Raw genomic sequence first — 126,295 nt, 5'->3', positions numbered from 1 at the left:
AGGGAGAAGCAGGCTCCCTGCTGAGCAAGGAGCCCAATGTGGGACTCGATCCCAGGACGCTGGGATCATGACCTGAGCCAAAGGCAGCTGCTTAACCAACTGAGCCACCCAGGTGTCCCATATTCATGAACTTTTTACCTCAATTTTATCTCGATGTTTTTTTTCCCCAAGATTTTATTTATTTATTTGACAGACAGAGATCACAAGCAGGCAGAGAGGCAGGCAGAAAGAGAGAGAGGGAAGCAGGCTCCCTGCTGAGCAGAGAACCCGATTTGGGCTCTATCCCAGGGTCCTGAGATCATGACCTGAGCCGAAGGCAGAGGCTTAACCCACTGAGCCACCGAGGCGCCCCATCTCAATGCTTTAATAAAATAAATTTACAGACAACATAAGAAGGTGCCTGCCATATCTGTCCACATCAGGAGTCTAAAATTTATCAGTTGGAATGTTCCTAAGTGTCTTTCTAAATGACAATTAAAATGTTATGTTTGGGTTTTATCAACTGTTAAATAAGTTTGTATTTTTTTAAAAGATTTTATTTATTTATTTGACAGAGAGAGATCACAAGTAGGCAGAGAGGCAGGCAGAGAGAGAGAGAGAGGGAAGCAAGCTCCCTGCTGAGCAGAGAGCCCGATGCGGGGCTCGATCCCAGGACCCTGGGATCATGACCTGAGCCGAAGGCAGAGGCTTTAACCCACTGAGCCACCCAGGTGCCCAAGTTTGTATTTTTTTATAAAGATTTTATTTATTTATATGAGAGAGTGGGGAGAAGGAGCAGAAGGAGAGAATCTTCAGGTAGACTCCCTGCTGAGTGTGGAGCCCAGCACCCGGCTTGCTCTCACGACCCTGAGATCATGACCTGAGCCAAAACCAAGAGTCAAATGCTTAACTGATTGAACCACCCAGGTGCCCCTGCAAAGTTGTTTTTAAAGAGCATGTACCCCTTTGCTCTGTTGTGCTGACATATGACTGTAAATGTCATTCAACAGCAGATTAAAATAGCTCAAATATTTCTTCACCTTGTTGAAAAAAGTCAGATAAAAAAGTTAAAAATTGCTATAGAGGTTCCTGTTAGAGGAGTAGTGCACAGTAATCAACAACTGATCAGTTTGTCACATCCAGAATAGAATGTGTAGTGTTGTTATTGGTGTCTGGTTATATATATGATTTACCACTTTTGAAAACATTTTTCCATGAGGGGTTCCTGGGTGACTCAGTTGGTTAAGCATCAGATTTCAGCTCAGGTTATGGTCTCAGGGTCCTGGGATGGAGCTATGAATTGGGATCCACACTCACTGGGGAGTGTGCTTGTCCCTCTCCCTCTGCTCCATCCCCCAGGTTGTGCTTTCAGACTTTCTCTCAGATGAATACATAAGATCTTAAAAAAGAATGTAAAAAATATATATAGATTAAAAAAAATGAAAAAATAAAAACCCCAGAACATTTTCCCATCAGGATGTCCGCCTGGCTTAGTCGCTAAAGCATGCATCTCTTGGTCTTAAGGTTGTGAATTTGAGCCCCATATTGGGTGTGCAGATTGCTTAAAAGTAAAGCCTTTTTAAATACTTTTTAAAAAAATTTCCCATCATTAATTTTTCATGAATTGTTTTTGTAAAATAAGTCATTTAAAAATTTTTTATAATTTTTTTCCTACACCTTAGGCAAAAGTGGGTTAAACCCAGCTATTAGTTGAAAAATTCCCATGAAATTTCCATTATTGGTACAACACTGTTTCTTATCATGAACTCTGAAGTAAAAATATCTTCAACTTAAATATTTAATAACCTTGACCTCCATCTTTGGCCATGATGGAGTAATAGGGCCAGACTAACCTTTTTATTAGAAACAACCAGAAAACAGGCCAAAATATGTTTCACACAATGGACAACAGTCAGTGTAGGACTATAATCTGTGTGTAAAAAGGAAAGAATTTACCCCACTTTTAGCCTGTGGGCACATTCTGAACCAGAGAGCCAGGAAGAGGATCCTATGCAGAACAAAGATGAGTTTAGGGGAGAGAGATTATATCTGGAGGAGGTTGAGGTAGCTGGCAGAGGTGAGGCAAAGTTCCAAAGAGGAGGAAAAGCTCCATAAATCTGCAGATAATCCTTTTGAGATTTGGTGGAACACCTAGATGTCCATGTGTAGGGTGAAGCCATCATACATTACATAAAGCAATGAATAGCCAAGGAGATGTAAGAATTCTCAGAGGATATATTTGAGATCCAACCAGCCAGAAGAAAGTCTTCTTTGATCATCAGGGGTATTTAATAGAGAACCCAAGAAGGTCATACCTTAGTAGTACGGCTAAATTATCATGAGTGAAAAGTATTCTATACCTGTAATGACAAAGTTTATTTTTTAAAGATTTATTTATTATTTGAGAGAGAGTGTGGGGTGGGGGACAGAGGGGCAGAGAGAGAGAGAGAGAGAAAATCTCAAGCAGACCCCCCACTGAGCACAGAGCCTGATGAGGGGCTTGATCTGAACCGAAATTAAGAGTCAGACACAACCAACTGAGCCACCCAGGCACCCCTACAATGACAAAGTTTAAATATAAGTCTCAAAATATCAAAATATGCAAGAACTTTAACTTGCTGGTGAGAACAAGGACCCATACTATAAAATCTGGATGCTCAACAATATGAAATTCACAGGATTACACAGGAAATCAAATAGGAAAATGTGATCAGTAACCAGAGAAAAATCAGTCAATGGAAACATACTAAATGGCACAGATAAAGGAATTAACGGGTCAGGGATTTTATTTTATTTTATTTTTAAAAGATTTTATTTATTTATTTGACAGAGAGAGATCACAAGTAGGCAGAGAGGCAGGCAGAGAGAGAGGAGGAAGCAGGCTCCCCACTGAGCAGAGAGCCCGATGTGGGACTCGATCCCAGGACCCTGAGATCATGACCCAAGCCGAAGGCAGCGGCTTAACCCACTGAGCCATCCAGGCGCCCAGTCAGGGATTTTAAAACACCTCTTATATATGTATATGTCACAGTCTAAACAGACTTAGACTGGGCATCCTGCCGAATAGCATATCCATCCATCCATTGCATTGATGACATATTGATCAGGCAGGATGAACGAGGTGCAGCTAACCTACTGCAATCTTTTGATATGACATGTGCTCCGGAGAGTGGGATATAGGCCCTAAGAAAATTCAGGGACTTGCACTTCAGTGAAGGATGGCAGGGGCCCATGGGGTATGCCACAGTGAGCCTCCAGAGTAAAAACAAATTGCTGCATCTTGCTTTTCTTACTACAAGGAAGGAAGCCCAGTGCTCATTTAACCTTTTGGATTCTGTATGTAACTTACTCAGCTTAGGAAGACTGCCAGCTTTGAGTGGGGCCTGGAGCAGGAAAGCATGCTAGAGCAGACGGGGCCAACTTTGTTATCTGTTGGGTGTAGTGTGAAATAAAAATGTGGGCACTAAAGGTGCTAAAGTATAAATCCATTTAAAAATATTGTATTACTGGGGCGCCTGGGTGGCTCAGTGGATTAAGCCACTGCCTTCGGCTCAGGTCATGATCTCAGTGCCCTGGGATCGAGCCCCGCATCGGGCTCTTTGCTCAGCGGGAGCCTGCTTCTCTCTCTCTCTGCCTGACTCTCCGCCTACTTGTGATCTCTCTCTCTGTCAAATAAATAAATAAAATTTTAAAAAAATAAAAAAAAATAAAAATATTGTATTACTAACAAAATGCAATGGGGATTATAGTGATACATGAGTAGCACCATAATCTTGCAAACTACAATTAACATTTTTGGTAATTATATATCCACTTAACATTGATACTTTATTAATGTGATACCTTGACTGCTAATATGTTTTTTTTTCTGGCTGGCTTCCCTGCAGATTCATTTCTTAGGCTATTAAGATGTATACTTTTGGCAGCTTCATTTGATATAATTAAGCCTGGGGTATCTCATCTTACCATGATATTGGTATAGATAATGATGTATATGTATATATTTTCTTATGCTTTGTCTTCAGGTGTTTATTCTCAGGGTAAAGATGGTGAAGAGGAAAGTCTGAAATGGGTATAGTTACACTCTCCCATCCTGAGTCCCATAAGAGGAGGCAGGTGACTAGGCAGCTCAGGTACTTCCGGTCAGGGGCTTCGGCCAGCGTCCCAGGGCCCAGGGCCTGAAGCCCTTCCATGGGCTTATGGAGAGAGGCCAAAAAGGTAGCCAGGAGCCCACTCTCCACAGAATGGTGGCAAGTGGCTGGCTCTCTCTCCCCAAGGGCTTGGGCATAGACTGTCCACAGTGAGACTGCCCAACATTTGTACTCGGTCAAGAATGGGATACCTGGTTTCTGATCTTGGTAATGACCACCAGCAGCACTCACAACATTTGAGGGGTCTGGAATTTAATCTGCCTTGTGGGATGCACTAACATTCAGAGACCAGTGCTCCTCTGAGACACCATGGAAACCCAACCTACCCAAGAATGGTAAGATGAGATACCCCAGGCTTCCAGCAGCACCAATAGGATCCTATTCTTAAAGTCCCAATCACCTTTACCTCGAGCTTGTAAGAAGGTTGCTAACTTTTGCACTACTTTGGTCATTTAAAAAACAGCCTATAACCTCATACTGTGTCCTTGAAGTCACTCAGATGACTTCTCGGGGGGGAGAACGGGGCTCCAGACCTTCAATGACATCTGACTCCCACAGAGGAGGATCCAAGTTTATTAAACATTTTTCATTTTAAGGAGGATCTTTCTTCCGATTAACTATTACTAGACGTAGTAAGAGTACTTTATAGGCTACATAACAAAAGCATAAATTTTTTTTTAAAGATTTTATTTATTTATTTGACAGAGAGAAATCACAAGTAGATGGAGAGGCAGGCAGAGAGAGGGGTGGGGGGAAGCAGGCTCCCCGCCAAGCAGAGAGCCCGATGCGGGACTCGATCCCAGGACCCTGAGATCATGACCCGAGCCGAAGGCAGCGGCTTAACCCACTGAGCCACCCAGGCGCCCAAAAGCATAAATTTTTTAAGAAGATTTTATTTTGAAACATTACACAATATGTTAATTAAGTGGAATTAAAAAAAAAAAAAAGATTTATTTAACATAGATGTCGCGGCCGGCGTGACAAATGGACCAAGAACGTGAGGGTAAGAGGATGGTGGAAAGAAATGAAGAGACAAAGAGATGGGGACAGGAGGAGCACCGAGGAGGACGTCCAATAGTGCCGAGTTTATTCAAGGTTGTGCGGCATTATATAGCTAACAGAAACAATCATAAGAAAAGTACCTATTTTTAGCTGATTACTAAAGAATTTGCAATATGCACAGAAAATCCTTCAAGCTTTCCCATTATCTATTTCCCAAACACCAATAGCAGACCTTCCAGCGCCAGACTTCAAGGCCACTCAAGACATAGTTTGTGTAAGCACAGCACAGTCTTACAGTGGTGTGGTCTATAGCCCGTGCAATGACAGCAAGGACCAGCAAGAATTTCTGACCCCAACCAAATCGTCTCTGACTAGCAAACGTGTGGGAAGTCACGTAGGCGAGAGCGCAACATATAGCACAGACCCTTTCTCAGTGCTACTCGACTTTATTGACCTAAGCCTTTTGTTCGGCTATTCAGCCTTTAACGGAGGCACAAGTCAGGACCTGGCTTGGTCCTTGTCTCAAGCCTTAATATGGCCTCCCACATTTCCCCTTTCCTTTTTAAATAAATTAAGCATATGAATTTGTGCTTGAGTGTGTATTGTTGCTGTTCTGCATGAATCTGTACAATGCACCATATTAAAACAAAAGCAAGTAATAAAATGAGGAGTTCAGTAAACAACCAGAATGAGTGTTACTAGTGCTGCTATTCCTGCTATCAATAGACCCGGAAGACTTTTGACTTGTTTGAGCTGCAACTGCCTTTTAAGGGCAAACTGATAACCATAATCAGCATACCAAGGTCCTTCTACATCTACGGGTAAGAGTACATAAGGGGGGTTGCATAGTGATAAACACTATCATGGGACCTGTGCCTGACAAAGGCAGGGATACAGGTAGACAACTTGTTAAAACACAGTGGTCACAATGGATATTACACAATAGATGTCCCCCTTGGAAAGAGGTGAGAACTATTGATCCCGAGCCCACTACCAGTAAAAAAGGTCTAGGAATATAGCCCACAAAGTCAGATTGAAGTCCTTTGTGGCAGTGTTAACGACTCCTGGCTATTTGCACTCCGATTGGTCCCAGCGCAGCAACCAGTTTCCAGAGTTCTGCATGAAACATCCCTCTCCTGTAAGGGGGGAGACATCTTCTTCTCCTCCACTGATTTCTCCGACTCAGGGTCAGTGTTGCAATTCGTTGCCACAGGGGCAAGGAGTTGGCATCGTCTCTCTGGCATCCAGCGTGGGGTGTCCTCATCCTGCGGGAAAACACAAACAAAACCACGTCCTCTGCGGAGGACAGGGTTAGGACCCTTCCAAGTGCCCATCAGGGGGTCTTTCCACCTAGCATAAGGAAGAGGAGAAAAGTCTGGATGCCAAAAGTGTTCCTCTGCTGTGTGACCTATATCGTCGACATTCAAAAAATTTAAAACATAAAGAATTAAAATTAAATGCATATGAGGAGAGTATTTCATTGTTCCCTGTAGTATCTCCCCCTCTTTTAATTTTTTGAGGTAAGATTTAAGGGTATCATTAGCTTTTTAGACAATGGCTTGTCCTTGTGAATTATAGGGGATGTCCATTGAATGTTCTGATTTGTTTGTAAATAAATATTTTTATATTTTTGTAAGTTACAGACATCTTTTTTTTTTTTTTTAAAGATTTTTATTTATTTATTTGTCAGAGAGAGAGAGAGAGCACAGGCAGAGTGGCAGGCAGAGTCAGAGGGAGAGACAGGCTCCCTGCGGGGCAAGGAGCCCGATGTGGGACTGTGGGACTCGATCCCAGGACGCCGGGATCATGACCTGAGCCGAAGGCAGCTGCCCAACCAACTGAGCCACCCAGGCGTCCCAGCCCCAAGTCACAGACATCTTAAGAAAAAAATATTTTTAGTTTGGAAGAGTAAACATTAGAGAACCAGTAATGTTTAAAATAAGACAAAACATTAAAAGATATAACATTATAATTTTTTAGTTTATATAGTTCCATGTTACTAAATCTGGTGAATGCAGTTTTAGTTAGTTCTGGAAATTCTTATCCATTTTAGTTTTAGGATTTTCAAGTATATCAAATATTTGTGTTTGTCTTGATATTTTACAAGAGAATTAAAACAATTACAAATGACAAAACTCAGAATAGATATGGTTAAATTACCAGGTGATGACCTTATCAAAATATTAAAACTTTAGGGCGCCTGGGTGGCTCAGTGGGTTAAGCCGCTGCCTTCGGCTCAGGTCATGATCTCAGAGTCCTGGGATCGAGTCCCGCATCGGGCTCTCTGCTCAGCAGGGAGCCTGCTTCCCCCTCTCTCTCTGCCTGCCTCTCCATCTACTTGTGATTTCTCTCTGTCAAATAAATAAATAAAATCTTTAAAAAAAAAAATTCAAAATATTAAAACTTTAAGAAATGTATAGAACTCAGAGTAGTTACAGCACTTACCCAAATGTCACCCAAGGTTTATTATTGGTTTAGTAGTACTTATTGAGTATTTTAGTATATCAAGGAAAAGCCTTATGAGTTAAAGAGATTTCATTTATAATTTAAATCTTGTTGGCAATTGCTAAAACCTTAGAAAGTTTTAAAATACATGGCTAAATATAATTAGGGATGTTAAACACCTGATGAAACAAAACAAAGAAACTGGGTTTTCTGGGCAGGCAAACAGAAAATCATAACGGATCAATTAACCTAAGAAAACTTTGCCCTTTTAAACAGAGAGAAAACCAGCTTTTTAATATCAGTGTCTTTTCTTTTTTATTATTATTAAGCATGTAGTCTTAAGATAGTGGGTTTACTGGGTTTCCCTCCCATCATGAATGATGTCGCAGACAAAGGGAGGGGAATCTTTTACATGTTGTCCTGACCATACCTAAAGTTCCTTTCCTGAAGATATCCCTTCACAAACCTTTTACAACTTGCTTTTGCATTTAGGTTTTGTCCCAAGTCATTTCCTTCCAAACAACCTTTCATTTAGGATAAAATTACCTTCTTTTACTTTTAATAAAATGCAGTCTCATTCCTTAAATCTTTCTTACATATTTCCTATTTTCCTACATATAGGGTTGCTTTCCTTATTTCCATCAGCCTCACAGTTAGCAGAATTTTGCTCTTTTAGAAATATCTTAATCTCTAGTGAAGACAAAATATAAACCAATTGTGAACAGTTACAACAGAATTTTTTAGAAGGCAAATTCTGAAACAGTTAAGTATAAAACATGCTTATTCTTAGTTTTTTTTGTAGCAAGAAGTCAAAAGCATAAACCTATATCAAGTACTTAATGCTTTAGTATTTTATTTCATTTGGTTAAGACCTAGATGTCCATAATTTAATTACATTTGTCATCCAAAGGCACTCCAACCTCAGGGGCGTCTAAAGGGTCTGATTGTGAACCAGTGAGACCAGCGATTAACTCAGGAGAGGGAGGAGGACTATTTGTGCCCAAGTGCTGATACACATCCTCTTGCTCATCTACTACCAAATCACAGGGGGAATCCCGAGAGGCTATAGATAGTAAATCTATAGAGTGTTGCGGATCTAAAGCCTCCCAAATATCCTCCCAAATTTTTATTGTTCCTTTAGGGCAAGCACATGGACCCCTACTTTTTAATTGATTTTTAATCTTTTGCCCCACTTTTTGCCATGCATCTAAACTTATAGTTCCTTCCTTTGGGAACCATGGACATAACACTGAAACAGTGTCAAAGAACTGCTGCAAGGTTCGTTTAGTAACCTTGGACCCCCTGCTTTTTCGTTAGGGCCTGCAATGCTGTCAAAAAGAAAGTTTGTTCCACTGATTGACCTTGCCCCATGTTATTTTACTCCTGTTGTGGCCCTGAAAAACCGGGCTCCTCTTACCTGGATTTGGTAACTACTTACCTATAAGTGCGCACTTCCTGAATGTGCTCAGGTCCCCTGTCGCGTGGCCGGTGCAACAAATCGACCAGGAATGTGAGGGTAAGAGAATGGTGAAAAGAAATGAAGAGACAAAGAGATGGGGACAGGAGGAGCACCAAGGAGGATGTCCAATAGTGCCGAGTTTATTCAAGGTTGTGAGGCATTATATAGCTAATAGAAACAACCATAAGAAAAGTATCTATTTTTAGCTGATTACTAAAGAGTTTGCAACATGCACAGAAAATCTTTCAAGCTTTCCCATTATCTATTTCCCAAGCCCTAATAGCAGACCTTCCAGCGCCAGACGTACTGACTTCAAGGCCACTCAAGACATAGTTGTGTAAGCACAGCACAGTCTTACAGTGGTGTGGTCTATAGCCCGTGCAAGGACAGCAAGGACCAGCCAAGAATTTCTGACCCCGGCCAAATCGTCTCTATCTGACTAGCAAACGTGTGGGAAGTCACGTAGGCGAGAGCGCAACATATAGCACAGACCCTTTCTCAGTGCTACTCGACTTTATTGACCTAAGCCTTTTGTTCGGCTATTCAGCCTTTAACGGAGGCACAAGTCAGGGCCTGGCTTGGTCCTTGTCTCAAGCCTTAACGTGGCCTCCCACACATAGAGAGACAGCACAAGAGGGAACACAAGAGTGGGAGAGAGAGAAGCAGGCTTCCCGCTGAGCCGGGAGCCGAATGTGGGACTCCATCCCAGAACCCCAGAATCATGACCCGAGCTGAAGGCAGACACCTAATAACTGAGCTACCCCGGTGTCCCCCAAAGGGATAAATATTTGATGGATTATTTCCAAATAGAAATTTTAGGATTTGTGGAACTGATCATTCTTGTGGAATAATTTTTCTAAAAATCTGTAAATCTTGGGGTGCCTGAGTGGCTCAGTCTGTTGAGCATCTGGCTCTTGATCTAAGCTCAGGTCATGATCTCAGGGTCCTGGGATTGAGCCCTGCTTTGGGCTCCCTGCTCAGCAGTGAGTCTGCTTCTCCTTCTACCTCTGTGATCTCTCTCACTCTCTCTCAAATAGATAAGTAAAATCTTTAAAAAAATAAAATAAATACATGTAAATCTTCCTATGGATCAGTTTTATTTAGATATGAATTCAATTTTAAATGTAAATCATAAATTACTGTAATTTTATAATTGTAACATTATCACTGATATAATAGTTACATTGTGACGTTTCCTTTGGTATTTCCTGTAGCTTGTGGAGGGTGTGCAAGAAACCTCAAGTGGCTTCTTCAAACTTTAATATAGTAATTGAAGGTGCCTGTATATTCATTCTATCACTGCATCTTCAGTTACAAGGAAAAATTAATTTAGTTGTTTTCATCATTAATAATTGGTTCATCTGGAGTTTCACATGAAAATGGTATTATTTTCTATTTATAAGCTTGTGGATATTTGATCTCCCATGTTGCGGAAGTTTTCTGAAGTCTTTGGAGAAGTCTAAACTCTAAATTCTAATAATTCAAATAATTCTCTGATTTGCTTTATTTCAGTGTTCATGTGTGTGCTTTTATCTTGTAATAATTTACTGACAAAGAGTATTACCTGAAAGCCAGCAGTTCCCACTGTAGCTTTCAAAAGATTTGTGCAAATATCACAAAGCTGGGATTTGGGGAGCAGATGGAGACCCCCCACAACAGGTCCCATCACTGGTCTTGTGTAGAGCCCCTTTCTCTTCCTATTGCTGTTGCCACCGCTGCTGCTTCTCCAGTGTTCTTTCTGCTGTTGCTGCCATCAGTCTGGGCTTTGGTCTTTTCCTGGCCACGGTGGGGCCGTGAGACTCCCTGACTTCCCTGAGGCATGAGCATGTGACAAGTGCTTCGGGCATGACTCCTGCTTACTGTACTCCTTTGTCCTGGTTTATCTCTTCTGCTCTTGCACATGTCCCATTGGACTTTATTTTCAAAACACAAGTTCAAAGATAAAATTGTTAATAATTTCAAGTTGGTCACCACAAAGCATAAGCCAAGCATGGGGACCTTCTGAGAGTGAGGCTCTGTACAACTACAGGGTCCACATCTTGAAGTCCGTCCAGGTGCCAGGTCCCATCTGTGACACAAGTAACCCTCTTGCTTAGACCATATACTCTGGCAGACCCAATGATATTTCAGGTGTCACTGATGAGAAAAGATGCGATGTGGGACAAGTCCCCATGGGAAAATTACAGTGCCAACCCTTAGGGTTTGGGAGCAGGGCCATGTTATCTACAGCAGGAATTATGCATCTTTTGAAAAATGGCTTCAAGTGTACCGAGCCCTGATAGAGATAGAACTCTTGGCCATGAGACACCAAGTGACCATGCATCATGAGTTGGGTCCTCTTGGACCTACCAAGTCAGAGTTCATCAAGATCAGCAGTAATTTTACATGTGATGAACTGTTACATTTGGAACCAAGCACAAATAAGATCAGAGGGCATCAGTAAGTGTGTGAAAAGGTAGCCCAAATTCCCATATTGTTCATCATGGTTACCGGGTACCAAAGGGAGGAGGAGACGACCCAGGCTTGGTTTATGGGTAGAACAGCATAGTATATTGGCGCAGGGTGGAAATGGATGGTGGGTTGCATTACAGTTTCACTTAGGGCTGGCCTTGTATGACAGTGGTGTGGGAAAACCATCCTAACGGGCATGGCTTTGGTTTGATGCACCTCACCATCCAGTTTGTGAGATAAGGTAAGTGGTCTGAGGTTGGCATATATATGCGTTCATTGGTAGTGGTGAATGGCCTTGGCTGGCCCTGTCATGGGAGTGGAAGGAAAATGACTGGAAGATTGGAGATAGGGAGGTCTGAGGTAGAGGCAAAAGGATGGATATACAGGAACAGGCACAAAGTGTGAAGAACATGGTGTGACGTATTTATGCTCACCAGAAAGCATTCGCTGTGGAAGAGGCACTAAACCGATTAGACAAAATAGCTTAGTTGGTTTAGGTTTGCCACTCTGCCTGGATGCTGGTGTGGTAGGAACCTCACTCTCAAAGAATGTAATGTGTACAAGTGGGATATCAGAAGTTTGGCTTCCAGCTGATATAACTGAGCAACCACAATTTTTTACTATTACAAAGGAAGGGTGATATCCTGTCACTTTGAAATCTAGTGTCACAATAAAAGTGTAGTCAGATCTCCAAAGTTCCTCTAAGCACTTAAATTTTATGGTTTAAATGTCATTCATCATTAACAGCCTTTGCTTATTGACCGTCTACTATGTATTACTATGTATTTCCCAAGGTCTGTTTAAGGCTTGTTGGTTTTTAGAAGTACTAAAATCCTGTGTTTACCTGGCATCCCAACTTTTTGGATTGAAAAATACGAGTCCTCTTCATGTATAGTTATTAAACTGAGAACAGATTGTATTGCAGTCCAAGCATATAAATAAATTCTAATCAGCAAAAATAAAGAGCAGAAATGAGCTTTCATGAGCAGAAGCTGAAACATAGAAATGACCTTTTGAATTTCTCTTATGCTTGGGAATGAGTAATTCCTGAAGTATTAAAGTGAAAGGTTAAATAGATTTTAGAAATCAGCCATTCCAAGCATTATCAAGCCTTTCATTATAGCAGTTCAGTATTTATGTGTGTGTCTGAACATGCTGAAAAAAATTATCAAATTGTCAAAAATGTTGAGAGTCTTGTTAAGGTAGTTTTTTTTTTTTTTTAAGATTTTATTTATTTGAGAGAGGAAGAGAAAGGGCACGAGAAGGGGTAGGATCAGAGGGAGGAGCAGACTCCCTGCTGAGTGGGGAGCCCAATGCCGGACTTGATCCCAGGACTCCAGGATCATGACCTGAACGGAAGGCAGATGCTTAACAGACTGAGTAACTCAGGCATCCAAGGTAGTTTTTGTTTTTGTTTTTAACAAGCTTTAATTTATTTTTTTGTTAGGTAGTTTTATTTATTTATTTATAAAGATTTTATGTGTTTATTCGTCGGGGGAGAGGGAGAAGCAGGCTCCCTGCTGAGCAAAGGGCCCATTGTGAAACTCAATCCCAGGAAGCTGGGATCATGACCTGAGCTTAAGGTAGCTGTTTAGCGGACTGAGCCACCCAGGCATCTCTTGTTAGGTAGTTTTAAATGATGGGTATCAGAAGGTTATTGACAAGACCCTGATACCTGTTTGGAAATAATTTAAATGTTCATAGCCTGCAGCTTGTGCGCTAGAGTCACATAAATGGCAACCTGTAGGTTTTAGTAAGTTGCACTCAACTTAGAGATAGATGCTTCTTAGCTGCTTGTAAATATAATGCATCACTAGACCTTGTACCTGGTGTAAAATAATGAGTATAATTATTTAAATATTAAAACTCAGGTTCTAAACAAGTTGGAATGCTGATTATTATCAGTAGCATAATTGGCCATAGTAAATTTAATTTTAACTATTATCTTTAATCATGATCAGTTTGAAATCATATTCTGTGAGACCAGTAGTTCTCTCCTATACCCAATTAATTGGCTTCAGTCGTTCAGGGAACTCACTTGGGCCCTCTAGTCACCAAGTAGCTGTAATGTAAGATCCAAATATGGGCTGCTCTTTGCTAAGAGTACTTCTAAGATTCTTTTTAATGAGAATCACTTTTCATAGGAAAGCAGGTAGTTGGTTGGTCTTTTGTCTAGTTTGATGGGCTCATATCAGTGAACAAAATAGACAAAAATTCCTGCCTTACCGAGCTTACATTTTACTGGCAGAAGGTAGATAATAAATCAGTAGATGATATAGTATATCGGAGGGTGGAGTATATTACGGAAAAAAGAAAACAATGAGGGGGAATAAGAGAGGGTGGGAAGCCACAGTTTCAAATAAGGTGGTTAGACCCCCTAAGAAGATGACGTTTAAGCAGAGACTTGACCCTGGTGAGGTAAGGTCATTTGCATACTGGAGGGATGATCATTCCAACATGTCCAAGGATCTTGAATCTGCTTTCCTTGTTATATTTTATTTTGACAGTTTCTTTTTATGTGATTTGATACTGATGGGAAATGAGAAATGATTTTTGAAGTTCTAGTTAATTTTGAAATGCTGATTGTCAATGATCTATTGTGTTTACTGGTCTCTTTCACCATCCCTTTCAGTTCACTTTTAATTTCTTCATGCATATGTCCCAACAGAGATACCCAGCATGAGGTGCTGAAAACTAGTAATCACATCTCTTACTGCATGGAGTTAGAGAACGGGCTGGGAAGTCAGATAAGAAGCAACCCAATTTAGTAATCACATCTCTTACTGCATGGAGTTAGAGAACGGGCCGGGAAGTCAGATAAGAAGCAACCCAATTTCAGTGTTTCCCTTTATGCAAGTCCTGCTTGTTGCAAAGTTTGACATGTGAAGGAAGGCTCCCAGGACTCTAGTCAATGCTGGAAACAATAATTAAAAAAAAAAAAAAAAAGCTCAAAAAAAAACCAAAATAATTTTTTCTATTTCATACATTTTAAATTAAACGAATATAGTAGTAGTTAATATAGTTATAAAACCATAAAATAATATTTCTAAAATAACTTCAAATTCTGATGCCTAAGGAAAAAGTTACTAACAGTTTGCTTTTCTTATAATAACTCCAATTTCAAAAAGGGTCCTATTGTTCTCACTCTGTTTACAAGTATTGTGGTGGTAGTGCCAAGAGACATCAGGTTTTTACCTGTAGGGTCAGGCTCTATTATGAAAATGCCTTGAAAAGTAAAAAGTGTGCTGAACAGACATACAGCACCACCATTGTTCACTAGGGGCATTGTGGATCTTTTTAGTAATACAGCAAATATTTAATAGTGCTAGGAGATAGACAAATACATACTCATCCGTAAGGAATATGTATTTATTCATAATGAAAACCAGACACTTAAAGATTTAAGAGAAGTTCACTTTATTCTTTGTGATGGGCAGTAATTCAGCCTCTCTGTGCCTCAGCTCTCTGAAAAGTGAGAATAAAATAGCACTTACCTTTGTAACTATGTATGGTGAGGGATGTTAACTAGGCTTGTCCTGGTGATCATCTGGAAATATACTGAAATACTGAAGTGTTATGTTGTGTACCTGAAATAAACTTAAAAAAAAAAAAAGTTTTTATTTGAGAGTAAGTGAAGGAGAGAGAGAGCATGAACGGGGTTGGTGTTGGGGGGGGGGAGGGGCAGAGGCAGAGGGAGAAGCAGGCTCCCCACCAAACAGGGAGCCCAACTCCAGACTCGATTCCAGGGTCCTGTGATCCTGACCTGAGCTGAAGGCCCAAGAGAGTCATCCAGGTGTTCTGAAATTAACTTTTTTTTTTTTTTTGATAAAGATTATTTATTTGTTAGAGAGTGGGAGAGTGAGCACAAGCAGGGGGAGTGGCAGGAGGATGGAGAAGCAGGCTCCCCACTGAAGAAGGAGCCGCATCCCATCCACGGCTCCATAACAGGACGCTGGGATCATGACCTGAGCTGAAGGCAGACCCTTAACTGACTGAGCCACCCAGGCGCCCCTGAAGCTAACTTAATGTTACGTCAATTATACCTCAATAAAAAAAATACTATTTACCCACTTTATAGGGTTAACATGAGAACTAGGATAAATTGTGCAAAGAACGAAGAAGAGTTTCTGGCACACAAAAAGCGCTCAAAACTGAAAATTGTTATTAAATTCACAAAAATACAGTGGAGGAGCATCTCAGAGTTGAGATCTAATATAAAGATACATCTTTCAGGATATCACAAAAACTTTTGATTTTACTGTCAGAATCAGTCATGTCAATTTATTGGTTTGGTCATCTCATGGACAGTTATTAAAAGCCTCATTCTGTTAGGTCCCATGCCTGGGAATTAGTTGATCTTAACCTAGTACTTCACTTTTCACTGAAGGATAAAAGTTCACAGCGTTATTAAATCTCAAGTATATGCCAACTCTTCCAAAAGGTTATTGTCAGAAACTAAGAGCGCCTTGAAGGCGCCCAGATCAGGTGGGGAGGAGGTGGGAAGGGCTGGGTATTGTGTCCGGACTATGCCAAGAAGGGAGCTCCTGGCCTCGGCCGACTGCGTGGTATTTAGAACTCTAGGCCTCATTTCTAGCTGGTGGCTGAATCGGATGCAGGAGTTGCCCTCTTTCTGACTTGAAATCAAGTGCTTAAAAGTGAAGGTGGCGGCGGCCAGAGCGTTCTACCCCCTCCAGCTAAAGGCTTCATCCTGGTGTGTTCTGGCCACATCCTCCTCCTTAACGCGGATCGGATAGCGCTCCCGGGCGAAGTGGGGCCTCACCTGCCGCAGGTGTCCCTAGGGAGTCCGGAGGCGTGGCCGCACCCCCACCCCGCCCCTCCAGGCCGGGAGCTGCGGGCCGCCGCTCGGGTCCCCGAAGCCGGGAGGTCAGGCGTCCCAGGGATTTGGGGCCCGCTGGCGCGGCGCCCGGCCGAGGGCACCCCAGGCGCCGAATAGGCCGCGCCTCCTCCCGGAACTGGCCGGCGCCGCAGGGCGGGAGGAGCGGCAGGAGCCCGGCTATCGCACGCCGCGGGCCATGGAGGTCCTTCCCGCAGGCGGGGGCCGGATGGGGCGCCCGGAGCCGGGGGCAGGGCCGGAGGACGCGGAGGAGGAAGCGGTTCCCGGAGTGCCCGGAGCCCCGTGCCTGCAAGGGACGCCGTCGGCGGAGCGGCTTCGGGGCTCTCGGGACTCCTGGGGGGCGGAGGAGGACCCGGAGTCCGGCGAGCCGCGGGACGGCCGGACCAGCCGCACGGCGTCCCTGGTGAGCGGGCTGCTCACCGAGCTGTACAGCTGCGCCGAGGAGGAGGAGGCGGTGGGCGCGGGCCGCGGGCCCGGGGGTCGCCAGCGGCGCCGCGACAGCCTGGACAGCTCGACGGAGGCTTCCGGCTCCGACGTGTTCCTGGGCGGCCGCGGCAGCGCCGGCGACTCGCGCGTGCTGCAGGAGCTGCAGGAGCGGCCGAGCCAGCGGCACCAGAGGCAGTACCTGCGGCAGAAAGGTGAGCGCCGGGGCCGGGGGCTTCGGGGGCTGCCTGGAGCCCCGCCCGCTGCGCCCGCCCGCGCCCCCGCGCTCACCTGGGCGCACCTGGCCGAGCCGCCGGGCGCTCAGTACGTTTGCAGCGTCTCCTCTGACCTGCTGCTAGTGCCCGCAGTGTTACCAATTCTAGACCAAACTTGGTTCTTACTGCCCCTCGACCCCCATTCCCTCTCGAGTTGTCCAGTGGAACCTTAGCGCCTGGTCACGTGTTCGTGGAGGCCCAAAGGGGGAGGCCGTCCACCTTCTGATTTCCCCAGAACAGCCGTGAGGACAGGTTTGGAGTTTCTGATACGTGTACCAGAAGTTACCTAGAGGGCGCCGGGAGAAGAGAGGTGACTCCTGTGGCTGATTTTTCTCCCCCTTCCCCTAATCCGCCCTACCCTGGCTACGCACTAGGATAGTGATTCACTAGTGAGGCGGAATAACTCGATAATGCAGTTTCTAAGCAGAGCGAATGAATTCCATTTCTGCCCGCCTGTCTGGTTTCAGGAAGCTCACTAGGCGAATCCCCCCACCCCCCCACCCCGCCCCTACAGTGGAGGATTACTGGAGGGCCCCACTGTGTTGGCAGTATCACAGGATTTGACTGCTGGTGCCTTCAGTTGGAAAGGTCGACCTGAAAATGGCCTTCCTTTTGGTGGGTAGAGGCTAATTTGGTATTTCTTTTGTTATCAGACTCTGAGGCTCACGGCCTGATTGAGATTTCTTCCCCCGGTCAACTGTGCGTAATAGTTTGCCTTTCAGGCACTAACACAGTTATTACACTGTCTTTTTTATAGGTATACCAAGACTCCAATTTACAAAAGAAGTAGGATGTGGAAAACAGATGCTAAGTCACCATAACATTTCTTGAATTAATATCCTCGTGCTAAAGTACCAGAAGAGGGAGGAAGGAGAGGATACTGTCGAATGGCCTCCTGTCTCCTGATTGTAGTTGGGGGTGGGGGTGGGGAAGGGGCTGAGGAGGAAAACACACAGCAGAAAAGGAATAAATCTGTCCGCTTTCTCAAATCTATGTAAACAGTTTTCAACTTCCTCTTGGCTTCCTAGCTTTTTTTTTTATTTCCCATCTGATTGTTACAAATGGCTTCCACCTTCCTCCCTCTGCCTGGGACTTTGCCTGGAATAGGGCCATTTTATTTGATACAGTTATTTGGCTGTTCTGAGTGTCTGTTTATGCCAAGAGTTCCGCAGGGCAGTAGTTCTTTCAGAATCCAACAAAGTCAATTTTGAAGAATTATGATTTGGCTTTCTGTTTTTGCAAGGCTGTTTGCTTTTTCATTACTGAGCAAATTCTGGGGATTGGTAATTTCCTTTTGGAAGAGGAAATTTGGCAAACTAAATTATAAAGAAGAGGTAACAGTACAGCTTTGCATGTGGATTTCAAACCAGTGACCACTCTATTAATTCATAAGACCTCTAAGAGTCTGTTTTTTTCCCAAGTCTCCAGTCTTCTTGCCTGGTTAGTTGCCTGCTAACCTCTTCTTTCCTTTAAATCAATCCTATTAGGATGAACAAAAGTGCCATATTCTAATAGTCTTACACACAGACACCCATTTATTGATGAACATCATTAGAATACTAAGAATAAAGAGCTGTGAAAACAGCTGCCTATATAAATAATTTTATAGTTTATTAGATTACTTGATATATTTTCAGGGTCAAAAAGTGTCCCTGCTAACCTAGTGCTCAGTAAGAATTTCATATAATGCAAATAGATAACCAGTGTGATAATTCAGTCTTCTATTAGGAATTTTGCTGTAGCACTGATCTAAAGATCTTTAACATGTGTGGGCCCTTTATTTATGTGAGATGTGATGATTTCTCAGGAAATCTTGGCTCTGTTCTCAGCATTTTTATAAAGGTGGTGGACTTTGAGGTCAGAATGCTGGAATTCTGTTCATTACTGTTCATTACTGCCATTACTAGCTGTGTGACTTTGGCCAAAATTTTTAACCTTTCTGTGTCTCATTTTCCTCACTTACAAGTGGGGATAATAATAACACCTAACCGGAGAGAAGGCTGTGGTGATAATTACATAAGTTAATGTGTGTAAAATACTCAACAAATGTTAGATATGATTTTTATTATTATCGTATATACCAGAATGCCTTAGAGAGGAGGTCATCCACAGCTTGTCAGTTGGTGGTCTCACTTTTACTCATTTATTTAACACTCATTTAACAGCAAAAGTGTCTGATGTGGTAGAACATACAAAGATAAAGGAGAGCTTCCTTCTGTCTTCAGGATGCTTATGTATCAGCAGATATTACTGTAGAAATTTCTAAACTCACTCTGGAGATTTTTTCCTCCTTTGGACAATACATGTAATTCAGAGAGTCACAGAGCTGTAGGTACCTTAAGAGTCACTAAAAATGATCGTTTGTTGGAAGAAATCTATAATGTAAATTCAAGATGATGATATTCCTACCCTTTTTCTTTAAGGAAGGAAAAATTTTAAACATTGATAGAAAGACTCTTTGTTCAATGGAAAGAATCTAGGAACTTGATCTAAGAGCTCTCTGGTCTCTTGTAGCTTGTTTCCATATTTAATTGTCCTTAGAGCACAAAAAATATCATTTAACCTAAATATGCTCTTACTTCCCACTAGATACCACCATGTTAAACTCAAGGTAAGAGAAATAACCGGCCTTTGTTCTCTTCCCTTATTCTTATTTTAGTGTTATTTATATTGATGTTTATAAAGACTATTCACATTAGTCTCTTAGAATGATCTTGTATGCTAAGCATTAGACATTAGTCTCTCAGAATAATCTTGTATGCTAAGCAGAATGTGAGACTCAGAGCACTACCTTGCCTAAGATCAAAAAGGTAGTTGCTTGATCCAAAGGGAGTTCTTTTTAAGATCAAATACATTTTCCATGTTGTAGTCAAATAAGACTGCTGTTAAAGGACCCCCTTGTACTTCTGTTATACAGACCCCCAAAGTTCATTTTCTTTGACCTCTAAAATTTATTTATTTTTACTTTTGAACACTTCCTTTGTTCTCTTCTGGTCCTCACTAGTTTCTCCAAATCCCTTTAAAAGTGAATGGATCCAAATCTCACACAGGACCTTTAATGAGAGCCTAGCTAATGCCAAGCTGAGTGGAAGCTTCTTGCCTGACTGGCAGTCACACTATAGTGACTAATGATAATATCAAGTGACAAACAGGGGCGTCTGGGTGGCTCAGTCAATTAAGCATCTGCCTTTGGTTCAGGTCCTGATCCCAGGGTCTTGGGATCTAGCCCTGTGTCCCTGCTGAGCAGGGAGCCTGCTTCTTCCTCTACCCGCTACCCCCATTTGTGCTCTTTTTGTCTGTCTCTCTATCAAATAAAAAATAAGTTTTTTAAAAGAAAAAGTGTGACAAACAGAACTCCCAATAGTAATGATTATTCATATAAAGATTGTCAATAGTTCTGATCCCCAAATCTTTTTCCACTTGTGGAAAGACAGCTTTTGTTAATATTAATTTTATGAATTTGGAATTATCCTTACTTTATCCATTGAAAGGAAATGTATTTTCTCTCATATTTGAAAAATTGCTGAGTTTCTAATATGTTGTACCTAATAGTCAAGCTACTGGAAGATTGTATATTTAAAACAAAACCAATATTGCTATATTCATCTACGTTAAAAAATGTGGTTCTATTATTTACTTTTTTAACTGATCGTGTACAAACATGTAAGTGGTTTTAAAAACATTTGTTATCAGCTATTAGGTTTATCATTGATGTGATAGCCCCAAAAGGATTCTTTTTCTTTTTTAAAAGATTTTATTTATTTATTTGATAGACAGAGATCACAAGTAGGTAGAGAGGCAGGCAGAGGGAGAGGCAGAAGCAGGTGTCCTGCTGAGCAGAGAGCCCGATGCTGGGCTCGATTCCAGGACCCTGGGACCATGACCTGAGCTGAAAGCAGAGACTTTAACCCATTGAGCCACCCAGGCGCCCCCCCAAAAGATTCTTATAAGCTTACCATCTGAGCTGAACTTTAATGATACAAAATATACATGCCAATTTTCAGGCAAGGAAAGGTAAACCAGAGCTAAATATGACAAGAGACTTTGCTTACATGTTGCAAGTAGTCTCAGGGATAAAATTTACCTTACAGTATTTGTTTCAGTGACAGGGCAGGAAATGAGTGAGTGACTTATTTGATCAGAATATCTCAGCTGGGTGCACCTGCATAGCTCAGTGGATTAACTGTATGCTTTTGGCTCAGGCTGTGATCTCAGGGTGGTGGGATCGAGCCCTCTCATTGAGCTCCCTCTTAAGAGAGTCTGCTTCTTCCTCGCCCTCTGCACACACACCCCCCCCCCCCCCCCACCGTCCCGCCCCGCCCCTGCTCCTGCTTTCTCTCTCTCTGTCTCAAATAAATAAAATCTTAAAAAACAAATAAAAAGAATATCTTAGCTGAATACATACATGTAATCCTGGGTGAGAGAACCCAGAATTACCTGGTTTAAATGAGTGTTTTAGGTGTTTATCCTATGATTAGCATTACATTGGAATTTGTGTCCCTCTCTGGGTATTTATTTTTTTTCCTTTTCCTTTTTCTTTTTCTTTACTGATAGACACTAATGAACTGAAGACAATCCTTCAAGAGCTAAAGTACAGAATTGGCATTCAGTCGGCAAAGTTACTTCGGCAGCTGAAGCAAAAAGACAGGCTTCTGCACAAAGTACAGAGAAACTGCGACATTGTGACTGCATGCTTGCAGGCTGTGTCCCAGAAGCGAAGTAAGTGCAGGAGTGCAGGTCAGGTTTTTGGCCACATGTGTCTGGAATGTTAGTGGAGTTGAGCAGTGGTCGTGTTTTTGGCTATATTGCAAAGCTTTAAATGGAAGCTTATGGCACTGCAACTAAGAACTATGAACAGTTCAGTTTCCTAGTTTTTTGGTTGCAATGTATAGTACATGTCTGATGTTACAAACTTAGTTTTACTATTTTGGGTTTGAAGTAGTACTTCATTTTGACAGTAGTTTTTACCTGATGCTAAATAATGACTGAAATATTTATTTTTAGAATTGCATCAAATAGACACAACCTAAAAGACATATCTTTGTTCTCTTATGCTTTGTCACTCTAACAAGTGCATTAAGAATTGACTTAAGAGAAGGACACTTTTGTAATAGGATCTTACAACTTGCTTTGAAATCTAAAAAGGACAAAATATTTTAACAAATTAAATCCGTCTCATGAGTCATCCATTCATAGCTAAGAACTGCATGGTTTGTTAATTGAGTTAAAAATGTTAAATCACTGATCTATGTTTAATACTATATATAAGAGCTTGTGAATTAATTTTTTAAATTCTCCCTGCAGTAGTTTTAGTTTTATTCTGCTAACATGTCCTCATTTTTTTTTTTTTATTCTTTATTAACATGCAGCATGGCAGAACAGTGTGTTCAGGTATGGCAAATAGAGACACCAATAATGTTTTGATAAAAAAGCGTGTGAGAGCTTTTCAAGTGCACATGATAGTTAGTTGCCTTACTTTGTTCCTTTACCCTGTCACATTTTATTTATTTTAAAGATTTTATTTATTTATTTGACAGAGAGAGATTACAAGTAGGCAGAGAGGCAGGCAGAGAGAGAGAGAGGAGGAAGCAGGCTCCCTGTTGAGCAGAGAGCCCGATGCGGGACTCGATCCCGGGACCCTGAGATCATGACCTGAGCCGAAGGCAGCGGCTTAACCCACTAAGCCACCCAGGCGCCCCTACCCTGTCACATTTTAGAAAGTGATACCTTTTACAGTTTTTTAAAATTCCAAATTAAGATATGTCTGTTTTCATAAAGCAATTTTCAGGGCTTGATTAGTTTCAGATAATAAAATTAATGGCTTAAATGCCATTCTTCTGTTCATTATTAAAAATAAATACCACATTTTCTTCCTCTTGTTTTATTATATTACTGTTTGTTATCCCCAAATTATTATTCTTGCTGTTTACTAAACAAGGTTTCAATCTAATGTATATCAAACAGGATGTTGCTTAAATATCATGATGATATAATGGTCCATTGGGAAAGGGGGGGAGAAGGTCATTGAATAGACTGGTTTTGAATAAGGTTTTCTCCAGAGCCAGGCACTTGTCTGACATAGCTAGAGAAGGAGAATACAGATGGAGATACACATACGCATCTGCATATATTTATATATGTCTATCTACAAAAAGTTAGAGTGTGTTGTCGGTATTGGATATTTTTCCATGGATTCTGATTCCCAAGTGTCGAGTAAAAATGCTATTATTTTGCCCTTTTATTTTGAAATACCTTGATTTTTCTTTATTTCAACTGTGTTTTCATCTACCCATTATTATCGTTTGTACCAGAAGTTAAAAGCACAAAGTGGTAAATGCATGGAGTTTGGGTGTATGGGAGAGTCTAAGGGTGCATGGGACCAGTATAAGGAGATGGAGAGGAATGGCTGGCTGGCACGGGATCAGGGGTTGATAAGTACCAGGGGCTGATAATCGTTTAGGGTCTAAATTTACTTGACTGATAAAAGGAGTGGCATTTGTGTTTTTTCAGAAAAATGTGTTCACAAGCACCTAATTCAATTTGCGAATTTGTGAATGCAGCCTTCCTATGTATTTTAGAGTTTGTCTCTTTAAATCCAGCCACAGTTTTGTATTTCAGAGAATATGGGATGAATGCCTCTTAACCTCGGGAATTCAATTATCACCTTGGCAATAAGACTTAACTAAATGGAACAGAATTTTTTTTTTGTTGAATTAAGAAAGGACAATGGATCAGAATTATCATTCTCATCATACATTATATTATGACGTAGACATTACTCAGAATTTGACTGAATGGTTATTTCTCCAGAGGTTAGATGTTTTGGGACTCAATGTCTGATTCCCATAGATACATTTGCTTAGAATTCTAAAGAATTTAGATTTCACTATTTTACACTGAATAACTGAGCTTTCATTTTAGTAGTGATGGGCAGTGATGCATTTAAATACAACAAGCATGTTGACTTCTTGGTATTTCACATACAAAAGTCCGGATAAACCCCCTTTCCCCTGCTCTATATGGACCCAGTGCTTATAATGCTTTCCATAAGTGATGCTCCTCCTTCTATAACATGTTGTAATATAAAACTGTTTTAATCTTTGATATTAAAATGGGTCATTTCCTGTTGATACACCAAAGGGGATATGATGATTTCCTAAGTAAGTGTGGATAATGAACCAAAATGACCAGATTGTTTTTATTTTGAACATGTATGATATAACTGCCTGGATATTTTGGTTTCCTACACCAAGGTTTATGGTAGAATCCCTTTCTTTCTTTCTTTCTTTTTTAAAGATTTTATTTATTTATTTGAGAGAGAGGATGAGAGAGAGAGCATGAGAGGAGAGAGGTCAGTGGGAGAAGCAGACTCCCTGCCAAGCAGGGAGCTGATGCGGGACCTGATCCCAGGACTCCAGGATCATGACCTGAGCCGAAGGCAGTTGCTTTACCAATTGAGCCACCCAAGCGCCCCAGAATCCCTTTATTTCAAAACAGGGGTGGGAATAAGAAGAGCAGGATCACTGTATGCCTTGTGTCAGGCGAATGTGATAACCACTACACTACGGAAACACTGTATGCCTTGTGAAATGCAAATTTTTCCCTATATTTAACTGTCTATCTAAGGATAACCATGGTATAACCAATTTAATATTAATAATAACATTAATGATAAGAATAGAAGCAGCTGTCACTGTTCATTAAGTACACGGCTGTGTGTGCGGGGAGATCTACTTCATGGCTTCAAGACAGTGAGAAGAATAAGATAAATATTTGGCCTGGAGTTAAGATTTTTAAGTGATTTGCTTTCCTTATGATTTAACTACTTTTTCCCCTGAAGGCAGAAGGAAGGTCCTCTTAATTATCAGCATTTCCTAATATTACAATTTTCTGCATCAGTGTAGTAAATATTTAAGTTATTTATGCTGGTTGAGTTTGTGAAATGGTGGTATAATTCAAGTGATAAAATCTAGCTGTCATCGGAAAACTGTGATAAGAGAAAAGGGTGGAAAAAATGTGAACATTCATGGAAGTATTGTCTTTATTTTAACCTTGTCTATAAATACAGGAATTTTAAAAGCTTACAGCCCTATTTGATTGATGAATTTACCCCAACATCTTGATAAGAATGTGATTAAGGCTTGCTCTCTTTCATAAATGCCTGGTGGTCACTGATACTTGTCAAAGAGTTAGTGGTCTTTGTTCTTTTCCTATGGTTGTCTTCTCTAACACAATACCTTGTTTTCTGTGGCAGGAGAAGGAATTTGTGTGGCTGAGTTTGGTGGCACTGACATTCAACATTTTCCGCAAAGAAACAATTCTCTGTGTGTGTTTTTTTTTTTTTTTAAGATTTTATTTATTTATTTGACAGATAGAGACCACAAGCAGGCAGAGAGGCAGGCAGAGAGAGAGGAGGAAGCAGGCTCCCTGCCAAGCAGAGAGCCTGATGTGGGGCTTGATCCCAAGACCCCGGGATCATGACCTGAGCTGAAAGCAGAGGCTTTAACCCACTGAGCCACCCAGGCGCCCCAATTCTCTGTGTTTTTAAAAACAAGTTATAAAAGTAAATGAACTTAAAAAGAAAAAGTGAATGCACTCAACCAGTCATCTCACTCCTAGAGAACTGAAGTTATATGTCTCCATGAAAAGTTGTACATGAATGTTCATAGCGGCATTATTCATAATAGCCCCAAAGTGAAAACAACTCACATGCTTATCAGTGGATGAATGGGTTAATGAGAGAGGTATATCCATATAATGGAAGAGTCTTGTCATAAACCAGGAATGAAGTACTGATTCATGTTACAAGATGGATGACCCTTGAATGCATTTTACTAAGTGAAAGAAGTAAGACACAGAAGTCCATGTTTTGTATGCTTCTATTTGGAATGTCCAGGAGAGGTAAATTCATAGAAATAGGAAGTTGATTCCTGGTTGTCATGGTTTTTTACTGGGATGATGAGAATGTTCTGTAATTAGGTGATGGTGATGGTTACACAACTTGTGACTATTCTAGAAATTGCTAAATTATACAGTTTAAAGGGGTGAATTTTCTGGTGGTGTTTAAATTATATCTCAATACAAAGTGTTAAAACTATAAAACACTATGGAAACTTTGGAAAATACAAAATTACAAAGAAGAGAAAAATCATTTTCTAAAGACAGTCTTTTCATAGTTCCAAATATTCAAGTTTTTTTTTTTTTTAAGATTTATTTATTTTATTTTGAGAGAGAAAGAGAAAGAGAGGAAGCTTGAGCAGGAGGGATGGTTAGAGAGAGAGAGGGAGACAAGCAGACTTTCCACTGATGTGAGGCTTGATCCCAAGACCGTGAGATTGTGACCTGAGCCAAAATCAAGGGTTGGATGCTTTAACTGCCTGAGCCATCCAGGTACCCTCAAGTCGTTTTTTATACAAAGTTTTTCCAAAGCCAGTGTATTAAAGAACATTTTTGTATCCTTTTTTTTTTTTGCCATTGACATAAATTATCCATAAATACAGTTTTCAATGATTAATGCACTGATTTTCAATCTATTTTTTTGTTGTTGTTGTTATAACATTATAATAGTGAAGAATCTTCTTTAATTCATGAGTACAGAAACACAACTTAAACTGATTTAAGGGAAAAAGGAAATTGATTGGCTTACATAATTAAAATTCCAGGGTTGTAGCTTCGGGGGTAACTAAATCAGATACAGCTGTTCAAATAGTTTTTTTTTTTTTAATTTTATTTATTTATTTGACAGATCACAAGTAGGCAGAGAGGCAGGCAGGGAGAGAGGGGGAAGCAGGCTCCATGCTGAGCAGAGAGGCTGATGTAGGTCTTGATCCCAGGACCCTGGGATCATGACCTGAGCCGAAGGCAGAGGCTTTAACCCACTGAGCCACCCAGGTGCCCCTCAAATGTTTTTTTTTAAGACTGATCTCTTAGCTGTGCTTTCCTGTACACTGGATAACACCAAAATGGCCAATAGAGCAGCTTCTATTAAGCAACATTACCTCAAAGAACAGATCTCTTTATCCATAGTTCCAGAAAGTTCCATAATTCACTTTCCTTGACCTAGTTGGGCCACCTGTTCACTAAAAATCAATAACTATTTATGTGTTGTAAGAAGGTGGTCAAGTGATAAGTGCTACAGGAAATTAAAAAAAAAAAAATGGTAAAGACAGATTTGGAGTGGCTAACAATTGGTACTGGTGTTGCCAGTCTTTTAAATTTTAACTATTCTAGTGAGTGTTTGTTTAATGGCTGTGTGATTTTTAGTTTCATTTTGCTGATTACTGATGTGGTTCAGCATCTCTTCATATATTTATTGACTATGTGTCTCCCAAGAAAAGGATTGTCAACTTTTTCTTATAGAGTTTTTAAAGTGTTCTAGATATGATGTTATTTATTTTGGAGAGAGAGAGTGCAAGCCAGTGGAGGAGCAGGGGGTGAGGGAGAGAATCTGAAGTAGGCTCCCTGCTGAGTGTGGAACCGAGCGTGGGGCTTGATCTCAGGGCCCTGAGCTCATGACCTGAGCCTGAAACCAAGAGTCAGGTGCTCAACCAACTGAGCCAGCCAGGGACCCCAAGATCTTTTACCTCTTTGCTTAGGGTTTATTCTTAGGCATCTTATGGTTTTTGGCATATTTTATAGTTTTCTATATAGAGGTCTCACATATCTTTTTTTTTTTTAAGATTTTATTTATTTATTTGACAGAGAGAGATTACAAGTAGGCAGAGAGGCAGGCAGAGAGAGAGAGGAGGAAGCAGGCTCCCCGCTGAGCAGAGAGCCCGATACGGGACTCGATCCCAGGACCCTGAGATCATGACCTGAGCTGAAGGCAGCGGCTTAACCCACTGAGCCACCCAGGCGCCCTCACATATCTTTTACTAGATTTATTCTTAGGTAGTTGAGGTTGCTTGCTGTTTTAAATTGGTATGTTTTAAAGAATCCTTTTTTTATTTGTTTCTGATACATAGAAATATGATTGTTCTCTGCATATTGACCTTATATCCAATACTCTTACTTTTTAAATTGTTGATTCTACTTATTTATAAATTCTTTTGTGTTTTATGTTTTTTGAATTTTTATTTCATTGTTTTTTAAAGATTTTTTAAGGGGGGGAAGGGCAGAGGGAGAGGGAGAAACAGAATCTTTTTATTTTTATTTTTATTTTTCATATCCTTGAATCTATATTTATTCCAAGATGGCATTTTTCAAACAGCTTTGGTTATATATTTTTTTAAATTTTTATTAACATATAATGTATTATTTGCCCCAGGGGTACGGGTCTGGGAATCATCAGGCCTACACATTTCACAACACTCACCATAGCACATACCCTACCCAATGTCCATAACCCAACTACCCTATCTCTCCCACCTCCCTCCTCTCCAGCAACCCTCAATTTGTTTTGTAAGATTAAGAGTCTCTTATGGTTTGTCTCCCTCCTGATCCCATCTTGTTTCATTTTTTCCTTCCCTACCCTCCACAACCCTTTGTCCTGCCTCTCAAATTCCTCATATCAGAGAGATCATACGGTAATTGTCTTTCTCTGATTGACTTATTTCACTTAGCATTAATACCATCTAGTTCTATCCACATGCAAATGGTGAGATTTCATTCTTTTTGATGGTTGAGTAATATTCCATTGAGTATATATACCACATCTTTATACATTCATCTGTCGATGGGTATCTGGGCCTTTCCATAGTTTGGCTGTTGTGGACATTGCTGCTATAACATTCGGTGCACTTGCCCCTTTGGATCACTACATTTGTACCTTTAGGGTAAATACCTAGTAGTGCAATTTCTGGGTTGTAGGGTAGCTCTATTTTCAACTTTTTGAGGAACTTTTGTGCTGTTTTCCACAGCAGCTGCACCAGCTTGCATTCCCACCAACAGTGTAGGAGGGTTCCCCTTTCTCTGCATTTGCCAGCATCTGTCATTCCCTGACTTGTTAATTTTAGCCATTCTGACTGGTGTGAGATGGTATCTCACTGTAGTTTTGATTTGTATTTCCCTGATGATGGTATCTCACTGTAGTTTTGATTTGTATTTCCCTGATTCTGAGTGATGTGGAACACTTTTTCATGTGTCTGTTGGCCATCTGGATGGAGAGACAATCTTTTTTTTTTTTTTAAAGACTTCATTTATTTATTTGGTAGAGAGGGAGATCACAAGTAAGCAGAGAGAGAGAGAGGGGGAAGCAGGCTCCCCGCTGAGTGGAGAGCCTGACGTGGGGCTTGATCCTAGGACCCTGAGATCATGACCGGAGCTGAAGGCAGAGGCTTTAACCCGCTGAGCCACCCAGGCGCCCCCTGGAGAGACAGAATCTTAAGCTGGCTCCAAGCCCCCTGTAGTCTGATGTGGGGCTCGATCTTACAACCCTGAGATCATGACCTGAGCTGAAATCAAGAGTCAGATGCTTAACTGACCCAGCCACCCAGGGCCCCAAAGATTTTATTTTCTTTTGAGTTATCTCCACACCCAATGTGGGGCTGAAACTTACATCCCTGAAACCAAGAGTAACACGCTCCATTGACTAAGCCAGTCAGGTGCCTCAGTAAATTCTTTTGTATTTTTCAAAGAATGTAATCTTTATCATCTGTGAACACTGTCAGTTTTATGTCAGTTTTCATTACCATTCTTTCATTTCTTGTTCTTGTCTAGTTAGGACAAGGTCAACCTTGTACTGGTTAGGACCTCCAGGATAATGTTGAATAGAAGTAGAGATACTGGGGTGAAATTTTTATCTCAGGTACAATCTCAGAGGGAAAGTTTTTTTTTGCCCTACCATTTCCCTATTGAGTACAATGCTTACTCAAAGTTTTCTGTAGAAATCCTTTATCCAATTATGAAAATTGTCTTGTCCAATTTGCTAAGATGTTGAACTTAATCATATACTTTATTGTTATTTTGAGATAATATGTTGACTGTTAAGACAACTTTGTATTCCTGGAAATATCCTAATTTGGTTATGAGATATATATACACACACACACACATATATCTAGATATATGTGTATGTATATAGATATAAATATATCTATATATATTTATGTATATATTTATATATAAAATATTTTAATATTATATAATTTAGATTTCATGTATAATTTATATATATATATTTAAAGATTTTATTTATTTATTTGACAGAGAGAGATCACAGTAGATAGAGAGGCAGGCAGAGAGAGAGAGAGGGAAGCAGGCTCCCTGCTGGGCAGAGAGCCCGATGCGGGACTCGATTCCAGGACCCTGAGATCATGACCTGAGCCGAAGGCAGTGGCTTAATCCACTGAGCCACCCAGGCGCCCCTATAATTTATATTTTATTTTAATTTTATTTTATATTAATATATAATTTTAATTATATATTGAATATTATAGATCTATAAATATATATTTATAATCTATCTGTATGTATAGATATATATAGATACATAGATATACATAGATATATAGATATATAACTTCCAAGACTGAGTAATAATTACCAGCCCATTAGAAGCTCCTGAGTGCTCCTCCCTGGTTGAAATTTCCTCTCTTCCTCACATCTATGTTAGTCATGCCCTGACTTTTCTTTATAGTTTTTCTACTTCCTGTGTACTTTCCTAAACAATGTATAATTTTGAGAAATAGAGTTGCAAGCCCAACTCTAGCTGTACAGGGAAAGAGTAATTCATGTTGCCTGTGTTAGATTAAAAACTCCCCAAAGATAAACCAGTCTCTGGGTCACAGTCTGGTCTTGGGTTCCCCCGAGAACGCACGGGACCCCCTTCTGGGGGATCCAGGGATCAAGGTTATAAGTGAGCTCTGTGGCATCTTTTGCTGAATGATCATCTAAGTGAGAGAGTGGCCTGCTTTTTATTTTGATTCAAATCTGACCATGGCCTTGCTCTTGTTCACAAAAGTAGGTCAAAGCAGAACACTTTTGTGGACATGGAGGGGAGGAGAGAGTGAGCACTTTGTCAGCACATTGTGAGATGAACAAGTACAGATCAGAATGTGGACCTGCTCTCCTAGGCCTTCAGTCCTCGCGTTAGAAAGATGGTCCAGGAGTAGGAAGGATCCTGTGTTGACTACCATCAGCACACCCATCACTTTCGGCACACTGCTACCCTCTGGACTGGTTGTGCTCAGTCTGGTGCATGCATAGCTCTTACCTTGGGATTTCCCTTCCCTCTTTGCCTCTCTCCTGGGTTGGATCTTTTGTTCCCTATGTCCCATGTTTTCTTTTTAGATCAGTGCCTGTATTCCCTTGAGCAAGAGTGCCCGTGAGGTTGAATTTTGGAAATTGTGCAGGAATGAGAATGTCTTTAGTAGAACCTCACTTTGACAACTCTATACTTACTGTGTCAACTGCTTGCTTCCACTCTTGCTCTGGAGAAGTCTGAGCCTTTCTGATTCCTCATCCTTTGTCCTGGATTGTTTTTAGTTTCCTCCTTGGAAGCTTATGGAATCTTCACTTTGTTCTTAGTGTCCTGAAATCATCGTGTTCATGATTGTGTTGTTTGGTTGTTTTGTGCTGGGTGTAGATAGATTCTTTTAGTCAGGCAACTTACATCCTTCAGTTCTGGAAAATTTATGTGAATGATTTCTTTGATGCTTTTCCTCCCTCCTTTTCTTTTCCCTCTTTCTGGAATTCTGTTTTTTGGCTGTTGGAACTTCTGGACTTTCTTAATTTTCTTCTTTTCCATCTGTCTGTTTTTGGTGGGTTTTGTTTTTGTTTTTGGAAGAGTTATTTATTTTTAGAGCAAAAGAGCATAAATGCATATGAGCAGGAGGGGCAGAGAGAGAGGAGGAGAAAATCTCAAGCAGACTCCATGCTGAGTGTGGAGCCTGACGTGGGGCTCCATCTCACCACCATGAGATCACCACCTGATTGGAAACCAAGAGTTGGATGCTTAAGCAACTGTGCCATCAAGGCACCCTTTTATTTTTGTTTTTGGTTTTTAGTTTTTGATTTACTTTCTTGGAGACCGTCTCAACTTTATTTTCCAATCCTGTTATTGAGACCTCTTTTTTTGCAGTATTTACTTGAATGTTCCTTTTATATATATAGTATCCTACTCTTGTTTCACACATTAATATATTTTCTTATTGCCTAAAACATATTAATGATAGAGACTAAAACAGACAAACAGAAAACAACCATTTGGAAGAAAGAGATTACACAGGGAGGAAAGAAATTTCCAGAAGTGTTCTGAAATTTAGAGTCCTTTCTCAGATATCTGGTAGTCCGTGGCTGTCTGCTTATAATTGTGTGTGTGGGAGTCTAGAGCACTGACTTGGACTCTGATCTGTCCAGTAAGGCTTACTGATTTTGAGCTTCACTGAAGAGTCATCTGGATGGGCCCCCAGGTAAGATTCTTCAGGTTTTTCTTTCGGGACTGCTCAGATTCCTCAGGGTAGAGTGCTGACCTCCTGCTTGGATGGCAGCTGTTGGTGGGAATAAGAGTGGGGGTCTTGGCATTCAGCAGTCTGCACGCAGGTGGTCGCCGAATCCGTTTGTTTTAGGAAAGGTTCTCACCCTCAGCTGGCTCTCCAGCGACTCCCTGCTTTATCCCTCTTTAGAAACGAAACCTTCGCACTTTTGTAGGGATGGAAGAGGAGAAATTGCCCCGCCTCATGAAGTAGAGGAGAGCACCTAGGGATGCAGGTGTTTCTCAACGGTCTCCTCCACGTCTCCTCAGACCCGGCTGCCTGCCTCTGAGTGTTCTGTGGACTATGTGGGGTAACAAAACTTTGCCCTGTCTATTTGGGATTTGGCTTTGTAGGATCTGCTAAGTCGATTTCTACTTGTCCATACGCTTTTTCAGCTTCAAAATTCTGATGTTGTCTGTTTCTTTTCCCCCTGGTCCTTGTAGGTTATGATAAAAATCCCCATACTGTGTTTTTAGTGTGGTTTTGGTGGGGGCCAAAAATACAGGCAATTTTTTTCAGTCTTTCTTCTTAACCCAGATGTGCACATTCCTTTTTTTTTTTAAGATTTTATTTATTTATTTGACAGAGAGAGATCACAAGTAGGCAGAGAGGCAGGCAGAGAGAGAGAGGAGGAAGCAGGCTCCCTGCCAAGCAGAGAGCCCGATGCGGGACTCCATCCCAGGACCCTGAGATCATGACCTGAGCCAAAGGTAGAGGCTTAACCCACTGAGCCACCCAGGCACCCGTGCACATTCCTTTTTAACGGGATCATTTGTGTTGATAGGTGAAAAGCAATCAGCATTTTTCCCGAGTTTTAGTGAGATATATTTGACATAAAAGGAAGTTAGCATTTAAAGTAAGGTAAATTTGCCTTCTATTTGGAACGTTGTGGCAGAATTGTGAATTTTGGCATCATTCTGTTAATATTGATAACAGATTTAGGTATATTTTGGTATATAATTAGCAGTTTGGTCTGCCTTGAAGTAACTTAGTAAGGATTTGACTAGATGAAAGAAATGAGATTATAATTGCTTATGATATTTTTAGCCACAGTTTCCTCTTATTTTCTTTAAATTCTTTAGTGTCTTGCAGCTAAGGATCCTTTTTTTCCTGTTTTGTCCTAATTTACTTATTCTTTTTTTTTATAAAGATTTTATTTATTTGACAGAGAGAGATAGTGAGAGAGTGAACACAAGCAGGGGAGTATGAGAGGGAGAAGCAGGGAACGCCATGTGGGGCTTGATCCCAGGACTCTGGGATCATGACCTGAGCCCAAGGCAGACGCTTAACGACTGAGCCACCCAGCTACTCCTAATTTGGTTATCCTTACACATAGTGCACATTTGTATAATATTTAAAATAGTAACAGCTTTTGAACCTCTGACTTCTGAGACATTCTTGTGACTTTGGGGGGAAAAAAAACAGCAGATGTTTCTTTGAGCCTTTACAAAGGGAAATGGCTTTTAGAAAAAAAAATCTGAATCTCAAAGTCATAACATTTAGCGTCAGAGGAGAACTTAAACCTGATTTCTACTTACTTCCAACCTTATGGCTGAGCAGGGTGAGGTGTGGGGGAGTTGAGAGCTTTGCTAAAACTCACTCAGCTGGTTGGTGACTCAGGAGCTCCTGGTTGGTATCCTTGCTCTGAGTTATGACAAAAGAAAAATATATATCCAGTCAGCGGGGGGGGGGGGGGGGTCTCGGTCTCTTATAAGCCTTTTTTTAAGAGCAGTATTAAATTTATGTTCTCTGTACAGTAGACCTCTTTTATGCATAAGCAGTAGGTTCCAAGAACCCCAGTGGATGTCTGAAACCTAGGGTAGTGCTGAAACCTCCATATGCTGTATTTTTTCCTGTATATCCATACCTAGGATAAAGTTTAATTTATAAATTAGGCACAGTAGGAGATTAACAACAACAACAATAATAAAATAGAACAATTATAATATTAAACTATAATAAAGGCTATGTGAATGCGGTCTCTCTCTCTCAAAATATCAGATTGTGCTGTACACACTCTTCCTGTGATGCTATGAAATGATACAGTACTTGTATGATGAGTTGAAGTAGGGATATGATCAGGGACATCATTTGCTTCTGGACTTTGGTTGACTGTGGGTGATGGAAAGCCAAGCCACAGATAAGGGGGAGCTTTTGTGTGGTCTGGGCTTGAATCCCACTTCTGCAACTTACTAGATAGGCAGTCTCCTGCAAGTTTCTTAACACCCCTGTGCTTCATTTTACTGATGAGTCTTCTCTTCAGTAAACGGGATGATAATACCTACTTCAGAGCGTTGTTAGGAGAATTAAGTGAGCTGAAGTATGTAAAATGGTGAGAATAGTGTTGGCTATATTATTTACTATTATGCCCATTATTGTGGGAAGGTTTAGAGGCTGGCTTTTCCATCAGCATTTGGATATTCACTTTTTTAAGGCAACTGTGAAGGTTTCTAAAGCTCCTCTTACGTAGAAAAAATGATGGGGTACGGGGAGCGCCTGGGTGGCTCAGTCACCTTGAGCCCAGGTGGTGATCCTGGAGTCCCAGGATCCAGCCTGCATTGACCTCCCTGTTTCTCCTTCTGCCCTTCCCCCCAACTCGTGTGTGTGTTCTCTCTTTCTCTCTCAAATAAGTAAAAAAAATCTAAACAAACAAACAAACAAACAAAAACAGAACCCCGATGGGATGGGGCTATTGGAGGAGGAGATAGCAAATAATCATCATTAAGTTTTTTTACATTTTTTTTTAGCTTTCTTGGAAAGAAGAGCTCACTCTTCTCCAAAAACGTTCAAGGGGATTGCTCCTCATTTATGTGTTTTGGTTGGTAAGAAGATGTATAAACATGTTTTGGGGATGCATGTTATATCTGAAAGTAGGCAACTGCCTGTCTGCAGTAGGAGCAAAGATGAGAATCACCTTGAAACATCTCCAAGAGCAAGGATCAGAAGAATGATGGGCATGTGCCTTGGGGACATACGTGCCTCACGGGGAGACATTTCAGGCAGAGATAATGGGCCAGAGGCCTGGAGAGCATCAGGTGTTTGGGAGATATTTAGTACTCAAGGGTTGCTGGATACAAAACTGAGGGCTGGAGGCAAGTAGCACAGCTTGAGGGTGGAGTTGACATGGGGTCCTATAGAGTGATGTGGCTGGATTTTTCTTTCAAGGGTGACTCTGGCATGAATAAGGAGGTCAGGCTGGAGAGGGTCAGTGGACATGAGGTGTATCAGGAGGCTGGCGCAGTAGGGCAGTAGAATTGATGGGCCCAGGGAGAAGGAGCCCTGGGACTGGAGAAAAGGCAGTGCGATGTTTCGGACTGGGAGGATGGTGTGGCAAGAGGAAGACCCTGGGGACTCAAGGATTTGGATAAGGTGTAGGGGGTGTCGGTAAGTGCTTACGGCTGAGACCCCTGAGGGGCACCACGTGGGGCAGCTAGGGAGGAGTGTGGAATGGCCAGAGCACAGAGCCTGGGTCACAGAAGAGCCCACAGACGAGAGCTGGGAGGAGGAAGCTGTTGGAGGACGGAGACAGCTTTGAGGAATTTTAGCTTCTAGAGAACAGTTCTCAAGAGCTATTGTAAGGCACCTGTGGCTGTGCATTTAATTACTATAGAGAAGTCAAATAGGACAATGACGGAAAAGGGCATTGACTTTTGCCTTTTTAAATGTTGGAGAGGACTTTCTATTTCAGTCGAATGGTGGAAACAGAAGCCACATTACACTTGGTTTATACCACAGGGGTGTTATGTTCTGCCAAAGCGTTGGGTGATGGGATGAGATGGGTTGAGAACTAGGCTTGTCCTGACTTCTGTGTATGGAGCCTTTCCTGTGTCCTCTTTGGTTATCATTGATTAACCTTTTCCTCCTCTTAACCCCGCTATTCCCTATCCTTGGTTCTACCAACGCACCAGTAACGAATAACATATATGCATCGTTATATAAATTTATGGTGGTAATTTGTTTCTTTATTTCCTTCCCCTGCCATTAGACCCATCTCCCCTGGGGGAGAGAGGCTGTATCATTCACGTTTTTATCTCCAGTGTCTGTTACAGTGCTTGGCATTACAGTGGAGCTCACTGAAGATCTGTTGGATGGATGGATGGGGGGGTGGGGGTGGATAAATTAAGAGGTCGGTTCAAAGTTGCTGTGTACATGGGAAGTGACTTGGTGAGGGAAGTGAGACAGGCAGGCAGAGCAGACTTAGAGCTTGTGAACAACAGTGCTGTTTGGAATCATCACTTTGGTAAACGGGAAAGGGACCGATTAAGAAGGAGCGGTATTAGAATTGCTGAGATTGGAACTTTTTAGTCAGAAAATGTGCAGAAATTTTGCAAAATTATCAAATCTTAGAATTTTGGAGCTAGAAGTTTCCTCAGAATTAATCAGTGTCACTATAATTGAACACAGAACACTAGTGTGTGTGAACTGCCTTCCTAGTGACATTGAAAACTATTTGGAAGTTTGGCTATTTGGCAAGTTTATATTTATTAATTAATGATATTAATGCAGTCTTAGCTCTATATGATGAAGGAGTGACTAGAGAAAAATTTGGTTATATCAGTCTAGTTGGAAAGAAGGTCTGAAAAGTTGTTTGAAAATTTATATATCAGGCAGCAGGACAATAGCAAATACAGATAGTTCAACTTCATTGTCTTTATCTCTTTAACAGCATTGTAAAATTTACTGACTCTAAATAGGCATCTGATTCTATCTCCCTCCCCAGGATGTTGGATTTTCCCCCCTGCCTGCTTCTTGGTGTTTTTGTCATGATTTTTATGTTTGATAGATTATGCATCATTGAAGGGTAATGTAACATCATTTTTTTCCTGGTAATTGCATGAACAGGTAGGTATTAGCAACAGACTCTATAGAAATATGCATATGTGAATATATATTTTAAAAGATTTTATCTTTAAAGGGAGAGCCAGCATGAGTGAGGGGAAGGGGCAGAGGGAAAAGGAGAAGCAGACTCCCAGAGGAGCAGGGAGCCCAATGTGGGGCTCTATCCAAGGACCCTGGCATCATGACCTGAGCTGTAGGAAGCCGCTAAGTGGACTGAGCCACACAGGCACCCCAGAAATATATTCTGATATCTTATGTTGGGAAAGAATAGTTTCTAATGAGTGTATATTACAACCTGTACTTAGCCTTTTAGATGGAGCTTTTTTTTTTTTTTTTAAGATTTTAGTTACTTATCTTATTTGAGAAAGAGAGAATGTGAACAGGGGAAGGGGCAAAAGGAGAGAAGATCTCAAGAAGACTCTGTACTAAGTGTGGGGCCAGATGTGGGGCTCCATGCTATCAGCCTGCGATTGTGACCTGAGCAGAAACTAAGAGTCAGCTGCTCAACCGACTAGCCACCCAGGCACCCCAGACAGAGCTCTTTTCTGGTTTCATCCAGCATCGCCTTCTCAACACCATTTGCAAAAAGGGGTCCCACTAACACAACGTTTGAGTTTGCCCTTTGGCCTGTGATCCCTCCCATAAGTTTTCTGATAGGTGGCAAACTTGTAGATGGGCGGTTTGGTTCTTTGCCTGTCTGCATCCTCATTCTCAGGTCTTGCTGCCACTCTGCAGACTGGCCAGTAGAGGGCAGGCGTGCTCCTTTCCCTGATCTCGGGCTTGGCCCCCACCTTCCCGCCCTCTCCTTCCTGCTCGGTCTTTCTCATAGCCAGCAGTTTAATGACTTGTCAGACCACACAGTTTCTAGACTCAGTATGTAATATCATTAAAAACGAATGGAAAAAAAGGCACAAAAGTCATTTCTCTGTTTTCTCCACACGGTGTGACTCTTGGGGCGATCTCTTCCAGCCCATGTTGATGGCCTTCTCTGAGTTTTTCTGCCCTAATTCTCCGAAGTTCAACCACAGAAAGTATAAGGTACTCAATCTTTGAACCTTGTGGTTTTCAGGTGTTAGATGATGACTCTTAATAGGACATTAAAAGGGCACTTGGGTGGCTCAGTCAGTTAAGAGCCTGCCTCCAACCCAGGGTTCTGGGATCGAGCCCTATAGGGAGCTCCTTGCTCCGCAGAAAGCCTGCTTCTCCCTCTGCCGCTACTTCTCCTCCTTGCTCTTGCTCCCTCTCTCTCTTTCAAATAAATAAGTAAAATTAAAAGAAAAAACTTTTAAAAAAGAACATTAAAGAGGCTTCTTGTGTTTGATTCCCACACCAAGGTCCTCAGTACTTCAGCTGTCCTACAGAAAAGTTTTATGGAGCTAAACAGTCCGTACACGTCCACATGAGTAGGTCTTGTTGCTGTTTTTCTTGGAAAGATGTGATAATAATAATCCTCCCTCTTAGAGGAGGAGCCAAATTTATTGTGCACCGTATTGGACTGAGTTCTGGAGTCCTGGATTCAGGTTTTGGTGTTCCTGTTTTTTTTTTCGGCAGATCATCCTGCTTGCCTGTTTGTAAGCTTACTGTTCTTCCCGGTGCCTTACTGGCGGCTCTTCTCCAAGGTGTCTCACTGAGAAAATGTGTTTCCTCTTTTGAAGTTTTACTTGCTGTGTTTGGGAGTGGGGAGGATTCATGCCACACCAGAAAACACAACAGATTTTTTGGGGGTAGTGACCTCTTCTCTCTGCCATCCCAGCATGGCTATTTTTTAAATTTAGTTGCAATTTTATCTCTAAGTTCTTTTTTTTTTTTTTTTAAGATTTTATTTATTTATTAGAGAAAGAGAGAGACAGAGACAGAGAGAGCACAAGCAGGGGGAGGGGCAGAGGGAGAAGCAGACTCCCAGCTGAGCAGGGGCCCTGATGTGGCACTCAATCCCAGGACCGTGAGATCATGACCTCAGCCAAAGGCAGCCACTGAGCCACCCAGGCACCCCTAAGTTCTATATCTAAGTGAACGTTGAACAGTGAGTAGAAGGCAGCTCTGTTACGGTCATTGCTAACAAGCTACCCTATCTGTGTTGGGGGTGAACTGTAAAGTTTGCCCCAGTTGTGTGGACCCATCAGCTTCAGTACCCGGTGCTATCTGTGCCCTCTCTGTGGAGGGCTGGGGCCTGGCTCTCTTAAAGTTGCCCTGCACTTGAGTTTCAGTCTGTGTTTTACTTGAAACCACATCCAGAGTGTGTGTCACTGCTGTGAATATAGTTAGGGAATGTGAGCCTCAGAGTGATTAAATGACCTGAGTTTTTCCAGGAAGTCAACCTAACTCTCCCCTCACTTCATAGATTGATGAAATTGGAGATCCTTGGGCATCATTTAATGCAATGTATTCATTTTACAGATGATGAAATTGAAGGCCCAGAGGAACTTAACAAGATCTTTACAACCACCTTACACCTATTAGGAAGGTCCCTATTAAAAACAACAACAACAACAACAGAAAATAACACTGTTGACAAGAATGTGGAAAAAATGGAAACCCTTATACATTGTTAGTGGGAAAGTAAAATAGTGTTGCTACTATGGAAAATAGTATGATAGTTCCTTAAAAAATTAAAACTAGAATTATCATATGACTCAGCATTTTTATTTCTGGGTACATGCCCCAGAGAATTGAGAGCAAGGTCATGTGTAAACCCGTGTTCATAGCAACATTATTTGTGATAGCCAAAAGGGGGGAAGCAACTCACATGTCCGTCAGTGGAAGAACCGATAAACAGAACGTGCCTTAGTACAGTGAGACATAATCCAGCCTTCCTGACACAGGCCACAGGGGGACGAACCTTGAGGACGTTGTGTGAAATGAAATAATGCAATCACATAAATCCTCTAGGATTCCACTTACATGAGGAATCTAGAGTCGTCAGAATTATAGAGACTTAGGGTAGAATGGTGGTTGCCAGGGTACGGAAGAGGGAGGAATGGGAAGTTATTGTTTAATGGGTACAGAGTTTTAGTTTGGGAAGATTAAGTTTTGGAGATGGTTGTGCAACAGTGTGGATGTACTTAACACTACAGAACTGTAGACTTAAAATGGTTACTATGGTAAATTTATGTTATATGTATTTTAGTGCGTACGCACACACAAATGCCTGTGGCCACATGGGTAGTTGGTGCTGTATTTCCTCCCACCTCCTGTCCTGTGCTTGTCCTAAAATGCCATTCAGGGCATTTCTTTCCCCACAAAATTACTAATCGATCAGAAGATAAAGCATCCTTCCTTCGATGGGTTTATTACCATCCAGAAAAATAATTTTCATTGTTGATGTGTGGATGCTGTCTGACTCTCCACTTCCATCTCCCTCACATCACTTCCCACTCTGTGCTCCAGGCAGCAAGAGTTACAATGCAGTGCCGGAAACTCACCCTGTTCTCTCCACCACAGAGAGGTCCCCTGCCTGCTTCTCTTTTCTCCACCCCCTCTGTATGGTAATTTCCTCGTCCTTTCTTCTTTCTCCTTCCTTTTTTCCTTCCTTCCTTCCTGATTTTATCTATTCACTTGACAGAGAGAGAGCATAAGCAGGGGAAATAGCAGAGAGAGGGAGAAGCAGACTCCTCGTTGAGCAGGGAGCCAGATGCAGGGCTCCATCCCAGGACCCTGGGATCATGACCGGAGCTGAAGGCAGACACTTAACTGACTGAGCCACCCAGGTGCCCCTATATGGTAATTTCTGTTTTTAGGGTCCAGCTGAGCCATCAGCTCTCCTGCAAAGTACTTTGGTCCACATAGTCTGAATTAGATGCTCACTCTTTCCAGGGTCATCCTGGCCACATGGAATTGCCATACTTTGTTTCCTGGCCTGTGTCTTACACTGGATTTGATGTTTCCAGTGTCTAGCACACTGCTTATGTAGGGTAGGTGCTGGAAAATGTTTGCCAAAGATGAACCGTACCTTGGAATACCTTGCTATAAGGGACACATTTTCAAAATTACCTGACACCCAAGTGCCAATCTGCAACTTGATGGCTTTTTTCCTTTAAGGGCATCTCTCATTTTGTTTTACAAGATTTTATTTATTTATTTGACAGAGGGAGAGAGAGAGAGAGAGAGAGAGAGAGAGCGCACAAGCAGGGTGAGCAGCAGGCAGAGGGAGAGGGAGAAGCAGGCTTCCTGCCGGGCAAGGAGCCTGACATGGGGCTCGATCCCAGGACCCTGGGATCATGACCTGAGCCGAGGGCAGATGCTTAACCATCTGAGCTACCCAGGTGCCCTCTCATTTTTTTATTATGATAAAATGCACATAACAGAAGCTTTACCATCTTAATGATTTTAAAGGGTGTACAGTTCAGTGGCATTAAATACCTTTATATTATACAACCATCACCATCACCTAACTCCCTATCTCTTTTGATCCTGCAAAACCATGCCCACTAAACAAGAACTTCCCATTTCTTCCTCTCCCCAGCCCCTGTCAACCAGCATTCAGTATTTATCTTTTCGTTAGCCTACTTGTTTCACTTCATAACGTTGTCAAGGTTCAACCATGCTGTAGCATAGGGCAGAATTGCCTTCCTTTCGAAAGCTGAATAATGTTCCACTCTATATATATACCATATGTTGTGTATTCATTCATCTGGTGACGGACACGAAGTGGCTCCCACCCCTTGGCTATTGGGAACAATGAATGCTGCCCCAGAGTAGCTCTGACTTTATAAACACGGTGAACCTGTCCCTGTGCCATTCATACAGTCCGACATCAAAAACACACTTTCATACCCTGAGTTCTTTTTTAATTAAAAAAAGAAGATTTTATTATTTTATTTTATTTTTTTAATTTAATTTTATTTTTTTAAAGATTTTTATTTATTTATTTGTAAGGGAGAGAGGAGCGAGAGTGAGCACAGGCAGACAGAGTGACAGGCAGAGGCAGAGGGAGAAGCAGGCTCCCTGCCAAGCAAGGAGCCCGATGTGGGACTCGATCCCAAGACGCTGGGATCATGACCTGAGCTGAAGGCAGCTGCCCAACCAACTGAGCCACCCAGGCGTCCCTATTTATTTATTTTAGAGAGAGAGAGAGAGTGTGTGTGAGCGAGCACAGGGAGAGAGGGAATGGGGGAGGGAATCCCAAGTAGACTCTACTCTTGAGTGTGGAGCCCAACTGGACTCAATCTCACCACCCCAAGACCATGGCCAGAGCTGAAGTCAAGAGTCTGACACTTCATGCACTGAGCCACCCAGACGCTGCTACTCTGAGTTCTTTGTAGCCTTCATCCCGAACCATTTTTCTCCATCTGTCTGCTTTCTGTCCTGTTCCAGTCTCCCCAGCTTTGATCTTGGGACTGTTTTTTCTTCACTTGAAATTGCCTCTATGGCTTTGGTCCGCTCCTGCGATTCATACCCGCCCACTTGTTTGTGGTTTCAGGTCAGTCATGCTGCAGGTCTAGTCTGAAGACTTGCTGCTATACCTCGCGGGGTATGGGATCTCGTGGTGGAAGGTGTTCCCCTCCCTCTTCCTGCTGTGCTTGCTCCTTCCCTCCATGGCTTTCCCTTCTGCTTTTCCCAGCTGCTCTCATCAGAGAAGGGAGGATTCTCTGGCAGTAGCTCTCCCAGGCTCTGCTCTGCACGAAGCCTCCCTTTCCTTACCCTCCATTCCTGCCGCTCCCTCTCCCCACGTCTCCTGCCAAGCCTGGGAGAAATGAAAAGTGACCTCCTCGACTAGGGACCACCAATAGCAAAATATAGTTCCTGCTCCCCGCAGCCCTTGTTAGGGGATCTGGGCGGGGGCAGCAGTGTTTCGGATCTATTCTGATGCAGCCATCTGACTTCTCCACTGCTGCTATGTGCTCTCTGCCCCCGTGGTGCATCTTTCCTCCTCATTCCTCTGCTTCACTCTCAACCTGTTCCTCCTCTGTCATTCCCCAAAGTGCCCCTGGCATGAGGCTGGTTGTGAGCTGAAGGTTCCAGCGTAACACGGAAGAAAGCTACACCACGCATGGAAGGACACAAGAAAAGGCTGGCTATTGAATTAAGTCTGAAATGATATTGTTCTTAAGTGTTCTGCTCTTCGACAGTCATTTCTGTTAGGCCCTAGTCATCTATTTTTTTATTTTATTTTAAAGATTTTATTTTTTTATTTGAGAGAGAGCTTGAGAGACAAAGCACAGTGGAAGGGGAGGGACAGAGGAAGAGGAAGAAGCCGGACTTTGGATACAGGGCCCCATCCCAGGACCCTAGAATTGTGACCTGAGCCGAAGGCAGGCGCTTCACCAACTGAGCCACCCAGGCACCCCCCAAGTAATCTATTTTAGCGCTCAACTGTCCTTACTGTTAGGAAGCCAGAAGACTTAGGGGGTAGAAGGTAAACTCACATCACTGGCCTAATCTAATTTCTCCTCCTGGAAGAGTCCGTCATAGAGGAATTTGCTACCTCTATGAGGTCAGGTGTGATGGTGGAAAGCACCCTAATCACTTCTCTTTGACTAAAGTTCATCTTGAATCAAGTTGTACATCAAATTTTGTAGTGCAAATGTTGGACATTTGGCAAGGGAGCATCTGAAGTCTTGACTCACTGCATCCAATCTTCAGCATCCATGAGATTTTGCTACCGTGTGTGATATTGCGCAAGAGTTTTCAAACACGTTTTTAAAAGTCTGGGCAATTTGGTTTGAATCATCTCAAATGTTATCCTGACTCCGAGATGTAGTAATTACAACAGCTGCTCCTTGCACATGAGGGAATGCAACAACGGCACGAGCGTCATTCAAGACTGATTATACCCTGAGTCCGCGTCATTTACCACCCGCTCTCTGTGGAGAGGGTCTCTGGTTGTTGCTTTCTCAGTTAATTAAACCAGCTTCCTGTTTCCTGTTTCACATTTGGCAAATTCTTTTTAGAGATAAATCATATCTGCAGTTTCTTGGGGGGACTTCACGGTGGCCTAGATTTTCCTTGGATGAGTTCTGGGGTGAGCTGATGCAGAAAGACATGCCCCGTGGGGTCTCCACTCAGCCTCCCTCTCTGAGGGCACTAATTAGCTCCTGCGTGCCCCATCATGTTGTGCTGGTTTTCTGTAATCCGAGCCTAAGAACTTCCCTTGTTTGCTCTGGCATCATGGGATTTTTGTTGTTGTTCACGGGTGGGCTAAGCTGACCTTGCTGAAGAAGCTCCTTTGTTACCACCAACCACACTTTGTTTTAGTAGGTAAATAGAACCAGGGGGAATTTGAGGAAATGATGGGTATTTTATTCACTTTTGGGTAACATAAATGGGGCTGTGAACACGTCTTTCAGAACTTCCAAAATATTTTTGATCCTGCTCAGATTAAAAAAATGTCTGGTTCTGGGGCGCTTGGGTGGCTCAGTGGGTTAAGCCTCTGCCTTCGGCTCAGGTCATGATCTCAGGGTCCTGGGATCAGAGCCCCACATCAGGCTTTCTGCTCGGCAGGGAGCCTGCTTTCCCCTCTCCCTCTGCCTGCCTCTCTGCCTACTTGTGATCTCTCTCTGTGTCAAATAAATAAATAAATAAATTCTTTAAAAAAAAAAAGTCTGGTTTTATTTTATTGGCATAGCAGACAGAGTGTGGCTTTGGAGTGAGACACACCTGGGTTCAAATCCTAGCCCCACCACTTATTATTTGTGTGACCTTTGGAAAGTTATTTCATCTCTTGGTTTCTTTGTTTTTTATTTGTTCCTTCTTTCTTTCCTTCCTAGGGAATAAAAAAAGTCAGGAAAGTACAAGGAAAAACACAGGAAGCTCCTATATTCTCACTACCCAGAATTAATGGTATTGGATTATATTTTTCTTTTAGGCATTTGTTTCCAATGCTTAGCAAAAAATTATCCTGGTAATGTGTGCATATACTTCCTTTTACTCCCATTTCTTGGAAGATAATACCTGCCTTTCTGGGTTAAAATGAGATCATTAAATCATCCAGCTTAGTAGAGACTCAGAGTAGACAATTGGTATGTGATGGTTGTTGTTATTAGTTGTTCATCTCCTTTTATCCTTGCTTCTTTCTTTGTGCATCTCTCTTAGAAAATATAGTCCTGGGAAATTGACAGACTTGTAAAAATGATTTTTTTTTGGACTACTTATTTCTCCTTCTGGGATGTCTTTGCTACCCTCAACGCAAGGAATTAGTGTTAATACATGTGAGAATGTGGAATACACCATAAAACTTATTTATATTGCAAATCAAAATTTACTGAAAGTCCAGAACATTCTAATAAATGATGGTCTACATTTGGGAAACCCTATAAAATGAAATGATTGAACCAATTTTTGGAGACTTGCATACATTATTTAAAAAGTTATAATATTGGTGGAATGGAAAGATTGAGAAGAAAATTGCTTACTTAAATTATGCCGTGAATGATTGATTTCCTGCTTGCAGCGATCTTGCAGAGCAAGTGGCTGTTGGGTAATTAATGCTAGGACTTTATTAATTCACGAAGAGCAGGGAAGGATTAGCTTGTCTGCATTGAAGTGAATTCTCCTCCACATGTTAAAAAAAATCAGGATGATGAAAAATGTGGGCAACTTGTCAATTTAAATGATGTCTTTTTTTAATGGGCTTCCTAGACTAGTTTTGCACTAAAATCTGTATTCCAAAATGGGTAGTGACATAATAAAAGAGCAAAGATGCTGGAGTGTGCTGGTTGCGTTGCTTGTAATCCGTAGCAATACTGATGAATTAGTTTAAAATGTCTTTCCTTGAAAAGAGAGTCTCGGGGCACCTGGGTGGCTGTCAGTTGAGTGGCTGACTCCTGATTTTGGCTCAGGTTGTGGGATCAAGCCCTGCCTTGGGCTTCAGACTCAGCGCAGAGTCTGCTTGTCCCTCTGCCTCTGTTCCTCCCTCTGCTCTCTCAAATAGAGATATTAAATCTTAAAAAAAAGATAGTCAAAATGCCTTTTATATTATATATCTCTCTAAGATGTATTTTATTTGTTTGTTTGTTTGTTTGTTTTAGAGGGAGAGAGAGCGCATGCGTGTGAGTGCACACTTCTGAAAACAGAGAGAGGAACAGAGGGAAAGAGAGAAGGAGAGAGAGACAGGCTCCTCTCTGAGTGGGGAGCCCATTGCAGAGCTCCATCTTACCACCCTGTGATAATGACCTGAACTGCAATCAAGAGTCTTATGTTCAACCAACTAAGCCACCCGGGTACCCACATTGTACTATATATTAAATATATAATAGGGGGAGCCCGAGTGGCTCAGTTGTTAATCGCCTGCCTTCGGCTCAGGTCCTGGTCCCAAAGTCCTGGGGTCCAGCCGTGCATTGGGCTGCCTGCTCAGCCGGAAGCCTGCTTCTCCCTCTCCCACTCCCCCTGTTTGTGTTCCTTCTCTCATGGTCTCTCTCAAGTTGTCTCTTTCTTTCAAATAAATAAGTAAAATCTTTAAAAAACCCCAATATAATTGATAATATTCATATAGAGCTTACTGTGGACCAGACAGTGTAGTAAGAGCTTTACCTATATCATTGGATCATTAGAGTAACTCCTATGAAGTAGGTACTTTAATGGTCCCATTTGTGGATGAGAAAATTGAGACAATGAGTTTACCCCAGTTACGTAGCTATGGAGTGGTAGAGCTAGGTTTCAAATCCAGGCAGCTGGTTCTAGAGTCTGTGCTTTTTAGCTACTATATTGTGCTGACTCCATTATATAGCATTTCTTTTTTTTTTTTTTTAAGGTTTTCCCCCCTTATTCTTAGAGCATTGCTTTTCTCACTTTTATTTTTTTTTAAAGATTGTATTTATTTATTTGAGAAAGAAGGAATGGAGGGGGAGCAGGGGCATCGGGAGAGAGAGAAACAGTCTCCCCGCTGAGCAGGGAGCCTGACATAGGGCTTGATCCCAGGATCCTGAGATTGTGACCTACGCCGAAGGCAGATGCTCAACTGACTGAGCTACCTAGGCGCCCCTATATCTAGCATTTCAAGAGCATCTTTCACCTGATATGTAGAGCAAGTATGTGACATTTGAGCATCACATATTTTGGAAACTTGTCAGGGAGACTAAGAATAGCGTTTTTGGATTTTTTGGTACATTGTACAAATGTCAGTCAAAATAACTGTTTATAAACACATCTGCTGCTTGTTTCTCTTGTAGTTGAATAAAAAGCTCTTTTTCAATGAGTGGGAAGGTATGGCTCTCTTTTTGGCATGATGAATTTATGATGTTTATTTTTAACATTCGTGTACTGAGGCCCAAATGTGTACAGAGTCCCAGGTTCGCTGCAGGCTGGGGAGGGGAGAGATACAACAATGAGTAAGACTTCATCCCTACGCTAAAGGAGTTAATGATCTATCGAGAGGAAAAGATCTGCCTATAAATAATTCAAACACAAAGATGAGTCAGCTGTGGGGTTGGGAGAAGTGTGTTATATGGAATATAGGTGTTAAAGCAGGTACCATTTCTAAAAAAATGACTTATTTTTATTGAGAAATAATTTACCTAAAATACTGTATTAGTTTTAGGTGTATAGCATAATGATTTGATATATGTACATATTGTAAAGTCATTGCCACGATATGCAGGTAACATTTTTATTTTTTTATTTTATTGTTTAAATTTTTATTTGAGGATGGTTGGTGCATGATGTCACATCCATTCCAGGTGTACAACATGGTGATTCAGCTTCTTGTCCATTATGCTGTGCTCACCACAAATAGAGCTACTATTTGTCACCATATAACGCTATCACAGTACCGTTGACCATATGCCCTATGCTGAACCTTTCATTCCCATGACTTACTCGCTCTATAACAGGAAACCTGCATCCTTCCTTCACTCTCCATACATTTTGCCCATCTCCCCCCACTCCCTTCCTTCTGGCAGCCATCCGTTCTCTATAGTTCTGATTTTGCTTTTTGTTTGTTTGTTCGTGCATTTTTTTTTTAGATTCTACAAATGAGTGAAATCATACAATATTTTTATCTTTTTTTTTTAAAAAGATTTTATTTATTTATTTATTTGACAGACAGAGATCACAAGCAGGCAGAGAAGCAGGCAGAGAGAGAGAAAAGGGGAAGCAGGCTCCCCACTGAGCAGAGAGCCCGATGCGGGGCTCGATCCTGGGACCCGGAGATCACAACCTGAGCTGAAGGCAGAGGCTTAACCCACTGAGCCATCCAGGTGTCCCCAGTATTTGTCTTTCTCTGCCTGACTTATTTCATTTAGCATAACACCCTCTGGGTCCATCTATGTTGTAACAGATGGCAAGATTGCATTCTTTCTCATGGCTGGGTAATGGACCAGTGTATATTTATACCACATCTTCCTTATTCATTTGAATATCAGTGGGCACTTAGATGGCTTCCATATCTTGGCTATTGTAAATAATGGTGCAATGAACATAGAGGTGCCTATAGCTTTTTGAATTAGTGTTTTTGTTTTCTTTGAGTAAATACCCAGTAGTGGAATTATTGGATTGTATGGATTTCTATTTTTGATTTTTAAAGGAGCCTCCATACTCTTTTCCACAGTGGTAGTATCAATTTGCATTCCCACCAACAGGGCATGAAGGTTCCTTTTTCTCCACATCCTCGCCAACACTCATTATTTCTTGTCGGTTTGATTTTAGCCGTTCTGCCAAGTGTGAGATGATAGCTCATTGTGGTTTTGATTTGCCTTCCCTTGATGATGAGTGATGTTGAACATCTTTTCATGTGTCTGTTGGCCATCTGAATGTCTTCTTTGGAAAAATGTCCATTCGGGTCCTCATGCAGGTACCATTTTTAAAAGTTTAATCCAGGACCATGGTCTGATATTCTTTGTGTGTCATAGAGGCAATTAAAAATCCCACAGTGTTTACTGAGTGTCTATGTTGTATCAGGCCCTGTGCTAGAAAATTACTTAGACTTTTTCTAAAATACATGGTGATACTTAGTTTTCAAAGATCAGGAGGGTTTAAAATTTAGAGAAACCAGAGGAAACTTTCCTTGTTTTAGGACAATCTATTCCCTTGCTAGGAACTGGCATATCTGATTGATTCTGGCATTAGGCCAGAATGACATATTGCCAAGTGACTCCCTGGGTAAGCTGGGACTGAAGACAATGGTAATTAAAGGTGTCAGCGCTGCTGTATCAAGTACAAGAGTATAATAGGCCACATTTGTATTACTTCAGGAGCAGAAGGAGCACAGAGAAAGTGTATTTATTAAGAGCTGTCTGCTTCTTTAAGAGTTTCTCTCTATTACTAAAACCTTAGGTTGACTTTCAAAAGCTAGAACACATATATGACCATTCCCAAGGATACACTGCTGGATCCCTAAATCTTTTATAAAGGTAGAGCTAAAAGTGAATGTAAATCACCAGATAGGTTTCACTGAGGTCTGGGTTGTTTGATAAACTATAACATTCCTCTTACTCCCAAGTATCTGTCACCCATGTAGTTCAGGGGATAATCAATTTCCTTTTAATGTACTTCCTAACAAGATTTGGAATTTCTTTCTAATACTTGTCTTGGACTCTTATATGATAAGAATGATGATCTAAAGATAATGTAAGATTCTTAATAAATACATAAAAATTCAGTTTGCTCAGAACATTCTTTTTAAGTCAAGAAAGTATAATAATACATTTTAAGGTATTCTTGAGGCAGCTGGGTGGCTCAGTTGGTTAAGCATCTGCCTTCAGCTCAGGTCATGATCCCGGCATCAGGTTCCCTGCTTAGTGAGGAGCCTGCTTCTCCCTCTCCCTCTCCCTCTCCTGTTGCTCCCCCTGCTTTTGCTCTCTCTCTTTGTCAAATTAAAAAAAAAAAAAAGGTATTATTAATGAGGACTGAATCCGAAAGGATTTTTTTTTTTTTTGCTTAAATTTCAGTTTACCTGAAAATATAACAACCCAGATTGTATTCTCTATGCATCACAGTTGGTAATCATATTGGATCGAGGACTTCTTACAGCATAATAGCATCTGAGTATCAGTTAAGTTGAAGCTATTATACCGGTATTGATTGTTGAGCCTTACCTCATTTTCCATGTCCTTCCAGGGTATTCCTGAGTGCTGGGTGTGCAGCCTGGGAGCTGTAAAAGACAGTACATTGAAGACCTCCTGAGGCTCAATGTTTTAGTACAGTTAGAGCGTTCTTTAATTCTGCTATCTGCCTCCCTGTGACTCTGATTTGGTCCTTTGGAGTACACATGAGGCTAATCTCAGTATTCGTAGCGGGTGGGTGAGGGCAGTAGGATAAGAAGGCAAAAGAGGAACGTCTGGAGAGGACCTGAGTGAGACTCTCCTGTGGATCCGGTTCTGGGTCCTTTGCTGGGCAGACATCTGGAGGGACCACCCTCTAGCCATTCTAATCTTCATCCTGTAGCAACACTAACAACAAGTACGAGGAAAAAAAGGACACCGAAAGTAAATGTATCGAATGCCGGCTCTGCATCACTGTGTGCTAGACTCTTCACTTGTCACGCCATTGCATTTTCACAAGAACGCAAATTGGTATCATTGGTTCTAAAGGTGAGGAAACAGAAACCCAAGAATTAATGATCTCCCCTAGAGACATTGAGCCAGTGAGTGTGGGCATTAGAATTCTAACCTTATCTGCCTGCCTTCAGTGGTGGTGCTTTTGTGACCCACCACACTGCCTCCTGGAGAGCTGTAGGAGGTGCGGAGATTGCTTTCACACATTCCCTCATTCATCCGCACATTCTGCATCTTTTCTCTGAGTCATCTGAGCCTCCCAGGCCAGCCAGGCCAACATTAATGTCCATTCTGATCTCTCCTTCCCATACTCCTCTCTCCTCACCATCAAAATTAAACAAGTTCTTTTCCAAGGCATGACCCTTCTCCTCTCTCTGAACATATATTTCTCAGCCATACTAACTTACAACTATAGGTATCAGAAACCCTCTCCTTTCATATCCCTGGACTGGATCAGAGGAATCTTAGGATGGTTTGGCACAAAATGTTAATCATGACTAGCTTGAACCATGATTTCATCTTCTAAAGCAATGGTGCAAGTCTTCAGTTCTGCTCTTGGTGTGGAAGCAAAGAGCCAAATACCATACTGTAAGAGGAGAGATGAGCTTTGTCCTTGACTTATTTTCAGTGGAAATATTATTGCTCAGTGAAACAAAGCCTAGGAAAACATTGAAATATATAATCCTCAGGAGGAGGTAAAGATAATGCTACCCCTCCGAGTACTCATGTAGTATTTTAAATACTCACAGAGTATTTTATTTTATTTTTAATTTTGTGAGATAGAGAGAAGGAGAGAGCAAGCAAGTGCAGGGGAGGGGCAGAGGGAGAGAGAGAGAGAGAGAGAGAGAGAGAGAGAGAGAGAGAAATTCCCAGGCAGATTCTACACCTAATCTCAAAACCCCAGATTATGACCTGAGCTAATATCAAGAGTCAGAGGCTTAACTGACTGAGCCACCCAGGTGCCCTCTCATAGTAATAATTGAAACCTGTCACACTGTCTTATCAATATCCACTTTGTCTCTTCTTCAGTAAACTATAAGTTTCTTGTGGGTAGAAAATGTACTAAATTCATACTTTTATTTCCCATAGACCATAGCATAATGCCTTTCCAATAGCAATTGACAAATAAATGTTTATTTCATGAATAACTAAATAAACAAAAGAAATAGAAAGATGTTTTTATATCAGCCACATAAACCTACCTGAAGTAGTATTACATCAGTTTCAGTTATTTTGAGGCAAGAAAATACTTCACAGAAAATAACAGACCAAGAGGAATAATATGATGGTTTCTAAAATTTTGGGTTGGCTGTGTATCTGAGGTTATATGGACCTACGTGCCTGTAGGATTTTAAGTACATTTCCAGTATGGTACCCTGAAATGGGCTTCCACTCACCTTGTGAATTAAATTATTATATCAGTTTGTGATTTAAAAATTTCTGGTCTGTAGATAAAACAGATTATTCTTAAAATACTTCATCCAAAATATTTCAGTGTGTTTGGGGGAAATGTGAGGAGTTTTGTTCTTGAAAGTATCTGATTAAAGGGAATGGCCTTGGGAAAGCATCAACAGGGACTCTTACGAGACAGAAGGAGGTGCTGAGTTGATTTGGTATTGGAATTTATTTATTTATTTATTTATTTATTTATTTATTTTTAAAGATTTTATTTATTTATTTGACAGACAGAGATTACAAGTAGGCAGAGAGGCAGGCAGAGAGAGAGAGAGGAGGAAGCAGGCTCCCTGCTGAGTGGAGAGCCTGATGCGGGACTCGATCCCAGGACCCTGAGATCATGACCTGAGCCGAAGGCAGCGGCTTAACCCACTGAGCCACCCAGGCGCCCTGGTATTGGAATTTAAAAGCTTCTCTGTTTCATGCTTGATAGAATCCTTTCTCTGAAGTAAACCAAATACAAAAGCCACACCTGATGGTCTTCAAGGATGCTTGTATTTATTTATTTATAAAAAAGATTTTATGTATTTATTTGACAGAGAGACAGAGCGAGAGAGGGAACACAAGCAGGGGGAGTGGGAGAGGGAGAAGCAGGCCTCCCTCAGAGCAAGGAGCCTGATTGATGTGGGGCTCGATCCCAGGCCCCTGGGATCATGACCTGAGCCAAAGGCAGATGCTTAATTACTGAGCCCCCCAAGAGCCCCCAAGGATGCTTGTATTTAAATAAAGAAATCAGTTTTTATGACTGAGGGGAGAAATCATACAAAAAGAAAAGGAAATGTTCCCATGTATGTAAGGTGATGGGTCAGATAACTGTAAGGCTTTTCTTTCCCCTCAGTTTCTTCCTGCTTCTTCCTCTGCCTCTTCCATGAGGGGAAAATGGTTATGAAGCTTGTCACCATGAGCTCATAGCGTGTGGGCTTCATCCTGGATAAGGATGAGGGAACTACTTATTACGGCCTTCCTTTAAGGGAGGTCTGAGGAGAGGGTCACCTTTGTACAGTTCTGGCCACAGTTACCGTCCCTTTAGGAGAGATGTTATTTTTGCTATTCAGAAGTTGCTCACCGACCTTCCAGAGCTGTGGGTCGAGCAGAGAGGAGACTAGTGGCTTTATGCCACCAGACCCCTACCGTGTTATTAGCAGGAGTGCAAAGACGTCGTGCCCACTCTCTACCCACTGGGAGACACCCTAGAGCTGCTCTCTGCCCAGACCTCTTCCTACCCTTAGAGACCTGTGCAGTCACGAACAACTGCCAGGGGACTCTGCCGCCGGGAGGATGAGCTCCAGGCCCATCTCCCCAGAGCAAGCCAGCTCCCTGCGGTTTTTCTCTCTCCTCAAAGCAGGCTTCCAGGGCCTTTTCTCTTGGTACTTGTCACCACTTGTTCTGTGCAGTCCCTGAAGATAGGCACGTAGGCCCTTTTTATTTTAAGATTTTACTGTGAAATAAAAATAGCAGCGTTAGGAAATCCAGGAGTCCCAGACCTGATTTCCACCTGGAAGCCCCTGGGGACAGAGCTTTTTTTCCTTAAGTTTGGCTTTCCGTTCCTTTTGACTTCTTCCCCCTTCTCCCATTCAAGGGAGAGTTTGCTCTCAAGGAAGCCTCACTCCTAGCTCATAGGCCTGAAGGTGCTGGGGAAACCCAGCGGTCCCTACTTCTTGGGTCCACCTAGGAACTTCCCTCTCTGGGGATGGCCCACAGGGACTGGACTCTCTGGGACATGCAGGGTGTTCCTTCAGCAATGCAAGGAAAATCCTTGTGAAGGGTTCACTGAGCCTTCAGTTGTAATTCAGCTTCAATTGTAAGTGCTCTGGACTGGGCCAAGATACAATTTGCCCAAGTGTGAATTCACTGTTATTTGATTAGTAAAGATCACTCAATTAGTAAAGAGGGATGTGAAGTTGACCTTGGCTGGAAATCTCACCACCCGAGAGCTTTAAGCAAAGTCCATGCTGGCATTGTTTCTGCTGCAAGCTGACTTCAGGTGACATCTTTTGCCTCTAGAAAACAATATTCCAGACATGAATAAGAAACTATGAGTCATACAATAAGCCTAATACTAGGTTTGTTCCATGACTGCTTTTAGACCATTGTATTTTAGTGCTTAATTATCTGTTTGCTATAAAAGTTGGCAATCTTGGCTTTCCTCTTCAATGTAAACAAAATAATATTTCTTAATTCCCTCACTACTTATTGGTATAATAGAAATTTTCAAATTTTTTTTCTGTTTTCCATTTCTGTGTAGTTTAGAATGGGAATGGGAAGTTTTCAAGGAAACTTTTTAAAGTAGGCTCTACACCCAGCATGGAGCCCAGTAGAGGGCTTGAGCTCTAACCCTGAGATCAAGACCTAAGCTGAGGTCAAGAATCAGATGTTTAACTGTCTGAGCCACCCAGGCACCCCAGAGACTTTCTTTCTTTCTTTCTTTCTTTCTTTTTAAAGTATTTTTTAAAAAGATTTTACTTATTTATTTGACAGAGATCACAAGCAGGCAGAGAGGCAGACAGAGAGAGAGGAGGAAGCAGGCTCCCCACTGAGCAGAGAGCCCGATGTGGGGCTCGATCCCAGGACCCTGAGATCATGACCTGAGCCGAACCCACTGAGCCACCCAGGTGCCCCACCCCTCCCTGCCCCCGCCACAGATTTTCTTTTTAAAGAGTCAGTTTTTCCTTGTGATGAATCTGAGGTAAAAATAGAATTTTTATCAACAAGTGCCCATTACCAATGGCAAAAAAAAACTATTGTAACTGAGGAAGAGTTTCAAGGAGAGATCTTTTTGTCAACTATGACACATCTAGGTGGCTTGGCAATCTGGAGTCCAGATTCAGCTTTGGCAGTCCAGAAATTTGATTTCCTCAGCTCCCTGAGAGATTAGCAGATTCAGGGGTATTGACTGTGCTGTTAATGGGTCCAAACATTCTCTTCTTTGCAGCAAAATCTAGGGGAAGTCAGATGACATTCGGTGTTTGCTTGGTGAGCATGGAATCTGAGCCAGAGGAAGGGGGATGGTCTGCGCGGTGTATGTCAGCCAGCTGTGGGAGCTGAATGTCCTTTCCACTCCAGAGGCAATGTTGTAGAGCAGAGCCCATTGCTCCTCCTCTTGGCTGCTTCGGCTGTCTTTCCTGCTGGCCCAGTGCTGGAATCGGAGTGTGAATAGCTTCCCTTGTTAAAAGAGAACACAAAACCCTCAAAGGTTTGAGCAGATGAGAACTGTGGAAGACGAGATGGTGCATGCAGACACCAGCTTGTTTTCTTGGATTTTCCCTCTCCTTCCAGTTCCCTTCCTTTTATTCTGGCCATTAATCACCATCTTCACCCCCAGGGGCCTGGGGTGCCCTCTAAAAAATTGGCCAAAGCCGAACATCATTCACTTTCTGTTATTTTTATCAGTACAGCTGAGATAGGCTGGAATAGTCAACAGACATCAATTTAATTTTATTAAAATTAAGAGAAAGCTAGGGGCGCCTGGGTGGCTCAGTGAGTTAAGCCGCTGCCTTCGGCTCAGGTCATGATCTCAGGGTCCTGGGATCGAGTCCCGCATCGGGCGCTCTGCTCAGCCAGGGAGCCTGCTTCCTCCTCTCTCTCTCTCTGCCTGCCTCTCTGCCTGCTTGTGGTCTCTCTCTGTCAAATAAATAAATAAAATCTTTAAAAAAAATTAAGAGAAAGCTAAAGAAATGAACATGGACTGAAACTATGAAATCATCAGGCTGATGAAGGATAGATTTTTGTACCCAAGCTTGGTGTAAAATGTTAGGAAATCTAAGCCAAACAGTTAATCATGACCAGGTTAAACAATGACTTCATCTTCTTAAGTGATGAGGCAGAGTATTGCCTTTTCAAAGGACTTTTCCTCTGGTGGGGCAGGCATAACTGAGGAGCTCAAACCCTGTCTGAGCCGCGTTTACTTTTGTAGGTTAACAATCTCATCTTAACAGATTCTTACATATGAAATGTTCATTTCATGCTTAGAGTTGTGTCACTTCTGACGTTGTCCTCAAATTCTGGGGCTACTTCACAAAGCCCAGAATGTACTTCTTACCAAATAAGTCTGCCGGAGTCATTAAGAATGACCGCTTTTCCAGCTCTTGTAGAGTCTCACTAGGAATGCATTTAATAAATATTCAATACTTTTCAATCCATAGCAGCCATTGTTTTTGAGGCTCAAAATTGTCCATAGTTGGCTAATAGTAGTCTATTCATGTGGCCCTTACATCCTTTTGACATGACACCATTAGTCTTGGAACACTTCCATACTTCCTTAGCTCATCAAAAATGATTTAGGCTCATCTTATACTTTTTTCAGGCTCAGTCCTAGAATCAGTCAGACTTCAAAGAAGCCCTGATTCTTTTCAGTGGGGAATAGTTTTTAGAGACCACCACCTGGGTGCTGTAGGTGTTCATTAGTTTTAACTGTACTCAGGGGATATACCTGACCCTTTAACAACATGGGCTTGAACTGTGTTCATTTATAAGTGGATTTTTTTCAAGAAGTACTGTAAATACATTTTCTGTATGATTAAAATTTTCTCTAGCTTTATTGTAAGAATACATATTTAATACATAAAACACACCAAAGTATTTTTTTAATTTTTTATTTTTAAGTAACTGTCTACACCCAGTGTGGGGCTCGAACTCACAACCCAGAGATCAAGAGTCACATACTTTACTGACTGAGCCAGACAGGTGCCCCAAAAGTTTGCATAGGAATTAATTTTTTAAAAGATTTTATTTATTTATTTTACAGAGCTTGTTGGCTGGGGGAGGGACAGAGGTGGAGGGAGAGGGAGAAGGAGGGAGAATATGAAGCGTACTCTGGACTCAGCGCAGACTTCCAACACTGCCTGGCAGATCCTAGGACCATGAGGTCATCACCTGAGTCAAAATCAAGGGTCCCCGCTCAACTGACTGAGCCACCCAGGCACTTCAGGAATTAATTTTTTTTAAAGTAAGCTCTATATTCAACATGGAACTCAGGACCCCGAGACCAAGGGTTGCATGCTCTACCAACTGAGCCAGCCAGGTGCCCCATCCAGATATGAGTTAATTGACTGTTTAGTTATTGGTAAGGGTTCTGGTGAAGAGTAGGCTATTAGGTCAAAATTTATTTGCAAATTTTCCACTGTGGGAGGGGAGGGAGGAAGGTTGACCCCCCAACTCCTCTGTTTCTTGTTCAAGGATCAACTGTGTATGTATTTTTGGGGAAAAAAAAGGGGGGGCACCTGGGTGGCTCAGTCCATTAAGCAGCTGCATTCAGCTCAGGTCATGATCCTGGGTTCTGGGATGGAGGCTCCTTCCACCCCTTGTCGTAGGGTTCCCTGCTCAGTGGAGAGTCTGCTTCTCCCTCTCCTCTGCCTCTACCCCCACCTAGGCTCGCTCTCTCCCTCTCTCTCTCCTCTCAAGTAAATAAAATCTTAAAAAAAAAAATAAAGACATTTGACACATGTCTCGAGACATTAAAAAAAAGAGTTCATACTAGTATTTCCAATTTAATATAATATTGCAGGGTTTAAAAACCCCTAATTTCTTTGTATACTTGTATTTCCTGTCACACTGAACAGATCTTGGTCCCTTTTGACAGTAACAATTATTTGCTTTATCCCATAGTATACATAAGAATTAAAAGAAAGCAATATCAAATAACAATAATGCTACTTGTTGACATTTAAGGTTTCTTTGCAGCTCAATTTGCTGTTGGAATATATACCACCATTGATGTACAGTCATAATACTGTATTCTAAAGCAACTTACTAATTTTTTTCCTGTATTCTTGTGCCATCAACAGGATATTCAGTTAGGTTCATTTTTTCCCATTCATTTTCATTTTTTCTTTTTATTAATATGTTATTCCAGAGTCAAACTATGTAAGGTACATCCAGAAGACCTCTCAGTTTTCCATTCCTCTTTATTCCACACTGTTCCCTCCCATATAAATATCTTTTAGTTTTGGTTTATCCATGTAGTGTTCCTTTTCTAAATATTAGTAAATACAGATGTCTCTATTTCCTTCCACATCCTTTCCTTCCTTATTCCTCATTCATTTTCATGATTAATATTCAATTGGTTAATGTCATGGTTTAAGAATGACTTTTTTTTTTTTAGGGGCGCCTGGGTGGCTCAGTGGGTTAAGCCGCTGCCTTCAGCTCAGGTCATGATCAGGGTCCTAGGCTCGAGCCCTGCATCGGGCTCCTTGCTCAGCGGGGAGCCTGCTTCTCTCTCTGCCTCTGCCTGCCTCTCTGCCTGCTTGTGATCTCTGTCTCTCTCTCTCTGTCAAATAAATAAATAAAACCTTTAAAAAAAAAAAAAAAGGATGGCTTTAAAAAAAAAAACAGTAGTGATAGTTAATAGTTCTAAACTACTTAATCTCCGGCTGGAGAGAGGAGGAAGCACTTAAAAAAACAAAAAACAACCAAAAAACGCTGCTTTTAAATGTGAACACTTTTTTCTTAAAGGCTATTCTTCCAAGAGAAAGAACCATTATTATTATTTTTTACGTGCTTCCCATGCCTGTCTAAGCTGCTAGGAGTTTAACACAATTTGGGATCAAGCTTTTGCTTCACCATCTGCCAGCTTCTCTGCCACACTGCCAGATTCATCTTTCGGGCCGCAGTCTCTTCTGACGCTGTTTGGTTAGGTGGACTCTTGGATCTCTCTGATATTCTGCACCTGAGACTTGCCCTCTTTGGTGCCCCTCTCCAGCTCCTCCCAGATCTTGGGAAGAGCACAGCAATCTCCGGCTGCTTCGGGTCCCTGGGCGCAGTTGTTCCCCCGGCAGCTCTCCAGTTCCCAGGCTCCCGGGCTCCGGGGTTTCCAGGCTCCGCAGCTCGGCGGCTCCCGGCTCCCGGGCGCAGATGCCAGGAACCCGCCGGGCGTTGGGGAGCTAGGGCCGCCCCGCCTGCGCACAGTGATGCCGGGATTGGGGGCGGGAGCGCCGCCTTCGTCTCCCGCGCGCTCGCTCGCTCCCGCCCTCTTCCCCGCCCCAAGCCGTCTCCTGCCTCAGCCTTGCAGGCTCCGCACTGCAGATGCCTGCCGACCGCTCCGCGCTCGGTGGCTTCTGCGGTGCCCCGCAGGTCCCTTCGACCGTCGAGCGCCGGCCGCACTCTCGCTGCTCCGGAGGGCCCCTCGGCTAAGCGGACTCGCCAAGTCCCGCGCGCGAAGCCGCTACGCCGGCGGGGTAGCGGGGATCCAGGCGGACGGCGACCGCACCGGAGCCCGGAGCGCTCTCGAATGCGGCAGGACAAGCTGACCGGCTCCCTGAGGCGCGGAGGGAGATGCCTGAAGCGGCAAGGTGGCGGCGGCGGCGGCGGCGGCGGCGTGGGTACCATCCTGAGCAATGTGCTCAAAAAGCGCAGCTGCATTTCTCGGACCGCGCCCCGGCTGCTCTGCACCCTGGAGCCGGGTGAGGACCCGGGGCTGCAGATGGGGCACTGGAAAGTAGCGTGGCGCCCCGGAACTGATGCCTCTGCCTCAGTTGGACTCCGCCTAGGCCGGGGAGCGCTTGCGGGCCGCGGGGTGCAGGGTACCGCGGCTTGGCGCAGGCGGGGCTGGGTCTGTCTGGGAGGGAAGAGCGCGGGCGAAGGCCTGGGCGCGGGCAGCGGCCTCCCAAGGCTGGGAGGACCCGATGCTGCCGGCGGGTCCCGACCCCGCGGCCTGTGCGCAGTCTAGCCCTATTTGTGCCGGGAGCTTCGGGCGAGCGGCGCGCTCGGCCCTGTGCGCGTGGTGGGGAAGTGTCCGCGGCTACCGGGGCCACCAGAGGCCGCGCAACCAATTGTGCTCTCGGCTCACAGGAAGCCAGATCTTGAAAGAGGTGCGTGAGGTGGAGAAAGGCACAGGTTTGATACTTGGGGACGGACGGGAAGGCAGCGGCTGCGAAGGAAAAATTGGGGGCATTTTCCTGAGGATCTGTGCGGCGTGAGTGCCAGGGCCAGCTCGCCTGGAGCCTTAAATTTGTGTGTCCGTGTGGGGAACGGGTTGGAAACATTCTTGCAAGTAGTGATTCTTTCTTAGAGCCAAAGTCCGGGAGCTCGCCTTGCTTGCTAGGCTAGGCCCTTTATGCTGCTAGCTTGTGTTTACATATCCCTGTTTCTCTAGGCTGCATAACTCCGCCTCTGCTCCATCGCCCAGTATCCCTCCCTGGGGTTTTATGGGCCCGGCCGTGGCGCGGACGCCTGGGGCAGAGAGCTTTCTGCAAGGGGTGGCCGTAGAGGGAGCCGGCTGCACTCTCATCGGTGCTTAGCGCTGCTCGCTTGTCCCCAGCGTCGCCCCAGCGGGGTGCCAGACGACTTTGTCCTCCCCGAGCCTCTGCCTCCCAGCGCCATCGGGAACCTGCTATCCTGAGGCTGCTGGAGAGAATATGACGAGGCGCGGAACCCCAAAAGGTGGAACGCTTGACTGCCTTTATGAACCTTGTGGTTTCTTTGTTTTTCTCCCCAAGGAAGTGTCTAATTGCAGAGACTGTAGTATTTATTCACCATCTTCCTTTACCCTTAAAAAAAGCTTCTTCCCACGTTAAAAGTGTTTTGTATTTCTGAATCCGGAACAGCCCGTGACTATCAGATGAAACATAAACCTTCTCCCCTCCCTTACTCAGTTAGAAGAAAGGGAAAATGACCTGATTTCAGCTATAGCATGCAGGTGGTGAATGATCAATTCCAGTTAAGTCCTGTGACTCATTTTTTAGATCGTGAGAAAATAGTTGTGGTTTAGACTAACCCCAGCCGGTTTTCAGCACCTGATGACCAGCAGGTGCTCTGAAAAAGCAAGGGAGCATATTCGGTCATACGGTCAGGGAATCCAGAGATTTTAGGTTGGTTGAAATAACTGCGCGGGCGGAATTTTCTTGCCTTTGTTACAATAAAGCAAAAGTCATGACGACATGCTCCTCCGTTCAGCACTCCGCATCTGGACAGCAACCTTACAACGAAGTGTGTTTCTCATAGTGCCTTAAATCATTCGCCCCAGCTGGAGGCAATCATGTGGCCATTGTGTCATTGCTCTGCACCATCGAAGCAGGACTTCATTTAAATCATCTCAGGGAGATTAGAATTTGAGGGGGGTACTTCCCTTGGGGAAGGAAATCTTTTCAGGCAGAATATGCTTGTGGTCCTGAAGCTCTGAAAAGACGGATCAGGGCATTGACTGGATGCCTGGGATTCTGTAACACAGCTTGACTTTAGAAATCTAGGACCCAAGTCTTGTATTCACAGTACTCTTCTAGGACTTCCAAGAAGGGCATCTGCATACTGTCATGGGCTTGGGCAAATCGTGTATTTCTTGAGTCCACTAGTCTACTTTATTATTGTAATTCTAAATTCTGAAGATAGTTTCTATCTACATACCAACTCCTAAGCAGTGGAAGGTGTCAGGAGGTTTTCAGTAATCTGCAGTCAACATCTTAGAAGGAAACATATTGTCATAAATGAGAATCATAAATTTTAAAACTGAAATTCCGTTAATAATGTTTGATATATCTTGATCCTTGAACTTTTAAGTAATAATCTTTAAAAAATGACTTGAAATATTTAGTTGATTTTGAAATTGTAGAAAAAAATAACACTTTCAGATTTGATTTTATTATTGTTTTTTAAAGATTTTGTTTTATTTGAGAGCAAATGAGAGAGAGTGAGAGAGAAAGCACCAACAGTGGGGGAGGGGCAGAGGGAGAGGGAGAAGTGGACTCCCCATTGATCAGGGAGCCTGACACTGGGCTGGATCCCAGGACCTTAGGTTCATGACCTGAGCCGAAGGCAGACGTTTAAAGACTGAGCCACCAGGCATCCCTGATATTATTTTTAATAAAATAAACATGGGAATAAAAATTGTCATGTAATTTCCTTCAGGAACAACAGCATATACATCTAACATGGGATTCTGAATAAGAGCCCAATATGAATATTTCATATTGTCTTTGTATATTATAAGCACATTGTCTTGATATATTCTCCTATTTATTTTCTCTTCTTCCTTAGATTTGGGACTGGAATCAAAGAAGTTTATTTAAAGTTATAGACAACTTGGAATTAGCTCAGTTATATTTTTAGCTTGTAGTCTATGATTAAACATACCAACTGTTTTATCTTCAATGAGCAAGTGTATCATGACAGAATTTTAAGATACATGAAAATCTCTGAATAAGATTGTTAACGTGGATTATTCCACAAGTGAGAAGGCAGTGACATTATTTTCATAACTTTTAATATTTCACTGAGGTTTCCTACATAGATTTAGTTCATGCATGTATTAGAAAACAAATTCCATAAGTAGAGAATTATCTTCCTAAATTTCATAAATATAAATTATACTGTGCTAGGTGATTTATAGTTAATCATCACAAACTTAGTCTACTGAGATAGATATTATTACCCTCATTTTAAAGATAAAGAATTGGGCTCCTGGGTGGCCCAATGGGTTAAGCCATGGACTCTTGGTTTCGGCCCAAGTTATGACCTCATGGTCCTTGAGATCCATCCCTGCCTGGGCTCTGCTGTGGGCATGGAGCCTGCATAAGATTCTCTCCCTCTCCCTCCAAGTCTTTGGTGTCAATTTTTTTTTTTTTTTTTTTTACTACTCCAGACAGCTGTGGAAGCCACCATTCTATGTGATAAGCTTCATTCTAGTGACCACAGGGTATTTTTCTATTTTAGAAAATCAATATTGTTACCTTCTATTTTAACAAAATTGACTAAAATTTAGCAAAAAATATATGTTCTAAAAATTTATGATGATTCAGTAGAATCAGGTTAATTTTTACTTTTATTTTTGGTCTAACGGTATTTTCTTCCAAAATAACAGTTTTATATTTTTCTTTTAGGAGTTGATACAAAGTTGAAGTTCACTCTTGAGCCATCTTTAGGTCAAAATGGTTTTCAGCAGGTAACTATTTTTGGTTATTGAAAATACTCTTACTTGGGGGAATCTACAAGGCACACAGGGTATATTCTCAAAGTAGGAAAACTAACATATACTTTACTACACATAAGACATGTCAGTTTTTAAAATTATAGATAAATTAACTTAGGAGCTTATAAATGGCCTGTGTTTATACCTGCAACGAAAAATTTTGTACTTGCTATGTGTGTGAGTTTTGTACTTGCTAGGTGTGAAAAAAAATTTAAAAAATGGAATATCTATTATTTTGAATCCATAATACATGTTTTTGTTTCTGAACTAGAGCTTTCCAGCCATTGTGTGTGGATGTGAGTCTCAGGTGTCTTAAGAGGACTTCAGGTGGGGGGTGGGCAGGCCTTGGAGCCTGGCTGAAAGAAGCTCTGTTTACCTCAGTGTGCTGTACAAATTTTCTCATACTTTCTGGATGTCAAAATAGGAAAAAGGTTGAAAAGTGCTTATCCAGGTCAATATTATCACTTTGCCAATGTTTTTTCTGTGTTCCTAGTGGTATGATGCTCTGAAGGCAGTTGCCAGGCTGTCAACAGGTATACCAAAGGAATGGAGGAGAAAGGTAAGGATTCAGAGGGCTAAAATACAAAAGGATCGGCACTCTGTTCCTCTTTAAAATGTCTGAAATGTCCAAAAGAACATTCTAGATTTAGTAATTTGAAGGCTGTCTCTCTTCATGATTTATTCATCTAGTAAGTATTTATTGATTATTGATTCTATGCCAAGTACTGTTCCAGGTCCTGAGGATACAGGAGTGGGAGGATTAAAAAAACAGACCCAAATTTTCCTCCTCACTGAGTTTACAATGCATACAATATAAAGTATGTCAGATGGTGATAAGTGCCGTGCATAAAAATAAAGCAGAGAAAGAAAGGAGAGCCCTGGGGGTCGGGGAATGGAGATAAGGAGGTGGCATTTTAAATAGCAAGGTAAAATTTGAATAGGGCCCTGATGGTGGTGAGGGGAGCTACCTGGGGGACCAGCACTCCAAACAGGAAGCACCCTCCCACGATTGTCTCAGGAGTATGCAAGCACTAGGAAGGCACTGGGGGTGCTGAGGACAGTGAACCAAAGGGAAAGCATTTGGAGAGAGGGTCATAGAGGTAAATGTGATGGGGGTCAGGAGTTGGCAGGTCATGTAGACATTAGAGACTGCCGTAAGACCTTTGCCCAGTCTCAGATGGGAAGCATTGGGAAGTTTTGAGCTGGGGAGTAACATGATAAAACATATTTTAAATGGACCTCCCTGGCTTGATAATATGAAGGACAAGGGCGGAAGCAGGGAGATCAGTGGAAGACTTGGGGTAATTCAGGCAAGAGGTGGATCAGGGTTGCCATAGTGGAGATGGAGAAAAGGGATCAGAGTCTAGATGTATTTTGAAGGCTAAGTGGACATGGATTCCTGTTAGATTGAATATAAGGTATGTGATTCTGATGCTTGGGAGAAAAATCTGGCTGGTGATATTGATCAGTGTTCCTCCTGCTAAATTATGTTCAAATACCAAAACTTGAAGTGCTTTCTTAATATATTGATTTACAAATCTAGTCTTTTTTTAAAAAAGTAACATATCATGTATTATTTGTTTCAGAGGTACAGGTCTGTGATTCATCAGTCTTACACAATTCACAGCACTCACCATAGCACACACCCTCCCCAATGTCCATCACCCGGCCACCCCATCCTTCCCACCCTTCTCCCCTCCAGCAACCCTCAGTACAAACCTAGTTTTAATACTTTTAGAGTTTGAACATTGGGGGTTCCCCTATTTCTTACAGAAACAGCTTTTTGGAATAAAGTCATCAAAGGAATAAAAATATCCAGTGACTCTTTTAAAAAAAAGTTATTCATTATGGGACCCCATCTGTCAGTTTTGTGTGTGAGAGAGAGATTGAGGGATGATTTAAAGGCAGAGGCTGCTCCATGGTGAAAAAAGACCCATTTTCCATGAATGTCCAAATACAGAGAGTGATTCCAAGCCAAGTATAATAAGCTCAGAAGATAGTATAGCTAATCCAGTGAACTGAGATAAGAGTTGAAAAAACTTTTTGTTTCCTTAACAGTATCCCTCCCTAATGGCTGAATCATTGCTTAGTGCATAATAGAAGCTCAACAAATATTAATGGAAAGAATAAATGAAAGACCCTAATTGGTGCAATTCAGTATAGCAAACATTTCAATGAAAAGTTGATTTCTACATGTGGATCTGTTCCCATTTTCTTGTTAGCTGCAATAACTATTTTTTTTTTAATAAAGAAAGGTGAAATTATATATTTTACTTTAGGATTTTTCTTTATCTCTTAATATTTTACTTTAGGATTCTTCTTTATCTCTTAATATTCTTCTTTATCTCTTAATATCTCTTAAATATTTTAGGTTTGGTTGACTTTGGCAGATCAGTATTTGCACAGTATAGCTATTGATTGGGACAAAACCATGCGTTTCACTTTCAATGAAAGGAGTAATCCTGATGATGACTCGATGGGAATTCAGATAGTCAAGGTAAGGCCCCTGAGTTTGACCTGTTTATTTTGACTTGGAAGGAGGTTTCTAAGAGCCAGATGTTTCCTGGACAGAGGATCAAATGGAATGGTCTGAATGTCCGTATATTTTCTGCTTTCTTATTCCCTTAGTTAACAGCCTTTTAATGGGGAACTTTGTCTTGTTTTCATAAATTTGCATGTTGGCGGTAAGAAGAAAATGTTCCTATTCATATTCTATTTACTTGCTCACTTGATAGGAGATTGAAATTTCTTTTTCTTTCTTTAGCATGGGTCAGTGCTGTTAGCTGGATTTTTACATGAAAGTTACAGGTTTGAAATTTAAAGTTAAGTATATTTCATGTTAGAGTGGGTTCTTATTAGGATCTTTGATAATTTCTTAACTGCCAATTTATGAAGATAGTCAGATTGACTGATGGGTCTACTTAAAACCAGATGGTCAAGGGTTCAAGCCAGCTGTGGAGACAGCTGTGGTTTGCCTACTGGGATTATTTCAATTGATTAGGGTCTGTTGCCAAAAGCCAAGGTTGCTGATTCAATTTGATCCCATTCTTCTTCTCTTACATAGGCCTCTAACACATGGCCTTTGGTTTTATATGAGTTCATTACAGTATAATGCTAAGCTCGGGTTTTATTTATTTTTATTTTTTATTTTTTGGAAAGATTTTATTTATTTATTTATTTATTTTATTTAATTAATTTATTTATTTGACAGCAAGCAAAGGAACACAGGCAGGGGGAGTGGGAGAGGGAGAAGCAGACTTACCGCTGGGCAGGGAGCAGATCAGGGAGCCTGGATGGAGTGGGGGGTTAGGAAGTGGAGATGGGGGTATTGGGGTATTGGGGGGCTCCAGGGGCTTGATTCTGATTCCAGGACCCTGGGATCATGACCCGAGCCAAAGGCAGACACTTAACAACTGAGCCACCCAGGCACCCCTAAGCTGGAGTTTTAAAAGGGAAATTGTCTTTCATTAATTTTGGCCATCAGAATTTGGCTAAGGTTTTGACAGATTTGAAGATACTTTTTTCATGAAAAAGTCCTAACTATGAAAGGAGCTGCTTTATGATCTAACTCAGTCCATTTCAGACAAATGTTAAAAAGAATGATGAAATTCTATTTTGTTTGTTTATAAAGCCTGGGCGCTGTCCATATTTTAGCTGTTTATTTGGAATTTCAGAATGTTTCTCAGAGATGAAGTATTCCATGTTTGAAATGTTTTCTTTCTGTTTAAATTGTGAGTTAAGGCAGTATACATTTTATAACAATCATGTTATTTAGAGGATCTTTAATTTTTCTCATTGAAGTGAATGCTGTGTCAGTAAAATGACATTAACTCATGAAAATCATAGTCTCTGCTTAGTTATTAAATTATATATATTGTCTTCATTAAATACTAAAGCACGATAGAGGTTTATTTTTTATACAAATTTATAAAATAATTTGGATAGATTTTTCTGTCTTGGACAGAATGATTTTCCTGTCTCTACAGTATTGCATTTTTTGATATTTTGATATTGCTCCTTAATATTATTTGGGGTTGAATATGATAGTTGAATATTACATCTCATTTCAGAGAAAGGAATAAGACTAGCATTGATCACGCATATATTGAAATGACTCTTATTTTATCCGAGACTTAGTACTTAAGGAAACTTTCAGTTTATATAGAAATAGAATGTAATTTCTGTTAATTGAGTCACTTTTGTATTAATTCTGGAAATACTTTAAATTTTGACAGAAAATTCTGAAGAAGGTTAGAAAATTTGCCTGACTGAAATTGCTCTTGACAGTGTTCAAGTCAACTACATCTCAAAAAAACTGGGGAAAAAAAAATGTATCTTAGCTTATTAGAAAACATTAGGAAAAAGAAAATTTTAAAAATTGTTTTGGCCCATGTGTATAGGGTACATAAACATTCTTAAAAGCTAAAATCCATGCTGATAATCTGATTCTATTTAATGCTGAGGCAAAGTTAAAGGCATTTTTTGGAGAGACTATAAGGAGACATTTTAAAAGAATATTGTTTGCCTTCTTCAGGATCTTCACCGCACAGGCTGCAGTTCCTACTGTGGCCAGGAGGCTGAGCAGGACAGGGTTGTGTTAAAACGGGTCCTGTTGGCCTATGCCCGATGGAACAAGAATGTTGGGTACTGCCAAGGCTTTAACATCCTGGCTGCTCTAATTCTGGAAGTAGTGGAAGGCAACGAAGGGGATGCACTGAAGGTGAGTTTGGGGCTCTGAAGAATGCAGTTGAAATTCTTCTGAGAGTGAACTGTCATTCCTCTTCCCTGATGGCCATTTGCTACACCTTGTACTGACCCATAATCACCACTTCCCCCATGTTAAAGCCAGGTCAAGTGACGGACTCACATATCTGCCAGATGTGAGGAGAATGATTGTTTTTGGTCCCATAGATAAAACATCACATTTTTAAAGCAAGTTGAATATGAATTGTATTAATTTATCGTGATTTGTAACAAATTAACTGCTTAAAATAGCAAACATGATTTACCTCACAGTTTCTTGGAATCAGGAACCCGGGTCCACTGTAGCTGGCTCTAAGTCATATTGTTGTGTCATTCAAACTGCTGGCTGGGTCTGCAGCCTCATCTGAAGGCTCAGCTGGGGACAGCATTCACTTCCAAGTTCATGTGGTTGTTGGCAAGATTTAATTCCTCACAGGTGGCTGGCCCAGGGCCTGGGTTCCTGGTTGGCTATTGGCCGGAGACCTTTTATAGTTCTTTGCCATGTCTCCATCTTACAGCGAGGTGGCTGGCATCCCTCAGAGTGAGGAGGAGAGTAAAAGAGAATGAGCAAGGCAGGAGAGATTAAACTGCAGATTTGTACCCTAATACCAGAAGCTGCATTCCATCATTTTTGCCATATTCTATTCATTAGAAGCCAGTCATTGGGTCCAGCTCTTACTCAAGGGGAAGGGCTCATATAAGAATGTGACTGTCAAGAGGTGGAGGTCATAAGGTCGTCATGTTAGAAGCTGCCTGCTCCACAAGTTATGTTTAATTCCAGTTGGATCTTTTTATTGCTTTACTATCTCATAGATGGGGAGTGGTATGGAGGAGGTAAGCTAAGAGTACATGTATATGATGGAAGGTATTTGCATGGAAAAAGGTTATGGAAATGAATGATATTTTATGATCTTTTAATCTTTAGTACCTGGAGCCTTTATCAGTAAAAACATTTTGGAAACACTTTGAGATGGGTTACAAACAATTTAAGCTAATAAATTGGAATGTGAGTCCGTGAGTCACCAGAAATAATCTTTATGAGAAATGAAGCATTTCACAGGCACAGGATGGCTGCTTCCTTATTAGCCTGGGGCAGTATGGGGTTGCTAATTCATAATTGAACCCTCAAACTGCTAGGGGTTGTAATGCTTTGTGATGGATGGGATGGATACTCAGTCTTTGTTTTCAGGAGCCTCCCCCGGCCCCAGCCTTGTGTTTGACTGCGATAAATACCTTAGTGATATTCCCAGTCACTGACTAATGTCATATGGAAAAATAAACAAATGTTCCTCCAGGTTTTATATGCATCATGGTGGAATTAATTATAAACCCAGCCTGACCTGGTCTAAATCTGTATTCACCCTTTCATTTTTTTTCCATTCTTGTACTTCAGGAAACAGCTCTGAAACTCCTTCTTTATCACATTAAGTGAGGGAGAGGGGAGCCAATGACAAATCAAATACATGAGTTCAAAACATTTTTTATTAAGCCTTTGTTTTGCTCAGTCTATTAGCTTTAGGTGATTTTGTTCTTTTCAGATGTTATTTCTGTGACTATAAAAAGGACTGTTGAAAAGTTGGAATAAGCAATTCAGGTTAGGAGTGAGGTGGAGAGGTCTGGGGGCGGGGACATACTTGCCATTCAAATCATGAAAGAAACTCCTTGACAAACTAAAAATTCACATAAAAAAGATGGATGAGATAAAGCTGAGGAACTGAATATTTATATTTCTGCCTCTAAGAAAACGAACTCCGTGAGATGAAATGACATCATCATCATTTCAGAATCTTGTGGTTAGACATTGAATATGCAGACAAAGATTGGATTCATGAAGAATCACTTCAGATACAAGGGAAGATATTGGGGTCAGTGTTTTTTAGCTGCCACTTTGGACCCTGCAAGTTTTAATTATTAGGCAAATAAATAGTTTTTTTGGGAAGTAATTAAACCATTTTGTGTGCTTTTGAGCACTTACTGTTTTTTCTTAGCAACTGTTTTTAACTATTTGTTAAAATGTTTAGGCTCCTTCATTATTTATTTTTAAAAATATGTAATTTTTTTAGAGCAGTTTCAGGTTCACAGCAAAATTGAGAGGAAGGTGCAGAGATTTTCCATATGCCTCTTGCTCCCACAAGTGTACAGCTTCCCCACTATCAACATTCCCCACCAAATGTACATTTGTTACAATCCATGATTGTAACATGGATTACAATCCACAGGTTGCCTGGTACAGGTCATAGGCGCCTAAATTGCATAGTTTACATTAGAATTCACCCTTGGTGTTGTACATTCTGTGGGTCAGACAGATGTTTAATGATGTATCTTTATAATATTCATCCAGAGTGTGTTTACTGCCCTAACAATCCTCTGTGCTCTGCCTGGTTATCCCCCCGCCTTTCCCCCCTACCCTACCCCCACTCCCCGGGCAACCACTGGTCTTTTTATGATCTCTTGCTCTATCCTGATGTCATATAGTTGGAATCATACAGTATGTAGCCTTTTAAGATTGGCTTCTTTCACTTTGTAATAAGCATGTAAGGTTCCTTCTTTCCTGTCTTTTCATGGCTTGGTGGCTCATTTAATTTAGTGCTGAATAATACTCCACTGTCTGGGTATGCGCGGTTTATCCGTTCACCTACTGAAGGATGTCTCTGCTGCTTCCAAGTTCCAGCAAATATGAATATAGCTGCTATAAACATCTGTGCACAAGTTTTTGTGTAGACATGAGTTTTCAGCTCCTTTGGGTAAATACCAATGAGAGTGATCGCTGGATCAGATGGTGAAAGTATATTTAGTTTTGTGAGAAACCACCAAACTGTCTTCCCAAGTGGCTATAGGGTTTTGCATTCCCATCAGCAATGTGTGAGAGTTTCTGTTGCTCCATATCCTTGTCAACATTGGGTGTATTCCAGATTTTGGCCATTCTTTTTTTCTTTCTTTCTTTCATTTTTTTTTTTTTTAAAGATTTTATTTATTTATTTGACAGAGAGAGAGATCACAAGTAGGCAGAGGCAGGCAGAGAGAGAGGGGGAAGCAGGCTTCCTGCCGAGCAGAGAGCCCAATGTGGGGCCCAATCCTAGGACCCTGGGATCATGACCTGAGCCAAAGGCAGAGGCTTAACCCATTGAGCCACCCAGGCACCCCTGGATTTTGGCTATTCTAGTAGTTGTGTGCCATGGTATCCTGTTTTAATTTGAATTTCCCTAATGATATATGATGTGAAGATTCTTTCATATGCTTATATCCCATCTTTCTCTTTTTTCTTATATCCCATCTGAATGCATCTTTGGCAAAGGACTTGTTTGGTCCATTTTTAGTCACATTATTTTATTTGGAGTTTTAAGAATTCTTTGTATATTTTGGATGACTGTCTTTTATCAGATACGCCTTTGACAAATATTTCTCCCAATCTGTGGCATGTCCTTTCATTCTGTTGACATTGTCTTTCACAAAACCGAAGTTTTTAATTTTTTTTTTAAAGATTTTATTTATTTATTTGACAGAGAGAGATCACAAGTAGGCAGAGAGGCAGGCAGAGAGAGAGAGAGAGGAGGAAGCAGGCTCCCTGCTGAGCAGAGAGCCCGATGCGGGACTCGATCCCAGGACCCTGAGATCATGACCTGAGCCGAAGGCAGCGGCTCAACCCACTGAGCCACCCAGGCGCCCGAAGTTTTTAATTTTGAAGTAATCTAGCTTACCAATGGTTTCTTTCATTGATCGTGTCCTTGCTGTTGCATCTAAAAAGTCATAACCATACCCAAGGTCATCTAGGCTATCTTATCTTCTAAGAGATTTATAGTTTTGCATTTTACATTTAGGTATGCGTTCTCTCTTGAGTCATTTTTTGGTGAAAGGTGTAAGTTTTGTGTCTAGGTTTAGTTTTTGGCATGTGGACTTCCCATTGGTCCAGCACCATTTATTGGAGACACTATTTTTGCTCTATTGCCATTATTTATCTGAATTTTTTTAAAGATCTAATGCTTGGGGACGCCTGGGTGGCTCAGTGGGTTAAAGCCTCTTACTTCGGCTCAGGTCATGATCTCAGGTCCTGGGATCGAGCCCCACGTTGGGCTCTCTGCTCAGCAGAGAGCCTGCTTCCGCCTCTCTCTCTTCCTACCTCTCTGCCTACTTGTGATCTCTGTCTGTCAAATAAATAAATAAAATCTTAAAAAAAAAAAATCTAATGTGTGGTCTTCAAAATGTATCAGTGGGTGGAGTGGCCCACCTAGCATGACACACGGCTGTCTCTGATGCCCTACGTGAGACTTTGAGATGCCTTTGGACAGAGAATTTCAGTGTGTCACAGGAATTACCATGATAACTGAAAATTTTTGTTCTTCTTGTTTCATGTAATTTTGAGAGATCATCATTTCTTCAGAAAAGCTGAAGTATCTCTCTTGTATTATATCCTTAGATAAAAAGTACCATAATAGACCATTACCTTTAAATATTGCCTTTGTGAGCCTGTCCATCCCTCTTCTCCTTACTCAGAGAGGGCAGTCTTCTCTGCTGGACATCTGTACCCCCTCATCAGCTAGCCCTAGTCCCTCCAGGACCTCCTTCCTCCACACAGATTGAATCTACTGTTCTCCTTTTATTGCTCAGCTCCCTCTGTAATAAAGGTCTCAGAGGTATTCTCTCAAGAGAATGGCCCAGTCCTTATTCGCTTAGTCAAAACAATGATCCTAAAAAGTAGAAACTGGAAGCCAGAGATGAGGGAAAGATGGGCCCTTGTCAGGTCTGGGAGAGAATTTTCTTGGGAAATAGAGTTTTGTGTTAGACTGAAAATTAAAATGTGAGACCATGATATAGGGCCAGCTATGATTTTATTCTTAATTTTGTTTTTCCTGTGCTCCGGGGAGTGAGTGGTCTTCTAGGGAGGAGGAGCACAGCAGAGGATACCAGCTGACAGAGTAAGGACCCGAGACTGACACACAGAACTCGTGTGTTTTGCTGGGTCATTCTGGTGGTTCTTGACATCTTAGCAAAGGTAACACAACTAGAAAAGTTAGAATGAAAATAGTAATTTGAAGAACTTGTGAGATAATCTTATGAAAGAAATCCAGACTTTGAAAGTACCCCACGTTCAAACAAAACCCTTGTTGCATTGTCCTGGGAGAGGAAAGTGGACGGAAAGCCACTCTCAGTTCCAATAACCAGGTTGATGCTAAGTATGTCTCTAGACTTGCTTTCGTTTGAGGCGGAGTGGGGTGAGGTTTATGATGGTTCAGCTCTTGGTTTTCATATGAAGGTTGTGAAACTGTGCTGCCACCAGGGAGCCAGTATGGGATTGTTGCTTGCTGCTGATGGAGCTCGGGCTCCACCACTGAGTGAGGCTGAGCCTTGTACCAGCACAGCTCCTTAGGGGCTGCACTCGGGTCTGGTGCCCCATCTAGAAATTTCAGACAGCAGTGGACTGTGGGTCTGAGTTCCTTTAATAATTATGCCTCTCACTCCTCACCCAGCGTGCACATGAGCCACAGAAGTCCAGAACATTCAGTATTGACACATTGAAATGATGGTGTGCTTTGGCTAACTGCATTTTTAAATATGTTCCTTTTATTTGGGACATGTTGGGATCTCAGTGTTTAGGAAGCGATCTTATTCTTTATCTTTTTCTTCAGATTATGATTTACCTTATTGATAAGGTACTTCCTGAAAGTTATTTTGTCAATAACCTCCGGGCTCTATCCGTGGACATGGCTGTCTTCAGGGATCTCTTGAGCCTGAAGCTCCCCGAGTTATCTCAGCACCTGGACACTCTTCAGAGAACCGCGAACAAGGAAAGTGGAGGTAGTGATGACTCGGCGCCGTTACACTCCTGGGAATATTTCACTTCCCCGATTCCACTGTCCCCCCTGAGCCTAGACCTTGCGCAGAAATACTTGTTTTCAGGTATTTCTGTTCATGAGCGTTTGGTGCATTGAAATAGATGGTTAGAGAACAAAAACACAACTGAAAAAAAATCATAGGGCCCCGTGTTGAACCTCAGACTGGTCCTGGTTGGGAAGTCCGTCAAGAACCGAGTACTTTACCAGTCCTGAATGGACATCTAACAGGATGCATTTCTTCCTAGATGGAGAGTCTGTCTTACCATCTAGTTCAGCTGCTCTCAGCTCATACCAACCCATAGGAGTTCTTTAAAGCTGAGCGACTGTACGATTTCTCACACACTATGCTTTTGCCTGAACCATGGAACCTGTGGAGAGTCAAATATGCATCCCCCTTAACTTTTAGGAGATAAACCAACAGTCTTTTGGATTCGGATGTTCAGTGCTCCTCTTATCTATCCGTGGTAGGGGTATTTAGGTTTACTAGAGATGAATAGGTCCACTCTTTCTGGAGAAGGGCTCCCCGGACCTCCAGGTAGGCTTTGGAGCCCTGCAGTGTCGGGGGAGGCCCTGGGTCGAGGGAGGGGTGGAGCCTCTGCTCAGCAAGTGGGAGGCCCTGAGTTGTCGCTGTCTGGTGGGCATGGCCCCGCTTGCTGAGGAGCCCGAGCTTGAGGCTGTGGTCATACCTGCTGCCTATACTTGCCTGGCTCTGTGCAGGGGTCCCAGAAAGAATAATGAAGTTTGTTGTGTTTCCTGGAAATGGTTGCCAGTTCTGCACCCGTGCATTGAAATCTGGGAAAATAGGAAAGGTTGTGAGGACCTAATCTGTGATTACAGTACACTGGACATTTTAGTGATGCCTGGCTGTCTCTCAGCATTTTCTTCTCGGCCACCTGAATAATTTTTAATTTGGCTGTGCAGTACCCTTGCACACCTCTTGGGGTGTCCTAATACGTCCAGATAGACTGCCTTGCCTGTCCGATGTCAGATATGCTTTCCTGGGTTCCACCTTTGCCTCCAAATGTCCTGAACTTGCCCATAAGCCCTGTCCTCAGATTCTTGATTTTCTGAACCGTGATGTTCCTTTGTTTTTGCAGAAGAAGAGAGAAAATGAGGGCAGGAGAACAGATCTTGTTTGGCTAATCCTTGGGCAAATGTGTAGTCTGACTGACTTGGAGGGAGAATCAGTTTAAATACCTACATTTTTACATTTCATAAAATACATACTTAATGCCATCACAGAAAGTAGGAGGGAGCTCTGTGTTTTTGGTAAATTCAGAAACTTCAGTGTGAGCTGTGTGGATTGTTTAATTCACAATATTTTTAAAATTTCATGTTGTTTAATCTGCAAATACTCTGAGCTTTTCTAGCTCTTTTTCTGTTATGATTTCCAGTTTAATTCCACTGTGGTCTGAGAGCTGTCTATAATTTAAGAAGTAGACAAATAATTTCATAAAGAGCCATATTTTTATCAGCAGCACTTGAATAAAAGTGGGCTTTATGAGGTTTCGAAAATTGGATTCTACTTCTAAGAGGCTAAAATCCTTTCTTCTTATCCTGTTTTTGGTGAGGAGAGCATTCCCTCCTTAATTTTGAACACCCCAAAATAGGTAGAGCCAAATTAAGTTTTAGGTTAAGATTTCTGAAATATCAGGGCACTTGGGTGGCTCAGTCAGTTAAGCATCTGCCTTCGGCTCAGGTCATGATCCCAGCGTCCTGAGATTGAGCCCTGCGATGGGCTCCCTGCTTAGCGGGGAGCCTGCTTCCCCCTCTCCTTCTGCCTACCATTCCCCTACTTGTGCTCTCTTTCTCTCTCTGTCATATAACTAAATAAATAAAATCTTTAGATAAAAGATTTTTGAAGTATCATAAAGAATTTGTGAAAATCGCTTATTGAGATTTTTTTTTGTCAAACACACCTGTGTTCTTCCAAAAAAGGGAAGGAGAAAAGTGAGGAAAGAACCAAAATGTAGAGATCTAAAGAAATCAGTCAGGAAATGTAACATATTTGGTGGTTGTGGATGATTGAACAAGGCTAATTTTATATCTTGCATCAGTTCTGAAGAAACACAGAATGTTTGTTTCATTTCAGGTGGCTATGAGCCTCCACTCACGAACGTCTTCACGATGCAATGGTTTCTGACTCTCTTTGCTACGTGCCTCCCTCACCATACGGTCTTCAAGATCTGGGATTCAGTCTTCTTTGAAGGTTCGGAAATCATCTTGAGAGTGTCGTTGGCCATCTGGGCAAAATTGGGAGAGTAAGTGATTTCCCCATTCTGTTTTGTTCTGTGGTTTGGGGGGCTTGAAGCAGTTTTGTGCTCTAACGTGAAAACCATCTGTATTTAAGGAGGCGCAAAAGAGAAAGTTGGGAACTTGGTTGAATTGCTTTAGCCTTCTGAAATCTTAGTTGGCTGATTCTTGATTATGGGGGGGCAAATAGAATCTATGTTGGGGAGGGGGGGCAGGCTTTTCCAGGTCTGTAGATCTCCACTTCAGTGCTAGTGTCCTGGCTGGTTTACTGTGCACCCTCTCCCTAGACTCTAGTTGGGAAGAGAGGGTGGGGGAGGAACTGAGATGGAAGAGAGGAAGATTGGAAGAGGAGTAGCTGTGTTTGTTGGCTTACATTCACGATGTGAATGATTTTTAAGTCCTTAGTATTTATTTAGTTCTGCCCTTCAGGGCCATAATAAAATTAAATGAAATAAGATGTATAGGGTCTCTCTGGTGCTTAGTACATAGTCAAGAGTAGAACACACAGAGGGCACCTGGTTGGCTCAGTTAGTAGAGCACACGACTCTTGATCGCATGGTCGTGAGTTCAAGCCCTACTTTGGGAGTGGATCCTACTTTTAAAAAATAGCAGAACACATTGAGCCTCTTATTTTTCATCAGGAATTAATTCTGTGATGAAATCTGTTACTACCAAACATAGTACCACATAGATGTTACTTGTATTTGTTACCAGTAGTGGGACTGTGAAAAGGAGGGTATTTTCACCCATCTCTAATATATTATGACTATTATGTTAGAATTCTACATTTTGGGTAATGGAAGGGACATTGGGATGAAATTGTTAAGAGTTAAGATGCAGAGAAGTTTTTAATGTTTGTTTCCTAGAGTTTTAAATGACTTGAGTGAGTACTCATAGACAACATGTCAGAAAACTAATAAATCACTGCCAGTGTTTTGCTTCAAAAACCTTTTAACCAGCCTTTTATTTATGTTAAGTTGTTTCCTGGGAGACTTGCAGTATTTCCCATTTTTTGCAAGAAAGATCCACCAACTATCAATTCAGGGATTTAGAAAGATCATTATTTTGTACAACTATTTGGAAACAGCACATAGCCATCTCCTTCGCTTTTGATTTTTGGTATACTGCTTCTCAGCTGGGCAAATAAATGAGTCTGCTGGGGATTTGGAGTGCTGTTTACTTATCTTTTCATTTTCCCTCGATATCTAGATCTTTCTGCAGTCCTACATTTCCAACCTACTCTATGCCCGAAGCTCCTTGAACTTTGACTGTGTCTGTGGGTAGGATAGTCCAGTTACCGGGTAACTAGTTTATGGAATTAAAACAGTGTAACACTTTACTGAGGCTGAGTCCGTTAAAGTCACCTTTGTACTCATTCTTAGTTATGGGGCAGGAGGAAAAGAAGAGATTCTGGTTTTACTCCCCCCATCCATTACGCGTAGGATCAGAATTTGTCTGGTCCTCTCAGGGGAGTCATGGTGTGGACCAGCATTGCTCGAAGCACTGTAGAGGTGAAGCTAGCTTGTTTAGTACTCACCATTATTTTATGAGGTAGGTACTGTTCTCACCCCCATCTTACAGATGTGGGAACTGAGCCACAGAGAAGTTAAGTGAATCGCCCAAGGTCACTCAGTAAGTGTTAGGGCCTGATTTTGAACCCAGATATCCTGACATTAGGATCTGCACTTTTTTTTTTAAAGATTTTATTTTTACATAATCTCTACCACTAATGTGGGTCTCGAACCCACAACCCTGAGATCCAGAGTCACATGTTCTACCCCTGACTGAGCCAGCCGCGTGCCCCTAGAATCTCACTTTTACTAACGTGAGTCTACTGACAATAAACTGGTATTGTTTATGAAGTTCAGGGGATAGAGGAATGACACTGGTGGGACTTTAAATGTTTCAGTGTCTTTGCTCCCTGCACTTCTACATCTTTTTGAGTATGCCACTTATTAAACGAAAGGAAGGGCAGCCAGCACAGTGCTGTCATGACATCAGGCAGCTTAAACGCCTGGTCTCATTCGGTACTCTGCATAACCCCAGGGAGTAGGTAGGATTCTTCTCCTGCCTTTCCAAGTGGGAAAGCTAACCCAGAGGGTGAATTAACTAGCTCATGGTCCCATAGCTCATCAGCTGCAGAGCTGGGACTTAATCCTGGATCTTTCGGACTCCAGCGCCTGTATTCCTCCCCACAAACTTTTTGCTGGAAAAATCATGAACTGCAGCTCCGTGGGACCTCTCCATTCCTCTTCCTCCTGCAACTTGGCATTTCTTCTTTGCACTCACATCAGGCGGTGCTTTGGGAATCCGTAAGCCGTGGACCCTCAGCACAGCCTTCCCTGGCGTCTCTCAAGTATCCGTTCTCCTATGACACCCTGTGTTGTTTTGCTCCCTCATACGTCATCCTGGCCTAGCGCCATGTTTCCTCCCTGATCTTCCCATCATACCCTACACTTGCTGTGCGACCTCCAGCCGACCTTGCCGAGGGCACATCTGTTCCCACACTCCCTCGGAAGTGCCTTTCAGGGACTCTTGCCCCGAGAGCCTCAGCAGGCACGTGACGCCATTGCCATCTGCTGTCTGTAGCTCTGTACCCTCACTCTCTCCGTCACCCTCTGGCCATGCAGGCCACCTGGCCACCTTTGGTCGCATGGAGCTCCTTCCACAGCCTGGAAAGGGCCTGCCATCTCCCGCATCCATGTCTTTGGAAAGCTTTTTCTTCCTTGTCAGCCTGGAGTATATTTTTCAGAACTCTTCTGAAGCATTATTTCCTTTCCTCACCCTCCAGGGTACACTTAACCACTTTTTCAATTATGCTCACACGCTACTCTGGAGTTTTGCAATAACACTTCAACAGGCTATTTCGCTTGATGGCAAGGGGACTGAAGAGCGCACTCGAGCACCTGCAGTTTTTCCATCATCATGGTGTTTTCTGGATGGCCCCGTGGAAATTCCCCGACATTAGCGTATGTCAAAGTGTATGTCTTATAGGTTGGGGGGGCAAATACAATTATCCTACTGTATAGAAAACGTGATAGTAGATACACATGCACGGTATTTTTGCTTTATTTTTTTGATATTTATTTATTTGCTTATTTATTTATCTGTGCCAAAAAGGTGGTTGCAGTAAAGCACGGCCCCAGGACCCGCGGGCAGGAAGAGCTGCTCACGGCGCTCTGTGCTTGAAACTCTTCCTTTTTTCTCCGCGCCCCCCCCCCCCCAGAAGGATGAAAGTCTAACCTGCCTTACAGGTTGCCAGGTGACAGGTTTCTTTATTTACATGTAGATGCAAGAAGCAAATGCAAGAAGCACAGTGTAATGGCTAGCTGGCTACAGTAGCTAGAGAAGAACCGAAAAATTTCTGTCTGTGAAAGCATCCTGGGGATGATGAAATGTGCACAAAAGTTAGAAGTTCTTGTTCTTATATTTTTCATCTATCACTTCTACTGCGGTTTGGTTTCAGTCTATTGGTGATAGCACCATCGTGGCCCCAGATTCCCTACAGGGGGGTAATTGTTCTTCAGGACCCAATTTTGTGGTTATTAGTTCTGACAGATGGTGAGTGTATTGTGTAGAACATGTCACATGAAAATAAGCAAGATGCCGCGGGTGGGGCTGTGAGGCTGGCGGGCAGAAACGAGAGAGAGCTCATCCTGTAACAAGTACCTCTAAGCCGCCTTTGGTGTTTTTTTTGCAGACTGTGTACCAGGATTGTGACTTATTAAAAAAAAAAAAATCAGCAAAAATGGGTTAATTTGGAAATAGCAGAGAATTGCAAGCAGGGACATGCAAACTGTGTCTAAGCCATAGGCAAGTGCCTAGGATTGTGATTTTTGTTGATTGCTAACTTTGATGGCAAGAGGCAATACCTTGTTTTGCACCTGCAGCATATACCTGATAAACAACAACAGGGGGGCCTAAACGTTTTCTTCTACTCTCCTTTCTTTATCTAGGCAGATAGAATGCTGTGAGACAGCAGATGAATTCTACAGCACCATGGGGCGCCTTACCCAGGAGATGCTAGAGAATGACCTTCTGGAAAGCCATGAACTCATGCAGGTGAGTGGGCAGCATGGCCTGACATCAAGGAACTCAGGAAAATATGTTTGGCTAGCCCTCAGATTGTTTTTTACTTGACCAAGAGTCTATATATAATTTGATCAAAATCTGTCACAAGAGGAAGGAAGAAATGAATAATGGGTATTTGTTATGCTTCCATTCAAGCTGTGTTGCTTAAGAGTCCAACCTCCAAAAAACCACAAAAACCCCAAACTTCCAAATCTGATTATTTTTAGATTTATTTATCTTTGAGGGGCACCTGGGTTGCTCAGTGGGTTAAGCCTCTGCCTTCGGCTCAGGTCATGATCTCAGGGTCCTGGGATCGAGCCCCACATCAGGCTCTCTGCTCAGAGGGGAGCCTGCTTGCCCCTCTCTCTCTGCCTGCCTCTCTGCCTACTTTTGATCTCTCTCTCTGTCAAATAATAAATAAAATCTTTAAAAAAAAAAAAAGAAGATTTATTTATTTTTGAGAGAAAGAGAGTGTGTGAGTAGGGGGAGGGGCAGAGGCAGGGCATCCTCAGATAGACTCCCCACTGGGACCTGCGCTGAAATTAAGAGTTGGATGCTCAACAGACTGAGCCACTCAGGCACCCCTGAATCTGATTTTTAACCTTTTAAAAGGAGACATGTGGGGCAACATAATGATTTTGGGGAAGAAATTGTTGAGGATAAAAAGGAGATTATTGGATAAAAAGGAGATTATTCTAATTAGCATAGTAGTTTATTTGTTTTATCCATATTTTATACTCATGTCATTATGTTTTTTTTTTTTAAGATTTTGTTTATTTGAGAGGTTGAGAGAGAGCACAGTGCGGGGGTGGGCAGGGGTTGCAGTGCAGAGGGAGAGGGAGCAGGAAGCCCGGTGCAGGGCTCAATCCCAGGACTCTGAGATCTATGTATTAATCTTAAGTTTTAATATGAAAGACTTGAAGGGTTTTGTTATTTTCTGGCATGTTATTATATCTCAGTATCATATTCACAAAGGCATTAAAATTGATAGTATAGTAATAACAGCAACATTGTTAATATTCTCTCTTGCATTATGTTCTATAATATGATTTTACCCTTGTTTTCCTCTGACGCTTCTAACTGCTGCTTCTCTTTCTGGTTGTTCCTTCTGCCCACCCACCAACCGTGGGTCTTATCTAAGGTTGTCCTTGGGCCTTATTTCCTTCTTTCTCTGTGATTTCTCTCTCCTGTTTCTGGGTTTCAGTTTGTACTCATATGCTGGGTTCCATGCACGAGGTCATGTTTGGGTGCTCCGTCCCGTCAACAGATTGGAAACCGAAGACTCAGACCCTGACTTAGGGCTGGGGAAGTGAGGAGTTTCTCTTTCTTTGTTCATTTCCTGGCATCTCCAGCTCCTTCTCAGAATCCCTGATGTTTAGCAGACAGCTGCCTGACTCATTGAGAATGGTGACCACCCGACAGAACTTCCCTGAACATTTATAGTTTTTATTTCAACTTTTCTTTGCATTCTCTTCTCTTCTTCCTTTTTTCCTGTCTCAGAAGAGGAAGGGTTCTGTCTGAGGCTGACCTCGATGCTCTCCTCACATATCCCGGGGCCATGGCTGCATCATTGCTCATTCTCTCTCAGAGGGAAGTACCTTTATTGAGCACGGCTCTGTGTGTGAGGTCCACGCTTGGCATTTTCCATATATGAGATCCTCCCATGTCCCACAGAACTGCCAGAATCATATGCCCAAGGCAGGACGTTGGGGTACCATGCCTTCTCCCTCACTTGTGAAACTTCAGTGGCTACTTCCGTGTCCTGTCTACAAAATGAAGCAGGACTTCTCAGCTTTAGCATCAGTACTCTTGACCGGCATTAACCCATCTTTTCAGCCATAGCTTTTGCGTTTTGTACCCTTGACTTACTCTAGTCAAGTCAAGCTGTCTTCCGTGCTCCCTGAAATCCCTGAGAATATGCCCCCTCTGTCCCTGTACCCCCACTGCTCAGTCATTCCCTTCTACCTCCACATGTTCAAGGCCTGCCTCCTCCTGAAAAGTTCAGATACCATTTCCTTTGTGGAACATTCTCTGATAGTCTCAATGAAAATCATCTCCGCCTCCCCCCCACCCCGCCAAAGAAAACCATCTCCCATTTCTTTGAACCACTGCAGCATTTTCTTTGTACATCTCTCAAGAGCATTCATCACATTTGACCTTGACTGAGGACCATCTTCTTTCCTAGGTGATATTTTTAAGCTCCTTGAGGATAGAGATTGTGCTTTGCTCATAAACACTTAGCACTTTGCCTTTTACTAGGGCTGCTCAATAAATTTATTACTTCATTTAGCAAACACCTGTTCAGAGTCTGTGATTAGTTTCCTGCCTTCTCTTTTTCAATAAATGTTTGCTGGATTAAACAACACTCACAGATGGTGGCCCTCCTTCTAGATTCCCTCAGCTCTAATACAGTTGGCCTTTTACTGCCAGAGGGATTGTCCACACTGCCGCCTGGGTGTCTGCACATGTGAGATTGTGTGTGTGTGTGTGTGTATGTTGAGGGCAGTGGTACAGAGCAGAGCAGGAAGGGGACTCATGGTTGAGGGAGTGGCATGCACAAACTCATAGCCACTGGAAAAGTTGGTGGCGTGTGAAGGAAACGACGAGGAGTTTGGCATTTGGGGTGGGTATGGCAGACTCCAGCCCATGGTAAGGATTGGACTTGACCTTTTAGGCCAGTGGTTGTGAAATTGTGCTTGCTGGAATTCCAGGGTTTCTGTGGAGCCTTTGGAAAGGGAAAAAGAAGACCTGAAAGGTCCTAAGGAGAGAAGGAAGATGATCTGAGTTGTGACTTCTGCCAGATACGGGCAGGGGCAGCATTGTGAAGGGTGGACTTGAGGGGTCAAGTGTGACAGCAGGAGCTTGTGAGAGGCAGTGACGGGTAGCAACAAGGATGGAGTAGACGATACTTAGAAGGCGAAATTGATAGGAGTTGGCCTTAGAAGATGGATATGCGGAGAGGGAAGAAATGGGGAAATGAAGACAACCGACGAGTCCTGGCTTAGGAAGGCAAGCCCAAGTGTACGGGGGGAGGAGGACGGGCTTGTTTGCAGACAGGTTGTGTCGGAGGCCCATTTTGGATGCCTATGCCTTACCTATGCAAGGTGTTCCCACTATTTCACGGCCAGAACCTTCTGCACTGGTCTGAGCTCTGTTCCCACTCAGCCCTCTCTGCTCCTGCGCTCTTTCTCTCGCTCTCTCACAAGCTCTCAAATAAATAAATAAAATCTTCAAAGAAAAACAAAAGAAGCTTAAAGATCAACTGCTCTAATCCTCTCACTTGACAGAGAGTGAGCGTGTGGCCAGTTCCCTTGGCTTTCTAGCGGCAGATCCAGGACCGGGAGCCAAGTCCTCCACTCCTGGCTTGGTGCTTTTTCCCTACTGCCCAGCACACGGCTTCTACCTTAGTCAAATCATGTCTTTCTGAAAGCGGGACTTCCCACATTTTATTTCCCTTAAACATTGCCAGAACAAAGGAGAGCTATGTTGACATACACCCTCTTTGTCCTACAGAAATGTCCAATCTTGGGAATTAGGAGAAGAGAGAACCACCTCATTCCTCTGCTTTAAGAGAATCCTCGAGGGAAAAATGCAGGCTGTGGTTTGATTGATTAGAAGCATTTTAGTGGCTTTTCTTCTGCTGAGGAAAACATCTGGGTGGAGATGAACTGAGCTTAATTTTGTACAACTTATGTTTCTAGGCTTTTTTTGCAAAGCATGTCAGTCATGAAAAAAGACATAGAAATTTTTTTTCCCAGCAGTATCTAAATATAAATGTCTGTTTAAGTGCACGTCCATAGTTTGGATCATAAATTGACTTGTTGGTTTTCTTTGGCATCATAGGGTGTTACGGAGAGAAATGGTGAATGTCATTTCAAGGCACCCTTTTTCCTGTATTCAGTCTTAAAAAAAAAAAAAAAAAAAACTAATTCAGTGGCTGGGATCCAATTATGGTGGGCCATAAATCTGCTAGCAAACCTGAAATGGCTCCAGATGAAAAATGTGGACTGTGTATAAGGTCTTTATTTTCGAGCTGAAGACGTGGAAGGATTCTCCCTGGTGGTCTTCCTCTGTTCTTTCAGTTCTCAGTGCCACACACAGAATAATCTGCTGGTTTTTTTCCTTCTGTATGTAAATCACCTCGCTCTTTTTTAATTTTTAATTTTATTAGCAATGGCTGGTTTTAAAAAAAAATGGATAGTGTCTGGAAAAGAGATTGGGAGGATGCCGGCGAAATTGTATATATGGATTTCAGTAAGACGTTTGACGAAGTCTATTATGACTTCCTTGAGGGCAACAGAGAGAAAAATTAGGTGCTTTTGTTAGAAGAGTCTGTCGGTGCTTGGGAAAACCTACGTGGAAGAGCTCGTCAGTAACGATTGTTACCTGTGGGGGGCGCTCCAGTGCCATCACGTGGGATCTGCCCTTGGACTGTTCACCCCCTTTTTTAAAGATTTATTTATTTGAGAGAGAGAGAAAGAGAGAGCGCGCACCTGGGAGAGAGATGGGAAGGGGCAGAGAGAAAGGGAGAGAGAAAATCCCAAGCAAATTCCCTGTGAGCACAGAGTCCAACATGGGGCTTGATCCTAGGACACCGATTTCATGACCTGAGCTGAAACCAAGAGTCAGACACTCAACCAGCTGAGCCACCCAGTTGCTCCTGGAATGTTCGGTTTTTCCCATCAGTGATGGCGTGGAGATGACAGAATGTGGATGCGGGTCCAAAAGAAGGATCATGTCTGATTAATGAGGGCTGTCAAAAATTGTAACCGTCTGCTCTGCAAAACAGTGTGTGGCCGTAACTGGGAGTGTGTAAGCAGTGCCTTTGTGACCATCTGTTATAGTAGATGGTCTAGAAGGAATCTCTGTTGCAGAAGGAGGTTTAGCGAAATTATGTTTACATTCTTTTCTAGCCCTAAGATCCTATTAGCGTACCATATTTGGCTGTAAGGTGACTTGTAACATACCTTCCTTGGAATCTGTTGTAAACCTCTGATTTACAAAGTTGGGAACCTAGAGCTTTTCGGGTATTCTGAGGGCTGTGGTGATGTGCCGTGTGCATTCTTGGCATAAACTTGCCTTCAGATGTGAGACCTTCAAATACGTGAATGAACACATGAGGAGTAGTAGTATAAACATGTTTGTCTCAGGAGCACTGATTTCTTCTATGTAGGACTAATTGAAAGTAAAGGATAGAGAAAGAAAGATCAAAAATAGAGAATGAAAACACCAGTGGAGCCAGTTTTCTTTTTGCTCAGTTGTCTGAAACTGAGTGGAAGCTTGAAGGAAATCTCTAGGAGCTCGGGCCAATTACCCTGGGGTAGGATGAAGCAGGGGCAGGATGGACTTCCCATTCCTTACTTATCAAGCTTCCTTCATGAGGCTGGACAAGGGAATACTTTGATAACTTTTTATAAAGACTGGCAAAAATAAAACACAAGTGAATCTTTAGCTGGTTGCCCTATTAATTGTCTTCAGTGAGATATCTTACTTCATTTATAAGGAATTTTGAAATTCCTAGCATTAACAATGTCATCTTTTAAAGTTGAATCCAAATGGTATGGGTTTCTTTTTACAAATTATCAGGGTATGGTTGACATATAGCATTGTTAGTTTTTGGTGAATGGCTTCCTGGGAGAAATGAAACTGTGATTAATACACATTTTCTGGTGAATACTTACTTGAAGGATTGAAGTAATATGTTTGGAGCAATTAAATTTTAATACAATTAAGAGAGCAAACAGGACTACTTTCCTCCTGCTGATACAGTGATTTATAATTTTGGAATCCTGGAGGAAGCACAGGTGCTTTTCCCATTTTTATTTATAGATTTTTGGCAGCCTATGCTTTACACCCTGTCACTTTTTTCTTGTTTCTTTTTTTTTCTTTTCCTTTAAAAATAACAGCTAACAATTTTCACCTAGAACTCATTCACGGGCATTTGAAAAGGTGGTATCTTTGGAGAAAGTGGGCAGCTGATCACAAGATCATCCACTAGATTTAATTTTGTCCAGAAAGTTGACATTAAATGTCTATAAAATCATCAAACAAAGCTTTGAAAAATAAGCACTAGTATGAAGATCATCAATGGGTACTTTATTAAAGAAGTAATAGGGGGCTCCTGGGTGGCTCAGTTGGTTAAGCATCTGACTCTTGAACTCAGCTCAGGTCTTGATCTAGGGGTCATGATTTCGGGCCCTTATTAGAAAAAAAAAAAGTAATAGGGAGCTGTGAATTTCTGAATTAACCCACTTGTCATTGGGCCTAGAGGAAGTCAGATTGCCCCCATCTGCCACCCATGTTCACCACTTGGGCTTACTGTCGGCTCTGTCTCTGTAGCTGGTTTTCCCGTTCCAATACCTGCAAGCTCTGCGACACTCAGACACCCCCGATCCTTCTGTGACCCTGCGGGACCTGAGGCCACGCTGACCCTGCGTGGGCCTCCCCCCGGTTTAGCCTCTGGAGTGATGTCCCTCAGCAGAACAGACTTTTAAAAGTCCCGATTTTGTGCTCCATTGCTCCGCCGCTTGCCGGGAGCCAGCCCCTCCCCCTGGGGTCTATCTTCCCATCGCTTTGGATTCACTTCTCCTCTGGTCCTACCTTTCAGAAAGTGGTTGTTTTTCTGTTTCCAGAATTGCTGTTCTTCTTCTCTTCGATCTGCCGATGGATTTGCAGGTGTTTGCAATCTTTAGGTAAGCTATCTAGCTGATCTCCTGCTAGCTGAAGTAGTCTCAGCCTGCTACTTCTCCGCCATCTTGACTCCTCCTGTTCACCACTTGGAATTCCTAGTCACAGCCGGATTGATTTGAGAACTTAGCCCTGTGTTCATCAGTTACTGTTGTCTTTCTCTAAAACAGGTATTGAATAGAATCTCCCACCTGCTGGGTAAGGTGCAGAATCGACCTCTTCACATCCAAATCATAAAACTCTAATGTCTTCCCAGGACTGATCAGAGTTGTCTGAGGCCACCGTTTCAGACTTGGCATTTTTGCTTTTGTTTTCCAGACTGTTTATTCTATGGCTCCATTCCCTTTCCCACAGTTGGCGGAGTTGAGGGAAAAGTACACCTACAACATTACACCATTCCCAGCCACAGTTAAACCCACCTCTGTTTCTGGGTAAGGTCTTTTTATCCACCCCCCTTCTTATTTTCATGATGGGAGGCTTAATACTTTAATGTGTTATTGTAACTTTGTATTTGTTAATCCCCAGATATATATATGTATTTTTTTTCCAAAGTATTTTGGGGCTTAAAATCTGAATGTCTCTTTCCCAAAGGTTTTGATTGACATTCAAGAGACAGATTTTTAAAACTTTACTTTCCAAAGAAGATTGAAGCATCAACTAAAGGAGTATTTAGAAACTTATTTAACAGTATCGAATATTAAACATTTTAATAATTAAAATAGGGTAGAACAGGTGCATGAAGAGACAGATGAACTATTTTGAAATGTAAAGACTGACATTGACAAATATATATATAGAAATTTAGTGTTTGAAAACTTAGCATATCAAATCAATAGTGAAACTTTTTTATTTAAATGGAAAAAATGAAATAATAAAATTAGCAGAAGAAAATGTGGGAAAATATCTTTAGTTCTTTGGAAAGGGAAGGCCTTAATCATGGATTCAAAAACACCAGGGAAAAAGTTAAGTACATTTAAAAATAGTTTTCTGCATGATTGAAAACAGAACCAAACCAAACAAACCTCCATGAACAGGCACAAAAAAATGTTTGTGAAAAAATATTTGTACCTGGTATTTTGCATATATAAAGCTCCTAGAAATCAATAAGAAAATGAACACTCAATTGAAAAATGATGAGAGAACGGGCATAGGCATAGGTAGTTTACATGAGGAATGACATCACTGGTATTAAGAGAAATACAGCTTAAAGCTAGATTGAGACTCTGTTTTTATCTGTCAGATGGATAAAAATTCAGAAGGTTGATGTGCACTCTGTTGATGAGGCTATAGGCAAACACTCTCGCACATTGCTGGCTGGAGGTTAATTATTACAAGATTTGTGGCAGGCAATTTGGCAGTATTTCCCTAGATTACTAGTACATATTTCCTTTGACCCAGCAATTCTGTCTTTATGACTTACTCCACAAATATATTTTTACACCTGCCCAAACCCAGTATGTATCAGGTTATTTATAGTGGCATTGCTTAATGACAGTATGTGAGTGTAGACCACTCAGGTGTGTGGCCTGGTCCCATAACATGAACCACATGCATTCAATCTAATGCAGTGATAAAAACAGGGCGAGGAATCTCTACTTGTGAATCTGGAGAGATTTTTAGGTAAATAGATGTGAGGTGCACAACAGTGTAGATAGTATGCTGATAGTTATTCAAAAAGAGAACAGTAAGACTGTAGAGTTATATTGCTTATGTATGCATAAAAAAACTGAAGAACACATCAGAAATTAGTAACAAGGGTCACCTTTGGGAATTAGGTGGGGCAGGGGCTGAAGTTGGACAGGGAAGGGATGGAGACTTTTTATAGATATGTTGTATGTCCACTTCTATATAAAACTCATGTGTATGTCATTTAAGCCATGTGACTGTATCATTTATTTTTTAAAAATACCACTATTTTCCTTGAATATTTTTCTTCTTTTTTGTTTTCCAAGACGGCATGGGAAGGTCAGAGACAGTGATGAGGAGAACGACCCAGACGATGAAGATGCTGTCGCTACTGCCGTGGGGTGTCTTGGACCGTTCAGTGGGCTCCTGGCACCTGAACTGCAGAAGTACCAAAAGCAGATCAAAGGTAGAGAGGTGGCTTTCTATGTAGGCGATCTCTGTGTATTAAATTATTATTCTGTCGGATAAATGCCTGCTGTTTCCTGGCCTGATTACCCATCTTTATTGAAAGTGTCTTCTGTGTTACTTTATCTTTTATTTAAGATTTATTTATTTATTTTAAGTTTTTTTTTTAAAGATTTTATTTATTTGACAGCTCACAAGTAGGCGGAGAGGCAGGCAGAGAGGGGGGGGGGAAGCAGGCTCCATGCTGGGCAGAGAGGCCAATATGGGGCTCGATCCCAGGACCCTGAGATCATGACCTGAGCCCAAGGCAGAGGCTTAACCCACTGAGCCACCCAGGTGCCCCAAGATTTATTTATTTTTGAGAGAGGGAGAGAGAGAAAGTGTGTACACATGGGGGAGGGGCAGAATCCTCAAGCAGACTCCATGATGATCATGTAGCCCAGGGCAGGGCTCAATCTCATGACCCTGAGATGACCACTGGAGCTGAATCCAAGAGTTGGTCACTTAACCTTCTAAGCCACCCAGGCACCCCTACTTTATCACTTAGTAGGATCTCTCTGTGAGGTGTTGCATACATCATACATATTTCTTTTTCTTTCTGAGGAGTTTTGTGCCCCCTTTACCTGATTCCACTTGGTATGCTCAGCTTCCTAGCTCAGAACCTGGGGTAGAACAGATGCTTAGTACCACATTGTATCTGAGTTCAATTGATACAGACTGGCTTCTTTTCCACTATAGAAATGTCCTCTGAAACATTAAGATAGCCTCTACTTGAATCTGAGTGATTAAAAACTCATTATCTCATAAGACATTCTGCTGGATCCTCTGCTTAGTCCATGACTTCTAGTCATGAAGAGATAATCTCCACCTACCAGTTCTTTTAATAGTTCTTTTGAACAAAACAGAACAAGTCTTCTTCCTCTTCTGTTGGACATTTCACCAGATCTTTGAGGACAGCCATCGTGTCGTCCAAGTTAGGAGTTTTTCAAAAGATACGACTTCTAGAACTTTTTTTTTTTAAAGATTTCATTTATTTATTTGACAGAGATCACAAGTAGGCAGAGAAGCAGGCAGAGAGAGAGGAAGGGAAGCAGGCTCCCCACTGAGCGGAGAACCTAATGCGGGGCTCAGTCCCAGGACCCTGGGATCATGACCTGAGCCGAAGGCAGGGGCCTAACCCACTGAGTCACCCAGGCATCCCGACTTATAGAACTTTTAATATTCTGTATATTCACCTTTTAATGCCCTGCGGTTGGGTCGTGTCTCCCTTTGAGTTGGATGCTATGCTACATTTGTTTTTTTTTCTTGTGGAGAATGGACTTCCTGTGGTCTGGACACCATTGATAGAATGAACTCTTAGGAAGCAGTTGGTGGTCCTCCTGCCATGTGGAGGGTGGTCCATCCCCATATGTTCTTTCCTATCTTGGGTGGCGGTTCCTTCTTTAGGACATTTGTTCTACGTCTTCTAGTTTGAAGACTGTATTCCTTGCAAAAGAGGACAGAGACAAGAGGTAGCAGGCCCTCTGCATATTCTTGGCCCTTGGCCAGTTTCCTACTGCCTTTTCAGAGTCGTGGGGCTATTTTCTCATTTTTGTTCTTTGTGTTTAGAAGGTTTCTTTTTTTTTGTTTGTTTGGCTGTTTTCTTCTGCCTGCTGTTGTTTCATGGTAATCTGGTCCTTAAGCCTTAGCTTGTTTTGACTTTTAGCCTGCTATAAAGTTTTGATTCACGTGACTTTGCGTGTATGTCTTTGCTATGTCCTCTCATCTCTTTAAATGGCTTTTAAAACACCTAAACTCAGCAAGAGTCCTATTGATTTTGTCATGTCCTCCACCCCTTCTCTCTGTGACCTGAATTTCAGCTTTTGGTGTGTAGCCCCATGAAATCAATATGTATTTTTAACTCCAAAATTTTTGCATCTGTGTTTCGGTAGTCTGGCTGTATGTCCCCCCCCACCCCACCCTTTTCCCTTCTGTTTTTCTGTCTGGGTAGCTGTTACGTACTTCAGGATGATAGGATCACTTTCTCTCAAGTTTTGTCATTAGCCTTTCTTGTCAGTTTTAAGTAAGCTCAGATTAGCAGGCCCGTTTTAATTTTTTTCTCCTTAAAAAAGTGTTTTCTGTGAAAAAGTAAGTAAGCTTATCTGATATTTAGGCTTTATCTGGATAACACTTTGAGTAGATGTTAACATAATTGAAATGCCCCATTAATAATTTTTTTTTAAGATTTTATTTATTTATTTGACAGAGAGAGAGAGATCACAAGTAGGCAGAGAGGCAGGTAGAGAGAGAGGGGGAGGCAAGTTCCCTGCTGAGCAGAGAGCCCGATGCGGGGGCTCGATCCCAGGACTCTGAGATCATGACGTGGGCCAAAGGCAGAGGCTTAACCCACTGAGCCACCCAGACACCCCCCCATTAGTCAATTTTTAAAAGCTGGTTCCTAGGCCACTTTCCTATATTGTGCTAGAAAAGCTTGTGCAATATGTGTGTGTGCCCTCACACCGTGCTTATTTCTGCTTCTTAGATGTAATCTTAGATGAATCTATTAGTTGTAGGTATCAGAGGAGGAGAAACCACAATGGACAAAACATACAGAGTAGACAGCAGGAAATGTTTTTTACATGAAAAAAAAATTTGCTAGAGATGCAGTGATCTGAAGTTCTGATGATTTTATAGAACGTGTTGCTATTTTTAACTTAAGAAAAACTCACTTCTAATGACTGACTAAACTCTATAATCAATTCCTTGTAAGTCCTGATACAATTACATGCAAATCTCTAAACTGACTTCAGACACCTGGAGTTCCCCTTTCCCTGAGGGAGTTGTGGGGAATGGCAGTGACTTTTACATGGAAACAATTGATCTTAGGTCTACGTAATGAACAAAGTGGTAATAAAAATGCAACAGTGAACCCACCCAGCTTGTTTGGGATCCACAGTTAGGCTAATAAGAAAATGCAGACCTATTTTCAGGGCCAAAGGAAAACACCTATCAGACAAATTGTGCAAACTGATTGATTGATTGATTGATTGATGGTTCGAACCCTGGGGCATAGTGTCACCCATGCTCATTAATCCCTTTCTCCCCCATGACACCGTCCTATCCCTCTCCCCTGGAGTGCAGAACCGAATGAAGAGCAGAGTCTGCGGTCTAACAACATCGCGGAGCTGAGTCCGGGAGCGATCAATTCCTGTCGGAGTGAGTACCACGCGGCCTTCAACAGCATGATGATGGAGCGCATGACCACGGACATCAACGCGCTGAAGCAGCAGTATTCTCGGATTAAGAAGAAGCAGCAGCAGCAGGTCCACCAGGTGTACATCCGGGCAGGTAATGTGGTTTTCGGAACGATTTCAAGTCTGTGTCACCTTGTGGAAGAAAGAACGAGTGCTCCGAGGACGGCCTCCTCATGGCAACTCGCAGTGGCTCAGCAACCACAGACACGGCTGGCCCGAGCGGACAGCACATTTGGCATCTCATTTTTTATTTTATCAGGCCCTGCAGAAGAAAAAGTCCACGGGTTCCTTTTAGGTACCAAGAACCAGGCAGCTGATGGTAGTAAACACATCTTTACTCTGTGTGCTTGTGGAGAGGGGTAGCCGAATGATGAAAATGTTGCAGACGCCAAGCAGTCCTTGGACTTGAGACATTTTGGAGCTCTCGCCTCTAGAACCTATTCTTCTGTGGGCTAGTACATGAAGCTACCCACCAGTCATGTAGGTAGTCATATAACCAATAGTCATGGTCACACAGAAAGGAAAAAAAAAAAAAACCCATCCCTGTGCCTCACTGATAGTTTAGCAGTGTCTTGGGGGTCTGCTGAGAAGAACGTAATTGGAATACAGTTGGAAATGCTCTTTTCCAAGGACTGTCAAACTGCCTTTTTTTTTTTTTCTTCTTCTAAAAATCCCAGGGAACAGTCTGCTTTATTATTTAACACATGCTGATTTGGGAAGTGGTTTGTCTTGTTCCAAGTGAAATCCTAATGATTATGATGCCTGCCCAGTGTTAATCAAAATAGGAAGTTGCCATGTTTCTAAGAGGCTTGTGCGAGCGTGTGACTGATTTTGCACAAAAACTGAACTTACCTTACACTTGTGCGGGAGGAGTGGACCGCTTCCCCAAGAATCTTACTTCAGCCTGAATCCTTAAGAAAGAAGGTGCAAAGGAAACAAGGGTAGCACTTTAATGTTCAAAGCACTGGCTCATGCGTATCCTCATTTTGTCCTTGAAGCACATCTGTGAGGAAGGTAAGGATGGATATTCTTATGTCCTTTTAAAAGATGAGGGAATGGTGTCTCAGGAAGGCTTCGCAGAGTTAGTAGCTGTGGTGGGTGGTCAGGCCAGAGCTAGACCCCTGTGTTCTGATTCCTTGTATCGTCCATTTTCAACTGCACCGTACCCATCTCTGGGTGGGATGGTGAACAGTTGGTATTCTCAGTGCTTATTAGGTCAGCCCAGTGCCTTGTGCTCTAGTCAGGGGTCAGTAAACTATGCTCCACAGGCCAAATCCTCCTAGCTGCCTGTTTCTGTAAATAAAGTTTTATGTGAACACAGGCATGCCCATTTATTTACATATTGTCTATGACTGCTTATACACTATAGTGTCTAAAATTACCTAGAATCAGGTCCTTTTCAGGAAAAGTTGGCTGACTCCTCTAGATCACAGTTTACATGGTCCTTTTTAGGGAGAGATTGTTGCTCAAAAGCAATTTTCTAGAGCATTGCTTCTGAAACTTCAGGGTGCATATAAATCACTTGGGGATCTGTTAAAATGAAGAGTCTGTTTCAGCAGGTTTGGGGTGGGGCTGAGATTATGCATTTCCAGCAAGCTCCTGGGTGATGCCAATATTGCTGGGTGGGGATCCCGCTTTGAGTAGCAAGCTTTTAGAGGCGATGGCAGAAGGTGGCATCAGCACTGTGGGCAGGAGAGGCTGCACCTGAGATGGAAAGGACGATGGTGAACATGGTGGTTGAGTGGTGGTTGAGGTACCAGCCTCCCAGGTTAGGGAGGACAGGAAGTTAGGCCTTATGGATCTGATAGCTTCTGTTTTTGTGGAGCAATTGGAGGAAAAGTCATTTGCTTGGGAGTCAGTTGGGGGACTAAAGTGGGGGAGTAGAGAAACTAAGGAAGATTTGGATAAAGGTCATGGGATGGAATGGAAGAAGGAAAGAAAAGGATTGTTCAGTGTCTTTGAGGACCTAATAAAATAGGAAGTTAATGCATCTGAAGGGCTTTCAGTCCACACGTCTGTGTGATCCCACCTCCCACCCCACTTTTGCAAAAGATAATGTGATTTGTGGCTCCAGGGTTAGGATTTTGCCAGGCATCAAGGCATAGGGATGTTGGAAATGTCTGGTTATTGGTGAGGCACCAGTCCCAGTGATTAGCCACACATCTAGCCTGGTAGGGGTATGAGTGACCCAGAGACAGACAAGGGGTTGAAAGATCAAAGAACTCAAGTCTCTTTGGCCCAGTACCGTCAATGGCTATATTGAGAGAGACTAGAAGAGTCAAAGAGAACAATAGGAGAGTTAAATATTTTTCAGGGAAGGTAGATCTCAGTGATGAGGTTTAGGATGGAATTGGGGTGGTAGAAGGAAGTGTGCGGATGGGTCAGTCAGAGAAACAGTCAAGCGACCGAGGGTGGGTAATAGGATATGGAGTGAAGAGGAGGCATCTTCAGTAAGGACTGGAGTGTGACCAGAGGTAGATGACAGTAGTTGAGAAGTATAGAAGTGAGTTCAGCAGATGACATGGACATCAGGACAAAGGTTGTTCACACGAAGATGGTGGGGCCTTCTCCCTGGGGCCATATGTGTTTGAGCATCATCTGAAAGAGACGCTTGGTCTTAGCCAAGGGAGAAGAAGGACAATAATACTATCAACAGTGCCCTCCAGGAGAACACAGCTTTTGGTACTCTCCAGTCTTCAGTTTGCTTTCAAAGTCCATTGAGGGCACAGGGATGGATTTTCGTACTTAGGACCAGGCATCGGGGAGCAGTGACTTCACTGTGTTTTTACCACCTTATTAATCACTTCTCTCATCCTGCCGTCTCTCACTTCACAATACATGGTGTGTGTTCTTTTCCTACCTCTCAGGAGCTAACAGCTGATCATCCAAATGGTCATAGTGTTTGACTTATTTTTAAAAAGTCTTCTAAGATTTTCTAGATAGAAGACCTCTGAGCTTGTTTCTCAGAGACAAAAACTCTTGGGAAGAAACAGGGCATCTGCCCATGAATTAGCAACAAGGGACCAATGAGTCTCAGTCTCCTGTCTCCTCCTCTCTGAAGAGGAGGGAATGGGTATGCCGGGGCTCTAGGGTTGAATTCAGTTTTTGTTACCTTCAGTCACATGGCTCTGCCCAAATCTGGGAAATACATGGGCGAGATTGGGGGATAAGCTCTATGTGATTCTCGTACTATGATGGCTGGTTTCTCTGTGGTACGTTTCATCCAACCTTTCACCATTTCTTTCAGACAAAGGGCCAGTGACCAGCATTCTCCCGTCTCAGGTGAACAACTCTCCAGTTATCAACCACCTTCTTTTAGGAAAGAAGATGAAAATGTCAAACAGACCTGCCAAGAACGCCGTCATCCACATCCCTGGTCACATGGGAGGCAAGATGTCTCCTGTCCCCTACGAAGACCTGAAGACAAAGCTCAATTCGCCGTGGCGGACTCACATCCGAGTCCACAAAAAGACCATGACGAGGACCAGGAGTCAGCTGGGCTGCGGGGACACCGTCGGGCTGATCGAGGAGCAGAATGAGGGATGCAAGACTAGCAGCCTGGGGGCAGCAGAGGCCTCCTCCAGTGGGGCAGCCGCCGGAAGGGAGGGCAGCTGCTCCGGAAGCAGCACAGGGCGGACGATCGAAGGGCGGTCCCCAGAGCCCTCGTTCGGGGAGGCTGATGCCGACGTGTCTGAGGTCCAGGTGAAGTTAGAAGCCCTGGAACTGAGCCAGAGGGATGCAGCTGCAGGCCCGGAGCCCAAGGCACACCAGCCCTGCCCACCGCCCTTCTCAGAGCTGTCTGAGGCCCCCGGTGAAAACAGAGCCCCTAGCAAGCCTCCCCAGGGCAGCCACCCGAAAGCACCCATCTTCAGCCCTTTCCCCAGCGTCAAACCGCTGCGGAAGTCAGCCACCGCCAGGAATTTGGGATTGTATGGTCCTACCGAAAGAACCCCCACCGTGCACTTTCCTCACATGAGCAGGAGCTTCAGCAAATCGGGGGGTGGAAGCAGTGGTACAAAGAAACGATGATGGCCCACGGTAGCTGATTCTCCATTCACCTTCTCCCAGCGGCCTAAGGATTCCAGCTGAATGGCTCCAAAAGCGTTTTGACTGCCCCGTGAAAACGAGTCGACAGGTTCAGAGATGAACACCGGGACATGGAACTGCGAACTAGAACTTTGAGAATGGGAGCTCGAAAGGGTCCGTCTTCCCCACCTATCGATCACGGATCCAGTGAATTCTTGTGGCAGAATAAATAGCGTAGTTTTCAAGTGTGACGTTTTCCCAGTTTTTCATTGTGACTTGTTTAGACAAGACTGTGAATCTGGACTGTTAACCCCTCTTCCTTCTTCCTGTTCTGAGGACCTGCAGGGGTCCCCGTGACCACCCTCCCCTCAAATCTTCTGGTTCCCTGGGTGTTTCCGACCCCAGAGCACGCACACGCTAACTTACTAGAATAGAAACTGTAAAAAGGAAGTAAGTTTCTTTATTGCAAAAAACTTCTTAATTTCCCTCTTCCAGTCCCACCGAGGGAATGTATGTGTGTGTGTATGTGTGTGTTTCTTTAGTAGTTTCTTTCAGCCAAGCTCAAGATTTTTTTTTTTTTTAATTCTTATGCTAAAGTGCAGGAGAAGAATGTAGATAGCCATTCTTCCTGTTTCTGTCTGCAAAATGAAGAAAACCTGTATCTGCTGAAACTTAGGTTGGTACAACAACTTGAAGATCTTATGCAGAGAACACACATGGGATGGGTATCCAACCATCGGCCTGAGTAGCGGGCTGATTCCACGAAGCTTTCTGTCCTCTGATGAAGAGTTCAGGTCCTCAGTGCGGGGAGGACGTGATGGGCTCTGCAGAGCTTGTCCTGTGTCTTCCGCCCCCTAGTCACTCACCTACCAGCTCTCCTTTCGGGTCTCAGTGGGGCCCCCGTAGTTCTGTTACTTGAATCTTGTGCTTTTTTGATTGAAGTGCTTTGTTGAGTTTTTTGCTACTTGAACCCTGCCTTTCTTTGGAGAAGGCATTTGTGCTTTCTAGCTCTCTCTTCCCCACCTGGCTGCCGGTCCCCGCGGGCAGAGACGACACCTGTTTTTCCACTATGCAGATGGGAACTCTGAGCCACAGCAGAATGAAGGAGTAGTTCAGACGCACAAGTTGAACTCTCCTGGTATTCAGTGTGACTCCCTCACGTCTCCGGAGGCGGATTTAATGCTCCTTGTGCACAGATGCATTGGTACGTAGGTTCTGAAAACCACCACCAGGAAGCCATTCATTCTGCTCCCTCCTGACTCAAAAGACCTCCCTCCAGATGCTTCAGAGTCCTGTGATGGCATTTCACAAAACCAGCACTAACCCTTTAACCCCCCAAAGTCGTTCATTTTAAAAAGGCTTCATGCAGCTGTCATTCCTCTGAACAAAGGCTCACTCCTCAGTCTCCTTCTCTTACTATCATTAGAAGAATAGATGCGGCATCATTACCCTCATTTTTGAAAGACCTTGGCCGTGCTGGCTGGCATATCGTTGATGCAGTTGATGTTAATTTGAGCTAATTGGGTTGCCAGTTCTGAAACCAAAGCTGTAATTCTAGAGAGGGCTTTTACTAGGAGAGGTATTAATTTTTGTAATAGAGAATGTGGTTGTGTGGGCTCTTTTGAACAGCAAAACACAAGAAGGACATACAGCGAGAAAAGCCATTTTATTCCTTCTGTGGTATTTTTACCCCCAAAGGAGCTAAAGATGGAAAATGTGACGAATAAGTCATTGCAGTTCTGGTCTTGAATTCTGTGCCATCTGAAGTTAGCATGCGGCTTCTTAAAAAGCAGCGTTGCCCACCACCTCTGTCTTGGGAAGAGCGGAGGTGGAATGCTGGGCTTACTTTGCATTCCACCCTCGGGGGACGAGACCCACTGCATTTTCCAAAGTTAAGCAAATGACATGATTTACCTCCATCTGCTAAAACTTTACAGACAAGATCATTCCACCTTAGGTTCTTATCTCCTCCCCCGACCTGCATGAGTCATAACAGACTCATCCCTTTGAGGGATGTCTGACTCCAGTAGAGAATTGTTCTTTCTTTTCTTGCAGCCCCTTGAGGATCTTGTTTCGGGGGTGGGGTCTGGGAGAAGGCTGCTTACCATCCTTAGTCTGCTGCTCTTGCTGCCTGTAAAGCATCTTGGTATTACCAGCGTGTGCCCTGCCCATTCCCGGCTCTGGTCTTTCTGAGAAAGGGCTGGATGAGCCGGCACAGGCTTGGGAGTAAGTATTGACTCCCAATGAAGGAACAAAGACATGAAAGTGTAATAGCCCTTTGAGGTAAAAATGGCCTTGTCAGGATTTTAAAAACCGGAGGATTTCTGTCGAAGCGCTCTCTGTACCGATAACATGCGTGCCTTGTACCATGTACTCATGATGTGAATCGGGCAATTTTGGAGCCGTGCCTGCTTCTGAAAATGAAGACCGGTGGCGTTGCCTCTACCACACAGCAGATGCAAAGACCAATGTGGACCTGTTATCATCCCTGTAGACTAGATGCTGTATGCAAGCACCAGAAGTACTTGCTGGGTAGCGGTTTCTTTATTTCTAGCCACGTCTGTCCCCTGTCAACACTTGTGCGGGGAGTCGACACCTTCCAATGCTTCTGCACCTCAGTCCTCTTACAAAAGCCTCCAGATGATTTAACCCTAGTTTGTAATGTTGACCTCTGGGCTGTCAGTGTTTGAAACATTGTATTCCTTTTTTGGGTCTCTGTTGTTCTGGAGAATTATACTGATTACAGAGATATGTGCATAAAGATTCTCATTGTTGTAGCTGTTGTGCCGTTTTCTCTCAGAGCGCATGCGTAGAATACTGTCATGCCCTTAACATTCCCCTTCCTCTCCAGCCTTTTCCCTCCATGGTCACCATCCAGGGAACCCGCCCTGTAAGCTCCATCTCCTCCAGTCTGATCACTGGGTTAAAGGTGGCCTATGACCTTTGGAGAACTTGGCAGAATGGCGGGTTCCTATGAGTAAATGGAGAGTTTATTTAAGAATGCGTGTGTGAATGTTCATGTGTGTATAAAATTAACCTTTAGATTTGTCATTTTCCTTTGTTTAAATAAAACAAAACAATAAGAATGCAATTAAGCTTCCTGGTCTTATGGATTCTAGACGAACAGAGAGTTGTGAACAAGTGTGTAGCTGCAGCCTGACCCCCATAAGAAGTCCCCCTTTACTCTTTCTGAGCCCCCCCCTTTTTTTTGCTGTCTACAGCAATCATTTGAGCAGTATTTAAAATACAGAATTTTTCCTAATTAGAAAAGTGGTATGTATTTTAAGAAAATTTGCAAAACAGAGCATAAGGAATCATCAGTATTCTGGTATGGGCTTTTCTAGTATGTTCTTGTTTGTGTGTGTATGTGTGTGTGTGTGTGCACAGACACACAAAAAGGTAGATTAAACTGTCTTTTCAGTAAATGCGCTTACACTGCGGCATTTTCAGTGACTAGTAGACCATCCCGTTTTCACGCCAGAATTCACATAACCAGTACCTTGTCAGACAGGTCATTCCCGTTCACAGGTGGTTCTTTGAGCCAGCGCACCTTATACTTACTCTTTGTGACCAGCCTTAAGTGTTTCCTCCGGGTCTGTGCCCTGAGGTGGTGGTGCTGGGTCAGAAAGTATGAACGTTACTAAGTCCTGTTTTGTCAAATTGCTACCCTTAAAGGCTGACCTTCTTATACAAGCTGTGAATGAGAATGCCTGCTTCTCTCCACCCTTGGATGAGGCAGCAGTCTCTCTTTTATCTTTTTTTCTAGGACATCCAATATTGATAGAAGCAGTGATAATGGGCATTCATATCTCATTCCTGACTTTTAAGGGAACCATTAAGTAAGATGTTTGCTGAGATTTCTGGTAGGTATCCTTTATCAGGTTAAAGAAATTACCGTTTATTCTTTGCTCGCTAAGAGTTTTTCAAAAAGTCCTCAGTAGGTACAGCTGACCTTGAACTGTGGGAGTTTGAGCACCTCAGGCCCACTTATATGTAGACCTACTTGATAAATACTGTACCATAAATACATTTTTTCTTAATGATTTTCCTAACCTTTTCTCTAGTTTACTTCATTGTAAGAATACAGGATATAATGCATATAACCTACAAAATATGTGTTAATTGATTTTATGTTATTGGTAAAGCTGCTGGTCAACAGTGGGCTAATAGTAGTCAAGTTTTGGGGGAGTCAGAAGTTATATGTGGATTTTTTACTGTGCCCTAACTCTCCCATTCTTCAATGGTTAACTGTATTGAACTTTCTCAAATGATGTCCAATTGCCTCCTCAGAGAAGAAAGTGGTGTTTGAGATTTGAACTTGAACTTGAGAAAATAACCATTACCAGGTTTCATCAAAGAGTATTGGGTATTTTAGAGCTGGAAGTGATGGCAGTAAAAGTTTATGTGCAAATTTTCAGTGCCGTAAATTCACTAGTAGAATTTTGGAAAGAAAGTAAACATTTGAGAATGGGGGAAGTGGTTGGTTGGGTGAATTATGGCTCATCCATAAGATGGAAATGCACTGGCCCATGAGTGGCCCATTGAAATGACTGTTACCTATTACCCACATGAAGAAGTTTAAAGTCAGCGAAGTCTGGATACAGTCAGCCAGTGGGATATAGCTGTGGATTGGAAGCCCTTACTGGATGGTGGTGGAAAGCAGGCAGAAAGAACCAGGCAGTGGTGCTCAGTCAAATGGGGACTGAGTGGGGACTGGGAGACTGTTGAGTAGGATCAACTCTCAAGAGGTTCCCAGCTGGCCATCTCCTTCCTGGAGTTACATCCTTCCTGGAGCTCAGCTCTGGTGAGACCCACTGATGACCTGAAAATCATGCTCCCTCCCATTCTCTTCACTCTTTCTGGCACCGCCAATCCTTATCTGATTGCCCCACTCTGCACCCAAGGGGCCTCAAGAATCCTGGAGTTAAGAAAACCAGAGAGTTCAGTGTTACTCAATATTTGCATTCCTGCTACAATCCAAGTTTTCCTTTAGGCAGTGCTGATTCTTGGAAGGAGGTGAATCAATTCCCTCTAAGGGACCAACAGGGCTGGGTGGAAGCTAACTGATACCTCAACCCAGATGTTTCCCCACCCTTGAGAATTTCAGAAATCTGTATTAAAACAAACAAAAATCCAAGTAATTTTGACACTGAGCTAGATTTGGCCACCACCGGTCAATCTAACCTACTCTGATGGTCTCTCCACTAGAACTTACCCCACTCCCCACCGCAGTGATTATACGTTGCTGCTAGGGTGATCCTTCTAAAATGAAAAACTGATCTGGCCATCCCTCTGGTCAGAATAATCCTTCCACTGTTCCCCATTTTTTAGAGGATAAAATCTAAAATCCTCATCTTAGCATGTTCTGGCCTATGGCTATTTTTTTTAGCCTATTTTTCTTACCATCTTTCCCGTTTTTCGCCTTCTACAACCCATCATCAGCGCAATAATATCTACCATTTGTTGAGTTTCTATGTGTTAGGTGCTCCATATTATTATGTTATCTTGCTTATTCCTCCCAAGAACCCCAGGAAACATATTGTCCCTGTATTACAGATAATGATGTGAGCTGAGCAGTTCTGTCCTTACCCGCGGTCACCTACTGGTAAATAACAGAGTCCTGATCCCTCTGACACCAGATTGTGCTCTCTTCTTTGCTGTGCTGACAACTTTGCAAACAACTTGGAATTCCTTGGAAGGTCCTTGTCCTCCCAACATCCTCGTAACTGTGTATCCACAAACCTCTGCCCAGAGCACCCTCCTTCTCCAGTTCGCCTGGGACACACCCATTCATCCTTTTAGTCTTAGCTTACACAGCACAGAGGTCAAATCCAATCTGTGCAGACGCACACAAAATTCTGTGATTTTTGTGCCAATCACCTAACAGCTGGGCTTTTTGATTTCCCCATCTGTATGGTGAGAATAATCATTTCAACCTCACAAGTTTTGTTGTGGACTCTGCTATTTCTGCTGCCTACAATTAACTACCTTCCTTTGGCAGCAATGGCCTGATTTTGCTTGGCGAGCTGGCCCTCCTCCACTTCTGTCTGAGGACTTCTGGTGAGGTTGGTGCCCCTGAAGCACAGGGCCTGAGCTAAGCCTCTCAGTACTCTCCTTCCTCCCAGCTGTGGTGTCTGACCTATGGACAAGCACGTGGGTGAAGAAACTCAGATGCTGAGCTCTTGTTTTCGAGTCTTGGGGAAGCTGACTTGCTCATTTCTAATGGATTTGTACCTTGAGGGGAAAAGCTCTTAAGTTGCTGCTGGGAACAGTCCTGTAATCACAAGGGCAGAGCCTGCTGGAGAAGACTCAACACTGAGCAAGCAGAGGTGAGAAACAGAAATCAGGCCATTTTTCTATCAAGTCACCCCTGGATCAGGCCATACCTGAAACTAAATCTGTCTCTCTGTGTCATTTTATTACATCAACAAACATTCCAGTGTAGCTTTTAGCCCAGTTTGGCCAGGTTTTCTACTGTTCATATTAAACATCTCTTACTTGGAAGAGGGATGTTATGAAGATTACAGATAGTAAAGGCAAACCAGTCATTGTATCATCAGTGAAAAATGATAACTATTTCTTACTTTATAGTGCTTCCAGCCTCTCCTCGGCTGTTCTCTGTTATTTTTGGCTTTGTCCTCCCTAGCATAAAAACAGTGTAAAGAGGGGCACCAGGGTGGCTCAGTGGGTTAAGTGTCTGCCTTCAGCTCAGGTCATGATCCCAGGGTCCTGGGATCGAGCCCCAAGTTGGACTCCGTCTCCCTCTGCTGCTCCCCCTGCTTGTGTGTGCATGCTCTCTCTCTCTGTGTCAAATAAATAAATACCATTTTAAAAACAATAATAGTGTAAAGAGGTGAAGAGTCAGGGAGCATGATTCTTACAATTTTATGAAGAGGGTTCTTGCCTCAAGCTCTTGAGTCTTTGGTCTTGTATCTCCTTGTCACAGAAGGAGAGGTGATTCTGAGTATGAAACTGTCTTTGGCTGATTTTGCCTACTATTCCAGCCCCATCTGCATTCATGGCTGAGTCCTGTGGAGAGCAGAGTGATGGTAAGCAAAACACAAAAGAAGTATTTTCATGAAGTTCCACAAAATTTGGGAGCCCAAGCTGCATCCTTGGGGAACTCCTATCACAGAGGTTCCCTCCGCCTTCATCAGGTGGCTATTCATCTCTTTCACAGAGAAGGTTCCAGCATGTCTCAGGTGTGGTCTGCTAGGAAGCTGCAGGGCTGGACATAAGTGTGGTCCTCATGGGTACCTGTAGTGTTCAGCAGAGCCATGGGGGTACATGCCGGGACCACATCTTTTTGGGAACACATAAGAGGCACCCTCTGAGGATTTCAAGAAAGCCTTGCCTGGTGTTAAGGGGATGGGAAGACTTCATAGAAATCATTTCAAAATATATCTGTGAGAAGAGTGATTTGAGTCGTTGTTGTTATAAGGAGCCCACCTGGATCAAAAAGGTGCTGAGGTCCGGGAAAAATCAGATTATAGGGAACTGTTCCATGATAAATTCCACAAATGTCTGTGCAGCAGAACCTAATAGTGAAAAGCTTGAAAATCTACTTTGCATGTTGAGCTATGGACTAGAATTTGTTGTGCATTTTTCGAGAGGGAAACAAATCGCATGAATATGGAATTATTTAATAAAAATGTATTGGAATAATGAAATCATTAAATGTCAGATGGAGAGATCATGTAGCTTAGTAGTTTTCAATGTTTTTTAAGCAACAGAATTATAAAATGATTGCATGTTTACTCTTAACAGGTAGCATTTGCACATGGTGAAAATTCAAAATGTACAAAAAACTGTGTAGTAAAAACTAGGTCTCTTGCTGTACCTCGTCCTTGAGCCATCCAGTTTCTCCACCTACAGGAAGGCACTGTTAGAGTTATTTTGTGCATATTCAAACATGTTGGCACACACACAAGTTTTCATAAATAGTAACATAATAGCATTCTGACTCTTCTTTTCACTAAATGTATCAGAGAAACTTTCCTAACAGTGCAGGTAGACTGACGTCATTCCTTTTACTGTTGCATCCATTCCCACTCTGGGTCTGTGCACAGTGAATTCATTCTCTTGTCTATTGCCAGAGAATTTTTTGGCTTCCTGTTGCATGTGTATGGAATCTGCATGTCCTTGTATATATGTTGTTATATTACAAATGAGCAAGTTTAGCTTACAGGATATATTCTTATATATGGGATTACTTGTCAACAATGTATATTTTAGATTTTTAAAAAAGATTTTATTTGACAGAGAGCACAAGCAGGGAGAGCGCAGAGGGGGAGGGAGAAGTAGGCTCCCCGCTGAGCAGGGAGTCCCATGTAGGGCTCGATCCCAGGACCCTGGGATCATGACCTGAGCCAAAGACAGATGCTTAATCGACTGAGCCACCCAGGCACCCCTAAATGTTAGATTTTGATAGATTTTGCTAAATTGCTCTCCATAGATGTTCTGTAAATTCTTCACATGATTCAATATCTTATCAAACTTTTTAATATTTTCTGATTAGAAAGGTATTGATGTCCATTTAAAAATATGCATGAGGGGGCGCCTGGGTAGCTCAGTGGGTTAAAGCCTCTGCCTTGGCTCAGGTCATGATCTCAGGGTCCTGGGATTGATCCCCGCATCAGGCTCTCTGCTCAGCAGGGAGCCTGCTTCCATTCCTCTCTCTCTCCCTGCCTCTCTGCCTACTTGTGATCTCTGTCAAATAAATAAATAAAATCTTAAAAAAAATATGCATGAGGTTAACATATATTTAAAAATCATTTGTATGTCCTTTGTTCATAGCCTTTGCTCCTATTTGGTCTTTTTTTCTTATTGAAACAAGTTCTCTATGCATTAAGAAAAATGTCTTTGTAGTAGTGTAATATTCTCATTTTTTTCTGGTTATCTTGACTTTATGCTAATTTACTGACCTGCATATAGATTTCAAAACATTTATTCAAATTTGGTCTTTTATGACTTCTAGGTCTCATATGATATTTAGAAAGGCCTTCCCCACATCTTTGTAATTATTTGAAAATTCTCTTTTTTTCTTTTGATGGGTTTAATTTTCCATGCTTAAATCTTTGATCCATCTGGAATTTACTTTTGTGTAAGACGTGCACTAAGGTTCCATCTTATCATTTTCCCAAATGGTTACCCAGTGGGCCAAACACCATTTATTAAATAATCCATTTTCTCTTTTTTAATTTATCCCATACTTGATACCTGTGTGTTTTAGGGTTTATTTCTGGACTTTCAGATCCACAGTAGAACCCTGTCTTGAAACCAAATCCAAGCAATACTAGAGCTGCTGTAGTTGAGCCTGGGGCAGAGGGGCCAAATCCCCCCAGCTTATTCCCCTCTTTTTTTTTAATTTTTAAAATTTTTAAAATTTATTTTTTATAACATATAATGTATTTTTATCCCCAGGGGTACAGGTCTGTGAATCACCAGGTTTACACACTTCACAGCACTCACCATAGCACATACCCTCCCCAATGTCCATAACCCCACTCCCCTCTCCCAACCCTCAGTTTGTTTTGTGAGATTAAGAGTCACTTATGGTTTGTCTCCCTCCCAATACCATCTTGTTTCATTTATTCTTCTCCTATCCCCCAAACCCCCAAATTGCATCTCCACTTCCTCATATCAGGGAGATCGTATGATAGTTGTCTTTCTCCAATTGACTTATTTCGCTAAGCATAATACCCTCTAGTTTTATCCACGTCATCGCAAATGGGAAGATTTCATTTCTTTTGATGGCTGCATAGTATTCCGTTGTGTGTGTGTGTGTGTGTGTGTGTGTGTGTGTGTGTGTACCTCATCTTCTTTATCCATTCATCTGTTGATGGACATCTAGGTTCTTTCCATAGTTTGGCTATTGTGGACATTGCTACTATAAACATTCGGGTGCATGTGCCCCTTTGGATCTCTACGTTTGTATCTTTAGGGTAAATACTCAATACTCAGCAGTGCAATTGCTGGGTCATAAGGTAGCTCTATTTTCAACTTTTTGAGGAACCTCCATGCTGTTTTCCAGAGTGGTTGCACCAGCTTGCATTCCCACCAACAGTGTAGGAGGGTTCCCGTTTCTCCACATCCTCGCCAGTGTCTGTCATTTCTTGACTTGCTAATTTTAGCCATTCTAACTGGTGTGAGGTGATATCTCATTGTGGTTTTGATTTGTATTTCCCTGATGCCAGGTGATGTGGAGCACTTTTTCATGTGTCTGTTGGCCATCTGGATGTCTTCTTTGCAGAAATGTCTGTTCATGTCCTCTGCCCATTTCTTGATTGGATTATTTGTTCTTTAGGTGTTGAGTTTGCTAAGCTCTTTATAGATTTTGGACACTAGCCCTTTATCTGATATGTCGTTCGCAAATATCTTCTCCCATTCGGTTAGTTGTCTTTTGGTTTTGTTAACTGTTTCCTTTGCTGTGAAAAAGCTTTTGATCTTGATGAAATGCCAATAGTTCATTTTTGCCCTTGCTTCCCTTGCCTTTGGTGATGTTCCCAGGAAGGAGTTACTGCGGCTGAGGTCAAAGAGGTTGCTGCCTGTGTTCTCCTCAAGTATTTTGATGGATTCCTTTCTCACATTGAGGTCCTTCATCCATTTTGAGTCTATTTTTGTGTGTGGTGTAAGGAAATGGTCCAATTTCATTTCTCTGCATGTGGCTGTCCAATTTTCCCAACACCATTTGTTGAACAGACTGTCTTTTTTCTATTGGACATTCTTTCCTGCTTTGTCGAAGATTAGTTGACCATAGAGTTGAGGGTCTATTTCTGGGCTCTCTATTCTGTTCCATTGATCTATGTGTTTGTTTTTGTGCCAGTACCATGCTTTCTTGATTATGACAGCTTTGTAACAGAGCTTGAAGTCTGGAATTGTGATGCCACCAACTTTGGCTTTCTTTTTCAATATTACTTTGGCTATTCGAGGTCTTTCCTGGTTCTATATAAATCTTAGGATTATTTGTTTCATTTCTTTGAAAAAAAAAAGGATGGGATTTTGATAGGATTGCATGAAATGTATAGATTGCTTTACGTAGCATAGACATTTTCACAAAATTTTTTCTTCCAATCCAGGAGCATGGAACATTTTTCCATTTCCTTGTGTCTTGCTCAATTTCTTTCATGAGTACTTTATAGTTTTCTGAGTATAGATTCTTTGCCTCTTTGGTTAGGTTTATTCCTAGGTATCTTATGGGTTTGGGCACAACTGTAAACAGGATTGACTCCTTAATTTCTCTTTCTTCTGTCTTGTTGTTGGTATAGAGAAATGCACCTGATTTTTGTGCATTGATTTTATATTCTGACACTTTACTGAATTCCTGTACAAGTTCTAGCAGTTTTGGAGTGGAGTCTTTTGGGTTTTCCACATATAGTATCATATCATCTGCAAAGAGTGATAGTTTGACTTCTTTGCCGATTTAGATGCCTTTAATTTCTTTTTGTTGTCTGAGTGCTGAGGCTAGGACTTCTAGTACTATGTTGAATAGCAGTGGTGATAATGGACATCCCTGCTGTGTTCCTGACCTTAGCGTAAAAGCTTTCAGATTTTCCCCATTGAGAATATTTGCGGTGGGTTTTTCATAGATGGCTTTGATAATATTGAGGTATGTGCCCTCTATCCCTACACTTTGAAGAGTTTTGATCAAGAAGGGATGCTGTACTTTGTCAAATGCTTTTTCAGCATCTATTGAGAGTATCATATGGTTCTTGTTCTTTCTTTTATTAATGTATTGTATCACATTGATTGGTGGATGTTGAACCAACCTTGCAGTCCTGGAATAAACCCCACTTGATCGTGGTGAATAATCCTTTCAATGTACTGTTGGATCCTATTGGCTTGTATTTTGGTAAGACCTTTTGCATCTGTGTTCATCAAGGATATTGGTCTGTAATTCTCTTTTTCGATGGGATCCTTGTCTGGTTTGGGGATCAAGGTGATGCTTGCCTCATAAAATGAGTTTGGAAGTTTTCTTTCCATTTCTATTTTTTTGGAACAGTTTCAGGAGAATAGGTATAAATTCATCTTTAAATATTTGGTAGAATTCCCCTGGGAAGCTGTCTGGTCCTGGGCTTTTGTTTATTTGGAGATTTTTGATGACTGTTTCAATCTCCTTACTGGTTATAGGTCTGTTCAGGTTTTCCATTTCTTCCTGATTCAGTTTTGGTAGTTTATATGTCTCTAGGAATGCATCCATTTCTTCCAGATTGTCAAATTTGTTGGCATAGAGTTGTTCATAATATGTTCTTATAATTGTTTGTATTTCTTTGGTGTTGGTTGTGATCTCTCCTCTTTCATTCATGATTTTATTTATTTGCATCCTTTCTCTTTTCTTTTTGATAAGTCTGGCCAGGGGTTTATCAATCTTATTAATTCTGTCAAAGAACCAGCTCCTAGTTTCGTTGATTTGTTCTATTGTTTTTTTGGTTTCTATTTCATTGATTTCTGCTCTGATCTTTATTATTTCTCTTCTCCTTGTGGGTTTAGGCTTTCTTTGTTCTTTCTCTAGCTCCTTTGCGTGTAGGGTTAGGTTGTGTATTTGAGACCTTTCTTGTTTCTTGAGAAAGGCTTGTAGTGCTATATATATTCCTCTCAGGACTGCCTTGGATTTGTTCACAGATTTTGAACCATTGTGTTTTCATTATCATTTGTTTCCATGAATTTTTTTCAATTCGTCTTTAATTTCTTGATTGACCCATCCATTCTTTAGAAGGATGCTGTTTAGTCTCCGTGTATTTGGGTTCTTTCCAAATTTCCTCTTGGGATTGGGTTCTAGCTTCAGAGCATTGTGGTCTGAAAATATACAGGGAATGATCCCCATCTTTTCATACTGGTTGAGACCTGATTTATGACCCAGGATGTGATCTATTCTTGAGAATGTTCCATGTGCACAAGAGAAGAATGTGTATTCTGTTGCTTTGGGATGAAATGTTCTGAATATGTCTGTGATGTCCATCTGGTCCAGTGTCATTTAAGGCCTTTATTTCCTTGTTGATCTTTTGCTTGGATGCTCTGTCCATTTCAGTGAGGGGAGTGTTAAAGTCCCCTACTATTATTGTATTATTGTCGATGTATTTCTTTGATTTTGTTATTAATAGGTTTATATAGTTGGCTGCTCCCATGTTAGGGGCATAGATATTTAAAATTGTTAGATTTTCTTGTTAGACCCTTTGAGTATGATATAGTGTTCTTCCTCATCTCTTATTATAGTCTTTGACTTAAAATCTAATTGATCTGATATAAGGATTGCCACCCCAACCTTCTTCTGATGTCCATTAGCACGGCAAATTGTTTTCCACCCCCTCACTTTAAATCTGGAGGTGTCTTTGGGTCTAAAATGAGTTTCTTGTAGGCAGCATATTGATGGGTTTTGTTTTTTTATCCATTCTGATACCCGGTGTCTTTTGATTGGGGCATTTAGCCCATTAACATTCAGGGTTAACTATTGAGAGAGATGAGTTTAGTGCCATTGTATTCCCTGTAAGGTGACTGTTACTGTATATTGTCTGTTCCTTTCTGATCTACTACTTTAAGGGTCTCTCTTTGCTTAGAGGGCCCCTTTCAATATTTCTTGTAGAGCTGGTTTGGTGTTTGCAAATTCTTTCCGTTTTTGTTTGTCCTGGAAGCTTTTAATCTCTCCTTCTATTTTCAATGATAGCCCAGCTGGATATAGTATTCTTGGCTGCATGTTTTTCTCATTTAGTGCTCTGAATATTTCATGCCAGTTCTTTCTGGCCTGCCAGGTCTCTGTGGATAAGTCCGTTGCCAATCTCATATTTTTACCATTGTATGTTACAGACTCTTTTCCCGGGCTGCTTTCAGGATTTTCTCTTTGTTGCTAAGACTTGTAAATTTTACTATCAGGTGATGGGCTGTGGACCTATTCTTATTGATTTTGAGGGGGGTTCTCTGCACCTCCTGGATTTTGATGCTTGTTCCTTTTGTAGGGAAATTCTCTCCAATAATTCTCTCCAATATACCTTCTGCTCCTCTCTCTCTTTCTTCTTCTTCTGGAATCCCAATTATTCTAATGTTGTTCCATCTTATGGTGTCACTTATCTCTCGAATTCTCCCCTCGTGGTCCAGTATTTGTTTGTCTCTCTTTTGCTCAGCTTCTTCATTCTCTGTCATTTGGTCTTCTATATCACTAATTCTTTCTTCTGCCTCATTTATCCTAGCAGTAAGAGCTTCCCTTTTTGATTGCACCTCATTAATAGCTTTTTTGATTTCAACCTGGTTAGATTTTAGTTCTTTTATTTCTCCAGAAAGGGCTTTTATCTCTCCAGAGAGGGTTTCTCTAATAACTTCCATGCCTTTTTCGAGCCCAGCTAGAACCTTGGGAATCGTCATTCTGAACTCTGGATCTGACATGTTACCAATGTCTGTATTGATTAGGTCCCTAGCCTTTGGTATTGCCTCTTGTTTTTTCGTGGTGAGTTTTTCCGCCTTGTCATTTTGTCTAGATAAGAATATATGAAGGAGCAAGTAAAATACTAAAAGTAGCAAAGACCCCAGGAAGATGCACTTTAACCAAATCAGAAGAGACCCCAAATCATGGGGGGGGGGGGAAGGTATAAAAAGAAGTTCAGAAAAAAATTTTTTTAAAAAGAAAATAAATTAAAAAAATATAAAAAAGAAAAAATATATATATTAGACTGGGGACTAGAACAGGGTCACCCACTTAATTTTGGGAGTATTTTGGTCTCTTAGAAGAAACTACCTCTCAAAATTTTAAAAAGTGAAAAACATATATAAGGGTAAACACAATGAAGGGATGGGATATGCCTATGAAGATGAAAAAAAATTTTTTTTTTAAATTTCTGAAAAAGGGGGGCACCTGGCTGGCTCATGGGTTAAAGCCTCTGCCTTTGGCTCAGGTCACGACCCCAGGGTCCTGGTTCTCTGCTCAGCAGGGAGCCTGCTTCCTCCTCTCTCTCTGCCTGCCTCTCTGCCTACCTTGATCTCTGTCTGTTAAATAAATAAATAAAATCTTTAAAAAGATTTTTCTAAAAAAGGAGTTGATAAAGTAAGTTGGTTGGGAGAATAAAGAAAAAGAAAGTGGAGAGATTTTCTCAGGCTGGAGACTAGAAGAAGCCCAGAGCTATATTTAGGGTATATTTTGATCTATTAGTAGAAGTTGTACCCCAAATTGTTTAGAAGAAAAAACCCTATGTGTATACAAAAAATAAAATAATTAGATACAATGAAAGATAAAACATGACTATAATAATAAAGGTTCAAAAAAGATTATTATTTTTTTTTAATGAAAGGTATTTTAAAATAAACTAGTTAAAAAACGTTAAAAGAGGGAGGGGTAAAAGTAAAAGAAAATTTATAAGAAGAAAAAAAAAGAAAAAAAATTAAAAAAAATTTAAATTAACTGCCAGACTAAGGATCATGGGGAGAAAGCCATAAATTCCATGCTTTACTTTCTTCTCCTCTGGAATTCTGCTGTTCTCGGTGTGTGAACTTGGTCCCGGCTGGATTTCTTGTTGATCTTTTTGGGGAGGGGCCTGTTGTAGTGATTCTCAAGTGTCTTTGCCCCAGGCAGAATTGCACTGTCCTTACCCGGGCTGGGCTAAATAATCTGCTCCGGTTTGCTTTTGGGAGCTTTTGTTCCCTGAACGCTTTCCGTAGAGTTCCGGACGATGGGAATGAAAATGGCGGCCTCCCAATCTCTAGTCCAGAGGAGCCAAGAGTTTGGGGCCTCACTCCTCAGTGCGCCCTCAGAGAAAAGCGCTCAAACACTCAATCACTCCTGTCTCCCTGGCCTCTGGCTGCGCTCCGAGCTCACCCAGCCTGTGACCGGTTCAAGGTAACCCCGAGCTGAGAGCTCACTCCTTTGCTCTGTCTCTGTAGCTGGCTTCCCCGCTCTAATATCTGCGAGCTCTGCGACACTCAGACAGCCCCGATTTTTCTGTGACCTGTGGGACCTGGGGCCACGCTGACCGCGCGTCGGCTTCACCCCGGTTTAGCCTCTGGAGCGAGGTCCCTCAGTGGAGCAGACTTTTAAAAGTCCTGATTTTGTGCTCCATTGCTCCGCCGCTTGCTGGAAGCCGACCCTCCCCACCGCGGTCTATCTTCTCATTGCTTTGGATTCACTTCTCCGTTGTCCTACCTTTCAGAAAGCGGTCGATTTTCTGTTTCTAGAATTGTTGCTGTTCTTCTCTTCTGTCTCCCATTGGATTTGTAGGTGTTTGCAATCTTTAGATAAGCTATCTAGCTGATCTCCTGCTACCTGGTGTAGCCTCAGCCTGCTATTTCTCTGCCATCTTGACTCCTCCCCTCTTTTTTTTTTTTTTAAGATTTTATTTATTTATTTGACAGAGAGAGAGAGAGAGAGGCAGAGAGGCAGGCAAAGAGAGGGGGAAGCAGGCTCCCCGCTGAGCAGAGAGCCCGATGCGGGACTCGATCCCAGAACCCTGAGTTCACAACCTGAGCTGAAGGCAGAGGTTTTAACCCACTGAGCCACCCAGGCGCCTGCATATTCTCCTCTTGTTGCCTGAGGTCACCCCCAAGCTGCTCTTTGTAGACCTTGGGGTCCTGCAGAGTAGAGTTTGCAAACTACTCTCTTTGTCACTGAGGACGACTGTAGTTCAGAGTTATTACATGCCATAAAACGATGTTCTGGTAACATCTCCCTTTCCTCCCTGCATGCACGGAATGTACCTGGTGTAGGAGCTGCCAGGTGTGGGGGAGGGGTACAGGAAAGTGACCAGAGAGGGAAGTCAGGGACCACTACTGCATCATAGGTCCTCCTGCAGGTGTTTGGGGAGAGATGTTCTAGGCAGAGGGAGGAGCAAGCACACAGTTACTGGGATACAGGTGTGTACGTAGAGATGTAGGGAAGGATAGAAACAGGACAGGCACAATATAGCTCATGGAGAGAGGCAGGGATAGAGGTAGGCCTGGGGATTATACTTCACCTAAGAGTAGGAAGACTTTCACCCAGCATCCTGTTTAAATGAATAAGAAAGGGTTCCTATGTTATAGTATTCCTAGCCCACAATCTATGTATCTTTGTGGCTCCTGGATTGAGTGCAATCATCTCAAGGTGTTTCCAAGAAACAAGCATTTCCCTCCAATGCTTGCTCTACTATAACGGCTTTCATTGGGGTTTCGGTGCCGGCAGCCTAGAGTTTTGACGGACACAGTAACTTTTCAAGTTTCTAAAGCTAATGTGGTGGGGGAGGGATGCCCTGTGTTGTAGAGCCTTGCGGAGAGAAAAATGTAAGCTCTGCTCCCAAAGCCAGCAGCTCCAAGGAGCCCTGATGCTACATTCCTTTTGAAAACTGTCTTTGAGATGATCTCTGGAGTCTCTCCATCTCCACCACTTGCAGAGAATGAACCACTGCCTAAGTTTGCCTCGTATGTGGTTTTGAGTGTCATAGAGGGACATAGTGACTGTGGTGTCACCTTGTAGATGAGACTTAAGTAGCTCGAAAGGTTGATAAAGAATAAATAAAACACTATTAAGAGGGTCTCACTCAGGGGGACCTGGGTGGCTCAGTGGGTTAAGCGTCTGCCTTCAGTTTGGGTCAGTTCAGGACCCTGCAATCAAGTCCCATATTGGGCTCCTTGCTCAGTAGGGAAGCTGCTCTCTTTGCTTGTGCTCTCTATCTCTTTTACTCTCTCTCAAGTAATATCTAAAAAAAAAAAAAAAAAAAAAAAAGAGGGTCTCACTCAGCAACATTTGTGTAAAAGCTTGCCAAAACCACCACCACCAATCAATCCAACCTATAATGATGTAGAAATAACAATGATTAAGTCACACACAACTATTGGATTTCCAGAATTAAAAAACAAAACAAAACAGGGACACAAACCATTAGAGACAATCTGATGGGTGCGGGAGGGGAGGCGGTGGGGGGATGGGTTAAACGGGGGAGGCGGATGAGGGAGAATGCTGGTTGGGATGAGCCTTGGGTGTTACACGTAAGTGACGGATTGTTAAATTCTGCTCTGGAAACTATTATTACACTAGATATTCACTCACTGGAATTAAACAGTTTTGTTTTTTTTTAAAGGTTCTATTTTTTAACTTAGAACAAGGTGAGGGGCAGAGAGGGAGGAAGAGGGCGAGAATGTCAAGCAGACTCCAGGCTGAGCACAGAACCCACATGAGGCTTGATCTCACGACCCTGAAATCATGACAGGAGCAGGAATTAAGAATCCAATGCTTAACCAACTGTGTCATCCAGCCCCCCCACACCCCCACCTCCTGCCCCGCAAAAAAATTTCTGAGAAAGGAATTACATTAGGCGAATGTTTTCGTTTCCTGGAATTGGCTCTTTTCCATAACAGCAACAACAAGAACAAAAACTAAAACAAGAAAAACAGTAACAGCAAACAATTGTATCCCATCAACTAGAAAAATGGACAGATTCCAGGAAGGATATTATTAGTCACAACCAAGCTTGGTCCACCCAGTAGAGCAGCAGGACTCTGGCCTTCCGTGTGGACCGAGTCTGAGTTTCTGAGCCAGAGGGTTTGTGGTAGACTTGGGGGTAAGGGGTTGCCTGCCTCTTTCACCAGCAGCTGTGTGTTTATGGCCAGTTTCATTGACGTGTTAGTCCGTGGAAATCCTCCCAGTTTTGCCAGTGGGCTGACCTCGGGTCTACTGGTCTCATCTGCTCTGTTGGTACCAACACCAGGAACCCTGGGCAGTGCTCTGGGCCACAGCTGCCAACTGCCACGTGTGGTCTGGGCACCCCAGTGTGTTCCTGAGGTCCTTTGGTGGAGCCCAGGAGGCCAAGACTCTCTGCATAATCACACTGGGTTGTTATTTGCCTTTTCCACTCTCCTTTTCTCTTAAGTGTACAAGGAGTTTTTCAGAGGCTACATGATGTGTGAGGTTAGAACAGATTGAATGGAGGAGCAGAGAGGGGAAACCAACCATCTTAATAACCTTACAGGAAAGAGATTTGCGAAAGTGTGAAACAATGCCCTTCTCTTACCAAGTATTCTTGTTAGGGAGAATGTAGTTATTTTTTTGCAAAATGTTAGCTACATAAATGGATTTATTGTCTTTTTTTTTTTTTTTTTGATTGAGTGTCATTTTAAAGAAGAATTCAAATATTTTTATTTGGCTTATAAAACCATAAATGTCAAAAGATATAACATATATAGACTTAAGAACTTAGGGTCCTTTTAATTTTGAAGAATTTATGTAAAGGGGTCCTAAGATGAAAAAGTTTGAGAACTGCAGTTCTATGGGATAAACACAAAATACCAATAAGTAATTATTGGTTAAATGCTTCCTGTTTGTGAGGCCCTGTGCCAAGGTCCATACATGGATTACCTCATGTAATTCTCATATCCACCCCAAGAGTAGGAGCCAGTGTTCTTTCTTATGTTCCAGATAAGGAACCTGGCTTTAGACAGGATAAGGAACTTTCTTAAGACCATAGAGTTGGCAGAGATCAAAGTGGCAGACGCTAGAATTAAAGCTAAGGAGTATGGCTCCAGCTCTCACACCCTAAGCCACCTATTGACAGTGCTTCTAGAAGCCCATGCCTCCACCGGCCTCGTGAAGCCCCCTCCTCCCAGTAGAAATTTTGATACAATGAGAGGCAGACATGAGAGGCCACTGGAGAAGGGTGATGGGATGCTTACAAGATCCAGTCTCTACATCAGGGATGGCCTAGAACAGTTGTTGGCCTCCCATGGTGTGCTAGATGCCACGTGGGGGAACTAGATCCCCCAATACTGAAACCTACACTGCTGTCTTCTCCCTTTGAAGTTAGACTTGGAGCCGAAGGGCCATGGTTTTTTAAAAAAGCAGTAAGAGATAACTATAAGAAAAATACTCTTAGGGGTGCCTGGGTGGCTCAGTGGGTTAAAGCCTCTGCCTTTGGCTCAGGTCATGATCCCAGGGTCCTGGGATGAGCCCCGCATATGGGCTCTGTACTCAGCAGGGAGCCTGCTTCCTCCTCCTCTCTCTCCCTGCCTGCCTCTCTGTCTACTTGTAATCCCTGCCTGTCAGATAAATAAATAAATAATCTAAAAAAAAAATTGAAAAAAAAAAAAAAACTCCTATAAAAACCAATGGAGGAAATCTTGTTTCACGGGTGTCTTAAGGTTCTCACCTGCTTAAATAAACAACAGCTGGCTCCCGTAGATGATGTATAATGGTTGGTTTATGCAGCACAGACTAGCACCAACCTAATGGGTCGGCGTTTGGGAGAGAAATTTTGGCGTGCATTGATGGTTGAATGAAAGCATAGTGAGATGAGTGTTTAGTAACTCTGCATGTGTCATTTTAATGATTCCCTGTTTTTACCAACTTTTCCTGTTCCCCAGCCAACTTGTCATCAGGTCTGGTTGGATAAGAGGAACAAAGGGAAGTTGGGGAGAAAGATTAGGGTTTTGTTAGTTTTTCTCACATGAACGGAGGCAGCATGTGGTTACCTTATATTGCCACTAGATGCCAATGTTGCTTCATACAAACATCACAAGACCGCCAGGTTCTGACAATATGTGGGCAGTTTCACTCCAATGTGTTCAGGATGCTTATGAGCAAGAAATTGCATCTGTCCTCCCCAGCACTCTGATCTCATCAAGTTTTAAAAGTATGTGGAATGGGTTCTTGGATTGGGAGCACTTAGGTCCAAAGTTCCCAGCCAAAGATCTCTGTATCTTGAAGAATGACTTCAGAAACAGCTTCCTTTTGAAACAAGTAGAGTGGGAAGCTGGGTAAGGGAAAGCAAGTGCTGTAGCTGGTTGAGGGCATAGCTACCCAGTGTCCAGTAGGTCACCCTGTCACAACAAGGCGCCCCACAGGTGGCTCTGTGGCTGTGCAAATGGTAAAGTTGCAGCCCCAAGCCCAGCAGCCTCACCCTTTGTAGACTAGGACGCTGGCAGGGGCTCGCTGGGGAGGGGAGCCACACAGGCTGGATGGTGTTCTAAGCTAGCTATGGACATAACCTTGTCGGCTCTGATACCTGTCCAGGTTGCTAAGACTGAAGGAGCTTTTGGAGGCCATCCCTTTCAATTTCCCACTTAGTATCTAAGCAATTCTTTTTTTTTTTTTTTTTCTTAAGATTTTATTTATTTGACACAGAAAGACAGCAAGAGAGGGGAATACAAGTAGGGGGAGTGGAAGAGGGAGAAGCAAGCCTCCCACCGAGCAGGGAGCCTGATGTGGGGCTTGATCCCAGGACTCTGGGATCATGGCCTGAGCCATGCTTAACCGACTGAGCCACCCAGGTGCCCCAGTATAAGCAATTCTTTGGTACCATCCACAGTAGATAAGCGTTTTCACCTGATGGAATATACTCTGTACTAAGATTCCTACTTCATTGGGCATCTCATTTTATCATGTGGCAGTTCTGCTAGAGAGTGCATTCTGTGTTAAGCGAAAATCTGCTTCAGCTTCCCTTAATAATTTCTCATATGATTTCCAGACTCTTCCATATCAGTTCAGGGTGTTTCAGTATTTAACTTATTGAGCAGCTTTAGGTCCAAGACCCTGTGCTTAGCAATATGGGGGCATCCTCTGGAGAAAATTGAAATTGCTAATGGCCTTCTTATTATGTCTTTCTCGGAACAAAACAAAACATTCCAGATGAGGTCTAACTCACATCAAGGATAGGGATAATTACTGCACTTAATCTGGAAGCTTCCATATAATAAGATTGTTTTATCTTTTTATATACTATAATGATGCTCGTTCATTTGACTTTGAGTTGAATTTCAGTTCCCAGATTTTCTTTTCTCAGGATCTGTGTCCAGCCAGTTTTTTCCATCCTGGACTTTTTTAAAACAGAAATCTTCACCATCAACCCTGGTCTTTATCTCTATGTATCCATTCATTCAATTAGTGGGTATCGAGAACTCACAGTCCCACATGCCAGTTAAGTAAGAGAAATGGCAAGCATTCTACCTTTTCTTTCATCTAGTGAAACAGACCCTCCTGGGCTGCAACATTTACAGATTCGAAACGTATGGCTCTTCTGGCTCTCCATCCTAATTGCTAAAACATGACTGCATGGGCTTATTTGTTCTATGGGAGCTTTGAAAGAGTCTAATTTTTACGGAATCTGACTCCACAAGGAACGTGAATGAAACTTCTCTAGGGTTTGGTGCTCTATTTACCACTGTGTTATAAAAAGGGTGTTTTAAAAAATTTTGAAATGGTTACTTAATTCAACATTTTTGGGGTAAAATTTAGTACATGTAGATTCATAATTATGTTCAAGGAGTTTGAAGAACAATAGTGTATATGAGGTAAATCATAGGGAGCATTATCTCTTATATGTGGGAAGCACTGGTAATATTTAGTTTCAGGAGCTCAGTTACTGTTTTGAGGCAATATGACCTTGAAGGCCTTTTTAAAAAAGAATTAATTAATTCATTTTTTTTTTTTTTAGTACATCTTCTCTGATCTTCTGACTTAGAAGGATGATCAGAAGCAGAGATTAGGCATCCTCAAGTTTCATGGGGGAGGAAATGCTTCTAAGAAGCCATCTAGAAATACAGTAGACATCTTTTTTCTTACAGAGATGGTGACCCAAGTTCCAATTCTGGTTTTGTTTGTACCTTGCTTGCTATGGTAACTCATGAATGTTGTACTCACCTGACCAATACTCACCTGTATAGCACTGGAAGAAATAGCGAAGTGACGTGGTTCCAAATGCTAAGTAAGTCTTGGCTAAACCTTCAAAATTAACTAATTAATATATTGTCTGAATAATGTCAGATTGGTAATTAAATAGTAGCCATTTTGTGTTTAAGGGGTTTCATTATGATGAAGGTTAGTGATAAGAACAACCCATTCCCTAGTTTGGGATTTTAGGAAGTTATTTTGGCAAATGACAAGATTAATAGTTAGATAATGTCAAAATACACTTAAGATATTAGTCATACATGTTGATTTGATTTGGTATTTCTACCTCCATAGGCCCTATTCATATAACATCTCAGCTTTTGGTTTATTTAGTTAAACTGTGATAGCATGATAAATAGGAAAACAGATGGACATTGAATGGAGACAAGACCCTGAACTGCATGAACTATATGTGATAAATTAGTGGATAATTAAGCACAATGATGAAAGAGATATTTACACTGTGCTCTGCATTTTCTTATGCAAGTAGATTATACATTTCCTAGAGAAGTCCCTAAGATGAATCTAGGTTTAGTGAGAAACCTTTAATTCACAGACTTTAGTTCACCGATGGATTGTTTTCAGACTTAGCCGATGGGACATGTCACCCTCTTGTTTTCCCCTGTACCTCACTGACTGCTGCTTTTCAATCTCCTCTGCTGGTTGGTTCCTCCTTTCTTTTCTACTCACTTAATATTAGTTTCCCCCGAGGCTCAGTCCTTTGGTTCTCTTTGTCTTTATCTACTCCCTTGTTGACCTGGCCCAGGCTTATGTCTTTAAATACTCTGTATTTAAACAACTCCCAACATTATACCAAAAACTCCCAAATTATACCCCCAGTCCCAAATCCCGCTGAATTCTACACTTAAGGAGTGAGAAGGAGAGAGAGAAAATCTTAAGCAGGCTTCACACCCAGCATGGAGCCCAACATGGGGCACAAGTCTCATGGCCCTGAGATCATGACATGAGCCGAAATCAAGAGTCACACACTCAAAAGACTGAGCCACACAGGCGCCCCTAAGAGTTACTTATTTAAGTTATCTCTATGCCCAGCATATGGCTGGAACTCATGACTCCAAGATCAAGAGTCACACACTCCATGTTTTGATACAATGTCTCTGCTGGATATATAAGAACATCCAAACATGAGTTCCCGGTTGTACCTTCCAAATCTGCTCCTCTCAGCTTTCTCATCTCAGGTGATAACAGAAAGAGCACTTTATAAGGTCAGAGAGGTACCAAGGGGTTAGATTACATAAGGACTAGTAAGGACTTTGACTTTCCTCTGAGTAAGATGCAAAGACATTGGAGGGGTTTCAGCAAGGAATGAAATGATCATACTTCTATTTAAAAATACTCATCTGGAAAGAATAAATGAAACAAGATGGGATCGGGAGGAGACAAACCATAAGAGACTCTTACTGTCACAAAACAAACTGAGGGTGACTGGGGGAAGGGGGATAGGGAGAGGGTGGTGGGGTTATGGACATTCGGGAGGGTATGTGCTATGGTGAGTGCTGTGAAGTGTGTAAACCTGGCGAGTCACAGACTTGTACCCCTGGGGCTAATAATACATCATGTGTTAATAAAAAAAAAATACTCATCTGGGGTGGCTGGATGGCTCAGTTGGTGGAGTGTGTGTCTCTTGGTTTTGGCTGTCATGATCTCAGGGTCCTGAGATCGAGCCCCCATTGGGCTCCGAGCTGGGTGTGGAGCCTGCTTAAGATTCTCACTCTCCTTTTCCCTCTGTACTTCCCCATCACAAAAAAACAAAAAACAAAACAAAACAAAAAACCCACCAAAAACCAAAAAGCCTCATCGGACAGCTTTGCTGAGAATAGATAGTAAGGGGCAGAAGGATATGACCAGGTATGAGATCACAGTGACTTGGATCAGGTAGTAAATGTAGAGGTGGCGTAAATGCTTACATTCTGGATATATTTTGATGGTAGAGTTAATAAGATTTCTTGGCAGGATGTGAAAAAGAGAAGTCAAGGATGATGCCAAGACTTTTACTCGGCGTGCCTGGAATGATGGGGTCAACTTCAACTGAGATGGGAAAGACTGCATTTTGAGGTTGGGATATCTGTTAGACATTGAAGTGAAATATTTGAATGGGAAATCGACCATGAGTGAGGTCTAGAGTGAATATATAGATTTGGGAGTCATTGGATGTAGATAGTATTTAAAACCTAAAACCTAGGAGAGATCAGTTAAGTCTAAAATATTTAAAGGAGCGTTTCCTGTAGACTTCCAACAGTGGTTCCCAACCAGAGGTGATTCCCTGTTCCACCCAGGGGACATTTGGCAATGTCTAGAAACATTTTTATTGTCACAAGTTGGGGGAAGGGTTGCTATTAGCATCTAGTAAGTAGAGGCAAGAGATGCTTCTCTAAGCCTACAATGTGTAGGATAGCCCCCTACTGTCAAACGAAGAATTCCGTGGCCCCAAATGTTAATAGTGCCAAAGCTGAGAAACCCTTGTATGGATGGAGAAGAGAAGGTCAAGGACCCAGCCTGGGCCACCCAGCAAGACATAAGAAGTAGGGGTGAAGAAGAGGAACCAGCAAGGGAGACAGGAAAGGGATAATCAGGCAAGTAGGACAAACCCCAAAGTTGTGGATCCTAGAAGCCAAGTGAAGAAAGTTTATCAAGAAGAAGATGTGTCAGATGGTTCTGATTAGTCACGTAAGATGAGAAATGAATATTAATCGTTGTATTTAGGGACAGGCGTGTCTTGGGTGATCTTGACAAAAGTAGGTTCGGTGTGTGTGGTGGGTGGGTCTGAGATAGAATGGAGGGTGGGGTATTGGGGACAGCCAGTGCAGAAAAGTCTTTGGAGAGTTTTTGCTGTAGAGATAGCAGTGAAATGGGGGCCGTGATCAGCCAGAGGTAAATGTCAGAGAAGTGGACATAAGGTTTGGGTGCTGATTGTAAGACCACAACCAGCAAATGAGGCAAGGGCCCCAGAACCAAAAACAAGGCAGATTTGGATGATAATGATTGAGAACACAGCTCAAGACGAAGGCAAGGTCTAGGGATCAGACATTTTGGGGTTGGCTTTACGGGTCAGAAACAGGCCTGATGGCTGGGGCCAACCTGGACTAGACCATCCCAAGACATGCTATTCTTTATATCCTTTTAAACAAAGGACTGGAGTTGGCTACATGAATTGTTCACAATTACTGTCTACAAAATTTCCTCTCATCTCTAACTTCTCCCTAGAAGTTCTTCTTTCATGTTGCTTTGAGGATGCAGGTAAATTTTGGGGCAATGAGTATTTGGACTATGGCAGCAGCCATTTCTCCATGTTCCCCCCTACTATCTTTTCTACTCCCAAGGTAGTCTTGCTACATGCTAATCCGATTCTTTCCTTCCCCTGCCTGAAAACTTGATAGCTTTCCATGTAATCAAGTTAAGAATTTAGCTCCCTTGTGTGGCATACAGTGTTATCCTGGACTTAGTTCCTACTTATGCATACCCTGCCTTGTCCTGCCATGCAGTGTGTACTAGACTTCCTGATACCCACTGCAGCGTGCGCGCGCACACACACACACACACACACAGAATTTAGTTTCACACCTCCACACCTGTGCTCATGCTGTTTATCTTTCTAAACATCCTACCTACTTTTCTGCGCTTGGCTAACCCCTGCTCATTGTTCAAGACTTATTTCTTTGGGGAAGCTGTATCAATTGAATTGCATTTGGCAAGTGACTAAAAATAGCAGTGGCTTTGCTGCTGTTCTGGAGTGGGAACACGAGGAAGACAGGGCTATTTAGAAGCCCGTGGAGAGGAATGTCCAATGTTCCCACAATCTGTTCTTAGAATACCTATGGCCTAACTGGGCCTGGTGAGTCCTTGCCTGGTCTTTCTTAGACTCTGAGACTATGATATTGTTGCTGTCTGCTATCTGCCTTCAGTTCTAGGGACTCAAATAATCATACATTTTTGTTTCATCTGGTTCTGAAGTTTGTCTTGAGCCTTATTTTAGATGGATTCATCAGTTCCTTGACTCATCAATGGCTGATTCACATACCAGTTCACTGGAACTTATATATGAGGAGCCCATTTCTTCTGGCTTAATCATTAGGGTTGGTGTGGAGGTGTAAATAATAGGCCACGTATCCTTCTGGAAACTCTCACGTTCTTGAGATGAATTACCCATATCTTTAATTCTTCTCTGCCCACTGATTATTTGTTGAAAAATAATAATTGAGCACATGGCATTTGCCAGACATAGTGCTTGGTGCTCAAAATACAGAATGAAAGAGATTCTTCATGCTGGTGGGACTGCAGTCTAGCGTAGGGGTGGGCGAGGAAAGGGAAGGAGAGGAGTGTAGGAAGTGCTTTATAAGAAAGCATAGCTGAAATGTTAGGGGATTCCAGAAGAGTATGTGTTCCAGATTAGGATGTCTGGCCAGAATCTTGAGAAAGTGATGCTTGAGCTGAGAGATGAGAGAGGCCTAAGAGTTAGCAGGAAGCTAAAGTTGGGATAAATCAGGAAAAAAAAAAAAAAAAGTGAAGGTAAATCAAGGGTGGCTTGAGGAGAATAGAACTCTCCAAATTTCCATCCACCCTAACTCACACCGCCCCCAAGTAAATAAATAATCAGACGATCTCCTGGTTGGCAAACACTGCTTTAGTACAACCCCTTTCATCTCCATCACCCCCAACTCAGGTTCTCCCAAACTGAAATACAACACAACTTCTGCAATCGCAGGTAGATTCCTACCTGAATCTCCTCCTAAAGACACTTACGAAGATGTCACTACCCCACATCCCTCATTGCAACCGCCCTTCAAATTCATTCTTGATACCAACAAATCAGATCATCCTGGGGCTCAACCAAAGAGAAGGAGGAGGGATGAGTGGAGTTAAAGGACAAGGGCAGACTCAGGGTGGGCTGAGGCTTTGGGATGAGTAAGGACCAGGAATAGGGTGGGGTAGTATGTGATATTATGTGGTGTATGTCCTCTGCTCTATACTTCTGAAGAACTCTTTCTCTGTCTGGCGGTTGTGTGGAAGAGAAAGTGGAGAGGCTCTCATTCACTAGGGAAGAGTTAAAGAAATAGTCCATGAAACATGATTATGAGGGTCTTGCTAAAAGCTGTGGTGATGAAGGGACATATTTAAGAAATAGATTTTACAGAAATACATATTCATTGTTATGAAATTTAGAAAATATTTGGAAATCATTAAAAACCTACCAGAAATTTCAACCTCTAGTAATAAGAGCTATTCATATTGTAGAATGTTTTTTCCAGTGTATTTTCTATGTATATTCGGATAATTTATATATATTAACTGTTCTACATAATCAGTACATAAAGTGTAACTTTATGTACACTTTTTTCTGGTACTTCTTCTTTTTTAATTGTGGTAGAATATACATAACAAAATTTATAATTTTAAACATTTAAAAGTATATAGTTCTGTGACATTGAGTACATTCACACTGTTATGTTTTCTTGGTGCTTCTTGAGCTCTTTCTACCTGCAGACATTGCTCCTCTTTTAAGTCAAGAGAATTCTTTTCTAGCATATGTTGATTATTTCTTTGGTTCCTGTGTGTGTGTGTTTTAACCACATTTGCATGTCTAATTTGGAGGACAGTATAACAATTTGGGTTCTAGTGGTTTCTCCGTTTTTACCCTCTTGGATGGCTTCAGAATTTAGATGTTTCCTTTGATCATGGTGAAGACCTTTATTTTGGAGACAGGTCAACAAAATGCTCTGTAGCTAAACCACAGTGTTAGCATGCAAAGAACTTTTGGTAGCCTCCTACCTGAAGAACCCCGTGTGCTGTGAGTGAATGCCCGCATGCTTGAATATCCTTGGTTTCCCAGGTCATCTACAGAGGGAGAGATAACATCTCTCAACAGAAAAATCATTCCTCTGTTGGATGATGCGTGCATCTTGGCATCTGGAATTCAATGGACTGTTCTTTGTCTTAGAGCCAAGAATCTGGAAAGTGGGTGGGAACATGAGCTGTGATTCAGTCTTTCACAATGGCCCTGAAGAGAACTTATCAACACTCAGTTAACAGGCAGCAGCTCACTGAGGGTGATGATGAAGGCTGGGCATGTGTGAGGATGAGAGGCAGGAAGAGGTTGGGGTTGGGAACTGTGGGAAGTGATTTCAGTGCCAAGCTCCGTGCTGGGCACATGTTTGTTGCTTAATTCTAGGTTGGACATTTCCTTACTGAGAGTCTGATTGAACCCGAGTTTAAATGACCTGTGTGTTGACTGTGGTTTTCTAATTGTTTTAGTTTTAAAAGGTTGTTAGTGAAATCAACTGAATGCTGATCCAGTACATCGACTAACCACTTCAGTGATAAGAAAAGCACAAACATTAAATACTTGTGTGTTCCAGAGATCATCAGTTACTGCTAAAATATTTATACTAAAGGGATAGTTCAAGCCCAACAAAGTGTTGGGAAGGAAGTGTTAGTTTTAACTGAGGGGTGAATTTGATACTCTGGAGGCAGCGGATTGTGAAGAGACAGATCAAGTTCTGGATTTAGACATTTTGAAATCATAAATGTGGGTTGGACTAGGTTAACTTGAAAGAGTCCTTCTCTCTCTAAAATTCTGGAAAGTCTCCCATTAAAAAGTCTCCCATTATTTTTCTTGTTTAGCTCAGTGGCATCACCACCCACTTAGGTCCCTAACTAAAAAGTGTAGAGCTGTCTTTGAGTTATCTCTCTTTCTCACTTCTGGGAGTGGGTGGCGGGGTCGGGGGGAGTCTGAGCAGGTAGAGGGAAAAAGCCAGGCTTGGATTCCAGACAGCCTCAGAGAAGTGCCACTATTTTGCAGATGTGGAGAGCTCTGTGGCCTTGGTCACATCACATACATCTCCAAGTCTATTTCCTCATCCGTTAGAGAAAACAGGGTTAAAACTACTTGCTCTTGAGTGTAGAGAAAAGTATGGAAAGCGCAGAGCTCAGCACTGTGCACAGAACAGGTCTGATATATGTTACTTATTATTGAATCAGGTTAAAGCTGAAAGATTTATTTATGTATCTTTACGGGGGTTGGAGAGGGGAGAAGGAGAGGGAGAGAGAGAATCCCTTCTCAGCAGACTCCTTGCTGAGCATGGACACTGAGGTGGGGCTAGATCCCGGGACACTGAGACCATGACCTAAGGTAAAACCAAGAGTCAGACATTCAACCAACTGAGCCACCGGGGTGTCCCTGAGCCATCATCTTTTAACCAACCATCCTACATTGGATTTTTAGGTTATTTCCACCTTCCCCACTACTATAAATAATATGGAGCTAAATGTCCTACATATATACATCTTTGTGCCCCTTTTCAGATATATTTACCCAAACACTCTTTTAAGAAAATGTTAGGTTATTTTCAACCTTTTCCTATTACTATAGACAATACTTGGACAAACATCTTTATACATACATCTTTGTCTTCCTTCCAATTAATTTTTTCAGGATAGCTTCCTAGAAGTAACCTAATCAGTTATCCATTGGTCAAAGGGCATGTATGTTGTAAAGATTTTGGATACATATTTTCAGTTTCTCTAGGGAAGTGTATCTTACCTAAATGGTCAATTTAAAAAATAACCTTTCCCCATAAATGGCAAATGGCTTGTGAAAAATACTCTGGACTTTTTCTTTAACATTACTCATTAGAAAGTGTACCAGAGGGTGCCTGGGAAGCT

The 126,295-nt window shown here is 42.3% G+C and overlaps 1 protein-coding gene and 1 long non-coding RNA gene across 7 annotated transcripts; one reads left to right on the top strand and one right to left on the bottom strand.

Annotated features, from left to right (window-relative positions):
• Nucleotides 1-4,890: 4,890 nt before the first annotated feature.
• On the bottom strand, nucleotides 4,891-16,357 carry LOC132019458 (uncharacterized). 2 transcript variants are annotated; one of them, XR_009404785.1, is made up of 3 exons: nucleotides 16,268-16,357; nucleotides 14,982-15,084; nucleotides 4,891-6,397 (listed from the first exon to the last, which is right to left on the bottom strand). It is a non-coding gene; the product is annotated as an uncharacterized LOC132019458 (long non-coding RNA). The 2 variants fall into 2 exon arrangements; XR_009404786.1 differs by lacking the exon at nucleotides 4,891-6,397 and adding an exon at nucleotides 13,386-14,401.
• On the top strand, nucleotides 16,356-99,101 carry TBC1D30 (TBC1 domain family member 30). Of its 5 annotated transcripts, none has more exons than XM_059402540.1 (14): nucleotides 16,356-16,980; nucleotides 21,595-21,759; nucleotides 62,983-63,044; nucleotides 63,565-63,630; nucleotides 65,443-65,568; nucleotides 67,606-67,791; nucleotides 73,439-73,607; nucleotides 75,738-75,906; nucleotides 79,855-79,960; nucleotides 86,975-87,087; nucleotides 88,609-88,748; nucleotides 91,868-92,074; nucleotides 92,240-92,299; nucleotides 95,228-99,101. In XM_059402540.1, the coding sequence occupies exons 1-14, from the start codon at nucleotides 16,521-16,523 to the stop codon at nucleotides 96,007-96,009; spliced, it is 2,811 nt and encodes a 936-aa protein (XP_059258523.1). In that variant the 5' UTR covers nucleotides 16,356-16,520; the 3' UTR covers nucleotides 96,010-99,101. The 5 variants fall into 5 exon arrangements, with proteins under 5 accessions (XP_059258523.1, XP_059258524.1, XP_059258527.1 ...); XM_059402544.1 differs by lacking the exon at nucleotides 16,356-16,980 and adding an exon at nucleotides 17,638-17,655; XM_059402541.1 differs by lacking the exon at nucleotides 92,240-92,299.
• The last annotated feature ends 27,194 nt before the right edge of the window (nucleotides 99,102-126,295 follow it).

This window comes from Mustela nigripes, chromosome 6, assembly GCF_022355385.1.
Source record: "Mustela nigripes isolate SB6536 chromosome 6, MUSNIG.SB6536, whole genome shotgun sequence".
In the NCBI taxonomy this organism is placed as follows: domain Eukaryota; kingdom Metazoa; phylum Chordata; class Mammalia; order Carnivora; family Mustelidae; genus Mustela; species Mustela nigripes.
The sequence above is the reverse complement of the archived record's forward strand: the minus strand, read 5'-3'. Positions and strand labels throughout refer to the sequence as shown.

Bases quoted from the DNA above. Each gene is read 5' to 3' on its own strand.
- TBC1D30 (XM_059402540.1), top strand. From the start codon at position 16,521: ATGGAGGTCCTTCCCGCAGGCGGGGGCCGGATGGGGCGCCCGGAGCCG. The intron at 16,981-21,594 runs GTGAGCGCCGGG...CTTTACTGATAG, and splicing joins GCAGTACCTGCGGCAGAAAG to ACACTAATGAACTGAAGACA. The intron at 65,569-67,605 runs GTAAGGCCCCTG...TGCCTTCTTCAG, and splicing joins TGGGAATTCAGATAGTCAAG to GATCTTCACCGCACAGGCTG.